The following is a 144,179-nucleotide window of genomic DNA, read 5'->3' on the forward strand; positions in this document are numbered from 1 at the left end:
ATGCAATAATCCTTGTGGCATAATTGTTCTAGCAATGGACAATACTGCAGCTTGGACTTATCTGCATGGACGAATAATCCTTATCCCGTCAATGTTAAACTTCACTTTCCTTGGGCACCAACCGCCATCGTTTCCTGTCAATACTGTTGACAACAAGCTTGGCAACAATATTAGATACATTATCAATAATTCATTAAACAACCTTTAAAAAGGATCTTTTATCTTCTACTCATCTGCATGAGTAAGCATAACATACTAACTAACTAGTACATCTATTCAAGTAAAATCTTGTTCTACTTTTCACAATGCTTATTCACACTGGTGCATATCTCTCTCTAAGAGATCTAACCATTAATTTACAAGTCCATGTTTCTTTTTAAAACATAAAACACAATGGTCAAGATTTATCATAGCTTTGCTAACATACAAGAACACATCTCCATAACACGATGATTGTTCTTGAGCCATTAGCTTATCCTAATATCCCTTCTTTAGTATATGCAGTGGACATAGTCTTTTAATGATACAAGCATGGACTCATTAAGTACTTCTTAACCAAGAAAATAGATAAATTAATCAATCTTTTACCATATACATTACCACATGCATTAACCTATTCTCTTTACAAAGAGAACATATAAAATCAATCATTCTTCTAATGCATGCACTAAAAATTCTCTCTATAAGAATGCAGTTACTTATCTTTAGATCTGGGCGTGAGTATTAAGAACTATTGATCTCTTCATATTCACCTTCAGCTCCACCTTGAAAAACCAAAGGATGAGCCACCAGATTGCTGTTGCACATTTCTTTTCCAGCACAGCCTTTATATCGTCGATCACATCGAATGCCCTCAGACCCAAATTCTGTGGAGCCTTCTTCTCCGGCAGGTTACCATTATAGCCATCCAGAAGAATGGATGCATCGCAGCCACGGACAAAACAGTCACTGTAATGCATATGAAGTAGCGCAGCAGTGATACTCTTATTTTTGAAATACCATTTCTACACAACTTCCTTTACAAAAACCTCTTCATCAGCACATCTCCAGATCTTGTCGAATTTGTAGAAGTGGACCATTGTTCCGGCAGTTGGAACTGAAGAGGTTGTGCCCCATACCGATAATATAGCACTCTGTGACAGTAACCCAAAGAGAAACAACCAGAGCGTGAGCGCGTCAAGTAGAGCCATTGCAGCCTTAACAACAACTGTCTGTTTTCCTTCTGCAAAACTCGAATTCGGTATATCAGTCGAGTAGGAGTAGGAAGCAATGCTTGTTGGAAGAATTGGGCTGTGAGCGAGTTTTTAACATTCTCTTTGCAGAGAAAACCGCCTGGATTTGCGATCCTTAAGGATGAGCTCCAAATCTTGCGCCGAGGGTAACGACTGGCATCACATGTGGCCACGAGAATCCACCCCATGACTTCCGTGGAACGCACAGTACCCCCTTCAATGAAACGTTAAGGTCCCGACTTTAATGATAACCGCCTCCCAACCAACACAAGGCTTCCCATTTAATAATAATCCGCAGCATCCAAACAGAACCAAGAATCAGTTTCCGAAACCAACTAGTAACTATTCATAACTGTTATTTTACAGGATGTTACATACTCCCCCCCTTAACAGGAACACCGTCCTCGGTGTTTACCTTTCATTGAGAACTTGAGATTTTACTCATTGTATACCATACAAACCACACAAAATGTGATCCTTCCTCTTTAAAATCAAAGTTGTCATTCCAGGAAATGACAACAAACAAAATAGTAATGATATAGTCATAAGAAATGTCATTAGATATAAGCATCAATAAACATAAGCATTCGTATTTGCAAAAATATGAAACTTCTAATCGCCACCACTTGGCCCTTATTCATTCATGATAACAATTCTCTGTGTCAACTTACCATTACTTACCATCTATTCTTGAAAATCATGAATACTTTCATGTAAGCTTTTTAATAGTGGTTGGACAACTCTTCAACCCTCCATGGTAAGTAATTCCTGTAATATATGACTACAAATTCAATCGCATTAGTCACTGTATTTTGAGTCAATGGAATACTTTTGACTTTCAATCAATTGTGCAATGCTAAATGATTTCTAAATCATAGTACTTTTACAAGTACTTAAAGAGCACTAACACTAATCATCAAATGATAAATCACTTCTCACGTGCACACTGAACGAATTCTCACTAAAGACATCCGCAAAGTGCTTCTAGATGTACCAAAAGAGCACCTAGCTCTCTAATCATCAAAACAGTCTATCACTGTATCAAGCAAAAAAAAACTGTCTTAGCTCCCACTAAGATCTTCACAAAATTAATACTACAATAAAGGAATTAAAATTTCCAATTACTCCTTATTGAGCACTAAGCTCATTTCTTGTTAAATGTGCATAACATATTTTACACAACTATATGTAAAATTCATTTCTAACATGACATATAGCTTATTAGTTAATTCCTTTAGCCATGAGACCACAATGTACTAAAGAATTCTCAACCCATGGGAACTGGTTTCCACAACCAAACCGAGTCATTTTCACATCCAGACAGTTTCTTTGATAGAGACCTTACCAGGTCTAACATGGAATTCCACTGGCCAACCAGCTCAAGAATTCCAGGGAGAGTAAATCTGGGCAGACAAGTACCATCAACCCCTCCGGGCAGGTAGCTGCCATCAACCCAAGGCATTCAAGCCTTTCACAATCCGGGCAGACAAGTACCATCAACCCCTCCGGGCAGGTAACTGTCATCAACCCAAGGCATTCAAGCCTTTCACAATCCGGGCAGACAAGTACCATCAACCCCTCCGGGCAGGTAACTGTCATCAACCCAAGGCATTCAAGCCTTTCACAATCCGGGCAGACAAGTACCATCAACCCCTCCGGGCAGGTAACTGTCATCAACCCAAGGCATTCAAGCCTTTCACAATCCGGGCAGACAAGTACCATCAACCCCTCCGGGCAGGTAACTGTCATCAACCCAAGGCATTCAAGCCTTTCACAATCCGGGCAGACAAGTACCATCAACCCCTCCGGGCAGGTAACTGTCATCAACCCAACTATCCGCAACTGTCTGGCATGTTAAATTTCTCTTTTATTATTCTTTCTCAAAGTAATTTACACAATGAACCATATGAACATTATCATGAGCACAACAAACATGCATGTATACCATGCATTTACACTTAACCCCCAACATGGGTCCACAACATCAAGATTGATGGGAAACATATCCATCATACACATTGTATGCATGCAAATTTCCCAAATAACATAATTCATGCATATCATATAACATCATTCTTTCTCATTTATAATTGCATTTCATATTGCAGCAATTTATGTGATGAGTTTTCTTGTTGCCGTTAAGCTACCACTACTTAATCCCATCAGCAACGTTAGTTATAAATATGCATCAGTTAACACGTATTCCATTTCCAAGAATGTTCATGCATACAATATTGTCATGTATAAAAGCATATGCAAATACTCATTAATGTATAAATGTCAACAACAGTTGAGTTAATACTCTCAACATTCCCAATTTTGCCATAGTCTGTTGTTCCAATTCAAATCATCATTAATGGAGTATTATCTTACATTTACTATGGCTAGCTTGGGTCATGCATTGTTAAAAACATAATCTCTCCAATATACAAAGATCATAACTCTATATCATAATGACTAATCTTTGTGCATACCATTGCTTATCATATAAGCCTTTCGCTAGAATACTCCATCATCTCATACGACAGACTACATACCTCTTTCTTAAGGAAGTCATTTTAACCTCATTCTTCTATCTTCCTTTTCAGGGAATTATTAAAGATATCCATCTTTAGTCATAAAAACAAGGTTTACTTATCCTTTATGCATCAAAATCAAGCAATCAACACAGCTCATCCAACAAGACAATCTCTCCAAGAGATTATTATTTTCAAGGAAGCTAACATGACCACTTTCTCTAAGTACACACAGACTCATAATTCCAAAGTCACAATAGCTACCAATATGCAACATGTGTTCTCCTAACACAATTACTTTACTTCAATGAACATAGTTCTTTTCATGAGACAAGTAAGGATTTTGGTTCTTGTATGAACACTATTCTAATGTGTCTTTAAGGAAAGAACCTCTATTCTTATTTTCAAGAAAATTCTCATAAAATCCTTCATCTTCATACATGAAGTATGCACACTCTTCTAGAATGAAACTATATTTAAGTATATATATAATACACTCTTTCTTCAAGAAAGTTAGAAATGCATATCTATGTGCCTAGAGGCACATCCTTAGTTATCTTTTATCATGCATGTAATGCATAATCATTTCACTAGAACTTAGAAACTAACTAGAATCATAATATATATATATATATTTTCCAAGAAGCTTTTATCAAATAAAGATACATATTTTAATTCAAGCAATCTTGGCCACCTTCCATGCTATGTCCTCAGGACATTTATATACCTCATCCTCTTTTCTCAAGAAGATACTTTGGCTATATTTAGCAAGGATTTTATAGACAAGAGACAAGCATTCACACACAAGACTCACGTGGAGTCTTCCTAATAGGAACTACCTATTTGCTTTATTAAGAAAGTATATAAGATAATCAATCTTTAACTGCATGCCTTAACACATTTCCTTTGCCAAGAAAATCTATAAAAGAACCATTCTTTTACTGCATGCATTCAAATACTTTCTCATATAAAACATTCATACATGTTCTTCAAGAAAGTGAGCAAGATACTTATCTTATCCTTGGATCAACATGCATAACTAACAAATTAAACCACCCTTACCGGAAGCAATTGCTCTACTTATGCAATTAGAAGCATAATCTCCTAAGTGTCACACATGCACCAGAGTTACCACTTGATGCTAGATGCAACAACTATCATAACTCTACTATGTGACCTTTTCAGAATAATGACTTCAAGGAGACATTAAGAAAATCATTAACATCATTACACTATAGTTATCATTTCCAACTCCTTAAGCATGGTCAAGGGAATACTCACATGCACATCGAGCGCTATCTAGTCATCCCAAGACTTAGAGTCTTCTGCAAGATTCTGACACTCAAAGCTTGCTCTATCTGGTCATCACCAGACTTAGCGATTTCTTTTTCCCATCTCCGTCTGTCCCTACAGCACGGTCTTCTTCCTTCTCCTTGCTTCCTTTTCCTTTGGAAGCATCTATGGTTGGGGAAGGTAATTAGAGTTTTACTGACAACTGTATTAACACAGGTAGTCTATTTATGAATAATTATCACATGTAATTATACCATGAATGGGTCCTAGAAATGTTACCCACTGAACATGCCTCTATAATTAACTTCACCCTGGAATGCAACATGCATAAGAAATCCATCTTTCCCATAGTAGAGATAAATTCAACCATCATTAAATCGAGGCTCCAATGGTTTTTATCTCCAAACAAGTAATGATTAACATAAACACATACCATGCTAATGGATTTCACTTAATTAGAGGGTAATCATCATTAAATCTATTAAGACATAAGCATATACTATTCATCATGCATTCTCATGGTGAATAAAATTAAGAACTCTTCTTATGAACAACTGGAACTATAGCACAGAGAGAGTAGAAATCTTCATACACACATTCCATGCATGTGACATCAATCAACCTTCACTTGTTTACGAATTGTAACAATCTCAGTCCAATTGAATTAATGCATATAAGTTCTATGGGTTAGTCATAGAACACTAACCAATCTCAACTACCAATCGTCTTCATGCATCCATGACAAGACTGAATCAAAAGTTAGTTATGACAATCAAGTCTCGCTGCTTGACTCATTGCATGTTTTCAATATCTAAAGGGGTTCTTTTAATGTCCTTTTTTAAAACACTTTTTCATCCTATTCAAGGATGTTCCCCTAATTTATATTCATGCATTGGCTCATTAAGTTTTGTTCCTTGTAACTTCAATTTTGTTCATTAAATGCATCATTGTTATTGCCATATTTGCAAATCAAAACTTGGTAGTTGATTGCCACTTCCCTCAATAAGTGTTCAATATTGTTCATGAATGTAATGAGTACTCAATATTGTTCTTAGGTGTGACAAAAGTTTCATTGTCGTTTATCCTCATCAGGAATCTAACGTTATGAACGTAGTTATGCGACAACTTATTATTTACTACTTAAGCAGTTATAAACATGAATCACACCTATCATGCCAAAAGTAGTGTACTACATAAATGAATATGTGAATGATTAAACTCGTACCTGAGTTAATGCCTACTGATGGCGTACCTCAATATCCTTTCCGCTTACCAATTCCCAAAGGCGCCAGTACTGCAACCTTTAGCTCTGATACCACTTGTCACATGCCCCGGTAACCTCGCAGGTAAAAGTAGGAAATTAGAATTTTTATACAAATTACCCACTAGTAATTTATCAAATTCATAACTCCACAATCATCATTAACCATTAGACATAGAGTTCATTAATGCATCAAGTAAATTGCAACAACAGACGGTCAGTTACATAACCATTAACCACCACCGTGGTAGTGTAATAATATGTACATATATCATGAATCCTTGCATCTATTTCATGATTTCCACAACCATATTAATTAATCTATTTCATGATTTCCACAACCATATTAATTAATCTCATGCTTGAACATTATAATCATGCCATCAAATAAAGAGCCATCTACATCAAGGATTCAACGTCATCCAACTGACACAAAAAGGCAATCACATCAATCACACCATGGAACACTGATATACCCTGGAAACCCCGTAGGGTGAAAACCAGCAAACGTTTAATCTTATTATTAAACGCTCGTGGGGGTTTTCACCCCTCACTCAATGGCTTATAAGGGATTCCATCCCTTAACCATTGTTATTAAAATCATTACAATGAATTATCATTAAGCTATCACATAGCTAGCTATAAGCTAATACAGTTTTAATGTAATCTTTTATTTACATACCGCCACATGCAATAATCCTTGTGGCATAATTGTTCTAGCAATGGACAATACTGTAGCTTGGACTTATCTGCATGGACGAATAATCCTTATCCCGTCAATGTTAAACTTCACTTTCCTTGGGCACCAACCGCCATCGTTTCCTGTCAATACTGTTGACAACAAGCTTGGCAACAATATTAGATACATTATCAATAATTCATTAAACAACCTTTAAAAAGGATCTTTTATCTTCTACTCATCTGCATGAGTAAGCATAACATACTAACTAACTAGTACATCTATTCAAGTAATATCTTGTTCTACTTTTCACAATGCTTATTCACACTGGTGCATATCTCTCTCTAAGAGATCTAACCATTAATTTACAAGTCCATGTTTCTTTTTAAAACATAAAACACAATGGTCAAGATTTATCATAGCTTTGCTAACATACAAGAACACATCTCCATAACACGATGATTGTTCTTGAGCCATTAGCTTATCCTAATATCCCTTCTTTAGTATATGCAGTGGACATAGTCTTTTAATGATACAAGCATGGACTCATTAAGTACTTCTTTAACCAAGAAAACAGATAAATTAATCAATCTTTTACCATATACATTACCACATGCATTAACCTATTCTCTTTACAAAGAGAACATATAAAATCAATCATTCTTCTAATGCATGCACTAAAAATTCTCTCTATAAGAATGCAGTTACTTATCTTTAGATCTGGGCGTGAGTATTAAGAACTATTGATCTCTTCATATTCACCTTCAGCTCCACCTTGAAAAACCAAAGGATGAGCCACCAGATTGTTGTTGCACATTTCTTTTCCAGCACAGCCTTTATATCGTCGATCACATCGAATGCCCTCAGACCCAAATTCTGTGGAGCCTTCTTCTCCGGCAGGTTACCATTATAGCCATCCAGAAGAATGGATGCATCGCAGCCACGGACAAAACAGTCACTGTAATGCATACGAAGCAGCGCAGCAGTGATACTCTTATTTTTGAAATACCATTTCTGCACAACTTCCTTTACAAAAACCTCTACATCAGCACATCTCCTGATCTTGTCGAATTTGTAGAAGTGGACCATTGTTCCGGCAGTTGGAACTGAAGAGGTTGTGCCCCATACCAATAATATAGCACTCTGTGACAGTAACCCAAAGAGAAACAACCAGAGCGTGAGCGCGTCAAGTAGAGCCATTGCAGCCTTAACAACAACTGTCTGTTTTCCTTCTGCAAAACTCGAATTCGGTATATCAGTCGAGTAGGAGCAGGAAGCAATGCTTGTTGGAAGAATTGGGCTGTGAGCGAGTTTTTAAGATTTTCTTTGCAGAGAAAACCGCCTGGATTTGCGATCCGTAAGGATGAGCTCCAAATCTTGCGCCGAGGGTAACGACTGGCATCACATGTGGCCACGAGAATCCACACCATGACTTCCGTGGAACGCACAGTACCCCCTTCAATGAAACGTTAAGGTCCCGACTTTAATGATAACCGCCTCCCAACCAACACAAGGCTTCCCATTTAATAATAATCCGCAGCATCCAAACAGAACCAAGAATCAGTTTCCGAAACCAACTAGTAACTATTCATAACTGTTATTTTACAGGATGTTACAGACTAGTCCGCAAGGAATGGTATTCCCTTCAGTTGTAGAATTTTGCATCCAACCATTATGTCTCCCCACGAAGTGGTTCCTTGATCTGCCTTTCTTTCTTCTTCTTGATCGATGGTTGAGTTAGAAAAATCTCCAACGACTTCTATGAATCATTTGAACTACTCATCATCCTCGAATACCTACTAGTGCTTGACATTATCAAGTATAGAGTGTCTGTATCTGACCTCCACCTCATAGCTGAGGAGTGGATTTTGAGGGGTCTTGAAACTGCTTGCCACTATATCCAAGGAATCAACCATTTTGTTTCCTTCTCTGCATAGAAATTGGATATTAAAGGCCAATAACAATTTATCAATCAAATCCCATACTTCATTTTGTTAAGTCCTTAATCTGGGGTGTTTGTCTTGGCACTAATTCCAGATCTATTTTACAATCAGCTCGAAGTCTCCATACACCGTTAAGCACTCAATATTAATATTCTTTTTTGTTTGTAGCCAAGAATCCATGCTTCATACTCAGCTACATTGTTGGTTGCCTCAATCTCCATCTTGAATGAGAGGGGTATCAAGCTATCCTCAGGAGATACCAACAATACTGCTTCTCGATTTCCCTCTTTGGAATTTTCTCCGTCAAAGTATAATTTCCATGCTTTTTTTCCATTTATGTGATGGTGTTCTAACTACCTTGTTATGTGTATTGTTGGCTGATGTATTGTCTCCAAGAATGACACTTCCACCTTTGATTTTATTTAGAGAGAGAAATCCACCCTTATTTCTTGTCATATGATAAGAGCATCCACCATCTATCCAACGTGATTATCTATATCTTGAGAAAAAAAACTAAATTGCACTTCTCTTCCTACCTTTTCTCCCTTCTCCAGATCTTCTTACTCTGATTTTTATTGATGACATTTTCTTCTCTTTTATTCTCCCTAATCTAAGTATATTCTTTCTAATGGATTTGAATTAAGGACTTTATCTTACTTTTGAAATATTGTTCCTTGTGCCCAAAGTTGTCACATATGTAACACTCAACATGATTTAATAAAGGGGAAAAGGAATTGTGATTTCTCATAGCATTTTCATTATACCTTCTCGAGGTATTTCTCACATACTCATTATTTAACATCTTGGATGATTTCTTTCCTATATTCATAGTATTCTAATTTCTTTCATAATGTATACAATATATTGCCTTATGGCCAAAGATATTGTAAGAAAAAAAATATCACAGAAGAAACTTTGATACTTGGGAGAAAATGACCTTTGAGGAAAAAATTTTTGAGTCTTTGTTCACTGTCTTTTTGAGGGGGACGTGGCTTCTACTAATTTTCACTTCATTTTTTTAGTTGTTCGAATTGTTATTAGTAACCTCCCTTTGATGTTGTTGTTTCCTTGCTCCATCTCTACTAGTGGGCCTAATATGACATTGTTGTAGCTAATCATTACCTTCTCTCCTATTTTTGTTGATGCCTCGAAAATCACTACAACAACAATGGGGGATAACCACCCGGTCCGGACCTTAAAGTAGCTCCTTTTCCGTTTGGTGTGGTGGATCCAACTGGTTTAACTAGGTACATTTACCTTCTCCCTATCGCTATTGGTTTATGATGTATCTTTAACTACCAATAGACAGGGATATCAGATCACTTCTTCTTGTTGATCAAGCAAGAGAATGACCCTCAAGCTGATTTGGGTTTGGCCAAGCCACCATTAAAATTTTTCCTCCTCGAGAAGAGGACTTAAAAGAATATAGAAATTATTCTAAATGCAAACTTATTCTATAATGCAAGCAAAAGAAACTAATATAAATCCTATCTTAATTAGGAAGATATGGATCTAACCCAACTAAGAGCAAGATAATTAAAATATTGGGATTGAAACATGTCTTGCTTATAATGAATATCAAGTTAATGAAGTAGTTCAATTAACTGATATTATGGATATCAAAACAAATCCTATTGAGACATTTTAATTGAAAAAATAAACCAATAACATTCCAGGAAGTATTTCACAAAAATGATATTGATTATCAAATCAATAAATCCAATAATTAAACAATAATATGCAAAAATAGTTCATAACACATTACTATTTAATAAATCAGTTTTATAAGATAGATTTCTGAGCAAGTAGTTACTCAGAAATCAGAATTTAATCCATAAGAACAGAGATACATAATAACAACATTGAGACAAATTACCCATATTGACAAAAGTGCACAAACATGAATAAAATGAGACATTCCTGTTATCATAAAAATGAAACTGATATTTGAAACAATAGTATTAGAAATACCAATTTATTGCATCCATTTCTCTGACCTCGGTCTCCAACAGTCCTTTACATTGCTTGAACTTCTGCTTTCAAAACTAGAGCCACAATAGTGCAAACTATGCCTCTCATACATAATTCAAGATACAAAGGAAAAATCCTCAATAATCTCCAGATCTGAGATTTTCTCTCCTCCCTCCTACAACTCTGAATTCCTATTACAGTAGTGCTTTTAGAAGTCTAAATTTGCAGAGGAGAGCAACCCCTTATTACATTCTGCAATCTGCTATTTATACTATTTGCAAAGGAATTCTAGAGAGGAAAGTTTGTTGAAGGTAAATCTGTCAAGTCCAATTTTATTTGCTAAAAAATTCTAATATTTAATTGCTGGAGCATTCTTATTTTTTTTTTGCTAAGTAAGTCTAATCTATTATTCATAGTAAAAGAGTACAATTACAGCAAGCTAAGCATGGTGAACCAACTAGCCTGAGAGTAAGGCCGTTTGAGCCAGACATTGTCCAAAACTGAGAAATTGGATGAAATTTCCCATGCAGGGGATCCAGAATAACACAAACAACATACACAACAGCAACAACATACAAACACAACTGAAACTGGAAATTGATCTCGACACAGTAACAGAGACAAAATTTGACACATTGAGCCAAAAAACCTTTATAACTGGGCCGCAAAAACCGGTTGAGCAGCTACAACGCTGGATTACTCGTCAGGTGACTCCTCCACGATCCTGCACCAACCCCCTACATTCAGGTCCTGAGCTTGGGCCGCTGCATTATCATTCATTTCTGGAGGAGCAGGAGCCATAGGATTAACATTGACAGCGCTGGCCGGCGGAACCATCCCGAGCTGCATATCAACAGTTGGCTTTGGAGTATTGGGGTCACCCACATCCTGTTCATCCTCTGTGAGTGGCATTGGGGCACTGGTATCGCCCTCATCTTGGGCTTCCTCTAGAAAGAGGACAGAGACATGAGCCGTGATCCGAGGGCGATTGAGGGAGCAATTGAACGTAAAAATAGCAGAGCCAAAGGAGGGCGAATTCGAAGAACCTGGAGAGCTTGGGTCGAGGAATTGACTGGGCCTCAGAATGCCCTCATTTCCACAACGAGGTCTAGGATCCTGACTAATGGCGTCAGACTTTGAGGATGGGCGAGAAGGGTTGCCCCGTCCTGAGCCTCTGCGACTGAGCATTCTCTGGCGGGGCCTCGACATTGTAGAGGGAATATCACGAACAGCGGAGGGAATGCCACGAACAACAGAGGGAATGCCACAAATAGCAGAGAGAATACCACTAACAACAGAGGGAGTGCCATGAACAGCATAGGGAATACCACTGACAGCAGAGGGAATGCCACGAACAGTAGAGGGAATACCATGCTCAGATAGCGCACTGGTTTGTGTTTGTGAGCCCACCACCTAAGGTGTGGGCTGCTTAAAAGAACCAGAGCTTAACCCCCATGAAACCCAAGCGCCTGCAGAACCCGTAACCATCCAAAATAGAAAGAAGCACAACAACATATAGCCATGGCTGAGGCTGGCTAATAAACAATTCCCACCTCCTCGATACTCTCCCGCCATAACAATGGCATTCATGGGAGCCGAAGACTGATATCCAACTTCGCATGCGAATCGGGACAGCATATTAATGCCTGTTTCAGACATTCCTTTGCCATTTATGACATCCACCTACATGCACTTATCCTCCCACATGGCCTCTTGTCCGATGATCCTGGCTGGAAGGTGGCATCGCTGCTTCGCCCACCCCAGTCCCATCACACTAATTGCAGTTCGAATCACCCGCATCCACGGGTGCAGCCTCTGTTTGAACCAAATGATTGCATTCCTGTATTTGATCATGATTTGGTATTATGTCCAGAGTTCCTGTGAGTAAGGTGTGATTACTTTCTACCCCCACATTGGCTAGGAGGTCGGCGACCTTGTTGCCCTCCCTCTTAACGTGACTGAAGATTATTGCTCTGTTGTTGAGAAGCTCGTATTCTATGGCTTCCAATCTGGCCTCCAGTCTCCAACTCATAGCTATTTTCCTAGCATGGGATCCATTGAGGAGTTGCTTAGCCATATTGATAAGGAGCATAGAGTCGCCCTCGACCTCTAGGGGATGGTATTTGTGTTTCCATGCTATGAGGAGACCTTGCCATAAACCTTCCAGTTCCGCCGAGTTATTGGTGTCCCAACCAATATTTCCAAAGTAAATCAGAAGTGGCATTCCTGTATGATTTCTGAAAATTCCACCATAGCCTGCTCTTCCAGGGTTGCCCTTTGAGGCTCCGTCAAAGTTGAGCTTGAAAGTGTGCTCTGGAGGAGCTGTCCAGGAGTCTCTTTTTGTATTGATGTTTCTTATAGGGGCATTGTTGAGAGTTTCCTGAGGGAGTTGCATGTTCCAGTTCGCCCATATGGCTTTCTCACTGTCGATAGTGGGAAGGTCCTCCCGAGTCCAAGCACGTAGCAGCAGGGTTTCTTTGAGATTTATATAGAATTTTCTCCAAATGACCTCTAAGGGAGAGCTTTGATCTTTGAATATGCGCTTGTTCCTTTCTTTCCAGATTCCCCAGATGAGTAGTCCTGGAATTATCTTCCATATATGGTTAAGGATTTCACTCTTATAGGGTTTCTTTTGCCATTGACGCAGGGTATTTGTGATGTCCTCTGCCACTCTGCATCGTCTTTGACATCTGAAGCTCACCTTCTCCCATAAGTGATTAGCCAAAGTGCAAGAGTCCAGCAGGTGCTGAAGGGTTTCCTCCTGGGCTTTGCAGTTGACACATATTGAGGGGCCATGGTAGTTTCTTCGCCTTAACCTATCCCAGGTGAGGATTTTCTGATGTCCGACTAGCCAAAGGAAGAAAGACACTTTAGGCCAGATACCTGAATCCCAAATTTTCCCCCATATGAGATCGGGGGGAGAGGGGTCAGAACTTATTAATTTGTAAGCTTCTGAAGTAGTGAAGGTTCCTTTAGGCCTGTAACCCCATCTTAGGATATCCTTGCCTTCCGAGTGTCTTATGCGTCATTTTTGGAGCTCCCTTTCCATAACCTCCATGAATGGGCGATCCGCATTCCTGATTAGCTCATCACCTTGCTTCCATTGCCTATATCCCTGCGCAGTCTCCTGTGTCCAGTGCTGCCAAATCGTTTTCTGTTGCTGATCCTCCCCAACATAGTTTGGAAGTGGGTGGAGAATGCTACTGAGTTTTGGTAATTGGTTCCAGGCATCTGTCTAGAATCAGGTTGTTTCACCATTTCTTACTTCCCAAAAACTATGTTGTTGAATCAACAAGAAATGTTGCTTGGCCGCATTCCAAATGAGGGAACCCTTTGCATTGGGTATAAGTCTTATAAGCTCCTCCTGAGGTCTATGATTGGCATATTTGGCTGTCCATATGGCTGCCCATGGCTTGTCAGGGGATGAGAGCCACTGCCACCAGATTTTGGCGCACATTATCGCATTGCTTTGAAAGGGATCCCTCAGTCCTATGCCTCCCTTTTCTTTCGGCAAACAAACAGTAGTCCATTTAACCAGGGCCCATTTGCGGTTGGTTGCTGAGTTCCCCCATAAGAAGTTATGCTGAAGCTCCCTTATTCTTTTGATAACCCATTTGGGCGCTGCAAGGATAGAAAACAAGTAAAGCAGCATTGCCTGAAGCACAGCCTTTATGAGCACCATGCGACTTGCAATGTTTAGAGTTCGGTGCGTCCAAAGGTTGAGATGAGATTCCAGCTTCTCAATTAGGATGCGCCAGGAAGAGTGCTTGACGGTCGAGTCAATGAGGGGGGCTCTGAGATATTTAGAAGGGAGTGAATCAATGGGGAAGCCCAAAATGCGAGCTACTGCACGCTGCACCACAGGGGAGGTGTGAAAGAAAAAGATATGAGATTTGGCTTTGTTGACGCTGGTTCCCAAAGCCTCAGAGAAGTCGTTGAGCAGAGATTTGAAGAGGGAGGCTTCCTATACCGAGGGGTAACCAAACAACATGTTATCATCAACAAAATGCTGATGAGTTATGGCTGGGGAATTGTGGATGGAGAGACCTTTGAGCTGCTGAGAGATGAGGGCATGTTTGATGTGTCTTCCCAAACCTTCAGCCATTAACACAAAAAGGAAGGGGGAAAGAGGGTCGCCCTGCCGAATTCCTCTGGAAGGACTGAAGGTTCGACAGGGGATGCCGTTCACAAGAATGGAGAAGAAGGATGAGGAGATAAGACTCATAATCCAGCACACCCACATTGGTGAGAACCCAAAAGCATTTAACATTTTTTGCATGTATGTCCAACTTAGTTTATCAAATGCTTTTGAGAGATAGAGATTCAGTATCATACCTGCCTTTTTGTAGTGCTTGAGGGAGTGAATTACTTCATGCGTGAGGATTATGCCATTGAGGATCTGCCGCCCTTCCACATAGCCGGATTGTTCAGGCGAGATAAGCAGAGGTAGAAGAGGCTTTAACCTATTGGCGATGACTGTAGAGATCACTTTGTAGATGACGTTGCATAAAGCTATAGGGCAGAATTTGTCTGGTGCATTGGACTTCTCTTCCTTTGGTATGAGCACGATAAAGGTCAAGTTGAGGGAAGGTAAAAGCTAGTGAAGAGCTCTGGATTCCTCCACTACTTGCCACACCTCGTCTTTTATCAGCTCCCAGAATTTGTGGTAAAAGGTAGTCGAGAAACCGTCCGGGCCCGGGGCTTTGCCCTCCTTGAGCTTGTGCATGGCTACATCCACTTCCCGAGGGAGAATAGGGTGGAGGAGGAGCTCATTGTGTTCCTTAGTGATAATTTTTGGAACTTTTTGGATGATTTTTCTATGGCCGGATTTCTGTCTGTCAGGGGCTCACTATGCACTTGTTTGAAGTGTCTGAGAAATTCCTCCTCGATTTCTTCATGCTTTTCCACCCTTGCCCCTCCCTACTTCTGTATGAAGGAGATATTGTTGTGCATTCTTCTTTGGACAGTGGTTCAATGGAAAAATTTGGTGTTCCTTTCCCCTTCTTTTAACCATCTTATCCTGGATTTTTGCCTCCATAGAATTTCCTCCTGCTTTCTCCTCTCCTCCAGTTGAGTATTTATGCGCTGCTCCTGTTCTAAGGTCCAATCAGTGTGTCCCTTGGTGATGATTTGTTGCTGGAGATCGGCCATTTCCTTGTTTAGATTTTGTTGCGCATTGAAAATATTTCCAAATGTCTCTTGATTCCATCTCTTAATTTGGGATTTTAGATACTTGAGTTTCTGTTGGAACTGAAACATTTTGGATCCTTCAGGCGGACAGAAGGTGCTCCAAACTGTTTTGACGAAGTCCTTGAATGCAGGATGAGTAAGCCAGACCTCTTCGAAGCGAAAGGGTCGCTTGGTTGTGTTGCCTGGCCTTTGCCATTGGAGGGAGATGGGCCAATGGTTAGAGCTTGAGTAAGGGAGAATGGTTGCCGCTATATCCCCTCCCAAATGCACCGAATTATCTGTAATGAGAAATATGTCTAGCTTTGAGGTGATTTGATACTTCCCGGCTCTGCGATTGCTCCATGTATGTGTGCCATTATAAAATTGCAGGTCGATGAGAGAATTTTTTTGGATGAAGTCTTTGAAGTGGACATTTTCCTGATCCATCCTGATTCTCCCACCTTTTTTTTCCTCCAGCTTGGTGATCATGTTGAAGTCCCCTCCAATGATCCACAGTGGATGCTTTCTATTTAGGCTTAGAGCTTCTATTGTGTTGAGTAAAGCTATTTTATTTCCTGCTTCCTGAGGGAAGTAGACATTAGTGAGGTTGCCATGAATATTGGTTCCTGTAATGTGAAAGGTGGCCTGGATAATATGGTGGGAGGCATGAAAATCTTGGAGAGTGAGCATTTGCGGGTTCCACACTATTGCTAACCCACCCGATGCTCCTTCTGCATCCACTGCTACTGATCGACATCCTGGCCATGCTTTGGAAAGGATGCTTCCTAGCGTGCTGCTATTGCATTTTGTTTCTTGAAGAAAACACATTTGCGGTTTCTCCATCTTTATCATGTTTTTTAGAGTTCTGAGTTTCCCTGGGCTGTTGAGCCCTCTTAAATTCCATGAAGTGAGCTTCATGATTCACTATTGATAGAGGGCTTGTAGTACTTCGTCAGTTTTGCATACCTGCCTGAGTCTACCAGGATTTTCCCTACTTCAATTGTTCGCTGGAGATCCGTTCTTCGCCCTCTCTTTTTGAAGTCTCTTGGGGGGAGGCTGCCATCCCAGTAACTGCTTGGTTGGATGCCTAGCTGTTTCTGCTGATAAGCCTTCGAGAGGACTATTTCCAGCTTGTTGAGTTGCATCTCTGGGATCTGATCATAGTCCTTCTTTTTACATGCTAGCTCAAGCTCATGAATGTCCAGGCCTTCCATGTCGAAATTTTCTGGATCTTCATCCATCTGCTGCGTTTGACTGTTTTCGCCTGTGGCTGCTTCTGAGATTAGGGGATGGTTAGGAGAACCATCTACATCCATTTCATTTACTTTTCCTGCACTGTCTTTTTGATTTTCCTTGGGGGTGGCATTTTTATCCTTTGAGTGGAGAAAAGCAGGGGTGGAGCTGGAGGGGTTGGTTAAATCGAAGGCCGAGATGGGTACTGAGCTAATATTTGAGTTCAGGGGTTGATCTTTTGAGGCTTGAGCCAAAATTTCAAAACTGTTACTCGTGAAGGGAAAATATGCAGAGTCTTGCTGGGTTTTTTTTCTAGAGGCAGGTTTTTTGTGCGCTCGTTTGCGACTGTGAAATTTGGTAAAGCCTTCTTGGGTCGGCGTTTCAGAGGGGTTGGAAACAGGGGTTTTGGCATTTAGCGGACAGTCCCTAAAGAGGTGCCCATGAGCATGACACTTGCGGCAATGAAAAGGAACATGTTCATAGTCCAGAGGTTGGATCCATTCATAATCGTCATGAGAGAGACTTACCGAGTCAGGTAGAGCTCTGTCTAGGAGCATGAAGACAGAAATGCAGGCGTATGAAGTATATCTTCGCAACTTCGTCTCTTCCACCGCTTTTATGTATTCCCCCAGTCCATTTCCAATATCCCTGAGCAGTCCTTCGTCCCAGTATTCCTCTGGAAGTGAGTACATTCTGATCCATACTGGAGCCCAGGTGAGGTCTTCCTTGTCCGGGTTGAATCTTGCTACCCATTCTCTCAGATACAATCCTGCTGAGTTGAAGAAATATGGGCCCTGATCTAAGATTTTGTACTTGTCTTCTAAGCATAAGAAGATTACAGTGAAAAACCCCTTCGGTCCTAGCTGCAGAGTGATGTGGCCCTTGGGTTTCCACTTGGCCGCGATCCAACCATACAGGGCTTTTTCTGTTGGCCAGAGTCTTATAAATTTTCCTATGAGTGCATGGTCCGTCATGTACTGTATTCGCTCATTGATCTTCTGACTTGGCAGTTCTATCTTTGGTCTTTCAGCTGCTATTGGCTTGCAGGTTTTCGAAGTGACCTTGTTCTGTTCCTCTGGCTTATCTTTCCCCTCTGGTACTGCATCGTTCTTATCGGATTGAATGGCTGAGTCCTTGGATTTATTATGCTGTGATGACGCAGTGTTGTTCTTATCTACTTGGATCAATCCAAAGGTTAAGGATCTCGTGTGCTCTGGTGGCGCTAAGTTTGACATAGGGGAGGGCTTTGAGACCCTCCCCTGAGGGGGGTCCATGTGCACCGTTAGAAAGCCTGTGGCTCACTGTCAGACCCTGGAGGTCAGACCCTTGAAGGCTGCAGAGCCGTGCCTGACTGCTTTGTTTCAGACGACTACCGAAACCCTAGTTGCAGAGCCGTCTAGGAAAGATATTCAATGCCCTGCTGGAGAATTCTTATTGATTGAGATCCTTTTCTCCATATTTCTTCCACTGTTTTCCTGCAAAAAGAAATCAAAATAAATTAAGATGCAATCAATAAAATCAAAATAGCATTTCTGGCAATTAAATCAAATCCAATCAAATTCTATTTAAATAAATAATTGAAAATAAAATATAAGCCCTCTATTGATGCTTGGGATGATTTAATTAGCCAAGGATATTATTGACAAATGGATCTGCAATTAGAAGAGGCTTGGACAAATGAAAATGAAGAAAATAACTCAGAAAATTGATTTTGTTTTAAAATTTCGGAACTTGATCTTCTACATGATTTTTGACCCAATTAATGACCAAATCTATTGGTAAAACCTCCTCAGAAATATTCGCCTTGATTTTATCTTTCCAGTGAGCTGTCCTGGGCCTCATTTGGCCAAGTAAAACTCATTTTATGAGCTTTCAAAGTAGATGAGTTAATTTTGGCACAATTGTGGAATTTCTGTTGCTGGGGTAAAAAAAATAATATTTTAATTAAAAATTAATCCTAAATTAGAATTCTAATAATCTAATAATTAATTCTAATTTAATTGTTAATTATGAACTAAAATAATTAATTAATAAATTATTATTAATTAATCTTAACCTAACTAATTAATATAATTAACTATTTATAAACTAATTAATATTAATCTAAATAATATTTAAATTTTAATTTATTTAAATTAATTATATTATATATTAATTAACTAATTTAAAATTAAATATTAAATATTATAACTTATTTCAATATTTAAACTACAACTAACTTACCACTCCACTCATTCATAATGATGCGGGAGCACTCAGCGGCAAACGTGGACCAGAGGATGAGAACAAAGCGAAGTCTGCCTTAAAGCAGAAAAGATAGATTTAAAGCGAATAAAGCAGACTTAAAGCTAATTTAAAGCATGCATGTATCTTTCGTTGGAGGAAAAGCAAGAGAGGATAGGATCACTCCTTTCCAAGACTTCTTATATAAATATAATGCGGTAGGCATGTAATGGATATCGTATTTGTGAGGAAATTGTGAGTGGGAAGATGTAGTCGATTGTGAGCTTGGCTTTAAGGCTGAAATGCCTTAGCCTTAATATGTAATTGTTCTGTGTTTATATGAAAGCATGCTTCAGTGTTATGTACGCCTATGTGTCTTATAAATAAGTCAAATCCTGTGTTGCTAATTTGTTGATCGACTGTCGATTGCTTCGTGGGCGTGGGTCGATGGCGATCTAATTTAACTGTTTGAACGAATGTAGATTGTTGTGATGGTTTTGTAGTTGAATAAGCGTTGGTCAATGTATTGTTAAACCCAACGCAATGACTTAAAGCGCTGAATGGTGTCGATAGTATTTGTAGTTTTGAAAGTGAGCAGTGAGAACATAGCGTTCGTAGTTTCATGAAAGTGAGCGGTGAAAGCGATGGCCTGTCTACACAATCATAGCTGCGCAGAACACGACTGCAGTTCCGAATGGTCTCCTTACAAGCTCATTGACATGCCAATGTTCTGTGCTAAATGAAATTGTGGTGTTAATTTCTGGAGCAACTAACGCGGATCGGAGTGGCGTAGCAGAAGCGTATCAGTATGGGGAAGGTGTCGCTGTAGCTTATTAAAACTTCACACATATATTATTTTTATATTGTTTATCTCCAATGCGTGGATGTTCAATTTTAAAAGAGATCCACGGTTAAATATTTAATGAAGACCTATGGTTTAACAGTTAAAAGGTTTGAAGAACGCTTCCGTCTGGACTTGTCCCACGGTCCAGGATCGAATTTTATCTGGGAATTGGGATTTTGGGCAACCCCCAAATTCTCATCCCATCAGTTTGGTATCAGAGCAAGAAAAGATTCTGCGGAGAGAAGGATTTCATAGAGGAAGAAGAAGAAACAAGAGGTACAGTTGGTTAAGCTGAAGAGGTATGGTCTTTATATTTTTTGTGCAGATAGCAGCAGAGGAAGGTGAGAATATTGTAGAGGAAGGTGAGAATATTGCAATAGCCTAGAGTGGTTATCAAAAGTCCAGATCCGGAGGAAAGGATTGGTGAGGTAAGATGCAGCAAGGAGGACTTGCTATTGCAGAGGTAGATTGCAGCTCACAAGTTAAAGATATTACGGAGACCAGGAGAAGCATATGACCAGGAGGTCATAAATTTTTGTGCCTCGGGAGTCTGATGTGGGAGCACTCAGCGGAAAACGTGGACCAGAGGATGAGAACAAAGCGAAGTCTGCCTTAAAGCAGAAAAGATAGATTTAAAGCGAATAAAGCAGACTTAAAGCTAATTTAAAGCATGCATGTATCTTTTGTTGGAGGAAAAGCAGGAGAGGATAGGATCAATCCTTTCCAAGACTTCTTATATAAATATAATGCGGTAGGCATGTAATGGATATGGTATTTGTGAGGAAATTGTGAGTGGGAAGATGTAGTCGATTGTGAGCTTGGCTTTAAGGCTGAAATGCCTTAGCCTTCATATGTAATGTAATTGTTTTGTGTTTATATGAAAGCATGCTTCAGTGTTATGTATGCCTATGTGTCTTATAAATAAGTCAAATCCTGTGTTGTTAATTTGTTGATTGACTGTCGATTGCTTCGTGGGTCGATGGTGATCTAATTTAACTGTTTGAATGAATGTAGATTGTTGTGATGGTTTTGTAGTTGAATAAGCATTGGTTAATGTATTGTTAAACCCAACGCAATGACTTAAAGCGCCGCAGTGAATGGTGTCATGTGCATCGGTAGCATTTGTAGTTTTGAAAGTGAGTAGTGAGAACGAGCGTTCGTAGTTTCATGAAAGTGAGCGGTGAAAGCGATGGCCTGTCTACACAATCACAGCTGCGCAGAGCACGACTGCAGCTCCGAATGGTCTCCTTACAAGTACATTGACATGCCCCATGTTTCTGTGCTAAATGAATTTGTGGTGTTTAATTTCTGGAGCAACTAAAGCGGATCGGAGTGGCGTAGCAGAAGCGTATAGGGAATGTGGTGCTGTAGCTTATTAAAACTTCACACATATATTATTTTTATATTGTTTATCTCCAATGCATGGATGTTCAATTTTAAAAGAGATCCACGGTTAAATATTTAATGAAGACCTATGGTTTAACAGTTAAAAGGTTTGAAGAACGCTTCCGTCTGGACTTGTCCCACGGTCCAGGATCGAATTTTATCTGGGAATTGGGATTTTGCGCAACCCCCAAATTCTCGTCCCATCACATAACTAACCTACCAGTTCAACGAATGCATAAGTTTTGAATAAAAACTTTGAAACAAAACTTGTAACACTTCGTTTAATGGCTTATGACTTGTGCTTATTGGCAATCGGGATATGGACGTATTGGCAATCGAGGAAATTGAAGTGTCGGGGTTTTTTAAACTTGTCGTAATGCAAAAGCTCCGATGCGATTGAAAAGTCTCGATGCGATCTTCCGATTGCGAAATAAATTTTATTTTTTATATATTAAATTTTAATTTTGATTAAATTAATTATATTTTAAATAATACTTAATTTAATTAATTTATGATTTAATATTAAAGATTAATTTTTATCTAGTTTTATTTTATTTACTACAGTGATTTTTAATAAAAATGAAAATTAAATTACAGCTATTTTGAAACTAAATGAAAAAATAAATTATAGCCACTTTGAAATTATGATTTTCGAGATTAGTAATTTATTGGAGTAAATTACTAAAATTCGGTTGCTTCATGATTTGGCTGTATAAATAAAAAACAAAAAAATGTTAGTAAGAACTAACTAGGGGTTAATATTTAAAATAAATGCAGTATCGAACTAATTTATTTACAAAATGCACTACTGTACATTTTATGCATTTTTAACCCAGGCTAGATAAATGATGAGACTTCAAAGGAGTACCATTTTCAAACCAGTTGACCAAATGAGGCGAAAAAAGCGTCAATGGGAAGCCTATAAAAAATCGATTTTAACAAAGCAATCGAAACAAGAATCCAAATAAAATGAAAAATTAACAAAAGCGTGGGATAATCAACTAAATAAAAATCTTAAAAGGTGTTTAGCGAAATTTTTTATAGAAAGAGTCCCCATTATTTGAGGTGAACAAGTCAAAAATGGGAGGGTTGTGTTTTTACCACAACAATGGCCACACACGGAAGAATAACCAGTTATCTCTGTTTGATATGAATGAGATTTTCTTAAAATTAAAGTAAAAATAATTAAAGAAGAAAAAATAATGTTTGAAATGCTTGACTAGGTTCATTAGTTTGAATAAAAACAAGAATCATCTAACTATAATTTTTCTCAAAATTTCTCATAAATTAAAATATTTCAAAACTCTATTTCAATCATTAATTAGTTGTATAGATAAAGTATGGGTCACTTTACAGCTTAGCTTTTAAAATATACTCATTTGTCACAGGTAGAGCCACTGCTGCCAGCAAACATCTATAGTCTCGACAGGGTTACCTTTTAATCATAAATGATTGAGAATCTCATCTGTTTAAGAATTATTGATCTAGAGATAAATCCATTTATATATGTTTATTTTCTTTGAATTTTTATTTTTTATTATTCTTAAAAGCCATTGTCCTGGTTTGGTAGCCAGATAGTTGACATTGCCATTCATTGGTTATTATTGGACCGAACAAACTGGCTCATGATGAGACTCCTTGTATTATAATTGTTGGCAATCATAAGCCATTACCCTGGTTTGTTTAGCAGTGTTGGTAATGTCAGCCTATTTTTCCCCTATGATCATGGTAAGCAGGTTCATGTTGAGATCTCTTATCTTTCAAGTTTAAATATATTTTTGGATTACACTTTAGAAATATAAGACTCTTTGGGACGGGGAGAATCATTGACTCCTTAAGAATTAAGAATGACAATTTCAGAGTTAAAGATGCTTTGCTGTAAAGTGTCTTTACTTTGTTATAAATAACTTTTCTTGATTCATAATAAAAGTTTGAAAGATCTTAATAAAATATTGAAATCTCAAAATGATTACAATTTGATGAAAAAGAATTTCTTCAGATTTGATAATACTTTGTCAACTTCTATAAATTGGTAATCTCTTCCTTAAGTATGTCTACCTTTATAATAAGAAAATCAAAACTTTACCAAGGGAATTAAGAAAAAGCTAATAGGTGACTATTAACTATTTTTCTCGATGTATGCTGACCATTGTTAGGTAACAAGTAGGCCTTCCATATAAATCATGGCAAAGTCACCAAAATCAAAATTGAAAAACTAAGGAAAAGAATTCTTAAGCGAAAGTGAAAAAGAAATCAACAAACTAAAATAAAGATGATGAAGTTTGAAAAATGAAGGAAAATCCACGTTTTGAAAGATAAACTCCAACAAGAATGTTTATACCAATGTCTTCAACAATATGAAGAAAAAGAAAATAATCGTGTAATCGTTCCTTCTTATGTCGAGATTTAGAAAAATCATACATTGCAGGGTTGTAAGTGTTTTAGGCTTTTTGGATAGCAGTGACGATAAAATTCAGCCACAACGAAAAATTTCTGTCTGATATCAATATTTTTGTTTCAAAGCATCGTCTTGATCATTTTCTAATAAAAGGAATGCTTAAAGAAACAAACTAAAGGTTCAGAAAATTCCTGGTGCATCTGTTTCGATGAAGATTATCGCTGCTTATTGAAATAAAGCTAGGAGAAAAGTATAGGACTTCGAAAATATAATCCGACAGAGGATTCAAAGTTTTTTATGAAGAACTGCAAAACAGATTCATATATCAGAAAAACAAAACTGAAACTAAAGTAACGAAATGGAAATTAATGAAAGTGGGTACATGAATCTTACCATTGGATAATTGCTTTTGATCTTACTTAAAATGTATTAGTTTCTCTAAACTAGCCGACTTCTTATTTTAATTAACATTAAAAACATGAAGAAGTAAAACTAACTAAAATCCTATAACCCAAAATCATTATTTATTTTATTTACACTAAAGCAAGTAGTAAAATGTAAAAATGGAATGCTTAGTGCTCAATGGAATTGAAATTAAAATAAATGCATCAGAAATGAAAATGAGAATTTGCAGTAATGAATGTTTCATACAAACCCCATGATTTTATAAATTGTTCAAAATCAAGACCAAATCCAAGATAATAAAATTTAAATATAAAGATAGAGAGGTCTTGAATTCCATTTTTAATTATGGAATTATATATTTAAAACTGAAATATATGAGAAGTCAAAATGATTTGAATATGCTGCAAATTGGTGATTAACTGGTTTCTTACCATAGTGGTTATCCAAGCTCGCTTTTAAAATAATATATTTCCATATCGGATGATTCGTATAACATGTTTCTACACCATGCTTCAAGTTTAATTTGCAAGACTTCACCTTTTTTGCTATGCCATATATTGATTAAATGTTAACGGCTTAGAGGCATGCATTGGAAGCTATCGCATCGGAGATTGAACTGGAAAATTTCCGATATGAAAACATGCGATGAGAAGATGTGCTATGAGATGGAGCAATCACATGATTAAAGAAATATTATATTGGGAATCGGGAATATTGACATTGTGCTTCCCACATCGCACATCGCACATCGCGGATTCGGAGATGTGATGTGAGAATAAATAAAAATTCGATTATGATATTGGTGATTGGCGAACTTTTGGTACCCGATATAACACAATATGATTCTTGTGATGCCAATATACGATTAAGAGTAGACTCGATAACTTTATGATGAAAATTTAATAACATATCGGATCCGAGACATTGGCCCCTTTTAAGGTTATGCTCCTACCATTATTGCGATTGAATGGATGCGATATTTTATAAACTTGATTTGAATTTCATATCGGGTCCGGAATTATGTGGTCATTGCAATATTGGTAAAGTTGTTTATCGGAGATCGGTGATTCATGATAATGGAATTATATTCAACTGCAAACCTCCAATATGTGAAATGCAATGTGACATATGAGCGAGGTAATACATCAGAGATCTTTTATAAACAATTTGTTATCAAAAATACTAAAAGGTACTTCCGATGAAATATTTCACTACAAATGGTTGTGAAGTGGATGATGTAATATCGAAATGAAATTATTGATGAAGATGAGCGGGATGGTAGTATTGCAAATATTTTCATTGAAGTATCGGCAATATGAAAATCAAGTTGAATATTATGATATTGCTTGAAATTTCAATTGGGTTTTCTGATGGTTGAAAGAAAAGTAAAAAATGTTCAAATTTGAATGAATCACAAATAAAATTTCCCTGAACTTGTTGTAAATTTGAAATGAGTTTGCTACTTACTTCAAAATTTGAAAACAAATGAAAACCTGCAAATAAAATAGAAAAAAAAAAAACAAAAAATAAACAAAGGAAAAGAGAAACTAATAATAGATGAGAACGAACTTGTAAATGCGTACTTGGAAGGAAATTGTTTGCAGATTTTACCCCACGAATCTTCAAATCCTTCTTTGGATTTATCAAAATTCTAACTTCATTCAACATTATCTCATTATTTATTCTAAATCGGAATGAGCAATCAGCCTAAATAAAATCTATTTATTCATGTTCAAGAAATATAAAATTTACCAGAAATAAATATGAAAATAGTCTTCCCTTTTGAATTGAAACAACAATTTATTACCTCTGCTTATTCCGAAAAACTTGAGAAGAATTTGTACTGTTATAGTGATTGTTCAATAATTCCTTTAGCAAATGAATATGATGCGTATTGCAGCATCAAATAATCAACTAAAGATCAGAATGGGATAAAGCCACTAGTTGTAGAAAAATATCAAAACAGATTTGAATGTGTGCACTCAACAAAATGGACATCCTTAAGGTAAGCTTTAGAAAATTCCGAGGAAGATAATATGAACTTCATATGATTACCATGAAAGGTTAGACTGACTAATAATGATTGAATTAGAATTAAGCTTATTATAAACAGTCATACATTTCACAGGATAATGGGATCATGAAGCTTTTATATCCTCAAAACCTTTATCATATAAATTTCAAAAGAACATCTTACAAGGAAATCTCAAAATGAAGAAAAGTGGCTTTGAGGTGATTGATGCCAAATGCAACTTCAATTGAATTTAATCAAGACATTATTCAAAATAGGCAGAGTAGAGGTATTGCTGCAAGAACTTTAAAAAGGAAAGCAATAATTAAAATTTTCTGGTGGAAAGAAAATATTTTTACTAAGCATGTATGAGAAGGGCTGATTGCTTTATTTTATTTTTTTAATATGAAAAACTGTTGAAAACAAATTAACTACATAAAACAAATTAACTAAATTAATTCTACTCCTATTTTAACCATATACATGAAGTGACTAGGTATAATCATATTTCCAGTGTAACCATTTTCTCATTTTTATTCTTGCATATATGTACAGTTCAAATGTTAGTAATACAAATCTAATTAAACTAAGAAAATTAAATCTGTCAGTAGAATTTACAGTTATTGTTAGCAACTTAATAAAAAAAAAATTATCTTGAAATTTATTTTCCAATTGAATACCAATTGGATCATAGAAATCTGGATGGATTTCGATCAATGATTGGCAAATGTTCAAAAGAGGAGATGTCAAGCCAAATTGAGGATATGAGTTTTTAAATTCAAAGGCTTGGAAAAAATTGTTAGTGTTATATACAAATGTTAATCCATTAACAATTTTCCTTGAAGGAAAACTTTCCAAATATTTTTCAAATAAGCTAATGAAAAATGAATGGAAATCTTTCAAATAAAATGGAAAATTATTAATTAAATTGGATTGTTGGCCAGATTGTAAAAATACATTCTTTCATTGATATTGCCTTTGAGAAGATAGAAGCTTTTTATAAAACATTAGCATTGATTGGAATTGAAATTGAAATAGCTTTTCAGGCTCTTGATTATAATATAAAACTTCAATTTTCCAATAGGGCAATGCATTAATTGAATATTTGTAGTAAAGTGCTCCATATGCCATCGTAATGTATCAAAAATTTGAAAAATAAAATCTGAAAATAAATATGATTTTATACAAAATAAGTGAGGAAACAAAAATAAAATGAAATCACTATTTGTACAACTAATGTTACAGCATAATTGAGATCATTTTGAAATTATTTCTTTTTCACAAGGATTGGCCAGAATTATGGAATTTGAATAATTTCAAATTCCAACTTGTGAACTAGAAAACGAATTATGATTATGAGTAGGAATGAGAGTTTGATCATGATATGAATCATAAATTGGAAAGTTTTCTCGAATAATGAAATCATGAAGATAATTTGCTACTCTAAAATGAGGATTGGTTGGGATAATTTCTAAATTGAAGCATTCCTCATTCTCAGATGTTATTTGAATTTTATCATGAGGATTGTCTTGAGAAGAATAGAAATAAACATCCTCGATGTCAGACTAACTATCATAAATGACTTTACAAGATTCTTTCGAATTCCCTTCAATCTCATCCAATACATCCAAATAAGGAGGAACAAGAATTTCATGTTCATTAATGGAAAAAGAATGATCAATTATTGTTTCTTTATCTTGATAAAAATTAATTGGTATGTCATTTAAATCATCTTCTTTAATTTCTGAAATATTATTAATACTAAGAGGGAGAAAATTACCATCATTAAAAATATCAGGATAAAGGGAAAAATGTGAACTTGAAACAATGTATTTAAAATTGTCTCTGTTTGAGAACTCTTGTGCATTATGATGATTGTAAATTTCAGATTCTAAATCATTTCTTTGTATGCTCATGCTTTCTTGAAGAACGCTGCTTTGCTGCTGTGATTTCGGCATTTGATCATCATGATGAAATTCAAAAATTTGTACAACAATTTGAATTTTATTTACTTTGATTGCTACTTGCACTTGCTGATTTGCAATCTGATTTTCTAAATTTACCTCAAAGTAACTTTCAGATTTCAAGGCAGCTCTTTCTCCAAAATTGCTGTTGTTGTCTTCTTGCAATTGATTAGAAATATTTTCCAAGCTTTGTGAAACCACTTCATCACAATTTATTTGCACATCCAAATTGGAATTCTTATTTATGTTGGAAGTGGATGAGACAAAGCTTGAACTAATTTTATATGAATTGGGAATGGAAGGAAGAGAACAAATATATTCAAACCAATTTAGTGATCCTTCTTTCGTAGGTTTATCTTCGACTTTAAATCTCACACAATTCAAATGAAATCAAATATTAAAATCAATAAGAGACTCATTTTCAAACCTTCGTAGATATTCAATTTCCTCACATACCTATTTATAATCATAGCCATCAAATTTACAAATGAAAATTGTAACAAATTGATCCTAGCTACGAATTGAGGCAACTGAAAGAGTTTTACACCAGTTTCTAGCTTTTGCCACAAATGTGAGAGTAAAAACTCTACATCAGATACCTTCATCAATTCCTTGAAAATCATAATTTGAAACATTTTGAATAAATTGAAGGACATGGTTAAAAGCAGAAGAATTTCTCTTACCATTAAACTTTACCTGAGATAAGAGTCTTACCACTTCGGGTGGAGTATTGGAAGATGCACGTCCCTGGATATAAATTCAAATTGGAAGTTTAAGAGGAGCTATCACAATAAATAAAATATTAAAATTGAAAAGACTCCAATAGACAAAAAATCTCGGCCCTCCTTCTAGCGCCAAAATTTTTGATGCCTCGAAAATCACTACAACAACAATGGAGGATAACCACCCGGTCCGGACCTTAAAGCAACTCCTTTTCCATTTGGTGTGGTAGCTCTGAATGGTTTAACTAGGTCCAATTACCTTCTCCCTATCGCTATTGGTTTATGATGTATCTTTAACTACCAATAGACAGGGCTATCAAATTACTTCTTTTTGTTGATCAAGCAAAAGAATGACCCTTAAGTTGATTTGGGTTCAGCCAAGCCACAACTAAAATTTTTCCTCCTCGAGAAGAAGAATTAAAAGAATATAGAAATTACTCTAAATGAAAACTTATTATATAATGAAAGCAAAAGAAACTAATCTAAATCCTATCTTAATTAGGCAGATATAGATCTAACCCAACTAGGAGCAAGATAATTAAAATATTGGGATTTAAACATGTCTTGCTTATAATGAATATCAAGTTAATGAAGTAGTTCAATTAACTGATATTATGGCTATCAAAACAAATCCTATTGAGACCTTTTAACTGAAATAATACACCAATAACATTCCAGGAAGTAGTTCACAAAAATGATATTGATTATCAAATAAATAAATCCAATAATTAAACAATAATATACAAAAATAGTTCATAACACATTACTATTTAATAAATCAGTTTTATAAGATAGATTTCTGAGCAAGTAGTTACTCAGAAATCAGAATTTAATCCATAAGAACAGAGATACATAATAACAACATTGAGACAAATTACCCATATTGACAAAAGTGCACAAACATGAATAAAATGAGACATTCCTGTTATCATAAAAATGAAACTGATATTTGAAACAATAGTATTAGAAATACCAATTTATTGCATCCATTTCTCTGACCTCGATCTCCAACAGTCCTTTACATTGCTTGAACTTCTGCTTTCAAAACTATAGCCACAATAGTGCAAACTATGCCTCTCATACATAATTCAAGATACAAAGGAAAAATCCTCAATGATCTCCAGATCTGAGATTTTCTCTCCTTCCTCCTACAACTCTAAATTCCTATTACAGTAGGGCTTTTAGAAGTCTAAAATTGCAGAGGAGAGCAGCCCCTTATTACATTCTGCAATCTATTATTTATACTATTTGCAAAGGAATTCTAGAGAGGAAAGTTTGTTGAAGGTAAATCTGTCAAATCCAATTTTATTTGCTCAAAAATTCTAATCTTTAATTGTTGGAGCATTCTTATTGATTGAGATCCTTTTCTCCATATTTCTTCCACTGTTTTCCTGCAAAAAGAAATCAAAATAAATTAAGATGCAATCAATAAAATCAAAATAGCATTTCTGGCAATTAAATCAAATCCAATCAAATTCTATTTAAATAAATAATTGAAAATAAAATATAAGCCCTCTATTGATGCCTAGGATGATTTAATTAACCAAGGATATTATTGACGAATAGATCTACAATTAGAAGAGGCTTGGACAAAAGAAAATGCAGAAAATAACTCAGAAAATTGATTTTGTTTTAGAATTTCAGAACTTGATCTTCTACATGATTTTTGACCCAATTAATGACCAAATCTATTGGTGAAACCTCCTCAGAAATATTCTCCTTGATTTTATCTTTCCAGTGAGCTGTCCTGTGCCTCATTTGGCCAAGTAAAACTCATTTTATGAGCTTCCAAAGTAGATGAGTTAATTTTGACACAATTGTGGAATTTCTGTTGCTGGGCTAAAAAAAATCAGTATTTTAATTAAAAATTAATCCTAAATTAAAATTCTAATTATCTAATAATTAATTCTAATTTAATTGTTAATTATGAACTAAACTTATTAATTAATAAATTATTATTAATTAATCTTAATCTAACTAATTAATATAATTATCTATTTATAAACTAATTAATATTAATCTAAATAATATTTAAATTTTGATTTATTTAAATCAATTATATTATATATTAATTAACTAATATAAAATTAAATATTAAATATTATAACTTTTTTCAATATTTAAACTACAACTAACTTACCATTCCACTCATTCATAACTAACCTACTAGTTCAATGAATGCATAAGTTTTGAATAAAAACTTTGAAACAAAACTTGTAACACTTCGTTTAATGGCTTATGACTTATGTTTATCGGCGATCAGGATATGGAGGTATCGGCAATTGGGGAAATCGAAGTGTCGGGGTTTTTAAAACTTGTCGTAATGCAAAAGCTCTGATGCAATTGAAAAGTCCCAATGCGATCTTCCGATTGCGAAATAAATTTTATTTTTGATATATTAAATTTTAATTTAATTAATTTAATTATATTTTAAATAATAATTAATTTAATTAATTTAAGATTTAATATTAAAGATTAATTTTTATCTGGTTTTATTTTATTTACAACAATCATTTTTAATAAAAATGAAAATTAAATTACAACTATTTTGAAACTAAATGAAAAAATAAATTACAACCACTTTGAAATTATGATTCTCGAGATTAGTAATTTATTGGAGTAAATTACTAAAATTCGGTTGCTTCATGATTTGGCTGTATAAATAAAAAACAAAAAAATGTTAGTAAGAACTAACTAGGGGTTAATATTTAAAATAAATGCAGTATCGAACTAATTTATTTACAAAATGCACTACTATACATTTTATGTATTTTTAATCTAGGCTAGATAAATGATGAGACTTCAAAGGAGTACCATTTTCAAACCAGTTGACCAAATGAAGTGAAACAAGCATCAATGGAAAGCTTATAAAAAATTGATTTTAACAAAGCAATCGAAACAAGAATCCAAAAAAAATGAAAAATTAACAAAAGCGTGGGATAATCAACTAAATAAAAGTCTTAAAAGGTGTTTAGCGAAATTTTTTATAGAAAGGGTCCCCATTATTTGAGGTGAACAAGTCAAAAACGGGGGGGTTGTGTTTTTACCACAACAATGGCCACACACGGGAGAAGAACTAGTTATCTCTGTTTGATATGAATGAGATTTTCCTAAAATTAAAGTAAAAATAACTAAAGAAGAGAAAATTATGTTTGAAATGCTTGACTAGGTTCATTAGTTTGAATAAAAACAAGAATCATCTAACTATAATTTTTCTCAAAATTTCTCATAAATTAAAATATTTTAAAACTCTATATCAATCATTAAATAGTTGTATAGATAAAGCAGGGGTCACTTTACAGCTTAGCTTTTAAAATATACTCATTTGTCACGGGTAGATCCACTGCTGCCATCAAACATCTATAGTCTCGACAGGGTTACCTTTTAAACATAAATGATTAAGAATCCCATCTGTTTAAGAATTATTGATCTAGAGATAAATCCATTTATATATGTTTATTTTCTTTGAATTTTTTATTTTTTATTATTCTTAAAAGCCATTGTTCTGGTTTGGTAGCCAGATAGTTGACAATGCTATTCACTGGTTATTATTGGACTGAAAAAACTGGCTCATGATGAGACCCCTTGTCTTATAATTGTTGACAATCATAAGCCATTACCCTGGTTTGTTTAGCAGTGTTGGTAATGTCAGCATATTTTTCCCCTATGATCATGGTAAGTAGGCTCATGATGAGACGTCTTATCTTTTAAGTTTAAATATATTTTTGAATTACATTTTAGAAATATAAGACTCTTTGGGACGGGGAGAATCATTGACTCCTTAAGAGTTAAGAATGACAATTTCAGATTTAAAGGTGCTTTGCTATAAAGTGTCTTTACTTGGTTATAAATAACTTTTCTTGACTGATAATAAAAATTTGGAAGATCTTAATAAAATATTGAAATCTCAAAATGATTACAATTTGATGAAAAGGAATGTCTTCAGATTTTATAATACTTTTTAAACTTCTATAAATTGGTAATCTCTTCCTTAAATATGTCTACCTTTATAATAAGAAAATCAAACTTTACCAAGGGAATTAAGAAAAAGTTAATAGGTGACTATTAACTATTTTTCTCCATGTATGCTGCCATTGTTAGGTAACAAGTAGGCCTTCCATATAAATCATGGCAAAGTCACCAAAATCAAAATTGAAAACTTAAGGAAAAGAATTCTTAAGCGAAAGTGAAAAAGAAATCAATAAACAAAAATAAAGATGAAAAAGTTTGAAAAATGAAGGAAAATGCAAGTTTTGAAAGATAAACTCCAATAAGAATGTTTATAACAATGTCTTCAACAATATGAAGAAAAAGAAAATAATCGTGTAATCATTCCTTATTATGTCGAGATTTAGAAAAATCATACATTGTAGGGTTGTAAATGTTTTAGGCTTTTTGGATAGCAGTGACGATAAAATTCAACCACAATGAAAAATTTCTGTCTGATATCAATCTTTTTGTTTCAAAGCATTGTCTTGATCATTTTCTAATAAAAGGAATGCTTAAAGAAATAAACTAAAGGTTCAGAAACTTCCTGGTGTAGCTGTTTCGATGAAGATTATTGTTGCTTATTGAAATAAAGCCAGGAGAAAAGTATAGGACTTCGAAAATATAATCCGACAGAGGATTGAAAGTTTTTTATGAAGAACTGCAAAGTAGATTTATATATCAGAAAAACGAAACTGAAACTAAAGTAACAAAATGGAAATTAATGAAAGTGGGTACATGAATCTTACCATTAGATAATTGCTTTTGATCTTACCTAAAATATATTAGTTTCTCTAAACTAGCCGACTTCTTATTTTAATTTAAAATTAAAAACATGAAGAAATCAAACTAACCAAAATCCTATAACCCAAAATTATTATTTATTTTATTTACACTAAAGCAAGCAATAAAATGTAAAAATGGAATGCTTAGTGCTCAAGGGAATTGAAATTAAAATAAATGCATCAGAAATGAGAATGAGAATTTGCAGTAACGAATGTTTCTCAAAATATTATAAGTTTCATACAAACTCCATGATTTTATAAATTGTTCAAAATCAATACCAAATCCAAGATAATAAAATTTAAATATGAAGATAGAGAGGTCTTGAATTCCATTCTTAATTATGGAATTATATATTTAAAACTGAAATATATTAGAAGTCAAATTGATTTGAATATGCTGCATATTGGTGATTAGCTGCTTTCTTACCATCGTGGTTATCCAAGCTTTCTTTTAAAATAATATATTGTCGTATCAGATGATTCGCATAACATGTTTCTTCACCATGCTTCAAGTTTAATTTGCAAGACTTCACCTTGTTTGCTATGCCATATATTGATTAAATGTTAATGGCTTAGAGGCATGCCTTGGAAGCTATCGCATCGGATATTGAACTGGAAAATTTCCGATATGAAAACATGCGATGAGAAGATGTGCTATGAGATGGAGCGATCACATCATTAAAGAAATATTGTATTGGGAATCGGGGAATATTGATATTGTGTTTCCCACATCGCGGATTCGGAGATGTGATGTGAGCATAAATAAAAATGCGATTACGATATCGACGATTGCTAATCGGCGATTGGCGAAATTTTGGTACCCGATATAACACAATATGATTCTTGTGATGCCAATATACGATGAAGAGCGGACTCAATAACCTTTTGATGAAAATTTATTAACATATCGGATCCAAAACATTGGCCCCTTTTAAAGTTATGCTCCTACCATTATTGCGATTAAATGGATGCGATATTTTATAAACTTGATTTGAATTTCATATCGGGTCCGGAATTATGTGGTCATTGCAATATCGGTAAAGTTGTTTATCAGAGATCGATGATTTATGATAATGGAATTATATTCAACTACAAACTTTTGATATGCAATATGCAATGTGACATATGAGTGAGGTAACACATCAGAGATCTTTTATAAACAATTTGTTATCAAAAATGCTAAAAGGTACTTCTGATGAAATATTTCACTACAAATGGTTGTGAAGTGGATGATGTAATATCGGAATGAAATTATTGACGAAGATGAGCGGGATGGTAGTATTGCGAATATTTTCATTGAAGTATCAACAATATGAAAATAAAGTTGAATCTTATGATATTGCTTGAAATTTCAATTGGGTTTTCTGATGGTTGAAAGAAAAGTGAAAAATACTCAAATTTGAATGAATCACAAATAAAATTTCCCTGAACTTGTTGCAAATTTGAAATTAGTTTGCTACTTACTTCAAATTTTGAAAACAAATGAAAACCTGCAAATAAAACAGAACAAAAATAAAAAATAAACTAAGGAAAAGAGAAACTAATAATAGATGAGAACGAACTTGTAAATGCGTACTTGGAAGGAAATTATTTGCAGATTTTACACCACGAATCTTCAAATCCTTCCTTGGATTTATCAAAATTATGACTTCATTCAACATTATCTCATTATTTATTTTAAATCGGAGTGAGCAATCAACCTAAATAAAATCTATTTATTCATGTTCAGGAAATATAAAATTTACCAGAAATAAATATGAAAATAGTCTTCCCTTTTGAATTGAAACAACAATTTATTACCTTTGCTTATTCTGAATAACTTGAGAAGAATCTGTACTGTTATAGTGACTATTCAATAATGCATTTAGTAAATGAAAATGATGCGTATTTTAGCATTAAATAATCAACTAAAGATCAGAATGGGATAAAGCCACTAATTGTAGAAAAATATCAAAACAGATTTGAATGCGTGCACTCAACAAAATGGACATCCTTAAGGTAAGCTTTAGCAAATTCCGAGGAAGATAATATGAACTTCATATGATTACCACGAAAGGTTAGACTGACTAATAATGATTGAATTAGAATTAAGCTTATCATAGACAGTCATACATTTCACAGGATAATGGGATCATGAAGCTTTTATATCCTCAAAACCTTTATCATATAAATTTCGAAAGAAAATCTTACAAGGAAATCTCAAAATGAAGAAAAGTGGCTTTGAGGCGATTGATGCCAAATGCAACCTCAATTGAATTTAATCAAGACATTATTCAAAATAGGCAGAAGAGAGGTATTGCTGTAAGAACTTTAAAAAGGAAAGCAAGAATTAAAACTTTCTGGTGGGAAGAAAATATTTTTACTGAACATGTATGAGAAGGGCTGATTGCTTTATTTTATTTTTTTAATCTGCAAAACTGTTGAAAACAAATTAACTACATAAAACAAACTAACTAAATTAATTCTACTCCTATTCTAACCATATACATGAAGATGACCAGGTATAATCATATTTCCAGTGTAACCATTCTCTCATTTTTATCCCTGCATATATGTACAATTCAATTGTTAGTAATACAAATCTAATTAAACTAAGAAAATTAAATCTGTCAGTAGAATTTACAGTTATTGTTAGCAACTTAATTAAAATTTCTTTATCTTGAAATTTCCTTTCCAATTGAATACCAATTGGATCATAGAAATCTGGATGGATTTCCATCAATGATTGGAAAATGTTCAAAAGAGGAGATGTCAAGCCAAATTAGGGATATGAGTTTTTAAATTCAAAGGCCTAGAAAAAATTGTTAGTGTTATATACAAATGTTAAGCCATTAACAATTTTCCTTGAAGGAAAACTTTCCAAATATTTTTCAAATAAGCTAATGAAAAATGAATGGAAATCTTTCAAATAAAATGGAAAATTATTAATTAAATTGGATTGCTGGCCAGATTGTAAAAACACATTCTTTGGTTGATATTGCCTTTGAGAAGATAGAATCTTTTGATAAAATATTAGCATTGATTGGAATTGAAATTGAAATAGCTTTTCATGCTCTTGATTATAATATAGAACTTCAATTTTCCAACAGGGCAATGCATTAATTGAATGTTTGATAATAAAGTGCTCCATATGCCATCGTAATGTATCGAAAATTTGCAAAATAAAATCTGAAAATAAATCTTATTTTATACAAAATAAGTGAGGAAACAAAAATAAAATGAAATCACTATTTGTACAACTAATGTTACAGCACAATTGGGATCGTTTTGAAATGATTTCTTTTTCACAAGGATTTTTTAGAATTATGGAATTTGAGTAATTTCGAATTCCAGTTTGTGAACTAGAAAACGAATTATGATTATGAGTAGGAATGAGAGTTTGATCATGATATGAATCATAAATTGGAAAGGATTTCTAAATTGAAGCGTTCCTCATTCTTAGATGTTATTTGAATTTTATCGTGATGATTGTCTTGAGAAGAATAGAAATAAACATCCTCGATGTCAGAGTAATTATCGTAAATGACTTTACAAGATTCTTTAGAATTCCCTTCAATCTCATCCAATATATCCAAACAAGGAGGAACAAGAATTTCATGTTCATTAATGGTAAAAGAATGATCAATTATTGTTTCTCTATCTTGATAAAAATTAATTGGTATGTCATTTAAATCATCCCCTTTAATTTTTGAAATATTATTAATACTAAGAGGGAGAAAATTACCATCATTAAAAATATCAGGATAAAGGGAAAAATTTGAACTTGAAACAATGTATTTAAAACTGTCTCTGTTTGAGAACTCTTGTGCATTATGCTGATTGTAAATTTCAGATTCTAAATCATTTTTTTGTATGCTCATGCTTTCTTGAAGAAGGCTGTTTTGCTGCTGTGATTTCGGCATTTGCTCATCATGATGAAATTCAGAAATTTGTACAGCAATTTTCATTTTATTTACTTGGATTACTGCTTGCACTTGCTGATTTGCAATCTGATTTTCTAAATTTACCTCAAAGTAGCTTTCAGATTTCAAGGCAGCTCTTTTTTCAAAATTGCTGTTGTTGACTTCTTGCAATTGATTAGAAATATTTTCGAAGCTTTGTGAAACCACTTCATCACAATTTATTTGCACATCCAAATTAGAATTCTTATTTATGTTGGAAGTGGATGAGATAAAGCTTGAACTAATTTCATATGGATTGGGAATGGGAGGAAGAGAACAAATATATTCAAACCAATCTAGTGATTCTTCTTCCGTAGGTTTATCTTCGACTTTAAATCTTACACAATTCAAATAAAATCGAATATTAAAATAAATAAGAGATTCATTTTCAAACCTTCGTAGATATTATCATAGCCGTCAAATTTACAAATGAAAATTGTAACAAATTGATCCCAGCTGCGAATTGAGGCAACTGGAAGAGTTTTACACCAATTTCTGGCTTTTGCCACAAATGTGAGAGTAAAAGGTCTACATAAGATGCCTTCAGCAATTCCTTGAAAATCATAATTTGAAATGTTTTGAATAAATTGAAGGACATGGTTAAAAGTAGAAGAATTTCTCTTACCATTAAACTTTACCTAAGATAAGAGTCTTACCACTTCGGGTGGAGTATTGGAAGATGCACGTCCCTGGACACAACTCCAAATTGGAAGTTTAAGAGGAGCCATCACAATAAATAAAATATTAAAATTGAAAAAACTCCAATAGACAAAAAATCTCGGCCTTCCTTCTAGCGCCAAAATTGTTGATACCTCGAAAATCACTACAACAACAATGGGGGATAACCACCCGGTCCGGACCTTAAAGTAGCTTCTTTTCCGTTTGGTGTGGTGGCTCTGACTGGTTTAACTAGGTCCAGATACCTTCTCCCTATCACTATTGGTTTATGATGTATCTTTAACTACCAATAGATAGGGCCGTCAGATCACTTCTTCTTGTTGATCAAGCAAGAGAATGACCTTTAAGTTGATTTGGGTTCAACCAAGCCACAACTAAAATTTTCCTTCCTCGAGAAGAGGACTTAAAAAGATATAGAAATTACTTTAAATGCAAACTTATTCTATAATGCAAGCAAAAGAAGCTAATCTGAATCCTATCTTAACTAGGCAGATATAGATCTAACCCAATTAAGAGCAAGATAATTAAAATATTTGGATTTAAACATGTCTTGCTTATAATGAATATCAAGTTAATGAAGTAGTTCAATTAACTGATATTATGGATATCAAAACAAATCCTATTGAGACCTTTTAACTGAAATAATACGCCAATAACATTCCAGGAAGTAGTTCACAAAAATGATATTGATTATCAAATCAACAAATCCAATAATATACAGAAATAGTTCATAACACATTACTATTTAATAAATCAGTTTTATAAGATAGATTTTTGAGAAAGTAGTTACTCAGAAATCAGAATTTAATCCATAAAAACATAGATACATAATAACAACATTGAGACAAATTACCCATATTGACAAAATTGCACAAACATGAATAAAATGAGACATTCATGTTATCATAAAAATGAAACTGATATTTGAAACAATAGTATTAGAAATACCAATTTATTGCATCCATTTCTCTGACTTCGGTCTCCAACAGTCCTTTACATTGCTTGAACTTCTGCTTTCAAAACTAGAGCTACAATACTACAAACTATGCCTCTCATACATAATTCGAGATACAAAGGAAAAATCCTCAATAATCTCCATATCTGAGATTTCTTCTCCTCCCTCCTACAACTCTAAATTCCTATTACAGTAGTGCTTTTAAAAGTCTAAAATTGCAGAGGAGAGCAACCCCTTATTACATTCTGCAATCTGCTATTTATACTATTTGCAAAGGAATTCTAGAGAGGAAAGTTTTTTGAAGGTAAATCTGTCAAATCTAATTTTATTTGCTCAAAAATTATAATCTTTAATTGCTGGAAAATTCTTATTGATTGAGATCCTTTTCTCCATATTTGTTCCACTGTTTTCTTACAAAAAGAAATCAAAATAAATTAAGATGCAATCAATAAAATCAAAATAGCATTTCTGGCAATTAAATCAAATCCAATCAAATCCTATTTAAATAAATAATTGAAAATAAAATATAAACCCTCTATTGATGCCTAGGATGATTTAATTAGCCAAGGAAATTATTGACGAATGGAAATGCAATTAAAAGAGGCTTTGACAAATGAAAATGCAGAAAATAACTCAGAAAATTGATTTTGTTTTAGAATTTCGGAACTTGATCTTCTGCATGATTTTTGACCCAATTAATGACTAAATATATTGGTGAAACTTCCTCAAAAATATTCTCCTTGATTTTATCTTTCCAGTGAGCTGTCCTGGGCCTCATTTGGCCAAGTAAAACTCATTTTATCAGTTTCCAAAGTAGATGAGTTAATTTTGGCACAATTTTGAAATTTTTGTTTCTGGGCTAAAAAGAATCAGTGTTTTAATTAAAAATTAATCCTAAATTATAATTCTAATTATCTAATAATCAATGCTAATTTAATTGTTAATTATGAACTAAACTAATTAATTAATAAATTATTATTAATTAATCTTAATCTAACTAATTAATATAATCAACTATTTATAAATGGGCCTCATTTGGCCAAGTAAAACTCATTTTATTAGTTTCCAAAGTAGATGAGTTAATTTTGGCACAATTGTGGAATTTTTGTTTCTGGGCTAAAAAGAATCAGTATTTTAATTAAAAATTAATCTTAAATTATAATTCTAATTATCTAATAATTAATGCTAATTTAATTGTTAATTATGAACTAAACTAATTAATTAATAAATTATTATTAATTAATCTTAATCTAACTAATTAATATAATTAACTATTTATAAACTAATTAATATTAATCTAAATAATATTTAAATTTTAATTTATTTAAATTAATTATATTATATATTAATTAACTAATTTAAAATTAAATATTAAATATTATAACTTCTTTTAATATTTAAACTACAACTAACTTACCATTCCACTCATTCATAACTAACCTACGAGTTCAATGAATGCATAAGTTTTGAATAAAATCTTTGAAACAAAACTTGTAACACTTCGTTTAATGGCTTATGACTTATGCTTATCGGCGATTGGGATATGGAGGTATCGGCAATCGGGGAAATTGAAGTGTCAGGGTTTTTTAAACTTTTCGTAATGCAAAAGCTCTGATGCGATTGAAAAGTCCTGATGCGATTTTTTGATTGTGAAATAAATTTTATTTTTTATATATTAAATTTTAATTTAATTAAATTAATTATATTTTAAATAATAATTAATTTAATTAATTTAAGATTTAATATTAAATATTAGTTTTTATTTTGGTTTTATTTTATTTACTACAGCTATTTTTAATAAAAACGAAAATTAAACTACAGCTATTTTGAAACTAAATGAAAAAATAAATTACAACCACTTTGAAATTATGATTTTTTGAGATTAGTAATTTATTGGAGTAAATTACTAAAATTCAGTTGCTTCATGATTTGGTTGTATAATTAAAAAACGAAAAAATGTTAGTAAGAACTAACTAGGGGTTAATATTTAAAATAAATGCAGTATCGAACTAATTTATTTGCAAAATGCACTATTGTACATTTTATGTATTTTTTACCCAGGCTAGATAAATGATGAGACTTCAAAGGAGTACCATTTTAAAACCAGTTGACCAAATGAGGCGAAACAAACGTCAATGGGAAGCTTATAAAAAATCGATTTTAACAAAGTAATCAAAACAAGAATCCAAAGAAAATGAAAAATTAACAAAAGCATAGGATAATCAACTAAATAAAAATCTTAAAAGGTGTTTAGCGAAAATTTTTATATAAAGGGTCCCCATTATTTGAGGTGAACAAGTCAAAAATGGGGGGGTTGTGTTTTTACCACAACAAAAGTTTATCTTAATTTTGAAATATTGTTCCTTGCGCCCAAAGTTGTCACATATGTAACACTCAAAATGATTTAATAAGGGGGAAAAGGAATTGTGATTTCTCATAGCATTCGTATTATACCTTCTAGAGGTATTTTTCACATACTCATTATTTAACATCTTAGATGATTTCTTTCCTATATTCATAGTATTCTAATTTCTTTCATAATGTATACAATATATTACCTTATGGCCAAAGTTATTGTAAGAAAAAAAATATCGTAGAAGAAACTTTGATACTTGGGAGAAAATGACCTTTGAGGAAAAGTATTTTGAGTCTTTATATGGATGTTATTTTTGAGGGGGACGTGGCTTCTACTAATTTTCACTTCATTTTGGTAGTTGTTCGAATTGTTATTAGTAACCTTCTTTTGATGTTGTTGTTTCCTTGCTCCATCTCTACCAGTGGGCCTAATATGACATTGTTGTAGCTAATCATTACCTTCTCTCCTATTTTTTGTTTGGCTAATTTGGTCATTTCTATGTTGATTTGTGGTTGTTTTTCTCACTTAGTTTGATTGATTGTTGATTCCTTCAACCATGCTGACATAACTCTTTGACTTTTTTCCTTTGATTTTATTGCACTTGATTCTTCCTTCACGGATTCATGATAAACGATGCATATTTTAATGCACAAGTATATTTGGCTACCGTGTAGATTATCTAGCATTTCAAAACTCCTTCCAAACTTCAACTGAACATTTTCCTTCTTGAGATCATTTCACAAGGAAACAATCTCAGTTTCTAGCTTCTCACAAATATCTTCTTTTACTTTCTAGGCCTTTGATTACTTCTTCCACTCTTTTAGATTCTTCTAGATAGATCTTTAGGATAACAATTGTTTTCCTTGATTCATCAAAGTCATGTTCCTTGTTTTCACAGTCCTCCAAAAATTCCTTTTGTCTTTGGTTTGTGGTTGTAAGCTTCTTAAACTCTTCTAAAGTAGAGATAATTTTTCTTCTAAAATATATCTTATCATAAGTATCTCCTTTTGAAATGAATCTGATCATTATATTGTTTTTCATCCATATATATGCTTTAAGAGTGGAAAAAGCAGAGGGATGAGCTCATGGGACCAATTTTACCAGAGGGAACCAATTTGGCAAATTGGGGTCTGAAACCTTCTAGGATCATTTTAAGGCATCAAATGACATTTTTTTAGGTGTAAAATTTTTATGCTTTAGTGTGACACATTTTTTTCCTATTTTACACACAGATACCTTTGTAACAGTTTAAGAACCACCTCAATTAGAGTATGTATGCAAAATTTATGCCACTTGGAAGTTGAATTTCCTACTTTGGTCACCACAATGTGAGAGATTGCCATATCATCCCCCATTACTAATGTAAAAGGGGTTGGAAACGTGATCAATATGAGAATACTCTAGAATATTCCATATTGTATCTATGGTTAAGAGCTGAGAGAGTCAAGCCTAACCACTAGTAGGCTACTAGGCTATGTTATAACCGTGTCACTAAGAGGAAAAGGAGCTCCATTATTTTTGAATTAATTTGTTCCATAGATGAGCATAGTAGTTGTTGTCTCTCTTAAAGACAGTCTCGGATTGCTTACAAGATCAGTGCCTGGGCACATTTAGATTTTGTGTGTCTCATATGATTCTCAGGAAGATGGAAACATTACACACACACACACACACACACACACACACACATATTAAATGGAATGGATTGGTCCATTCATCTAAAGGAGTACGCTATGATTTTTTGGTACTTCTTCACATATACATTTCATAGAAATATATGCATAAAATAGTGGAGGCCAAGTAGTTCAAGGACCTACAGTTTAATAAGCTTTGAGAAAGAAATGAGAGAGGATAAGGAGGAGTAACTCATCACATAGAGCTTAAAGCATCAAGAGTTCTACACTTAACACATAGAGCTTGAAGCATAAAAAATTTCTACGCTAATTTGAGTTACAAGTAGATATAATGGAAAAAAGAGAGATTGGGTGCTATGATTCATGGAGCGCAATTTTGAAGATATAATCTCAATAATCCATATAAGAGCATGCGTTAACAAGTCAATACAAATGAATCTGCGAGGAAGTTTAAAAAATTTCTAGCATCTATGATTATATGAATTCAGAGAAGAAACATGAACATAATGGATTTTAACAGAGGGAGAAAATATTGTAGTACTTGAAGGGGGAATCACCACCATTTCCTTTATATTATGAAAGATGCTTATCATACAGTCATATAGTCTGAAAACAACATGTATCTTTTTCTTTAGGACTTCTGAACCTTTGTAAAGTGTTGTTTCCCCCTATTTATCTAGAGATGCAAGTGCTGCTCATTTATTACAACAAAATATCTTCAATCGAGTCTTAGCTGTCTTAGCCAGGGATGGCTTTGTGGCCCAAAAAAATTACAAAAGATTAATTGCCTCATTAAATGGTTGACACATTACATGATTACAAAAACAATTCAATCGGTTGGATGAACACACCAACAAAATATCTCCATGCCCATCCCTGTGATCACCTTTGATTCAGGTTATTGTTTGCCCACGATCTAGTTACCTGTGTCACTCAGCCAGTTCCCATCGATTATGCCTTTACTACTCAAATCATTCGTTCTTCAAAACTAGGAGTGGTCATTTATCAGTTTCATGCCACACTATAGAAATAGACATTGCCTAGGTAGTACTTCGTCTTCCCTCTGCGTGGAGAACCCTACTGGATTAAGTCCTCCTGACCCTCCATGTCTTCATTTACTCTGTGTATGTTGACCCTGGTTTCGTGTCACAAGGGCCCTTTCTGGGTCAACCCATGCCACTTTTGAAAGTTGAACCTCCTTTCTTAAATGCCTTAGCTGCCGACCCTCCACCTGTTTAAATATTTTCGTTACTTCATCCAAAAGCTATCACATCGAGGTTTTCCATTAGAGGTCCTTACGAGATGGGAGTGCCTACCATTAAAAATTGCAATCTTTGATATGCGGGATTTGGCCTACCCATGATATTGTGATCACAAGCTAGAAGAGACATCGACGGAGAAAGGACTTTGAAGAGTGCGATCCCCAGTTGCAATATCGCAATCGGGGGGGGGGGAATTGATATCAGCAGAGGAGGGTTCTCGCATATCGCAATTAGAAGCTAGAAGGGACATCTGTAGAGGAATGACTTCGAAGTGTGCGATCCCCAATTGTGATATTGCAATGGAGGGGGGGGGGGGGAATTATCACAATCAACGAGAAGGAGTGTTAACAGGTGGATATGGCCATCAGTAGGGGAACATTGCGAGATACGTTATTGGCAGAGTAGGGATTCCATCATAATCGGTGAGGAGGAGTGGTGTCAGGTTGATATATATCACAAAAAGGGAAAGGGCCGATAGCGATTATGGTTTGTGGTCCTGACACTTAAAAAGGGTTTTGGCATGATCTCTGAATGTTTTAAAACATTTCAAAGGGGAATGGAAAACATGGTGAGAGTTGGATATACAAGGGATTACGACTAGAGTTTAAAAATGGGTCACTACAGCCAGAGTTTAAAATATAAAGGCAAAATGGGGTTTGTGAAAGAGATGGTTTTTAGAGAATATGGAAATTTGTCCAAAACAATTTAAGCTATACCTATTCTTCCCCCTTTAATCTCCAATTTGCACGGCACAACAACCTCCTCTTTGCTCTTTTGCCCTCTTTGTGTACTTAGGACTCTCTTTTCAGAAGGTGACAACATTGGCTCCAACTGGGGATGAGGCATTGGATTGCAATGCATCGAGAACCTGCAGACTATGAACTTCTCCTTTGGGCATGGAGTCTTTTCTAAAAAAATGATAATTTTATGAAAGTGGAGTTTTCAGCAGAAACTGAAAATTTCATATAATAATTACAATACACACCAGTATTTACAATGAGTGCAAGACATGTACCTTTAATTATGGAAATAGAGTTTTAGGAACTGACCATTTACTGGTAGTTCCAAGGATTCACCATCCATATTTTTTAGCAAGTACGTGTTATTTTCTCTCTCTTCTGCAGTCTTGAAAGGGTCGAACCATAGTGGATCAAATTTTCCATGTTTGCCTTTTTCTTCCTATCATATGTCACATCGAAGAACTAAATCTCCTAGCTGAAGAGGTCGACCCTTGGCCTTCTTGTCAAACATGGATTTCATCTTCTGTTGGTAATTTGACAATTTGGCCCCCACCTTTTCTCTATTTTCATGAATTTTTACCAACTGGATTATCCTTCATGTTAAGGAACTTATCTCTTCCTCAGCTTCTTGTAGTAACTTCACCACCGATATTGCAAATTAGATTGGGAATACCAAAACCTTACCATACACCAGCTCGAAAGACGATTTTCCAGTGGATCGTTTAGGAGTTACTCAGTTAGCCTAGAGGGAAAACTTTAGTTAGGAGTCCTAGTACCTCTGATGCTTAGTGATGGTCTTCTTCAACACTCTCACCATAATTTTGTTTGAGGACTCAAGCAAGCCATTACCTTGAGGATAGTAGGTAGTGGAATGCCCAATGATAATATTGAATTCCTAGCAGATTTTGGTGAATCTGGAAGATTTGAATACTTGAGAATTTTCACTGATAATTTTGATAAGACAACCAAAGAGAGATAATATGTTGTCCTCCATAAACTTGATTATCACTGAGTCTGTAGCGTTTCTAGCTGGGATGGCCTTTACCGACTTGGTGAAATAATTTGTGGCCATTAATATCCACTTTTGTTGGCCACTGGAAGGTGGGTTTATTTCTCCTATGAATTCTTGTCCCCATTGACTGAAAGGTTCTTCCACATGCACTGGAATCAAGGGGAGAGGAGAAAGTTTTTCCCTCTCAACAAACATTTGACACTTCTGGCACTACCTAACCTAGGAATGAACATTTCCAAATAGTGTAGGCCAGTAGAATCATGCCTTGAGGATTTTGTGTGATGTGGTCTTCCACCTATAATGACCTCCACAAACTCCTCCATGAAATTCCTCAATCACTTTATGGGTTTTTCCCTCTACCAAACATAACAAAAAAACTCCCATCAGGTCCTTCTAGTAGATTTGACCATTAGATTGATATACTTTTGAGCTTGCAATATCATAATTTGGTATTTGGGTTTATCCAGCCCTAGTGGGAACCTCAGGAATAAGAGATAATGGATGTTATTCTTATACCAGGGTGATCCCTCATATTTAGCATATATCTTTTGCTTTGATGTTTTAATTCCATCCTGTTGAACCTTTGGTCTGCCTTCCTCTATTATCACATTTATCCCTAAATCTTGGCAATTATATTATGATAAAAACTTGGCCAACCCCTGGCCTTTTATGAGCTTAGTAGTCTTTATGTCTAGCTCATATTCTTGTATCTTTTCTATCCACCTACCCCTTTTTTCTTCGTTGTCTCCTTGCACTAGGATGTCCTTGACCACTGTCGTTGGGACAAATGTTGTGATTTCCAATTGTAGCACATACATACGAAATGCCTTCAAAGCCTTGACTAGTGCATAGACTTGTTTCTCCAAGATCTTATATTTCAACTCAGCATCCATCAGGACTTGGCTATAAAATGCGATTGTTTGTTCATAACCATCTTTATTCTTTTGTAGAAGAACTGCAACAATATTATGTGAAGAAGAAAAATAAAATATATAGAAAGGCGTTGAGTAGTTTGGCTTACTAGTATTGGGGCTTCAGCCAAAGCTTCTTTAATTCTAGTGAAATATTCTCGAGGTGCATAGATCCACTTGACTTCATTTTCCTTTTTAAGCATGTTTGTAATACCCTTGATTATTTCTACATAGTTGGTTATGAAGCTCCTCAAGAAATTTTCTCTCCCCAAAAAGGCTTGGACCTATTTCTTATTTCTGGGTATAGGAATATGAATGATGGATTTGACTCATTCAAGATTGATCTTCACTCCTTCTTGTGCTACTATGTGTCCTAGTAGCTTCCCCTCACTTAGGGAAAACTGATATTTCTTGGGATCCAAAGAAATACCATACCTCCTACATTTCTCAAAGGTGATCTTTAAGTGGAGGATGTACTCTTCATCAGTCTTAAACAAGATTGTGATATCGTCCAAATAAACCACCATGAACTTGTCTTCCTCCCCTATAAAATCTATATACATAGCTCTTTGAAACGCGACCCCTGCATTAATGACACTGAAAGTCATCCAAGAATACATGAATGTTCCCCACGGGGTGGTGAAATCAATCTTCTTCTGATCATCAAGGTGAACTGTCACTTGGTTGTAACCAAGAACCCATCTATCATGGATATTTTGACTGAGCCAACCACCTTCTAAAATATATAGTCCATCTCAGGCAGCAGGTAGTTGTATTTCAATGATGCCTTGTTTAGATTTTGAAAATCTACATATAGCCTCATTTCTCCATTCTTTTTCAAGACTGGGACTAAGTTGGTCACACACTCCGAGTACCTTAAAGGCACTATGATTTTGGCTTGTAGAAGTTTCCTCACTTCTTTTTCAATGGAGGGGAGTAAGAGTGGATTAATTTGTCAGAGCTTCTACTTGCATGGTTTTATTACACTCTTTAAAGGAATCTTATGTTGTATGATGTTATTATAAAATGTTTTTAGATCCTCATAAGACCATGCAAAAACATCCTTGTAGATTTTGAATAGATTTAATTACCTTTGTTTATATTGCAAGGTGATTCATTTTGATAGTCTGACCATTTGGGGTTCCTCCTTTAAGCCGATATTGCAATATTCTACTTGTTCGTCCATCTTGGGCCATTGGTTTGGAGGGTATGTCATCCTATTGAATAGTCTTTCCAGTGGGACTAGTCTGCGAGGAATGGTATTCCCTTTCAGTTGTAAAATTTTGCGTCCAACCATTTTGTCTTCCCACGAAGTGGTTCCTTGATCTGCCTCTTTTTCTTCTTCTTGATTGATGGTTGAGTTAGCAAACTCTCCAATGAATTCTATGAATCATTTGAACTGCTCATCGTCCTCAAATACCTGCTAGTGCTTGACATTATCAAGTATAGAGTATCTATATCTGACCTCCACCTCATAGCTGAGGAGTGGATTTTGAGGGGTCTTGAAACTACTTGCCGCTATATCTAGGGAATCAACCATTTTGTTTCCTTCTTTGGGCAGAAATTGGATATTAAAGGCCAATAATAATTTATCAATCAAATCCCATACTTCATTCCGGTAAGTCCTTAATCTAGGGTGTTTGTCTTGGCACTGATTCCGGATTTGTTTTACAATCAGCTCGAAGTCTCCATACATTGTTAATCATTCAATATTAATATTATTTTTTGCTTGTAGCCAAGAATCCATGCTTCATACTCAGCTACGTTGTTGGTTGCCTCAAACTCCATCTTATGAGAGGGGTATCAGGCTATCCTCAGGAGATACCAACAATACTCCTTCTCGATTTCACTCTTTGGAATTTTATTCGTCAAAGTAGAATTTCCATGCTTTTTTTTCATTTGTGTGATGGTGTTCTAACCACCTTGTTAGGTGTATTTTTGTTTCTTCTAAAATTGACTCATCTTCTTTTAGGAATAGATAGGAGAGGTCACTTTCTTTTCCATTCACTAGGGAGTTTTTTTAGCCTTTAGTTGGGGTCACATATTTTACAAATTAGGCTCTCTGTACAACCTCCTTTTTCCACCTCCAAAAGTGGGAATAGTGGCATATGTTAGATCTAACTTGATAGAGCCCCCCACCTTGGAACCCCAAGACCTATATAGGAGCATGCCAAACCGAGGGGGAATATTGACCACCACTATGTCCTTTACTACACTCTTTATAGGGATTTGAGCCAGGTTTACCACCAAATCCTTTATCATTCCCAAGAATTTGACCCTATTAGAGTCAAAGGAGTATAGGTCCTTGTAGGGCCTAGTGACCTGCAAGCCAAGTTTTTCCATCACTGCTAAGGGCATGAGGTTGTGCGAGCCTCCGGAGTACAACATGCAATTATGCAATAAGACATCATGGATTATGAGGGTCACATAGAATGGTGCAGCAGAAGGATCAAGTTCTTCCACATGAGTCCCAAAAACAACCATTGGCCTTTCTTCTTGAAAGTTTAAACAATCATGGGTGTGTGAAGAGGTGGATGGAAGCATGAACTGAGAGACTTGAGATTTATAAGTGGGTTGCTTTAGAAGTTCAATCATGGGGGCATGAATATTTACCCTTTCAATCTCCCTTTGAATATTGAATGTAGGTTGGCCCTTATCTATACCTCCCGGCTGTACTTCTCCTTCCTTACTAGTGGCAGTTTTCAGCAGAACATGTGCTTTCCTCTTTGTGTGTTCCTCAAAACTATTGCTTTCCTTATTTGAGGAGACTTTACCTTGGACAAGCTAGGATTCAACTTACCTTGCCCTTTATCTAGCACTAGGGAAATATCTTGAGGAGCATTTCCATCTTGTTGTTTTGGTTCCCTCGACCTATTTCTTGAAGATATTAGTTCATACTTTTGGTGTAGCTGTGCTTACATGAAATTTTCAAACTGTTTACAATAATAATCTATGTTCTCATTATTTATTGTTGCTTCTCTATCATGATTGATCTCTTGGTGAGCCATATTTTCATGTTCCTCTTCAGAGAAAGTGGAATACAAGTTTACTTTCATCTCATGTGTATCCAACGATTATTCATTGGGATCATCTTCTAAATATAGAGGATGAGGGATCTGATCGAGTTGTTCATTTCCTTCCCTTGGAAGTATATACAATGTCGGCCTTTTGTACTATGGGTTATAACCCTAGTTGTTGCCTTGAGAATTCTGTTCAGGGAGAATCTTGTTCTCAAGTTCAATGTTTCCAACCTTATGCAATAAACTCCTGATGAGTTTATCTAATTCATCCCACTTCAGATCTGGTGATTCTTTAGCTTAACCGGAGGAGGATGCTTCTTCTTTCCCCATTTTATTCTCAGTAGGTTCCTGCTTTCCTCTTGACTTCCTTGCTGAGGTGAAATTTTCTTCCTTTCTCTTAGGGTAAAACTAAAGTTGGATCCAAAAGCTCCCAAAAAACCTGCGCGAGCAGCAAATGGAGGAGGCTTTATCTCACCAAGCAGGTTATTATACTACTTATAAGACCTTTTTATAAATTCTGAAGTATCCTCTCTTGGCTTCTTCCTTATAGCATTAAACTTTGTGAGGAGGTACTCATGATTTCTCTTTTCTCCCCATTTTTGTGTGAAAGATTTTTCAAGTTCCTCCCAGGTAGTGATGGAGGCATTAGGTAGGGATTTAGACCATTTTCTAGCTTCTCCATCAAGGGATTGTACAAAGAGTCACTGGACAACATCCAATTGTTCTACATTTAGATTCTCCACAAAATCACAAAAGGTTTAAATGTGTTGTTGTGCAGTGTTTTCATCCTCCCCATTGAACCTAGGAAAATGCTTTAGGTAGTCCTGGGGAATAACACTTAGGGGTTGAGGTAAATCAAGAGGGGAATATCTATTCAGTCAAAAAATCTAGAACAACCATCTGGATTAATGGAAGGGGTTTAATATTTTCTAGAGGAACTTAGGCCAAAACCACAATGGTTGAAGTGGCTAGACTGAAAGTAGGGTCTATAAGGGTCTTAGGAGTAAATCCTAATTAGTGAGTAACAACAAGTTGGGAGCTGGATGAGGAAGCTTCAAAGACTAACGAGATAGTAGCATAGGTAGTAAGAGTTTTCTCCTTCCAGACTTTCCTAAAAATTAATTTCTCTGGGTCAGATACAAATGGGGTTTCTTGCTGAGAGGTATCTGAGAAAGTGTGAGGTTTTTTAAAACCCAGGATGATAAATGATAATGGGATTTATGGAGTCACCAAGGTGATCTGGATGCAATCAGAACACCTTTTCTGACCTACACAAAGAGTTCTCAACTTGTCGTATCCCAAGGGGGGAACTCTTCAATACGTTCCCCGGCAATGGCACCAGAAGATGTTGTCTCTCCCAGAGACAGTCTTAGATTGCTTACAAGACCAGTGCCTGGGCACATCTAGATTTTGTGTGTCTTGTACGATTCTTAGGAAAATGGAGACATCGCATATCTATATCTATATATATATATATATATATATATATATCTTTATATATATATATATATATATATATATATATATATATATATATATATATATATATATATATATATATATATATATATCTTTATATATATATATATATATATATATATATATATATATATATATATATATATATATATATATATATATATATATATATATTAAATGGAATGGGTTGGTTCATTCTTCTAATGGAATTAGTTTGAATCTCAACCCATCTATGTTTCTACTCTCCCAACTTTCATAAATCATGAGACACCTCTAATTTTAGAGGAGGAACCTATTGTTATTTTTATTCATTGCCCTCCTCCTTTTCTAGTGCCAATTTGGGTGCCTCTCTGTGATAATGTTCAAGTTGTGAAATCTACAAATCAAATTCCTAATCCATCTTCTCAATCTCCTTCCACTTCCCATGATTTAGATCATATGGACGAAACCTTGGAATGGTTCACGGAGGCTATGGTGAATACTAATATTTCCATTCATCAAGATGATATTTACATCATAGCTTTATTCTTGAATCTGATTTGGATTCCTGTCATCCTCTATCATCTATGTGTCATGATCCCTTTCCCCTAGATTTACTTGATCAATCTCTTCCAAATATAAGTATCAATCAGGAGCAAGGTAGTCACATTTCATAGGTAGAGGAGAAGGAGAGTAAGGATTATTTTGAGCTTTCTTATCTTTTTCAAAACCATCCATGTCAAGATAATATTCTTTCATCCTCAGTTTATTTTTAATCTAGCAATCTTGGTGATGAATCAAATGAAATTGATTTGGATAATCAATCTGAAGTCTTGGAAAACCAACATCCTGGTGATTTTGACTTTGTTATTGTATTTGATGATGTATTCCCAAGTGCACCATTTGATCTTTTAGTTTCTCAAGAATATTTTGTTTTGGAAGATTTAGACCTCAAATCTCATTCACTCTAAGAATATGCTTTTATGAAAACTTCCTCTTCACCTGACTATTGCTTGTGATCTACTGTTTTTAATGCATTTTCATCATCTAATGAGTTGGATTTTGAATTGACATGGGGTAGTGATATAATTCATGATCAAGAATAATGTAATGAAATCATTGAGCATCCTTTCCATCCCTTGTAATTTTCAATTTTGCATGAAGAAAAATCTTTTATTCAGGTTACTCATGAAATTCATTCAATATATTCATCCCTAGATGTGAAATCAGAAGAACCTTATGACTTTGGTAATCTATTTGATTAAGATGTAAGTTTTGACAAAGTAAGTTATGTAGATGTCTTCCATTTGGATAATAGTGATCTAGTCAAAATTACTAGTGATAGTTGTCCACACACCATGCATGATCTGATTCAATTTTCAAATGCAATTATATAATTCTTGAAAGTTCCAGGACTCACTAGGAAGTTGAGGCAATTCAAATTCCATTGATGGCTATGTCAAGATCTCGCTACTCTGATAAGCTCCCCGAACTAAATCAAATTTGGGTATTCTCACATAATTCTTTCCTTTGCATAACTTCACTGGATGTGAATTCCTTCTTAAAAGTTGTGTGGTATTTTAGATATAACTTTTTAGGCTGACAAGATTTTGTCTTTGGTCAGATTGAGCATTTAGTTTCAATTGATCATTCTTCATGTAAATATATTATATCAAACTCAAGTTTGGAATGTATACCATTCATGGATGAGAAAAGTTGGGAAGATGATCATTCAAATATTATGATTGGATGAAGGATTCATGTCTATTAGATGTTTTTGAAAATAACCAGCTCCTAATATTTCTTATGAATATTCTAATGCTAATAATTTTATTTATGGCACTGAATGTCCTCTTGAATGTGAGTGAATCCTTGTGTTATTTTCTGAATTTATTTCCTCCTTTTCATCCACTACATCTCGACTAGTTTAATGTGTTTTCCATATTGCACTAGTACAAAATGGCTAATTAGTTACTAAAAAAATGACTAAAATTTGCATATAAACGACTATTTTTCAGTCAGTGACCAATAGTAGCTAATTTAAAGTATCTTATAATGTGACCAAATTTTAGTCGTTTTTAGCTTAGTAATTAATTGGTTGTCTCAATTATGTTTTCTAGTAGTATATTTGGTCATTAATTTAGTCATTGATTTGATCATTAATTTAGTCATTGATTTAGTCATTAATGTAGTCATTGATTTGGTATTTAATGTAGTCATTGATTGCCACAATTATTGATCAACTATACAACAAAATATATTACTAAATAATCACCTAAGAAAACCAATTAAAGACCAAATAAATATGACCAAAATGTTTGTCGTGTTATAAGATACTGTAAATTAGCTACTAATAGTCATATATATGAAAATTTTAGTCATCATTTGAAACAAATTAATGACAAAAAAAATATGACTAAATTTTGGTCGTGTTATAAGAAACTATAAATTAGCTACTAATAGTCGTATATATGCAAAAATTAATCATTATTTGCAATCACAAATTTATAATATGCAGTAATGTTATGAAAACAGCTCACAAAAAGATAGAAAAGATATATCAACGCCTTAGAATTAGCATCTTCGAGGGGGAAACCTCCTTTACATTACACAAATGAACAATTGTTGGATGATACAAATGACAAGACCTCCTTTCTATATATAGGAGTGTAAGGGGTCATAATAAAATTAGAGCTAACATCACAATAATAATGTAAGGGCACAATAATAAAAATAGCGAGATTCTATGGGGCACAATAATAACAATATGGGGACTATATGGGCACAACAATATAATAAGGGGGTTGTACTAATAACAATAAGGGGTTACACTAGTAGTATAGGGACCTAACATGCCCCTCTCCTTCCAAAAGTGTTGTCCTCAATGCTTGAGTGGTTCTTGATGCTTTTGTATAAAATTCTTGTCCTCCCATGGGGAATCTTCAGCGGGTAAGTTCTTCCACTTGATGAGATACTCTGAAATTGATCGATTTCGTAGCTGTCGGGTTCTTTTTTCTGTGACTACTCTAGGTTCCAATATGATTTTTCCTTCCTCGTCAAGTTTTGGCAATATTGTTTGAATTGGGATCTTCTGCAACTTTTGAATGAGTGGCCACAACTCTTCGTCTTTCTTCCATTCACCCCTTTCTTCATTTATCCAATCTAGTTGGATAATAGAAATAGCACAAAACAATGCTTTCACATCCTCATCCTTTCTTGAAAGTGCATCTGCAACAACATTTTTCTTCCCTTTTTTGTAGATAATTTCAAATTCATAACCCAACATAATTGTTACCCATTTTTTCTATGCTTCTAAAGATAATGTTTGTTCTAAAAAGTATTTAAGAATATCACGATCCATTTTTACCTTGAAGTGTCTTCCCATTAGGTAAGGTCATATTTCTTAAGTTCATGTAGTATTGCCAACATTTCCTTCTCATAAATAGCTTTCTTGAGATGTAGTCGTAAAAATACCCAATCGCCTACATCAAAACTTCTTTCACTGCGATGTTACTCTGTCTGTTGTTTCATTTGATTCTACACCAAAGTGGCATTATCCTTTAAAAGTTGGATAACTTATTGTTGATGCTAGATGTGATTTTTCACTGCTTGAATCTTTTTCTTCTTGATATGTCCTTCTATCTTGAGAGTTTGAGTGGTAATTTCTTCCAATGCATTACAAGATATGGTCAGATTCATTTCTTGATGCTCGATGTGATATTTCACTTCTTGAACATTTTTCTTCTTGATATGGCCTTTTATCTTGTTAGTTTGAGGAGTGGTAATTCCGCCAATGCATTACAAGATATGGTCGGATTCATTTCTTCTTTCTCGATGTGATCTTTCACTTCTTGAACCTTTTTCTTCTTGATATGTCCTTCTATATTGAGAGTTTGAGGAGTGGTAATTCTTGACAATGCTTTACAATATATGGTCGAATTCATTTATTCTTTCTCTGGGGTTGGTTCCTGGTGTATATCCTCTTCTTTTGACATTTCTTGATCCTTTTTTTCCTCCTCTTCACAATCAATGTAAAATAATTTATTCTCAACAACTTATGACCTTTAATGTATTTATTATCACAATTGTAACAAAGCCCTTTTGCTCTTTTTTCTTCCAATTTTTGTGGTGTCAAACTTGTAGGTTCTGGAAGGCTAGGAGAAACAATACTTCCATCTTTATAGTTGTGAGGGTTAGACTTCCTTTTTACCATAATTTTGCTTTCCACTTTTCTTTCCAACCTGAATGCATTCTCCAAAGAATCAATTCCCAAAGACAAACCTCGTGTTGAATGTTATCCTTTAAAGTCTCTATGGAGACATCGATCCTTTGCTTCTCTGGAATATAATTTTCCCTTATATTCAATTTTTGAAAGTCCTCAATGTTCTCTACCATTGAACACTTTTGTTTGAGATTTATCAATTGGCTAAAGAAGGTGTTTCTTTTTGTATCCTCATAATGTGCTATCATTTCCTCTATGAAAATTGACCACGTAACAAGTGGTTTACGAGAAAAAAGCCCTTTATACCATAGAAATTGATTCGGTTCTAAATATGAAGATACGTACCATTTGTAATCATTTCACTTCATGTAGTTCAAAATATTGCTCCATCTGTAGTATCCAATTTACCGGATCCTTTCCATCAAACTTCCTCATATCACCTTTTCTTGATTTTAGGAGCTTGATCTTGAAATGACTGTAACTTTGTACTTTTAGATCTCCAAGTTCTAAAATTGTCTTTTACAGTAGCCCTCTGAGTCCTCTTTCTAACCCCACAAGTCTGATCAGAATTTGATTCTCCAAGAAAGAGTTATGCCCAATCTCCTAAGATGACCTGATTATATAATGTTTCAGTAGAGGGAACTTGTATGACATCCCACGTATCACTGTTTCAACCTTTGGATTTTAAAAATATACAAACAAAAATACCTTCTGTCCTCTTTCTACAACTTCTTACGAAATTTCCATTTGTTGCTCAGAGAGAAAGTTATGACAATTTTCCCAAGGTCTTCTGTTTAGAATGTAATTTGGGAGTCTACAAAAACCCTAACATTCTCATACTATATCTCTGAACATATAGCGATACAAGATCTGAGATTCGGACTCAAAGTTTTGAATTATTTCTTCTCGAATGGGTTTATTTTTTAGCTTCTGAAACTCGCAAAAAAAAAGTTATAGCGAAAATGACACAATGACCTGTTTGGAGCAGCGAAACCCTAGAATCCAAGGTTCCGATACCGAATGTTATGATTAAACCAGCTCACAAAAAGATAGAAAAGATAGATCAACACCTTATAATTCAGCCTCTTCGAGGGGGCAACTTCCTTTACATTACACAAATGAATAATTCTTGGATGATACAAATGACAAGACCTCCTTTCTGTATATAGGAGTCTAAGGGGTCATAATATAATCAGAGCTGACATAACAATAATAATGTAAGGGCACAATAATAACAATAGTGGGATTCTATGGGGCACAAAAATAACAATATGGGGACTACATGGGCACAATAATATAATAAGAGGGTTGTACTAATAACAATAAGGGATTACACTAGTAGTATAGGGACCTAACAAGTAATCATTTATTTTTTTTCTGGTAGTTTCATATTCATTATATAAATGACTAATTTAGTAGTTTATATTCATTTCATTTACTTTCATTAATAATTTTTATAAACTAATTTAGTCGTATATCCATTTTATTTGTGTTCATCATTAATAAAATAAACTACTAATTTAGTAGTTTTAGATTGATTTTATGTGTTCATTATTAATCAACATAAATTAATTAGTATGATTTTACAACTAAATTTAAAAAAAATGACACACATTGTACATATTCATCAAATATGAAAATGCAAAGTTACATATGTTAATTACAAGATTAAGTAATATCAAATGCAACTATAAATAATTCCAACCACAAATTATATTATATAAAATGTCAAGTATTACAATATGAGTTTCCAACTTAATATTGGTTGGAGTACAATTTACATATGAAATATTGTTTCATCACTTCAAAATATAACCATTGTGTTTCCAAGACATTGCAAATGAATTCACCAACTCTGAAGACTTGACCATCAGTCTCTATGTGTGTGCCTTATTCAGGATATTGACTATATGGGTACCACTAGATTAGTTCTCTTCTCTCTCTTTAATTTCCATTTTTTCGCTCTCGTGTTATTTTTCTCCTCTTTATTCAATCCCTGCTTCTTACCATCAATATTGAGTTCATTTTCTGAACAAAAAAAAGACACAATGCAGAGTATAAGACATGAAATTCAATGAACACTGGAATATAAACTAAAGTAGACTATAAAAGATTTGTACGATATGTACCTCAACATCAACAAAATTGTTAATGTTATTTTTCCCCATAAAAAAAAGAAACTTGAGCAAGTTTTCTTCAGCCAGGCAATATTGGCCACTTTGTGTCGAGATGGCCTGTATAAACAAAGAAAATAAAATGTCACAAATAAAAACAACAGAACTAGCAATTTCTACTAAGAATGTCTCATTCTCCACTTTTGTAGTTGTATTCCTTCCTCTAGTTATCTCTACGAAGAAGTAATACTTCAACAATAAAATTGGTCAGTATAAATCTAATGGGTGGAGCAAAGTATTGCTAACACTAGATTACAACAAGAAACTAAAAAAGAATAAGACAAGACTTTGTAAATTGTGATACTAACCGGGAATATAGCTTCAATATAGTAATCTTCAATTGTCAATGTAATATTCTAGGGGAAAATGAATTCAATTCCCATAAACCAAAAAATTATGTATGCCCCTTGTTTTCCCTGTAATTAATTGAGCAAGATTAGCACATGCAATTTCCATTTAGAATCTTTGAAATGATTCTATAAATATTCAAAACAAACTTAATGTTACTCATTCGTTTTTCTCTAATGCATACAAAATTGAATATGCTAACTATTTAGTCAATTTAGTGTCCTAAATTTCTTGCATGAATTATCAACCAAGGTTTGTAGACTGATGAAGTGTGATGCACTATATGTGCTTAGTTAAATTTTCTCTTACTTCGTTGTTTTGTATTTTTATGTTTGTTTTTGGGGTTTATGTTATTTGATGTCTAAGATTATACAATCTATGAGAGATTTAAATGGATCTAATGAATTTTAAAGGAAAGGAAAGGTTCTTAAATTAGTCTATTCTCCTAAAAATGGATCAAGAACTGCTTAACTAGTTAGAACCTAATAAGAAAAAACAAAGCATCTATCTTATCTTATCATTAGTCCTAATCCATGGATTTAATTCTTAAAACTAGAAGTGATATCACAGAAGGTAACTCAATAATTGCATTCATTTAAAAATTCAACCATTCAATTTTGGAATATGATGGAATCAATCTCCTTGAAATGATTTTTTGGAATGTCAAATGATGCAACTAAGCAAGGACATGAAAGAAGAAAAGAAAAGGTAAAAGCATGTAAAACTAACAATGTACTGAGTAAATTCAATCACAACATGAATTAGATATTTAACCATTTAAGTTAGGATCATCATCATTTTGAAATGGTTTTGAGAACATCTATTAATACAACTAATTGACAATTCTATGCTATGAAAATGAGTAAAAAAATAGTAAGAAAACTAAGCAGTTGTGTATTCTTATTACTTCAATCTTCATTAACTCATTTTTCATAAAATATCTCAGAAGAAAAAGGTTGCACAATTGTGATTTTATCCTCTCACTATTGGTTACAAACTGAAATGAAACATCATTCTAAATTAGAGAAAAAAACTTGTGGAAAACAAAGTAATAGAAATTAGACTTAAAACAACAAGTGAAAAACCTCCTTCAGTGGAGGGGCCCTCTGCAACTGATGTGGCTGAATGCTAGCTAGTTAAAGATGCACTTTAAACCACCATTGAAAAAACAAAGTTTGTATTATGAACAAAATGAGGTCTGAATATAGAGTATTAGCAAAAAGCCTGTAATTCCTTCTAGCTTCTAACTACTTCTCAGTTTCATGTTATTGATATTTATAGGAAAATAACATAACTGTTTTAAGAGAAAAACTTGCTGCAGGTGGCTAATTCGAATTAAATCTAACATGATTTTTTTTATAATAAAAGTGGCTTAATTTGAATTGTAATAAGACTGTTTAACTTCTGATCAGCTATAGGTGGCTTAATTCGAATTGTAATAGGATTGTTCAACTTTCGATTAGCTATAGGTGACTTAATTCGAATTAAATATTCAATAGAACTATTAGACTCTTGATTAGCTACGAAAGAGCATATCAAGAGTCCTACTACTTCTAGATAACGTATTTGACTCCATCTTTGACCATGACTTTAGGCACGCTTTTCTGTTGATCTGGACCGAGTGAATAGGATAGAATCCATGTGGAGATGATTCTGGAAATGCCCATGTGGCTTAGTTCTTCATTTGACACCTGTAACCTGTCAATCCGTGAGAGTAGCTACGGAATCCACAGTTAGCTACAGAATAGGCTGCGTTCTGTAGCTAATTTGCCAAAATCTATTAAAATAGCAAGAACATGAAAATATAACATGGTGATCATTTTAATGCTTTCATAAGACAAAACCTAGCATTTATCATTGATTGGATTTGTAGTCTTATGAGAAAATGAGAGAAAAAAAAGGTGAGAACAAATGTCAATGGGAAGGTAATTCTAAGGTTCAACATACCCCCACTGCAAAATCATTGCATGTCCTCATGCAATTTGCCAAAAGTGTGAGTTCTTGTTCTCTAATGCATTTGCTCAGACACATTTGCTAGTACATCCAATTTTCTTCTTTTAATCTTTTTTGAAGTGACTATCATTCTAGGTTTCCTCATAAGAAGCCTGTACTTGAGGTTAATGACTGTTCTGTTTAGAATCTTATTCTTTCTTTTCAACTTCTTGTTTTTCTTATACCACAGTCCTAGATGTAGAATGGTATTATCATGAATTGCCTTGTCCAATTTATTTTGTTCCTTAAAGGTTTCATTCTCCTATTTGTTATGTCTGTTCAATATCTCTAATTCATAAATTTCCTGTTTGAGAGAGTCAATTAAAGGTTCTTGTGGATTGACAGAAGGTTCTGGGTTCATTGAGGCACTTCTCTTCTCAATTGATTCTATATAATCATATATTTGTTGCTGCACTGGGTCTTGCCTAGAGATCTTCTGCTTGGGCTACCTTCAAAATAATGATCAGGAGAATTTTGAGGACTGTATGTAGAAGGATTGTTAATAGAAGATGTTTCTGGGGTTTCCTTGTCTAAGTTTATAAACTCTGTCCCTTTTGACAATGTTTTCTTTACCAAACCTCAGAGTCTAGAGCTTCTTCTAGGTTGTGGATAACTTATATTCTCCTCCTCTGTGACCTTTTTCTCCTTTCTTATTTTTCCTCTTGCCCTGATTTTCTTCCTGATTTCTATCAGTTCTTCAGAGATTACTTTTTTATCATCTTTCTATAATGAATACACGAGTCTATCTTTAATAGTTATACCAGTCTTTTTTCTTTTGCTTCTTCTAACATTATCTTCTTTAGGTGACTCTGGTGCTTCTTGGAAATGGTTTCTAATGAGGAAATTCTCCCAGGTATCTCCTATGCCTTTAAAATGAAACTCAATCAATACCTTTATCAACCCATGATGATACATGGTTGTATCTATGAATTCTATTTTCTTTTTCACATTTGAGGCCATCCTTCTTAAACCATTTAGCAGGAAGAAAGGAAGATTGATTTCTTTGTTTTCTAGGAAATTCATCAGTAAACGGATATAGTAGACATACATGCAATTGAATCTCCCTTTACATGTGATAAATTTATGTAATATGAAAAGCATGTTCCTCCACTTACTTTTAATAGCTGAAATGGGAGCTCCTTTTCTAGAAAAAGAGACATCCATACTTGGGTTTCTGAGTATTACTTTCCATGATTCATTGTAGAATTCCTTGTTTTTTAACCATATTTCACCATGCCTTGGAAGTTCTGTAGCCTTGGTTATGAATGACTTAGTTACTACAAACTTAATATCTCCAATTTCTACCTCTATGCCATCAAATGATCTAGCAAAGGATTTTTTAATATCCTTATGAAAACCATCAAATTTCTCGATGAATTTGAGCCATCCAGCCTTTTGCAACATTTCCTTGAGCTGTGGGTATTCTTCCATACACTTTTCTCCTACCAGTTCTAATCTGACAATGAGCCCCATGCCTTCTACTATGTAGAGTTTCTCAACCTTCAGAATTACCCTTCCTTGTTTATGAAATGAACTGGCTGTGAATATGGTGAAAGGAACTACACGTTTGTATGAAATGAGTAGATGGTAGGGGTTTTGTAGAAGCATGGACAATTGTGTCACGTTGTAGTCATGACCATTAAAAACAATGAGGGAGTTAATTATGGATCGTTATGTGACAAAATATGGAGGATGTAGCGGATATGCAGTATGATGGAGATTACAATCAAATCAAATGATGATTCATCAGGAAACATATGAATTCCCATATTAGACATGCTTTATGTTCTAACCTTGCTATTTAAAATAAATTTTTTCACTTTACCTCTTAGAACTTAAACTTTTCGTTTGTTGTTTTCTTTAATGTTGATCCTCATATACTCTTTCTAGCATATCAGTCTTCAAAAAGAAGATTCTTCAATTCCCTGCAATCATCATTTGTTTGGAAAAAAGCTGCGGAATGAGATATGGCTGCAGAATCAAATTAGGCGCGGAATGGAATTAGCTACAGAAAATGATAAAGATGAAGTATGGCTATGGAACATGAATTTGAATGGAAATGGAATTTAACAGTGAAAGGGAATGAAAGTGAAGTGAGATGAAATGAAATGAAATGAATTTGTAGATTAGGAATTGCAAATGAATGTAGTTTTATGTCACTACTTATTATAGAATGAAAATAGGAAATATAGGATGTCAGAAATATCTAATGTTCACCCTGTATTTCCTGTATAAGTATGCCAATGAACAATTGGTTTTCATACTTATACATTATATATATATATATAACAAAATCCTCTTTTGAAATTGGCTTATGATATATCTTTAACCGATGACTATTCACAAGAAGAGGTACCTTTCTTTCATCTATTGTCCTTATTCTTACTGCTCCATTATTAAAGACTTCTTCAATCTCATATGGCCCAAGCCAATGAGTCTAAAACTTCCCTTTAAAATCTTTGAATTTTGAATCAAACAAAAGTGCCCAATCCCCTGCTTGAAACTTCTTCTCCTTGATATACTTATCATGCCATTTATCCCTTTGCTATTGGGCTAAACTAGTTCTTTGAATTGCATCTTGCTTGATTTCATCAAGCTCATTGAGTTGCTCTAATCTATGTTTCTGTGCTTCTGCTAAATCCAGTTCTAATTGGATTGCCATCTTGAAGGTTCTGATTTGAAACTCTATAGGGAACAAGACTTGCTTTCCATAAACAAGCTCATAGGGAGTATGTCTTGTTATGTTCCTCCATGTAGTTCTGTAGGCCCATAAGGCTTCAGGAAGCCTTTCCGCCCAATCTCTTCTGTGTAGATGTATAGTCTTAGTGAGAATTCCTTCAATCACCTTATTTGTAGATTCAACTTGACCATTTTCTTGTGGATGGTAAGGAGTAGACTTTCTATGTTTTATCTTATATTCTTCCACAAGTCTCTCCACCATTTTAGATATAAAATGAGATCCTTGATCTGTCACAGTTTCTCTTGGAACAACAAAACGAGTGAAGATTTCCATGAAAAGAAAATTAACTATAGATTTTTCATTAGAAAAAGGTAATGCTTTAGCCTCTACCCATTTGGTGACATAATCGATACATACCAAAATATACCTCTTTAGTTTAGATGGAGGATTAATTGGTCCAACAAAATCCAAGGTCCATTTTTCAAAAGGTTCAATGAGTACCTGAGTTTGTAGTGGCATTTCATCTAAAGGAGCAGGTTTCCATACCGTTTGGCAGTTGTCACACCTTTTGACATATTCTTTGGCATCTCTGAAGATGGAGGGCCAATAATATCCAAAATTAAGGATTTTATAGGCTTTCCTCTTGTCAGCAAAGTGTCCACCAAAAAGTTCATCATGACACGCCTTAAGAATTTCAGGCATTTCATCTTCTCGAACACATCTATAGATCATGAGATCTGGACCTGTTTTATACAATTCATTAGTAATCCATGAGTAACCTGCACTTGTTTGAATGATTTTTCTTGTCTCCTTAGGAAACAAATGTGAAGGTAATTTTCTTGTGATTAAGTAATTAGCAATATATGCAAACCAAGGGGTTTGAGTAGTTACTGCAAAAAGATATTCATTAGGAAATTTATCTTCAACTGGAGTGTCATCTTTGATATTTTGAATTCTATACAATAAATCAACAACTGTGTTTTGTTTTTGAGGTCTATCTAGAACAATGATGTTGAATTTTTGTAGGAGTAATAACCATCTTGTAACTCTACCATTAATAATAGGTTTATTCATTAAGTACCTAATTGCAGAGTGATCTGTATGAACAAAGGTTTCATAGCCTGTTATGTAATGTCTAAAATTTTTGATAACATGAACAACGGCTAAGAAATCCTTTTCAGTTACAGTGTAATTTAACTCAGTGGGAGTCAAATTATTTCTTGTGTAATAGATGGCATAAGGGATCAAATATTTTTTTCCTAATACAACTCCCATAGCTGTATCTGAAGCATTTGTTGAAATATGAAAAAGTAGTTTCCAATTTGGACCTCTTAAGATGGGTGCCTTAGAAATTTTTGATTTTAAAGTCTCAAATGCCAACTGGTAGTCAGAATTCCAATTGAATACACAATCTTTGGTGAGTAATTTGAAGAGTGGGGATGCTAGTTTAGTGAAATTTTCTATAAACCTTCTATAGTATCCTGTGAATCCTAGAAAACTTCTAACATCTTTTTGACAAATTGGAATTGATAATTAAGAGATTACTTCAACTTTAGATTTATCAACTTTACTTCCATCTCCTGAAATGTGATGTCATAAAAAAATCCCTTCTATAAACATCATAAAACATTTCTCATGGCTTAGTGAAAGGTTTTCTTCCTTACATCTTTTAAGAACTTTTACCAAATTTTCTAAATCTTCTTCAAATGTATTCCCATAAACTGTAAAGTCATCCATATACACCTCTACACAATCATGTATTAGATTAGAAAAAATTCCTAGTACTACTCTTTGGAATGTTGCAGGTTCATTACACAATCTGAAAGGGAGTACTTGGTAGGCATAATTTCCCCATGGGAAGGTGAATGTGGTTTTATCTTGATCTTCAGGTGCTACTTGAATTTGATTATAACCACTAAAACCATGCAAAAATGAGAAATACTTCTTACCTGCTAATGTATCTAATAATTGATCTATAAAGGGAAAAGGAAAATGATCTTTCAGGGTAGCTTTATTCAATTCTCGATAATCTATACATGCCCTCCATTTACCATTCTTTTTAGGCACAATCACTAGAGGAGAAACCCACTGGCTGTCTGAAATTGGGTAAATGAAGTTTACATTTAACAATTTTTGCAACTCTTCTTTCACAATTTACCTAAGATTTGGATTCATCCTTCTTTGAGGTTGTCTGATAGGTTTACAATTTCCTCAATGTAGATGTATATAAGTCTTAGGACTAATTCCTTTCATGTCAGTGTATTCCCATGCATATGCAGAAGAATGTTGTTGTAAATTTTTGATTAGCTTTTCCTCTTGTAACTTTTCCAAGTTATTGTTTATGTTCAATGTCTTCCCTGGAAATATTTCAACTATAGAGCTACCAAATTCTTCCATAGAATAAAGAGACATCTTCCTAGATGACAAATATTCAATGTTGGATTTTTCTTGAAATTGATCATGTTCATATTCTGGAGATGATTCAAAATTTTCCATTGTATTTAAGATTTGACTATCTTCACTAATGGTTGAAATAGTAAAGAGAGGTTGAATATAGTTTTCATCATCAATCCATTCTTTGTCATCTATCTCTGTGATTTTTCTTTCTGGAGGATATAGAGTGAATTTCTTAGTTGAATTACCATCAGAGATATACATATCACTATATCTACACTAATGAAAGCATCAACTATAGCCAACCAAGGTCTTCCTAATATAAGTGGATGCCCTCCTAGATTTCTCTTTGGGGTTAGGATCATAAAATCAACAGGGTACTCCCAAGAGTCTAAGGACACTAAAATATCTTCTAACACACCATCTGGTTTGATTACAAATCTATATGCCAATTGCAGTAATGTAGGTGTATAAAGAAGATTGGGATCTTTGAGTTGTTCCATGGTTTGTTTTCTCGTGATGTTTATTTTTGCTCCTAAATCAATCAGTGTATTCAAAATTTCAACTCCATTCATATGTGTTTTTACAACTGGACTTCCTAAATCTACATATTTTTGTATGGCAATTTTTCTCATCATTATGTCTGCTATTTTTCCTGCTAGCTAAATTATTTTTACTTCTTTTGTTTTTCTTCCTAGTTTCTTCATGCTCAACTCCTTTATTGTTTTAGATAGAATTGTGATTTCCTTAATGGCTTGTAACAAAGGGATTTTGATGCAAACATTTTTCAATTCATCTAGAAAATCATAATTAGGAAACATAATATGCTTTTCTACCCCTCTATCAACTTGTAACCTTTCTGGAAAAGGAGGTGTAGAAGTGGATACCGGTGGTTGCTCTATGAAACGGGTTGATTTTATTAGTTCTTTTTGTTTTTCATTTTCAGTATTCTGGTTTTGAGGAGAAGTTCCTTCAAAACTTTTATTTTGCTGTAGAGAATCTTCCTCAGAATTGTCTTGTTTTTGAATAACTACAAAAGGCTTTTTCTTTTCTAATATCCTACCAGATCTCAAGTGGACATCATTGAGATCTAACAGAGTGATCATATAAGTTGGAAATTGTTGTCCCTCCACCATATAGGTATTTTTAGGATTTTTATTGTTGGGGTTTGGTAATGGTTAGGCAGGTAACTGGTTTGGTCTTTGTGGAAATGGTAGTGAAATTTGATGGTTTTGGTTTTGAAGTTGGGGTTGTTGACTTTATTGAGGAATTTGTTGGGGAGGATAGTTTGGATATGATGGAGGATATTGATAGTATGGAGAGAATCTTCCATAAGGATTTTGCATTCCTTGAGCCCAAGATTGAGTTTGAGATTGAGATTGAGGCCAAGGTTGCTGCCAAGAATTCCAATTTGGAGGGGGTTGCATATACATTTGGTTGTTAAAACCCTGGTTTTGTTGCCCCTGCCAAGGTCTTCTAGAGACAAAGCAAAGAGATTTTGTTGGATTTGAAATTGTTTCCTCTTGAAAAATAGCCTTAAGACTAGGAATTGAATGACAACTTTTGATCTCATGGTTTTCTGAACAAATCACACAAATCTCTATAATTTTTGCATCTAAAGGGAATTCTCTTAAAGTGTGCTTCTTTTTGCATTTGGGACAGAAAATAGATAAAGCATCAGTCTCGACTTTCTGCTTGTTTTGTAACTTAAGGGTGTCTATCTGTTCACTAAGGATCCCTAGAATATCTGTTTTAAGTTCATCAAGCATGTTTCCAATTTCTGCCCTACTCACTGATCCAGTTGTAGATTTATTCACTCTAACAAGAGAAGGATCTCTTGGACCTTTCCCAATTTTGGACTTTCTTCTTGAGAGATGAACACATAATTCTCCAATGTCACTTAATGGGAGTTGAGAGATATCTCCCTTCCCCATCATGTTAAGGATTTCTATCCACTCATCTCTAATGGCTTTTAATGAAAGAGCTTTTAAATTATCTTGGTCTAAGTTATCCATTTTTTCTCTTTTTAAGTTATAGTTGAATCTTTCAATTAAATCCTCCAAATTTAGATCCTTTCTTTGCATCATTTTGAGCACTTCATCTTTGTGATTGATAGGCATGCAATAATCCAAATCCCTATCCAAAAACACTTTCTTCATGTCATTCCATGTTCTAATAGACTGAGTGACCAATCCCATGAACCATTTTAAAGCATCTCCTTTCAATGTTGAAGGAAACAATTTGAGTTTTTGAGAGTCTTGTAAATAATCATAAGTTGCACAAGACTTCAAATTCAAATAAGAAGGTTTCAGGGTCTTTAATTTTTAATCCATGAAAATTTGGGAGGACATAAGGTGAGATATTTTTCATTGTGGCACCTGTTTCTTCATCAACTATAGGGAATCGAAAAGAATTATCAACTTCCCTATTTCCTCTACCTCTTCCATTATTTCCTCTGACTTCTCCATTATTTCCTCTACCTCTTCCTCTACCTCCTCCTCCTCCAAATAATGAAAATTCTCCATCCTCTCCTCCTTCTGCCATTATAGTTTCTTCAGAGTTAAATAAGATTCAACCTGCAAGGTAATTGATCTTCCTCTATCAATGGTATGTGGAAGCAAGGTTCTACTTCTTCTTCTCCACTAGGTATTCTTAATTCTCCAACTAAAATATGTTCTCCTGTAGAGGTGAAAATGGCTACTCCTTCTGTGGGAGGTCCAATATTTTCTTCCTCTAGGACTGCCTCAGTAGATGAAGTAGGAGATCCTCTTGATTGAAATTCTAACCTTAGAACTTTAGGAGGTCTATGGCTATGAATATGAGTTTGATATGGAGGTGTATCTCTTCTTAGTCTTGGTGGAGTAGGTGGTGTTGTAGGAGTTGAACTCTTGTCTCTAGCTATGAATCTACTCCTAGAGTCTCTTTCTCTATGCATATCAATTTTTTTTTGGATTCAAGAGATGAAGTTACCTAATTACACTTCCCCGGCTGCGGCGCAAAAACATTTAGTCAATTTAGTGTCCTAAATTGCTTGCATGAATTATCAACCAAGGTTTGTAGACTGATGAAGTGTGATGCACTATATGTGCTTAGTTAACTTTTCTCTTACTTCGTTGCTTTGTATTTTTATGTTTGTTTTGGGGGTTTTGGTTATTTGATTTCTAAGAATATACAATCTATGAGAGATTTAAATGGATCTAATGAATTTTAAAGGAAATGAAAGGTTCCTAAGTTAGTCTAATCTCCTAAAAATGGACCACGAACTGTTTAATTAGTTAGAACCTAATAAGAAAAAACAAAGCATCTATCTTATCCTATCATTAGTCCTAATCCATGGATTTAATTCTTAAAACTAGAAGTGATATCATAGAAGGTAACTCAGTAATTGCATTCATTTAAAAATTCAACCATTCAATTTTGGAAAATGATGGAATCAATCTCCTCGAAATGATTTTTTGGAATGTCAAGTGATGCAACTAAGTAAGGACCTGAAAGAAGAAAAGAAAAGGTAAAAGCATGTAAAACTAACAATGTACTGAGTGAATTCAATCACAACATGAATTAGATATTTAACCATTTAAGTCGGGATCATCATCATTTTGAAATGGTTTTGAGAACATCTATTAATACCACTAATTAACAGTTATATGCTAAGAAAATGAGTAACAAAACAGTAAGAAAACTAAGCAACTGTGTATTCTTATTACTTCAATATTCATTCAGTGATTTTTCATAAAATATCTCAGAAGAACAAGGATTCACAGTTGTGATTTTATCCTTACACTATTGGTTACAAACTGAAATGAAACATCATTCTAAATTAGAGAAAACAAACTTGTGGAAAACATAGTAATAGAAATTAAACTGAAAACAAGTGAAAAACCTCCTTCAGTGTATGGGCCCTCTGCAATTGATGTGGCTGAATGCTAGCTAGTTAAAGATGTACTTTAAACCACCATTGACAAAACGAAGTTTGTATTATGAACAAATCGAAGTCTGAATACAGAGTATTACAAAAGGCCTGTAATTCCTTCTAGCTTCTAACTACTTCTCGGTTTCATGCAACCGATGTTTATAGGAAAATAACATAACTATTTTAAGAGAAAAACTTGCTACATGTGGCTAATTCGGCTTAAATCTAACATGACTATTTATAAGGAAACTTGCTACAAGTGGCTTAATTTTAATTGTAATAGGATTTTTCAACTTCTGTTCAGCTACAGGTGACTTAATTCGAATTAAATCTTCAAAAGAACTGTTAGACTCTTGATTAGCTATGAAAGAGTAGATCAAGGGTCCTACTGCTTCTAGATAATGTATTTGACTCCATATTTGACCATTACTTTAGGCACGTTTTTCTGTCGATCTGGATCGATTAAATAGGATAGAATCCATGTGGAGATGATTCTGGAAATGCCCATGCATCCCAGTTCTTCATTTGATACCTGTAACCTATCAAACCATGAGAGTAGCTACAGAATCCACAATTAGCTACAGAATAGGTTGCATTCTATAGCTAATTTGAAAAAATATATTAAAATAGAAAGAAAATGAAAATATAACATGGTGATAATTTTAATGCTTTCCTAAGACAAAACCTAGCATTTATCATTGATTGGATCTGTAGTCTTATGAGAAAATGAGAGAAAAAAAAAGGTGAGAACAAATGTCAATGGGAAGGTAATTTTGAGGTTCAACACTAACTTCTTTTGAGATAGAGAGTTTTGTAATTCATGGTTTCCAAAATCATTGCTTGTTGTCATGACTGCTTTTTTTCTAATGATCAGGCAATAGACCTATATTTGATTAGAAAACATATTTTTCAGAATATATTCCATTTTTCTAAATCAAATCTAAATTTCCTTTCCATTTATGGTGTTGAAACAAACTGGAATCCTTTTCATTTAATAAATCACTATTGTAATATAATACTAAATGGATAGCTCCATAATGAAGTTAAGTAGTGGTGGAAAACTAATAAATCACAAATACATGCAAGAAATAACACCACTATATGTCCTAGGCATGTCAAGTATTTATCATTTTGGTTGGAAATATTACTTCATGAAAAAAACATATTTGAAAAATATCTTTTCTAAAACTAACCAATGTCGGTGTATCCAACAACATTGACATTTCTATTTGCATGCCCTCAAAATATGTGGAAGTATCAAACAAGTGTAGTGCACTTCCCTGTAAGGTTAAAGTTTGGCAATGTAACATGTTGTCCCTTAGTCTAATTAGTTTTAACTTGCCTTTTATAACTTAGAAAGAATGGGAATTCAATGTAGAACAATGACATAAAGATTTTATTGATTCACACTTACCTAGATCCTAAACAAGCATTGAAGCACTATACAAATCCAAACATGTCTCACATTCAACCAGGAAACAAAATTTCTAGATTTTGACTATAAACCTTGAGTCTTTCTCAAATTTGTAAACAATTAGCATCATAAATATTCTTGCTTAGCTCTCAAACCTTCACCTGTGTGGATCCTGAGAAAATATGTGCATACACATATCACATTATAACATGTTGTGGAGTACATTTACAAGAAACCAATCACTCAAAATTTTATATTCTGGAAAGATTGAGGCATGTGTTAAATGCCCATTATTTGCATATCTACACAATGGTGTTAATAATAATTTGAAGGTTCTTTCCTTGATAGTATGATATAATTATTCCTTTGTGCAAGACTTTTTTCACTACCGTTACTAAAATTTTGATGTTTATGAACAATATATAGATACAATGGATGCTTCAAATAATAAAAGAGGCAATTATTTTTCTATTAAGAGTGTTTAGTATTTGCATATGGTGTAAATTCAGTATTTCTACTGGTGGTACTTAGGGTAAACCTAAATTGTTATTTCACACGCATCAAAAGAAGTAAAATGTGATAATAGGAAGGACGCATGCAAAATTTTCTAATCGTACATGTTGAATCTCCAAGTGTTTTTGTTGTGCTCAATTTCTTATTGGAGTACCTATCAACTAACAAAGTTTGTACAAATGTTTGAAATGATACTAAATAAGTTGGACCTGAGGGACTGAAGAACAAACCACAAGACAATACTTGACTGAGATCTATAGGTGGCTAGAATAGAATCAACTTGAACACCCATCAATGTTTGACTCTTACAAAGGCAACATCCCATTTATTATTGGTTAGCATTTTCAATATTGAAAATTGTGCTGCACCTTTTTATAAACTTGGCAATAGAATTAGTTCAATGAAATTAATGCATGATCCTGCTTTCAAGTAAACCAGTGTCATCCACAATGCCTGTGTAGAACATGAGTACATGCTCAAATCGACCTAACTTCGTTGATATTGGTAATCATCTTCACTAACTAGTGGGTAGATAAAGGATCTTGGTCATTATATCAACATTCACCCCAAGGGGATATTATTTGATTTTCTCTCAACACTCTTCCCAGTAGGTTATTATGTAATATAGGCTCAACACACTCCCCATAAGGCTATTATAGTCTCAACTTTGCTAACTAAAGCAAGGCTTTGCACTCTTCCAACATGGATATTGTGTTTTCTCTCTCCATTAATGCACCATTCTATAACAACAATGGAATCCCATGGCATGTATTGAACTATTCTGGAAACATTAATGCACCCAAAACCCTTACATGAATAATGTAAAATAATGATTAGTTGTGAGCACAATTCTTATATCCCCACCTCAAAAAGTAAAAGATATTCATATCTAAAAAGGATTTTCCATAAATAATATTTTAGGTAGTTAGGGTCTCTTTCTATGGTGAACCATCCACTAATTGACATCACTAACTCGATGGATAAAATCCATAAAATGAAATTTCAGTTAAAAAAGTCAATTTTCCAAAGTAAAACCCACCCAAGGTTCTCACTTATATGGTGACCTGGGGTATACATAAGTCTGGATAGCAATGTTTGAGCATGTGTTTCCTTTTCTGAATATTGATATGCATAACAACGATATCACTTGGGTTTCTCCTGACACCAGATTACTATTAGTTTGGGTACTAAGAATATATTACTCAAATGTAATTTATTATACATGTATCTCATTATTAGCATCCACATAAATAAACTTCCTAATATAAAAATTTGAGTTATTCTTATTCATCTAACTAGTATTAGTGTAGGTCCTAAATGTTTGAATGAAATGATACTAAATAAGGTGGGCCTGAGGGACTGAAGAATGAAAGTGCAAGACAATACTTGCCTAAGATCTATAGGTGGCTGAAATAGAATCACCATGAACTCCCATCAATGTTTGATTCTTACAAAGGCATCATCCCATGTATTATTGGTTACACTACAATAAAAAAGGTCGTTGGTGAGGGTCGAAAAATGTCATCATAAGCTCATTGGTGACGGTCAAAAGAGCCTTTGTCATAAAAAAATGAACTTTACCAAAGGTGGCATCACCAAAAGTATAGGTGTTATGGTGACATTAAAGGTCTGTCACCAATAGATATTTATAATGACATATAGTGACCGTCACCATTTCATATGAGCAACGGTGACAAACCTTACCCTCTGTCACCAAAAAATTGAACATCACCAATGGTGGCGTCGCCAAAAGTATAGATTTTATGGTGACATTCAAGGTCTGTCACTAATAATGATTATAATGATGGATAGTGACTATCACCATTTCATATAAATAACAATGATTTATTGTTATGGACATTTCATAACCGTCACTATTAATGCATATATATGTGGTGATGTTCATTGACCATCACCATTTCATATGAACATCAGTGATTTATGGTGATGGATTTTTCATGGTCGTCACTATTGATGCATATATATGGTGGTGTTCATTGACTGTCACCATTTCATATTTTGGTGAGGGTAGAAAATGTCACTATACGCTCATTGGTGATAGTCAAAAGAACCTTCGTCACCAAAAACTAATCATCATCATTCCATCTGAATAACAGGGCACGATGGAAACGAACCACGAACCTCCTACTTGTAAAGCAGATGCTCTTCCATTGAGCTAACACCCTTTAAAGAATTAGACTTGCAAGAATAGATCTAGGGGATTAACAAAAAAATCCATAGAGGATAGGATTAGAGTGGGAAAAATAAATATGATAAGAAAAAAAATAACCAACAATGAAATCTACTAATTTTAACATTTTTAAAGTACATTAAACAGAGATGGCATCCATAGTACATTAAAGTGACATTGGTCAATGTTGGGATTCGTTAATTGCCGACTATTTGTAGTGCCACCAATCTAATGAACTATGACAAGAGATGTTTCCATTAATGAAGAAGCATGTTTAAATCTCACTGCTTCTTGATAACCACTACCTCTAACTAACAACCATGCATACTTCTAGCCACTGCAAAACATGGACACAAAAGTGAGCATAAAGACAAAAATCATAATACCACCAATCTAATGAATTGTGATGGGAGATGTTACCATTAATGGAGTCACATGTTTAAAGCTCACATTGTTTCTTGCAAACCATTGGCTCCAACTAACAACCATGCATAATTCTAGTGCATCACTGCAAAACATGGACCCAAATACCATAATGGAAAAAAAACAAGAAATCAAAACTTACTTATGATTTACCAACCATTGAAAGGATAAAAACGTGAAAGAAAATGTCTTGATACTTCTCATCAGGGACAAACAAAATCATATCACCTTAAATGATGAATTTAGAAACCTTTTGAGTTTAGAAAGTGGTGTTAATACGCTTAAATTTAGTTGGCTGGAAAAAATAAGTCAAGGAGGCATTTTAAAATCAACCAGAATTATTTATTCATGGCATAAAACAAGTTCAATGTTAGAGCATTGAAGATAATTGGACTAGAAAATGAAATAATATTCAACTAGAAGATATTATTAGAAGAATTAAAAGGAAAAGAAAAAGAATATGGGCACATTTTACTTCAGTTGATAGTTAGATCCACATGAGGAACTTAAAATGAGCTTCTCCTAACCCTTCAAATCAAGGAACCCACGACCTATTCACATAAATTATGGTCACAAATAATGAAATCTTTGATTGCCAATACTCATTGGTTGGTCCTATCATTAAAGTGTAATATCAAGAGAATATACCTCTCGTAATTGCTCAGTTTGTCAATTGTAATACCATCACAATCATTAGGCTATCATCATTAGGCAACTTCTTTGCATAAAAAACATCATAGCAAGAAATGTTGGATTTATCACCAATGTAGACTAAACTTCATGTATTGAAATTTGAAACAAAGAAAAAAAAATTTAGTGTATTCATCTTTGAAATGTTGATAGATACATGCTCTGACCTAAGTAGTAGAAAATATGGATAATGTTACCTGAAATGGAAAATAAAATATGAGAAAATATATTTCAAAGCAAATGTATGAGTGTATTTTACCAAAACTAAGCATTGTATTAGTCTATTCTTACCTAAACCATCTCACAACGCTCTTCATCAACTCCGACAAGTAATGAATAATCCATTACATCAATTGACTACAAACACACACTGCACACAATCATGATGACTGACTAGCTTAATAAAAATTTGAAACAAATATTACAATTATGTTTGATTAAGAAAAAACAAAAAATATATTTACCACAAGAAAGGAAGTATCGTTCCAGACTTCTCTCTCCAAAAGGCGCTTAGCTCCCAAGAAATATTGGAGCATTTGGCATGGTCTCTAAGAGATTCTGGTCCAGAAGAACTTTGTTATTGCTTGATGAATCTGTATTGTAAGGGGAGCAACTAGAACCTTTGAGGTCATAAACCCACGTTACATTTCTTACAAACAACAATTTTTCCATTCACATTCTCAATTCCCTCTAAATGGTCACACAAGTAGGAATTTCCCACATTATTAATCATGGAAATTTTCCCAGATCCATTATTTAAAACATGTTTTTCACAAGCTTGGATATCTTTGAACTAAAGATTATCAAAACAAATAGCTTTGTCTAAACAATTTCCATCAACCATGGAGACTGTGTCCTTTGTCATCAGAATGCCAAAACCAATCATCAGAATGCCAAAACCACCACTAGCATTGTTACTATCCTTGTTTGTAACTTGGCAGTCTCCAAATTTTTCATTTATGCAAGAATCATATTCCTTATATGGAGTCTTAAAATCCTCTAATGGACTATATTCCAATTTGGCAAGAGAATTTTTCACTCTAAGAGATGAATCTAAATGGAAAAGATGGTGATCCTATTCATAGGGTTCATAAAGAAGAAGACACCTTATATTGTTTAGCTTTGAAATATTAGCAATAAGTCTTCCAAGTTCCAACGTACCCAACACTAACGATGGCCTCTTGTAACAAACCCTGTTTGAATTTGATAGATTGCATGAAAATAATGAACCCTATGAAGAAATGATTTCCAACTAAGCAATTTCTATAAAAAAATATGGAAATATTAAACAACCTAAAGTACACTAAACAACCTTTATATACATCTATAATATCACCTCAAATTCAACTCTCTATTTATACAACATTCCTTCAAGCTCTGTAATTTTCCTCCTTGATTCAAGAACCTTAATACCAGAATAAAAGGATCAAGATGTGGCCAATTTATGTCTGAGCAAATTAAAATCCTCTCTAAACAACATTCCCACTTTATTTGCAACCTATTCATTTGCGTCAAAATGCACATTAGTTTGGATTTGGGGGCTCATACACCATAGGTACGATAGGCATATATTAATTAACAAACATCTACCCATATGTACAATTTGTATCATAAAGTAACTTTTCAACTTCCTTTATGAGCCAATATTGTTGATGCAGATCATGGAACCCTAATTTTGAATGTGGCAAATGCAGAGGTAGAACATTGATGGAGGAATATCGGAAACATGCAATCATACTGCCAAACCTGTCACATTGAATTTGGGAACAATGTAGGTCCAATAGATTAGTATGGAATAGTCATTAATTATCATACACAATTATGGGTACTCTGGAAAAATCAAGAGCTACATAAATTATGTAAGATATCACAAGGTCAAAATAAAAAAATAACATGAAAATTGCTTGCAAAATATAAAGCAATCGAATTCAATGGCATACCCATAAAAGCAAATGCAGTCTCAATGTAATGAATGACCACATCTTGCAACTCTACTTGCTGCAATATGATTAGAGAAACTAAGCTCTAGGAATTTTCAAAAGGATAAACCCCATGCAGCATTAGACATGACTACTCGTCAGGTTGCTTCTGGAATTCCATCTTTCTGTGAACATTTTAAGCACCTATGCCACATCCATATTTTTCCTTTGCATTCTCCAGGTAATGTCAACATTAAATGTAATTGTCTTACTGATATCGTGAGGCTACCTTGACGGTGTGTATAACAAAGAACATGTGCTTCTAAGGGTTCATTATAGAAACAACAAGAATTTTGCATGTTTTTTATATGTTATTACATCAAAATTTTCCAATTATTACTCTATAAATGCAAGGTCTGCAAGATAGAAAGAGAAAGCTATGGAAGAAGAAAAATACATGAAGAAAAAACACTACTTGGTCAAACAAATCATCCTAGAGATACCTTCCCAGTGACTTGTCAAAACTACCATAATACTTGATGTGAAAGCATTGTGAATGCTCACAAATTGTCCCCTTCAACACACAACAAATTGATAACAAAACCAATATCCTTTCATGATGATGAGGAGAAGGTGGAAAGTCTTCTTTAGAGAAAACCCATTCTTGGTTTTTGTGCCCTAAAAGTTGCTCATCTGTAAAAACCTTTCTTTTTCTTTTTCTGCTATTCCTTGCTTCTCCCATGCCACCTTCTCAAATAGCTCCTTTATTGTTATTTGATAATTAAGATTAACCTTGGATGAAATAGAAACAATGAAACCATTTTCCAGATATGAATCTTTTCATTCCTTATCTTGAAGTTCCAAATATGATATTATTGCCCCATATGAACCTGGACCCATAAGAGATATAATTTCATTTGGATATGCCTTTATTGAAGCTGACATTCAATAAATCGCTTGAAGGAGTAGTTGTCAAGGAAGGTATCTGTCCAGATGGATATATGTCCCACTATACCCCTGTAACGTTAGCATATGTATCTCCTATGAAGAATTTCTTAAAAACAATTTAAGTTTAAACAAGATTGGTTCCATCAACAGTAGATTTACTAGTAACATGTGATATAGGTGGCCCCATTCCTCCACTAGTAAGAGGTCATTTGGACTCTTCCTTATTATTATCAATCAGAGGGTCATATGCTAAGATAGAGATAGTTGACATTGTCTTATACATTTTTAGGTTTTGCATTTATCCTGATTGGTTTTGTTCTAGAATAGGAACAACAGAACTGGGTATCATAGAAATAGATCTATCTAAACTTAATTGTTTGTCTGGCAATGCAACAGTTATTGGTGATTTCAAGGGAAGTTCAGACAAGGTAGCACCTTCATTTGCAAGGAAATAGGTCTCAAGGTATAAATGGTAAGCTGCAAACCCTACATATTGAACAACATGTTTAGCCTTCTTCAACTGATCATGACTTGCACCCATTAGCAGGGCTTGTAAACACAAGAGTAGAGTGAGTCCCATAAATTCAAGAAAAGAGCAATAACTTAAGATCAGGATGTCACCTAATTTGGAAATAGTCAACCATATGAGATACTTTCAAGAATGCAATTTTGAGAACCTCTTTACTTTGTTGGAAATATTTCAGAGAAAATATTAGATTGATTTTGAGGCTCCAGTCTCCATCTGTGAATTAGATTATCATAGAATACATAATAGAAGTACCATTTCTACTAGACGGATAAGAATTTCAAGGCATATTAAGCATAAATATAATACCTATTTTAATGACAATAAATTATTAAAAATACACAATGAATCCTAGATAGTTTTCCACCCTTGGAATCACCATCCTAGATTGGAAAACGAGTTTCCAATTTGTATTTGAAATGCAGATTTATTGATTCACGTCAGAATCTGTAGGACAACATTGATCAGCACGAGAAACATTTCGTACATAAAATAAAAAATAAAGTTGTAAAATACCTTGTTGATTTGGGAGAAAATAGATAGAGTGGGTTAACATGGCCTTCCCACACTAACTGGCATTTGAGGAGGGATGGGCCCCCTATTTATCAAACTTTTCCCCCCTGGCTCTCTATAAAAATACTTGAAACCTCAATTCATCTCATTTTCCAGTTTCATACTTTGGAGAGAAGATTTGGACAAAATAAATGAGAACATCTTAGGGTGGACAAGTTTGGTAGAACAACACTGAAAACAACTTTGGCAAGCAGGTTTTAAGGGAGGAATATAGTTTTTTCCAGCACGAAAACACTCAAAACTCTTACTTGTTCTTTTGTTTCTTACTCTCATATATTCTTTTGATGGAATCGCATTCATCAACTGGGGGAGGGTATGATCATAGAAATCATGGTGGAAGAAGTGACAAAGGGAGAGGAGATGGTGAAAAAAATAACATAAATTTCCTATTGATTCCCCTCTATGGAATTGTGTCATAGAAAGATAGAGAAAAATGAGAGAAATAAGTTGAAAAGTTGAAACTACTTATGAAATTGCATAGGTGCAAGGAAATTTTTGGATTCATACTTTAGGGGTAAATCCCTTTTTCTTTGGATTCCTAACAATGGGGTTGAGTTTTGTAATCTATCACTCCAAAGATTGAGGCACAATTTCAAAAGGAGCATGATGATGCACAATTAGCCAGGGAAGAAAGGAGGGGTAGCAAGCATGTTCTTGTAAGTTAAAAAAATGGGCAGCAAGTTTCATCAAAAAATGAGGAAGCCTAGAAGATATCGAACACCAAACTCTTGGAAAGAATGTTTGATTGATTACAGGAGGGAAGAAACAGATAGTGGAGTTTCCCCTGCCATACATGTATGTGGTATTCCATTTATAGAGTAGTCTGTCTCTATATTGGAAATTCATGTTTAGAGTGGTGAATGAAGCACCCATTGGTTACATGAGACAAATTTTGGAAAAGCATGCACCACCATTATACAGAAGGAGAAGTTGTTGTGGACTAATACAACAAACCAACCATCAATAAATTTGATAGTATGTCTCCTTCAAGCCCATACTTCTTCAAAGAAATAAAGCTTCAAATGAAGATAAGAGCATTGTATGCATGGTTGCGACTTACAAAAGTAATTGAGATTTCAAATCATGGCTACAATATTTGAATATGGATATTGATGCTATACAACAAAAATGTGTTCTTAAACAAATCCCATACAACCAAGATGTAGGCATCTACAACTCACAAAATGAAAAACATGTGATTTTTCCAAAATGCTAGAAAATTTTAAAAATAGGTAGATAAAATTAAAGATGTGGATGTGTTGTAAACGTATACAGAGGTTATGCCATAAAGACCTTTTAAATCAATATTTTTTAGGTCTTTTTATTTTTTTAACAATGATTCTAGGGGATATTTTCCTTGAACTTGTATAGGGCATATTTTTTGTTGTACCTTTCAATACAGAGACATATACAATACAAGAAATCATATGTTGACCATATTGTATATGTACAATATAGAAAATGTGCAAAAAAATAAATATCCCAAACCCAAACTAGGTTGTATGGTGACTATGCTTCAAATGTCATGCATGTTATCATAGATAATGCAAGAAGGTCAAGAAAAACAATTGATGCAATCATTCAGCAGGTATGAGAATATGTTTGGGACACCATGTGCAGTTCATATTTTGAATCTTTCTTTCAAAATTGTTATTGTTGAATTTGTACAAATGAAAAAATATTTTTATGAAGCAAAAGAAATATATATTTTTATTACGAAGGACCAACATGCATAAACAATGTGTAGACAATTTCCCAAGCTCCAACTTCTTAAGATTGGAGAAAATAGATATTCATCACACCATGTCTTGATTCACCTATCTGGCACTTGGGGTTGCTTTGTCTTTTATGGCAGTTTGTCCTAAGTGGAGAACATGGAGATCACCCAACACTGAAAAAAAGCAGTGCACAACAGAACTATCATTCTTGATTAGGCTTGTTAGGGTTAGATTGAGTAGTTTCTTTCCATATTGAAGCCATAGTTGATCTATTACAAACTTTGTGATATAGATAATGCAGATTAAGACAAAGATTGGTTCATATGTACATTTATTTTGGATACGAGAGAATGAGCTACAAGAATAGCAGGGATCGAATTGTCAAAACAACTGCGACAGAGTTCAATCCTATGACCCAATCAATATAATATTGTGTAGCTACAGTGTAACATTGTATGATGAACACTACGATTGCATAATGATTTACAAATGGAGTGTAAATATTCTTGGATGTCAAACCTCCATGACAAGCTATGTATCTATTTAGTTCTTGGACAAATTGGTTGGACATGCAATAATATCAAACCTGAGAATCAATGTTGGTGTAATTATTTGGATATAGGCCACTAAGTGAATAGATCCATGTGATATTCTTGCCATTGTTTTTTAAAATTCACTGTCATAGAGTATATTCTTCTTCGTTGCTGGAAATGAAGTTGCCTTCCATATATCAAATGGAACAAAATTAACCATTCTATAACAAATTGCTAACAAAGAACATCATACCACTGAGCCTAACAACATATTTATTATCATAAATTCCAGTTTGATTTTAAAAGCCAACACATGAGCAACTTGGTCATATTTTAGCCTTTTCTATCTTTTCCAGTCATAATGATGAGCTCAAAACTTCCAGACTATGTCCATTTGTGGTCCCTTTACTGCTGCCAATAATATCAGTATGTGTGCAAGTGCTAAGTCATTTTTCCTTTGGGACTGTGGACATGTTTCAAAACACTAAGACAGATTTTGCGAGCACATCATCCTCATAATTTTGCACATATTGATTCATGTGTCCAAGATCATGTTACTATAGTCCATAAAACCATGAGTGGAAAGAAAATATGCATCAAGGCAAACTATCTACATCAGAATGAAAGGTGCATGCATCACCATGATCAAACCAGAAAAAAAAGCATGAGATCACTAAGAATCAAACCATCAAAGAAAATATAGAAATGATGTAGTAGAGGGTTTTTTACCATCATTAACAAATTGTTGTATATCTACATGAATAGTATCATCTCAAAGTTGGGGATCACTACATTTTGGAAGGAGAAGCATCTCTAGGCTATACACCTCAAGATGAAGTACCAACAATGATGACCTCATCTAGGAAGGGAAGGCTGTAAGAAACATCCAAAGGAGATGATGGATTAGATAATGAAGTAATCCATTTAGTCTCAACTCCCCATAGACTATTCAATGACTACAAAGAATTAACTTGGAGGAGTTTGTATAGGTGGACCAACACAAGATGGAGATGTGGAAAGGTTTAGTACAACTAGCTGCGAGTCATCAACAAACAACCCAACAAGAGAAGAAGAGGCATGTTCCATGGATACATTCTAAGAGTCACCACCATAAATGAGCTATAGAAGAGATCTTAACAGTCATCATGAAAAGGATCACCAAAGATATGATCATTGTGCTTAGTGACTTGGTGAGAGGTAAGGTCATAGAGATGGTACCCCTATATCATTTCATAGTAGCCAACCAAAGTCCTATGAGGAGTCTAATGGACAGGAGATATATCATGTCTTTCATGATACAAGTGAGTCCATGCACTTGATCCAAAGAGCCTAAAATGTGAGATAGAGGACTTCCAGCCATGCAACCAATAAGTTGCTGACCTTGCATCAAGGAAGAATTATCATGCTACAAAGTAATGCCATTGTTTTGTTTCTAATCGATAGCTTATTTCGTCCCAGAAGGTCAACTAAAATACAAATGTACCCTTCTACTCCTATCCACTATCTGTGCTTTTCTTTCTCCTTGCTTAACCTTAGTGATTCATTAAGAGCATACAACACAATATTCTCCTCATCATTATCCAGATAGCTTTCAATGAAACTATTGTGACTATTGTATTTCTATCTTTCCACTCTTCTATAGACCTTTGGAGTATGATAATCAGTTTGAGCTCTTTACCGATTAGCACCTGATTAGTCATGGGACAAGTAGTTTTCCCCTCTATAAACAATCTTTCAATATAACTTCTATCAAATGTTTGAGAAGAAGAAATCTAAATAGGATCTTCCATTACCTCTCAAGAAATTGGACTATAAAAGGATTGTAAGGGAGGCAAAGAATGACTTCCCAAAGAGATCTTTTTCTCGTAATATATCTTATCCCTCTCTTTGGAAGAAGATGCCACATCTACACAATGAAGTAATCCAATGATTTGTTAGATTTGCAAAGCCTCTACTTCATTTTTTTCACTCAATATGTTACCTTCCATATCCATTTTAAACCCTTCGTATTCTTATTTCAAAGCCAATGTATTAGTGGAAACTCCCACTACTTTGGTAATCTACAAAAGTAATTTATTTACGTAAACACTATCAATATGCCTTTCTTTGATCCCAGTTTCAATTTTATCAACAATTTTCTCTTTTGCCATTGTTGCCTTAAACTCAATATTCTGTATATCCTTATAGAGCTTATCAGTTTTTTATCTAAGAGCGAGTGACACATCTAATGTTGAAAGAGGAAGAAAACTCAGAGTATGTCCAATTTCCCTCGTAATATCTTGCAATTGTGAACAGTTTCCACGGGTCTAAAATCCATTTGTGTAGATCAACTAAACAAGGGTAGAGACCATTGATGCAACATACAAAATCAATGGTATTATAAAAGACCACTTAGATGACAACACCTTTCACTATTGGAATAGTTATGGTTGGAGCCTCCATAACCAAAAATTGAAGAGAACATGGGACATTCTTCATAGTATCAATGAAAGAATCCTTTCTCAAATTACCATTAGATGGGATATGACGTGGTATGCATCTAATATACATGCTGACCCTTGTGCTATGGGGTAAAATGCACGATGTATGGAGAATGAAAACTACCCTCAAAGGCCTTCCCGGGACCTTCAATAGACTATAAGATTATCTGCAGAAGCTACCAAGTTATACACATGTTCATCTATCAAATATAAGTTAACAAAGTATGGAAAGAGGATTACCTCAAGTCTCCTTCTAGATTTGTTTGGAGATCGCTATGCAACCAAGAAGAACTCCCTCAAAGCCGGCTCCAAATCAATTCCTACACAAAGGAAAGGCAAACACAATCACAACATACAATCTTGAAAACTAATATAAGAATGCACAATGAACATCTATTAGCATACAACTAAACCACTCATCTAAACAAGTATCAAAATGAACAACTCAATGAACAATGTTACCGACACTATGGAGTAGGGAACACAATTGCAGTTCTGTATTAATAATGGAAGAGTGATTACAACCATCCGTTGTATCAGTCTTCTCTTGCCCCTTATTCTTCTTCTTCTCTCTCTCTCTATCTCTTTCCGCTTACTTCTTCAAGTGTATGAAAGTTCATAAAAGCTTGGTGGGCTATCCTTTCAAATTCTCTGACCTCTTTCACAATAACCCTCACTTTGCTTATATAGCAATCGAGTTAGGGTTTCCAAGCTCCTCCTAGAGTTCACTAGGGCAAAAGCAATGAACTTGCTCTGCTTTTCAGCTCTTTCCCATTTTCCTTCTTTTCTTAGATTAGAAATCCTCCAAATATCTTGATTTTGGATGTTTCCTTGCTTTTCATGAGCAAATTTAGGGATAAATATCTAGATATGTGTGAGTCAATTCATTGGCTTAACCCATTGAACTTCTTTTAGTTTCACTAACGCTACCCCTTCACTAGTAACATGAGTTAGTGGGGTTACTAATGCTCCCTTAGGCTGGGTAACAAGCTTTATAAAGTAGGTTTTCAATGTGCAACCAGCGTTAGTGTGGAATCAAAGCCTGCAATTGTGGTCTTTGCTTCAATCGTCCTATCTTTCACCTCTGAGTTGATGAGGAGGTCATTTTGTTGTATAACGGATGCCCCCCTAAAGTATGAGATCAGAGGCAGAGACGATGGCCGAAATACTTTAATGAAACTATAATTTTTCCTATCAACATTTGTAGAGAGAGAGAAGCTTCAGGCGGCAAGGAAAACCTGATACAACACATATATATAAAACTACTAAAATCTTGTCCTGAGTCGGGCATTCCCATGCTCAATAGCTATGTCAGAGTAATTTTCTCCAAAGAGATATAACAAGGCTAGCCACCGATAAGCACAATGTGGATCCAGTGTCATAATAGAATCATCCTGAAATGGTTGTCTCCAAAAAACAATATCTGCAGCTTGGGAGAGGAAACAAGGCTGAATGATGCAAGCCTCTACCCAAGGTCTTGATTTTCGCTTCACCAAATAGCATAGATCGATACATGTGAAAAATATATGTTGATGTCAAACATGCACAAAATCATATGATTACCAGTCAATAATGGATACTATTAACAGATGCGAGGAAGGCCACCGATAATGGTGATGGCCTCCAAGATGCACAATACAAACTAGCGAGTGTGAAATATTTCTTTGTCATCAAACACCCATAGAATCGCTTAACCAGGAGCCAATAATGAGAACCCCTGATCAAACACAAGGTAACCTGCTACTAATGTCTGCAAGTACCAAGGCATTGAATGTGTTTTTGGGTTATCTTCCTAGATAGAGTGTTGAAGTTGATAGGAAGAAACCTGTCGAAAGGTAGGCAATGATGTTTCCTACGTGAATCGACATGAAACGAGACAAAAATGATTTTGTTTTTTGAGGAATATTTTGAGCATTTGGGTCTAAACAATGGAGGGCATGATGAAAGGATATGTTTGATCGGTTGATGGAGGAAACAAATGGGTAACCCTTGAACAATAGAAGGCACGACAATGGTTTTAACCAGACAACACTAGACTCATGAACACTACAGAGTGTTAGGATACAGAGACACAATTACATCAGGGTATATTAGCTAAAACTCATAGAATGGTATGGTTCATATTGAGAGGCCATGAAAAGGAAGGTTTATCTAAGAAAGTGCCATGTTCAAGGGAACGACTGCTGCCAAACCACACTTTCTAATATGGAATATAGTTGTATTGTCCACTTTCCTTGTCTGATTAATTTAATGAGTCTAGACGGGTAAACTCATCGATCTTTTCATGTTTAAAGAGTCTAAAAAGGATCCCAAAAAGAAGGACCCTTTGCCCTATCTGATTAGTTTAATGAATCCAGACAGGAAAACTCGTCGATTTTTTCGTGTTTTAAGAGTTTGAATTGTATCGTAAAAAGAACAACTCGATATCTTGTATGTGTAATTTAAAGAGTCCAGACTAGACAACTCAGTGGCCTTTTCATATTTAGAGAGTCTAAAAAGATCATAAAGGGAGACTCCATGGTGGTCCCTTTGTCATAGTTGTTAACCGGGTGCGACAAAAGGTTAATAGTATACCCGGATTGGTTACTTTTCCGTAAGTTAATCTATTGAACCTGGATAAAGAGAAACTTATTTTCAATAGATGTCGACCTCATTTTGTTATGAGTATGAGGCGATGGACTAAACTTGTTTTTTGTCATGAATTTTTAATGAGCCACATGACGACAAACTCAATACGTTCATCAAAATTTTTAATGAGTTAAATGAAGAAAACTCAGGGTATCTTTTTCAGTTTAGTGAGCAAGAAAAAGAGGGAAAAGAACAACTCATCCCTTCTTCATAGTTTTACAAGCTTGAAGGAGGGGAAAAACTTGGGGATTTTTCAATTTAAGAGTGTGTTGTAGTCACCAACAACCCCCCTTCTTTGTTTGATATTAGCAATAACATCAAGCAAAGGGGGGCCCTTAACCAAAAATCCAAAAGAATATTTTGTTAAGAAATCTTTTGTATTTAACTCCCTAAGAGCTATATCGCGTCGCAAAGGTAGAGAGAAGCATTTTTCCAAAAGCACATAAATACGCTGCGCAGGAGCGACGCGAAACCCATCGCATCGCATGCATCAAAAGTGCTCAAAAAGGGAAAACCTAAGGAACCGCGACGGCCGACATGTGACGTCGCACGTTGCAGCATCACATAAGCAGCACAAGGTGATAAAATGAAAAATCTGCGATCTTGCGATGTGCGATCCTACAAAAATTGCGATCTGCGATCTGCGATTTGCGACAAGCGAGACTATTAATTGCTGCGATGGCACTTATTTACATCGCAATCTTCGACGCTGCGATGCCAATCGCAGAAACCATTCATCGCAAACATTCCTCGGCATGATCTGTAAGCCCAAAATTGGGCGCGCACCTTACGAGAAATTAATGATTGTACACCTGTGTATCCAAAGATGATTGTGTTGCGTTTTTCAAATAGTCAAGCCATATTGGATGTCATGATTATGCATTCATTAGAACTTAATGCTTTCATGTCAATCTTTTCTTCGTGTCTCTTTTCATTTGCGTGAACTATAAGGCAGCAACTAATATAAATCTATATGCAGGAAACATCTAAGGAAAAGCGCCAGAACTAGAAGAACAGAGAGGAGATGACTTCGCAAATGGATACGGCATGCAGCAGGACCGCGGATTCTAGAGTATCACTCAACAAATACTGATGGAAATAGACTATCCAGGACTCAGAGTCAAAGGCACACAAAAGCAAAGCGTTTATGAAAGATCCTGAAGTCCAAATTGGGTAAAGCAAAAAGAAAAACGCTTAAGGGGAAAGACGTCTCCGAAAAGCCTGGAACAAAGAACGGAAACAAGTTTCAATTCAGAAAATTGTTTAGGCAACAAAGTCCCCAACTCATTGAGTCATTCGCACGGCCGGAAACTGAAATAGCAACAGCACAATCAGTTTGAAAGAAATCTGAGTTGTACTAAGTATACACACCGTGAAGACACTCCTCCAGAAGAAGACCTTCAAAAATATCTTCTAGTTTGTCAGAAAGAGGTGCCAGCTCTTGTTATTTCTAATTTTCAAGCTTGAACAAAAGGAAAGGACAATCAACCGACTCTTTCAGGACGAATAGCGCATCGCTTACAGCACTAAGGAACAGATACAGAAATGGTTAGAATTTAGATTCAGTTTTTAGAAATAAATTTGTTTTTAGTAAAAGGGCAGTCATTTGATGCCATTCCCTAAATTTGTGTAATTAAGATTAGTCGGTTAGTAGTATTTAACCCTTCTCATGGCATTTGGAGAAGGGTCCGGAAATTTGTCAAAAAACTTGTCCTCATAACATGCACTTTTGCACCCTCGGAGGGGGTTTTTGATGAATGGACGAATTGAGATTTATTTATGTTTGCATTTTAATGTCTGCTACTGATGTTGCACTTCTGTACTCTTAGTAGATGTTAGAATTAAGTAGATATAAATCATTATTGCTTGAAGTTTGTGAGTGAAAATCAGTCATAAATGGTACTTTTATCTCTTGATTAATTTCTGCTCATATTCTTAGAGTGATATACAGCTGATTTATTTATATGTTAATGTATGAATGTCTGGATTACCATTTGGCACTTTTGTACGGTGGAATCATTTGTTTGTGCTTGACATATGAATAACTGATTATGCGATATGTTGTTCACAACTGTTTTGCCTAACTTCTTATGCAGAATGGTTCATCTTAATTGATTTATATTCTTATGATAGCTGAATGATCTTTATTACCAGCTGTTGTATGAAATCTTTTTAGATCGCATAATGAAAGAATTTTACCCCGGGTTAGTATAGATTAGATGTGTTGTTTTTGCTAGATTACAGTAGCATAGAATTAGTTTAGAGTTTAGAATTAAATTAGCTTAGAAATAATTCCAGATTTAGCATCATCATATTCTACACACACACACCATTTAGATTGGGAAGTTGGTCCCATTATCCCCAGTCGGACCCGCCACACCAAACGGGCACGGAGCCGCCAACTAGGTTCCCAACCGGGTGGGTATCCCCCTTGTTGTTGACCCGATTTCGGGGCCCTCAACATATTTGGCGCTAGAAGGAGGGCCTGAACTATGAATGGCACCTAAAGCAATATCTAAATACCATTCTGAGAGTAATACACCCTCAACAACTCCCTCGACTTCTCCAACACGGTTAAACCCGGAATTTGAAGTCGCTCGAGTATCCACCGCTGCTACATACTCGAATACATCAGACCAATCTATCATTGAACCCCCTGAAATTCAAACTTTGATTCGTAAACTCCAGGGATTCTCTATTTTTAACCATAGGTCTGATAAATCCAAAAGCAGCGTGACTTCGCAGTACAACCCTGCTCACCCTCTGACCAGATTGAAGAGTGAAAAATTTGGTATTCAACCAAGTGAAATCCCTCTCCCTACTAGGAAAAGAGCAAGGAAAGCACCACCAGAGTCTGACAGTAAGACTCTTTCATCCACTTCGTCCATTTCAACTCCCTCACTGCGAAGTCAACCGCCCACATCTTCGTTCCAACTCACTCACCCATCTTCCACGATCCTTCCTCTTCAAACATCAAAGATCTTAATATCTTCATCTTCTCAGCATCAGGGATCATCTTCTGCACTTTCAATAACTAGCAACTCAACGATGGCCCAGTCTCCATGGAACAATCCTGGGGCGGTGTTAATGCCTCCACCCCTGAGCCCAATACCAGCCCATCTTGAGAAATGGCTACCTAAATTCAATCCAGAAGCAGGCATGCTGGCCGAAGAACATATCAATAATTTCATGCTTTCTGTTAATCTCAACGGAGTTACTAACGAAGACGTCGTTTTTCGGCTTTTCCCCTATACAATACAAGGAACAGCCGGGTCATGGTACTTTTCGTTACCCTCCGGATCCATCACAAGTTGGGACATTTTTCAAAGTCAATTCCTTACCAAGTTCAGTGATGATAGATCCACGGCAACATTGATCAATGACCTATCTAATCTTAAGGCTGAGGCTAGAGAACCCATTAAAGATTTTAACTTATGGTTCAATAAGATCCTCAACAAAATCCCCGCTGCTTCACAACCCAGCGAGGAAGTAAGATGTGAATGGTACATCACTGCTTTGCCTTCAAACTTGGCTATCTTCGTAGATAGGGCAAACAAGACCACCTTAGTTGACAACTTGACAGAGGCGTTAGCAGTGGAAAAACGCGTGGTAGCCCTAGAAAAAAGATCCGCTTTAGAAGAACGCAAATCTAAGAAAATCTCTTTCAAAGAAGACACCAAGAAGAAGCAAACGAAAGATCCTTTCGATTTGGAAGGATTACAAAAAGTGTTGAAGGCCATGTCGAATGAGATGATTGACATTAAGAAACAAGTAGCAGAGACTTCTTCGAAAAAGCCCTATAGAACTTTTAAAAGAAATTCTCCCATGGAAGTAAAACCACCCAGTGCTGTCTCAAACGTTGAATCTGAAGATGAAGAAGAAGAAGAGAATGCCACTGAAGGGTAGACTGATGATGAAGAAGTTGTGGAACTACAAGGAATGTGGGACTTCATCCTCCCACAAGAAGAAGATCAAGAAGCATTCCCTGTTAGCACAAGAAGCAAAAATCAACTTGATCCTCCCCAAACTACCCCTAAACAGAAGGGCGCAAGCCCTGTCACAAAAGATAAGGTCGCAACAAAGAAGACAACTGCTAAAGTGACCCAGCTTAGCCCAGTCCAATCAGATCAAGCACCTCCATCAAGAACACTGATAGTGTCGGATGAAATGGAGTATAACATCATTGATGACATGAAGAAGACTAGGGCTAATATTACTCTTTATGAATTGAGCAAATTGAAACATCAACAGAAAATAATGATGAAAGAATTACATGTTGTGCCTACTACATCTTTACCTACAGCTGTAGCTTCCCACAATATGGGAAGACCTCCAACCAACGTGATCAATAAGATTGATCCAAATGACATCGCCTTGATTGGAGGAAGATCAAGATCTCATACTCCTCCTTTTCTTCTCACCTATGAAATCCTCAATAAAAATGTGAACAATTGCTTGGTCGATTATGGTGCTTCAACGAATATTTTACCCAGGTCAATATGTGCCAAATTGAATGTTCAACCTCAAAAATCCACAGTACATATAGTTCAACTTGATCGATCCCAAGTCGAAGTGATTGGTGAACTTAATCAAGTGACCATAAGATTGTTGTCTAACCCAAAAGTGTGTCAGGTTGTCAACATTCTAGTAGCTGATATCCCTGAATTCTATGGTTTGATTCTTAGCAGGGATTGGTTGGAGAAACTCCACAGATATTTCTCAACCGACTGGTTGCACATGTGGTTACCATACAATGGTAAACCAAATCAGATAAAGGTTGAACGAGAGTTGCACCAAAAATACATAGTGACAGAATTGGAAGGAGAAAATGAAGCCATAACTTACAATAGTAGCATTGTAGGCAATTACTCGGTGGATTCTTTCCTCGGCAATTTCAATGCTCATATTTCACCTTACTTAGAGAATTCAGTTTTATCCCAAGTTGAAAATTTCTCCCAAACTGATGACTCAAAATGTTTTAGTTTTTTAGATAATTCTGTAAATACATCTTTGTTTTGGAAATTATATTTTGACGGCTCTAAATCCAATGAGGGAGCAGGAGCGGGATGCGTTCTGATTAGCCCAGACGGGAACAAGACTATGCTCACATGCAGACTTGAGTTCGATTGCACGAACAATACAACGGAGTATGAAGCCTTGGTCCAAGGCCTATACAAAGCAATCAGATTGAACGTTAAGTATCTTCAAGTCTTTGGAGATTCTGAGATCGTCATAAAACAGGTACGTAACACCATACATTGCCTGTCAAGTCATTTAAAGCACTATCAATCTTTAGTTCAAGATCTCACTGCACATTTCATAGCATTCAACATCTCGTCAATTCCAAGAATTCAAAATGCGAGCGCAGACCTGTTAGCTAATGTAGCCTCTAGACTTATTCCCTCTGAAGATTTTAGTCCTGATAGGCTTTCGATAGAATTAATCTTTAGACCATCCATCCCTGACAACATCACCAATTGGAGAGTATTCAACGACGATCCTGACATCGTAAATTTCCTTACTTCTGAAGGATCCTACTCAAATCAAATAATTGACGAAGACCATCATGATCACCAAATACAACAAAATGGCATTGACAATGCTATACCGAAATCAGTGGTCAAGTTAGAAGATTTATATGATCTGAAAAGTCGGTTTAAAAGGTCCGCCAATGCTAAACTCTACAGTTCTACTTTGAACTATGAATTAGTAAACCTAGGTACCGATCAGAAGCCACAAAACGTTAACCTAGGCCATGGCCTAGTCCCTGAAGAGAAATCAGCATATATCCGTCTTCTGAGACAATACAAAAATGTTTTTGCCTGGAATTACGATGAGCTAAAAACATACAACACTTCTATCATTCAACACGTTATCCATATGATTGAAAATGAAAAACCTGTCCAGCAGAAGCTCAGGAAAATACACCCTAACTTAGAAAATCAAATAAAAACTGAGCTAAATAAGTTGTTGAGAGCCAGAATAATTTTCCCCGTCAGACATTCCAAATGGGTATACAATATGGTGCCCGTTAGGAAGAAAAACGGAGACATTAGAATCTGTATCAATTTCCAAAATCTCAACAAAGCCTGTCAGAAAGATAACTTTCCCCTCCCACCTATGGAGCAAATATTACAGGCAGTAGCAGGCTCAGAATTAATGTCTTTCCTGGATGGATTTTCAGGATACAATCAAGTACTGGTGCATCCCGATGATCAGTTAAAGACTACGTTCCGAACCAAATGGGGCACTTATGCATATCAGAAGATGCCATTTGGTCTGATCAATGCCGGAGCTACCTTTTAGAGAGCCTTGGACATCGCGTTTAAAGGGTTAGTCAATAAATCAGTAGTGATTTACCTGGATGATATAACAGTGTACTCCAAAAAACGAAGTGACCATCTCAAAGATTTGAAGCAAATATTTCAAAGATGTTTAAGGTATGGGATTTCGCTTAACCCAAAGAAATCTTTCTTTGCATTAAGCGAAGGGAAATTGCTCGGATTCATAGTGTCGAAATCTGGTATTCACATAGAACCCGACAGAATCAAGGAAATTTCCGAAATATCCATACCCCATAACAAGAAAGCCATGCAATCTTTCCTTGGACAGATCAATTTTGTGAAAAGGTTTGTCCCTGATTTTTCACGCATTATTTCTCCCTTACAAAATATGATAAAAAAGAATTCAAATTTCAAATGGGGTCTAGATGAGCACGAAGCATTCAACTTGATCAAACAAGCTATCATTAATGCTCCATCTTTGGCCACCCCAAATTTTTCAGAATCTTTTATCTTATACACTTTTGCCTCAGAGAAATCTTATGCCGCGATTTTGACCCAAGCAAATCAAGAAAAAGCGGAAGCTCCAATCGCATTCTTTAGCTCGAACTTACAAGGTGCTGAACTTAATTATTCAGACGTAGAGAAACAGGCGTATGCCGTTTTCAAAGCGATCAAATATTTCAGACCTTTCTTGCTTAAAGCCCACACTAAAGTCGTAGTACCGTTTCCAGCGGTAAGAAACCTTTTGGTACAGAAAGATGTGGGCGAAAAGAGAGCTAATTGGATTACCGCTTTACAAGAATATGATCTTGAGATCAAACCAGCAAACATCGTAAGAGGTCAAGGCTTCTGCAAAATGTTAGCTGGAGCATCGCAGATTTCTGAGAACTCATCTGAAGAGGTACAAACGTATGAGGTAAGCCTAAACGACGCAGAATCATCATATGCTGACATCATTTATTTTCTTAAGAACGGGTATGCTCCATCACGTCTGGATCACACTAAGAAAAGAGCTCTGAGATTAAAAGCTAAACAATACCAGCTCATAAATGATGTCCTGTTTAAAAGGAATTACGATTCTGTGCTTCTTAGGTGTCTTGAGAAAACTGAAGCCGAAAAGGTTTTGCAGGAACTCCACGATGGACCAGCAGGTGGACACTATGCTGGAGAGACTACTGCGCATAAGATCTTACGTGCAGGATATTATTGGCCCACGCTGTTCAAAGACTCTTACAATTACGTAAGGAAATGCCAAATCTGCCAGACTGCTGCAGGGAAACAAAGGAAATCGTCCATGCCGCTACAACCGGTCAACATCGAGCAACCATTCAGCCAATGGGGCTTGGACATAATAGGTGAGATCGTTCCTCACTCTTCTAAGCAGCATAGGTATATCCTCACGGCAACTGATTATTTTACTAAATGGGTAGAAGCAGTTCCTCTCAAAACAGTCAATTCTGAAAACATTATTGAGTTCATAGATCAATTTATCATTACTAGGTTTGGATTGCCAACGGCCTTAATGTTTGATAATGCTTCATATTTTTCTGGAAATGTTATGACTGAGTTTGCGCTTAAAAGAGGGTTCAAACTGAAATATTCTGCCAACTACTATCCGCAAGGTAATGGATTGGCTGAATCAACAAACAAGAACCTAATCAGGATTATCAAAAGAACAGTCGACCAAAACCAAAAGAATTGGCACAAAGCGCTGGTAAATGCTTTATGGGCTGATAGAATCACAAAGAAAGCTTCAATCGGCACTTCTCCCTTTAATTTAGTTTATGGGAAAGAAGTGGTTCTTCCGACTCACCTAGTCATTCCCTCTTTGTCTTTAGTGCAATATATCGATGAAGTATCTACTTCCTCTTTACAATTAAGACAAATGGAGATAATCAAATTAGAAGAACAAAGGGAACAAGCTAGGAAAACCCATGCTCATCACCAAGCGTTAATAAAATCCTCTTTTGACTCAGCCATCATAACCAGAAAGAACTTTCAGATGGGTGATTTGGTTTTGAAATGGGATAAGGCTCATGAAGAAAAGGGAAAACATACGAAATTTCAGAAGCTGTGGCTTGGCCCTTTTCAGATTGTAGAAGTCGTAGGCCCGTCTACATTTGTGTTGCAGGATTTGGTAGGGAGAAGAGATTCTTTACCTGTCAATGGACAGATTCTTAAATTATATTTTCCATAGAAGAGAATTCTTCTAATTTTTGTAGGTTAGTCTTAGTTTTTATTTTGTTTTGTTTTTCTCCTTTATGAATAAAACCGGTTGTAAATGATCATTTAGAAGGATTCATGAAAGAGCACGCCAATTCTCTATCAGATTTTGATTTCGCTTGTACAAATAGCAAAATTTTTGAAAAATCTGAATTTTATTATTGACAAATAGAGTTAACTTCACCCTGATTACGATATTAGTTTCAACCTCAAAAAACTTTGACAAAAGCAACCTTTGGTAAAGAATTGTTTTGTATCAGCACAATGAAAGGTATCATCAATAATAAAATAAATATTCTCTGCGAAACTGCTGTTTTCAAAAACTCTATTATTGTCGTCCAGAGCTTTCTTAAGGAAAAACAATGACTTCCTCCCTGCTAAAAGGAGATCGCAGCATTCAGAGAAACAATCCAAAGCAAACACTATATCTCAAAGAATAAGAGGTCTCATCACGAGCCGGCTTATCATGATCACAGATATTATAACTTGCTGACTTTGCCAATACTGTCTATCAAAACAGGGCAACGACTTAAGATTGTTGCAATCAAAAGACAAGAGGTCTCATCACGAGCCGACTTGTTCAGCAAAAGTGTAAATCAAGTGAATGACTATGTCATAATTTGGCCACCAAACCAAGACATCGTTCTTTAGAGAATAAAAAAGGATTTTTTTTCTCTGGAATGTTGTGAGTAACCTCAAGCAGGAAAAAGGATCATTGCTGGATAACATGGTAACCCTGTCGAGGCTATGGACGCTTGCGGGCAGCAGAGGCTCTACCTACGACAAATGAGTATACTTTTAAGCCAGTACGCAAAGAAGACCTTATTTTATCTTTAATAAAAACTGAGTAATGTCTGGTGTGAACGCAAGAAAAGCCTGAGGAAGCAAACAATTGGAATATAAAAGGGGGTTGAGACAAAGTATCGTTGACAAGGTGAGGGGTAATCTACTCTATCTATCCATAACAAAATTTAGACATGTGAAAATTTTGCTGTTTCGGAAGTGAATGGTCAATAGAAAAGCAGAGATAACTGGTTCTTCACAGTGAATTGCCATTGTTGTGGTCACCAACAACCCCCCTTCTTTGTTTGATATTAGCAATAACATCAAGCAAAGGGGGACCCTTAACCAAAAATCCAAAAAAATATTTTGTTAAGAAATCTTTTGTATTTAACTCCCTAAGAGCTATATCGCGTCGCAAAGGTAGAGAGAAGCGTTTTCCCAAAAGCACATAAATACGCTGTGCAGGAGCGACGCGAAACCCATCGCATCGCATGCATCAAAAGCGCTCAAAAAGGGAAAACCTAAGGAACCGTGACAGCCGACATGCGACGTCGCACATCGCAGCATCACATAAGCAACACAAGGTGATAAAATGAAAAATCTGCGATCTGCGATCTGCGATCTTGCGATGTGCGATCCTACAAAAATTGCGATCTGCGATCTGCGATTTGCGACAAGCGAGACTATTAATTGCTGCGATGGCACTTATTTACATTGCAATCTTCGACGCTGCGATGCCAATTGCAGAAACCATTCATCGCAAACATTCCTCGGCATGATCTGTAAGCCCAAAATTGGGCGCGCACCTTACGGGAAATTAATGATTGTACGCCTGTGTATCCAAAGATGATTGTGTTGCGTTTTTCGAAGAGTCAAGCCATAATGGATGTCATGATTATGCATTCATTAGAACTTAATGCTTTCATGTCAATCTTTTCTTCGTGTCTCTTTTCATTTGCGTGAACTATAAGGCAGCAACTAATATAAATCTATATGCAGGAAACATCTAAGGAAAAGTGCCAGAACTAGAAGAACAGAGAGGAGATGACTTCGCAAATGGATACCGCATGCAGCAGGACCGCGGATTCCAGAGTATCACTCAACAAATACTGATGGAAATAGACTATCCAGGACTCAGAGTCAAAGGCGCACAAAAGCAAAGAGTTTATGAAAGATCCTGAAGTCCAAATTGGGTAAAGCAAAAAGAAAAACGCTTAAGGGGAAAGACGTCTCCGAAAAGCCTGGAACAAAGAACGGAAACAAGTTTCAATTCAGAAAATTGTTCAGCTAACAAATTCCCCAACTCATTGAGTCATTTGCACGGTCAGAAACCGAAATAGCAACAGCACAATCAGTTTGAAAGAAATCTGAGTTGTACTAAGTATACACGCCGTGAAGAGACTCCTCCAGAAGAAGACCTTCAAAAATATCTTCTAGTTTGTCAGAAAGAGGTGCCAGCTCTTGTTATTTCTAATTTTCAAGCTCGAACAAAAGGAAAGGACAATCAGCTGACTCTTTCAGGATGAACAGCGCATCGCTTACAGCACTAAGGAGCAGATACAGAAATGGTTAGAAATTAGATTCAGTTTTTAGAAATAAATTTGTTTTTAGTAAAAGGGCGGTCATTTGACGTCGTTCCCTAAATTTGTGTAATTAAGATTAGTCGGTTAGTAGTATTTAACCCTTCTCATGGAATTTGGAGAAGGGTCCGGAAATTTGTCAAAAAACTTGTCCTCAGAACATGCACTTTTGCACCCTCGGAGGGGGTTTTAGATGAATGGACAGATTGAGATTTATTTATGTTTGCATTTTAATGTCTGCTACTGATGTTGCACTTCTGTACTCTTAGTAGATGTTAGAATTAAGTAGAGATAAATCATTATTGCTTGAAGTTTGTGAGTGAAAATCAGTCATAAATGGTACTTTTATCTCTTGATTAATTTCTGCTCATATTCTTAGAGTGATATACAGCTGATTTATTTATATGTTAATGTATGAATGTCTGGATTACCATTTGGCACTTTTGTACGGTGGAATCATTTGTTTGTGCTTGACATATGAATAACTGATTATGCGATATGCTGTTCACAACTGTTTTGCCTAACTTCTTATGCAGAATGGTTCATCTTAATTGATTTATATTCTTATGATAGCTGAATGATCTTTATTACCAGCTGTTGTATGAAATCTTTTTAGATCGCATAATGAAAGAATTTTACCCCGGGTTAGTATAGATTAGATGTGTTGTTTTTGCTAGATTACAGTAGCATAGAATTAGTTTAGAGTTTAGAATTAAATTAGCTTAGAAATAATTCCAGATTTAGCATCATCATATTCTACACACACACACACCATTTAGATTGGGAAGCTGGTCCCATTATCCCCAGTCGGACCCGCCACACCAAACGGGCACGGAGCCGCCAACCAGGTTCCCGACCGGGTGGGTATCCCCCTTGTTGTTGACCCGATTTCGGGGCCCTCAACAGAGTGAGAAATGGTCCCAAAAAAGAAAGTGCTCTTGCTGCTGCCGTATATTTTTAATGAGCTCGGTAACAAAAACTCTGAATTTTTCAGTTTAACGAGCGAGAAAAGTACCTAAAATAATGCTCGGGTCATCTTCAGCAAGTTTAACAAGCAGAAAGACTAAGCTCGAGATTTTTCAGTTTAAAGAGCAAGAAAAAGGTGCTTAAAAAGAATGCTCCCTTGGTATTTTTCAGTTTAATGAGCTGGAAAAAGATCAAAAAAGAGTTGCTTAGAGCATCGTTGTATAGATTTAATGAGCAAAACAATGAAAACTCAAAGATGTTTCTTATTCTTTTAAAGATTAATAAAATATCACGAAAAGTGCTCTATCTATCATCACATAGATTTAACGAGCTCAACGATAAAAACTTGGAGATGTTTATATTTTTTAAAGAGAAATAAAATATCTCAAAAAGTGCTCTATTCATCTTTGTAGTAGTTTAACAAGCCCAAAGAAGGAGACTTGAGTTTTTTTAGATTAATGAGCAAGAAAAATACCATAAAAAGAATGCTTAGTCTTCTTCACGGTAGTTTAACAAGCCTACAGAATAAGACTCAAGGATTTTTCGGATTAATAAGAAAGAAAAATACCATAAAAAGAATGCTCGATCTTCCTTGATATCATGCTTGACAATAGAAGGGTCTATGCCATGCATTTCCTCATAAGACCAAGGAAAAACATCGCGGAAGTCCTGAAATGGGTAGGTGAAGCTCACAATTTCCTCAGGATTGCGATTGGCTCCAATTTGTATGTTTTCCATGATGCTTGTCATGACAGAAATATTGAGGAGAAATGTTTCTGAAATATTGCCCCTGTTTCCTTTCGAGTCCATAGGTTGGATAGTCGTATATGGTGAGGAAATGATTTCATGTGCATCAGGTGGCAGGATTTGAAGAGGAATCATGTCCGAATCAGATATCAAAACATGATGGTGCAAATCCTCCCAAGGTCGCTCTTCTAAACTCATGACCTCCCTAATAGCTTTGTCCATATGTAGGACTTGATTGAGTGGATCGAAAGATGGAGCGGTTATGGGAGGGGTAGTGGTATTGTTGGCCAAAACCAAAGTGATCGGAGATTCAGATGCAATTTGAATGGCTTCGCAGGCCAATTCAGCTGGTGACAATGGCATTTGTTCTCCATAAGTGTCAATGATTGAAGGAGCCAGTAGGATCCATGGATCAGTCTGTTCATGAGGAATAGATGAAATCATATTGACCATCTGTGAAACCTTCTATGGCTGGAGAGGAAAACAACCCATGAGGGAAGAAGCCTTTAGTAGACTGGTACCTAAACTAACATAAGAGTTAGTTCCACCTCCTACTAGGGGTACAGAACCACTTAGTAATGGTGAATAATCAGGGGTGCCGAAAGACAACTAATCTACTGTAACTACCTTTCCATCCAATGGGAATTGGATGATGTGAAAGACAGTAGATATGACGGCCGTCATGGCGTATGTCCAACTACGACCCAGCAAGAGATTATAGCCGAGTTTTCTATCTACGACTTCTATGTCCACTGTTACAATTTTTCCATAAAAAGTGATGGGGAAACTAGCTAGGTATCCTTTTGGGATAAAGGAGTGGCCGTCGAAAGCTTTCAGGGAGTTCGATGGTAGGGTTAGGGTTGGAGAACCCAGGGTGAGCCAACATGAAGCTGACATGATGTAGGTAGAAGCACCTTTGTCGATGACAATTTTGTGTATACCTTTACCTTTCGAAGTGATATGCACCTAGAATGCAAGCTGGTGAGAAAGGGGAGGTTTACACTTGTCCATGTCGAAAATAGCAAGCATGGAATCCTTTGGGTTGATACCACCAATAGCCAAAAGCAAAGCTTTCCATTGTGTTGGGCATGTTTATAATACTTTGATCGCCGACATAGCCAATGGCGCTTACACCAAATCCTCTACGATGTTGTAGTGTTGGGCGGCACGAGCAGATGTATTGTGTGTTGTGCGTCGAAGTGCCCCTTTTGGGGGTCAAATTACAAGGTCCACAACTGGCCTTTCGATCTGTAGATCGTTGGGCGGTGGTGGGTTTGGACTAGAGGATGGTTCTGCTGCATGAGCGACAGGAGCTCCATAAGATTTGGCTCTTGTGGCGAGATCTACCGTTTCAAATGTGTAAATGGTAGAAGATCCTTCACCAGCTGAAGGATGTTGCGAACCATCGTTGCCCCCTGGCATGGGTTGTTGTTGGTTGGCAATAAGATTTTGTTGCTGCTGAGTGGGAAAAGGATTCCTAAGGACAACGGGGGTCTTACCAGTATCCCTTTTGGCAAGGTAATCTATGCATTCCTGAAGCTGCAGACAATGCCAGGTTGCATGGTCTTCAGCACAGAGTTTGCAAGGAAATCTGGCAGGTGTATCCTTTTCATTAGCAGTAGGCGCAGTAGCCTTCTGTTTTGGGTTGGGCTGCTTTGTTGACTACTCCTCAGAAGGAGTGGTCTTTTTCTTATTCTTCTTTTTCTTACCACTGGGATTTTGTGTAGACTACACAGAGTTTATCACAGTGGCAGGAAGAGCAGTCATATTGGTAGAGGGGTCCACTGCCATCTTGGCAATGGAACCACTGAGTTGTTTTGCAGCAGCCCTAGAGGTTGCACTGACAATCCTGTCGGTGTGCACTCTGGGGTGTTGAGTGGTGGAAGCATTGGGGTTACCAGGAGCACTGGGGATTATGTTGTCAAGAGTGCTAAACTGTGAATATCAAATCTAAGTGCTGGGCACGGCGTTTGGATTGGTCTTTTGTGACTGCACCACCTAAAGTGACATCTCTAGTGATTTGTGGGAGTAAGGAACTGTAGAACTAGTCTGTTAAGAGAAAGTCTGGGATGGGAGCTTTGACTAACCTCCACCTACGTCTCCATTCATGAATATGATCAGAGATGTGGGTGGTGGTATCCCGACGAAATGAAGTGAGGAGCTCTGTCCCAGTCTCATAGCGGATGGGTAGCTGGAAGTGCTTTAGGAATTCCATCGCTAAAGTGCCAAAGGTGTTTACTGACGCACGTGGTAATTCAATATACCATTTCTGTATGTTGCCAGTGAGGGTGAGGGGAAAAATACATAATCGAACACTATCATCCACCATAGAGTTAGAAACACTCCAAAGATGGTAGGTGGTGATATGGGTGTCAGGATCCTCCCCTTTCTTTCCATCAAACTTAGGGATGTCCATTGGTATCTTATGTGGGATTGTCAACCATTGTAAGTTGTGATAGATGGGGTCGTTTTTCAACTTGTATAAGTTGGGTATATCCAACGTTGCCAAGAAAGGCAGAGAGTTAGGTGCCCCCAACTTGGACCATGGTGACAACGGACGACTTGAGGAGCTTTGCACTCCTCCCATCGTTTGGTTCCCCATAGTGTACATGGGTTGTGTGGTGTAGCAGATGCTTTGTGGTATGGTGTTGTAGAGTGGATTTCCATGGGGATTTTGATACTAGGGTATGAAATTGCCCCCAGTATAAGCGGTGCCCCCTTGACTCATTTGAGTATGTGAGTAGGGTGCCCCCATGGATTGGTTGGGAACCCCTTGTGGATTCCCGCTCGACACAGAACTGACCATTTGTCCTTGATTGATAGAGGGAACACTCATGTCAATTAGAGACTGACCATGCATGCCTGAGAATGGAGGGGGAACTGTTACGTTCCCTACTGGCATGTGCATATTGGGAACCCCCCCAGGTATATGAGTCTGGGGGTTTGAACTGTACATTGGCAGCTGACCATATTGTTGGTAAATGGGAATCACGCCCATAGTGCCGCATTGAGTGTTATAAGGAGCACTATATGTGGCACTTGTTGAAGGTATGCAGTGTGGCACCATAGGGGTGGAACCTGGCATCTGTTGGGTTCCACTCATAGAGGGTGTCGTGTGAGTGGTTGTACTTGGGAAAAATGGGATAGCGGGATTCGCCATTACTGGTGTTGTGGAGACTGTCGACTGGGGGAGTGGTGAAGGACCAAAAGTGTCCCTAAAGTTCCACAACCCGTTAGTCGTCGACTGGATAGATGGAAATGTTCCAACTATCGAAGTAGGAAGTACTGGTGCCACTGGAATCAAGAGTGGGTCCAACTGACTTATGAGCGAAGGGTTAAAATGAGGAAGAAATCCTTCTGTGAAGAAATCCTCTGGCAAACTTGAATTTTCAGTTGTCCAAACAGATCCCATGTGAGATCTGGGAGACTGATTCCCCGAAGATGGGGAATCTGGTTCACTGGAGCTCAGCGGATCCTCCACAATGAGTGGAGGAAGTCCTAACAATCGTCTGGAGTGACGATGAGGGTCGGATGTAGCCATGGTGACCGTTAATTTTATCAAATAAATTTATCATGATATTCTTTAAAGTCTCAAAAATGATAGCACTCAAGTACCTAAAAATATAAAAAGTACACTAAATATATCAATTAACAAACAGAGGGAAAGTACCTAGTTTGATAAGCACCAATAACTGGAGATGAAACCCAGTATCTCAATGAATAGCAGAGAAGGATGGCCAAATGTACGGTTATGGTTACACTAGAGCTTCACCCAAACCTCAGATTGAGGGGCCAAGTACTCTCGTGAAGACGAGCACCCTCCCAAAAACTAAAGATAGAGTAGATCCGTCCACGTTAGGTACCAGGACAGCTCATCCGAGTCACCTTGTCTAAGTACCTAGAAGTTTGGCCACTAGAGATACCTCAAATCACAGACATTACCATGAGGGACATATTCGTAGATAGCATGTTGTGTGGGTAGGAAACCTGAGTCCCTGACTCAGTTTTGAAATCCCTGAAGGGACCCCCAGTACACAGAATGCCCAAAGGATTTGTAATAGAGGGTGGGATACCTTCAATTACAGCCCGATGTTGTCTCGTATTTCACTCCGTTTTTAGTGGAGTGGTCTTGGTAATATGAGTGTAGAAGGAATTTTTCGCTCGTTAACGACACTAGTTTTGGTTTTCAACCTTGGGCGGTTCACTCACATGCTTATCCCAATATCCTAGCCTAGCTAATGTTGGTTTGCTCAAAAGAGTAACTGATTGATTTTAATGTAAATTTTATGTGTACTTGATTATTTGTCTTCGATAGGGCTGTTGATGTATGAAATATGGTGCGACTCTTGACTCAATAAATCATGCAAAACAATGCTCCGAATTTTTTTTTCAATTTTTATGCAAACAAGCTTTATTCTACATATTCATATTTTCACATAACCAAAATATTCTTTCCAATATTTCCTAACAACTACTAAAAACCAAAATGAAGCAACTCACAACTATTTAAACAGAAAGATGAATACAAAATATCAGTGTTGCTTTCAGAAAAAAAAAAAAAAAAAATGCTTTTTAAGAGAGAAAAACCAAATTTTTTTCCTAAAAATAAATTTCTAGGACACCAATTTTGCTGACATAATATAGTTACGGATCTTATTTCAGCCCATGAGAAAATTTTCCATCCCTTTTGGTCCATAGATACTACTACAGATGAAGACAGAGGGAGACTAACGCTCTGTAACAATGGTTACAGAGAGTTAGTAGGGTCACTAATGCTCCCTGTACACATGCATAGTGCTTTATAAAGCTCTGCATAGCCTGGTAACCTGTGTTAGTGTGGGAAATATTTCATAACAAGGGTTTCCAAGATCAGTTTCGAGGATGAATGTATACTAGTAGGATGCAGCAAGATATTTGGTGGATCAGAAAAGGATTGCTGAAGAATAGGGAGCTCTTAGAAGGAAGAGAGAACATAGAAGAGTCTGGGTTAACCGGGAACTAGATGTATAGTCCCTAACGGAGTTGCCAATTCTGCTATGGGGTAAAATGCATGGTGTTTGGAGAATGAAAACTACCCTCAAAGGCCTTCCCATGACCTTCAACAGACTGTAAGATTATTTGCAGAAGCTACCAAGTTATACACATGTTCATCTATCAAATATAAGTTAACAAAGTATGGAAAGAGGATTACCTCAAGTCTCCTAGATTTGTTTGGAGATCACTATGCAGCCAAGAAGAACTCCCTCAAAGCCAGCTCCAAATCAATTCCTGCACAAAGGAAAGGCAAACACAATCACAGCATACAATCTTGAAAACTAATATAAGAATGCATAATGAACATCTATTATCATACAACTAAACCACTCATCTAAACAATTATCAAAATCAACAACTCAATGAACAATGTTACCGACACTATGGACTAGGGAACACAACTGTAGTTCTGTATTAATAATGGAAGAGTGATTACAACCATCTGTTGTATTAGTCTTCCCTTTCCCCTTCTTCTTCTCTCTCTCTCTCTCTTTCAGCTCACTTCTTCAAGTGTATGAAAGTTCACAACAACTTAATGGGCTATCCTTTCAAATGCTCTGACCTCTTTCACAATAACACTCACTTTGCTTATATAAAAATTGAGTTAGGGTTGCCAAGATCCTCCTAGAGTTCACTAGGGAAAAAGCAACGAACTTGCTCCACTTTTCAGCTCTTTCCCATTTGCCTTATTTTCTTAGATTAGAAATCCTCCAAATATCTTGATTTTGGATGTTTCCTTGCTTTTCATGAGCAAATTTAGGGATAAATATCTAGATATTTGTGAGTCAATTCATTGGCTTGACCCATTGAACTTCTCTTAGTTTCACTAATGATGCCCCTTCACTAGTAACATGAGTTAGTGGGGTCACTAACGCTCCCTTAGGCCTGGTAACAAGCTTTATAAAGAAGGTTTTCAGTGTGCAACTAGCATTAGTGTGGAATTAAGGCCTGCAATTGTCGTCTTTGCTTCAGTCATCTTGTCTTTCACCTCTGAGTTGATGAGGAGGTCATTTTGTTGTATAACACCTTGTGGACTGCCCAAGATTAGCTTTCATGCAAGTACCAAATGCACTAGGGGAAGAAGACACAATTGAAGTAGGTTTTGCCACCATATGAATGTCAGAGCTATCAGTAGAGGGAGAATCGATTAGGGGTGAGAAATTCATTGGCGCCATTGAAGAAGGACTATTAGGAATGAAGTCTAAGGAAAATTGGCTAGTGACGTGAGGCTAGGCCACCAAGAAGGGTCAGGTGTCAGCCTTTACAAGTGGCTATGGTAGAACCCTAGCCATCACTATCTCTCTTGAATGTGAGCTCCATTTCCTCTAATGCAATGTGAGAACTTAGGGTAGATCAAATTAATATGATTAAAATGTGTGGTTTTCTCTCCTTTGTTCAACAACCCTAGTGTATTCAAATTCAATGTAATATGTTTTATCTCGTATGTGATCTTATTTTTGTTTCTTAATCTTCAAATGACGTGTGAAATAGACAAATCAAGAAGCATTTACACTTAAATGCAATTATATGGTTGTATAAGTAGTTCTTATCACACCATGCTTGTATGCTTCTCCTTATGTTATAAAGTCATACTTTTGTATCTTTTCATTTCATGATTCAAGAATTCAATTTTATATGAGTTGCACCATTTTGTTATGCAACACAATACACAGGCTTCAGTTTGATTGAGGCATATACTTCCAATTATGAAAGCATAATTTTCATCCTACTGAAGGATTTAATTTCCATTTCATTCATGTTTTTTCTCATTGAAAATAATTTCTGCAATAGACATTGGTTGGTTAATAGGGCTTTATTAATCTAAAAAATTCGTTGGGTATTTATGTCACCAAACATTATTTGAGGGGATTTTGATTGATTTATATGAATAATGTGAATTGAGGCGAAATTAAAATAAGATTTGTGTAGTTAAAAAGTGTATTAATGTAGTAATGTTATGGTAATAATTAATTTCATTGAAATGTTTGGTTTAGTAAAGACAAATAATTTTCCATGATGTAGGAAGTCAATTTGGGAAGGGTGATAGTTTGGCTATCACATGCTTTATAATATTGATATTTTTTTGTCCATAAATATTAGGGGTTGAAAAATAACATAGGCTTTATAGCTAAGTTTGTTCCAACTTAGCTATTTTTTGAACCAAAAATTGTTGTTGACCTCATGGATATGACAAAAATTTGGTGGCTTGTAGGGTAGTCTTGTCATGAAATAAATGGAGGTACTATGTAGGTAGGAAGAATCATTTTGGTGGAACTTTGCCATAAAATGGACATCTATCTTTCAACATTTTTAAGAGAAAATACACCTGGTGGATTATGATTGTAAGGACATCACTTTAGAATCTAGGCTAGTCTTTACACACTAACCAATGGGTGATTACTCAAACCCACAAAAGTATTATAGGTTACTCTAGAGAAGTAGGTGTTATCATTCTTTGATTGGCTAGGTATCGGCAATGAAGATAGAGTAGGATAAGGATTTAGCCACTAGTATTTCCTATAATTTTGATCCCTTTTTCTAGCATCACCCTTCTTAGGGTAGTTGTACATTTATATTAATTGAGAAGAAAAACATCAAATTAAGGTATTGTTTGATGGATCCTTTTAGTTAAGAATTATTATTGGAAGGAGATACCAAACATATTTTGTGAAGAGTATCTATTACTGTGGCTAAGATGAGGGTTATGAGTGCCTTAAATTTGTATAATACTCCTCAAGTGTAGTATTTCCTGATGGTTATTCCAATTATTATCATTTTCAATTGCAATACAAAACCAAGGGAATATTGGAGGTCTACCTAGATATGATAGTCTTACCATAATAAAGTTACATATCTAAAGCCTACATAAAGAAAGTTATCTACTTGGAATCATCATAACCCAATATCTAGACAAGGGGAGATATCATAGATAACAAGCCATACTTAGTAGGTGCAAGTTTGATATGTGCCACCTATAATTGGGTTAACTTTGCAATCCTTAAAAATGGGAAATCTAAATTATTAATTGTATTTAATGAGAAAATACCATGCAATGGAAATCTTTCATTAATATTCAGTAAGTTATAATTTCAAACTAAAATGGCATAAATGGAAGTAAACCTGAGAGGGTATCTTGGTTCATGATCTAATATATTTTCATTGGCTTAATATTGAATGCTTGTAGTAAGCTTGATTTCAATATAAAACTTCATCATTGATAAGGGATTCATCTCCCAAAGGCATAACTCCCTTCCATTTCATCATTTAATGCAAAAGTTAAAAGGAATTATATACACTAGCATACACAGTACCAATGACATGGAAAATATCAAGGAGGATAAATTGTTTATTAGGATGAATCATCTTATGTTGAAGCTCAAATGGATGTAAATCTTTAGTGAATCCTAGTAGCTCATAGAATTCAATAAAACTATAATTTCAAATGGAAAATCCATACAATGGTAGTATTATTTAAATATTATCTCTTTCGATGTTATGGTTTCATCATCTTAAGAAGCCTCTAAATCTCCTAGGCCATAGACCCCCTAAACCTACCTTTATCCCTAACCTATTAACCCCTAATGCCTTAACCATTAAGCCGTAGTCTAGTATTATTAACCCTTAAGCCACTAAAATTTGAACTGTTAACCCCTTACACCCTATACCACTAAACCTCAAAACCCCTTAGCCCCTACCTAATTAAAATCGACATCTTATGTCTACTTCTTCTCTTATTAACTTACTCTAATTTTTTTGTGTACATAGAATACATCTATAATGAAAAAGAAGAATATGTTGTTTTATTAATATTTTAAAGTTGAGTTGTTAAATTTATATATACTTAATATTTTGATTTTTTTTTAAGCTTTGAATCTATTTGTATATTTAATAACATAAAAACTTAAAATAGATCAATTTAATCATAATTATTAATGATTTTCTAAATACAAATTGTATAATTAGTTAATAGTCAATAAATATTGTTCAATGATTATATATAATAATAATTTTAAAATAAATTAAGGGAGTTCTTTAATTTGTTATTGTCAATATTATTGGGTATTTGGTTAGTTCTCTTTTAATAAGTATATCATTATGACCCATGAGGTGTAGACTAATTGGTTTGCATGGGGTTTAGTCCCCCTAGGTCACAGTTTCAAATCTCATGGGGAGGGGTTGAGGATGGAAGCCACTTTGGGGGAATTAACTATCCCAAGAGGCATCCAAGCTCAACTAAGCCTCGCAAAACCATGGTGAATAGCATCCTATTGTGGGTAGATCAGTATTCTTCTATCCAATAAAAGGGCTAGCCCTAGCTTTGTCTTATCCTAATCACAAAAATATAGTATATCATTATGATCTCGTTGAATTAAGGATGGTACTATTTTATGTCATTAATGAAGAGTCATTGGCAAGTAACAACATGGAACAAATAATCTTAGGACTTATAGCCAAAGCATCAAGAGTTAGAATAGAATGTTCAAGTGATCACAGTAAAATAATACACATCCAAGATATCATATACACATGGATCATACATATCAAGCTAAATGTGGTAGCTAAAGCAACCTCTTCCTCCACCTAGTGTCCTAGGTGGACAAGGAAAGTTATCATCAAACCAATGATACGTCCATGAATTACATATAGATCCATATATCTCAGTTGGAAAATGATCGATGTGGCAAGGATCACAGGGATTGGGATGAAAATCAAAATTTAAAAATATCTTCTAAAAAATCATATAGAAAGTGGGGTAAAATGTCCTATGACATCCAACTTGCAATCTATGATGGGAAATCCCCAAAATTCAATGACAATGATGATGACTTGGATGACGATGCTAAAGATTATGATTGTGACAATGATGACATTTAAAAATTGAGAAGATTGGTCAAGGTCATTAGCATCATCATCATAATCATTGTTATCATCATCATTTTCATTGTAACCACCATAATATTTATCATCATCATCATCCTATCCTTGGAATTTGGGATTGATTCCTTAAGATTTAGACCAAACTAATTTCAAGGGCTCTAATCTAGGTTTTAATGGTTTATTAGCAGTCATACGTACTCCATTAGGATGTGTATATGCATTGTAAGGGTGGTGCAAGTTAGTGATGAAAGGGAGGTTGTTTCACTAATGTGGACAACCACCTCTAGGGTTTTGACCAATTTTATTAATTATATAAAACCTTAACCAAAATCTACATTATTTTTAATCAAAGACTCACCTTAGCTTATGTGTATGGGTAAACTATAAGATTATCTTAAAAAATAAACCTCAATAGTGTTTAACTATTTGTAATGCAATTAGAAAAATAAAATATTTTTGTATTATGACAAAAAATAGCCATTATATTGAACTTTCGATGGATGTTGACCAGAGAGATGTTTTCTAACTACAAAAATATTGACTTTGTCAATTGTCAATATTCCAATATATGGATAATTGGCCTAGTCAAATGTCAAATATTTGATGAACATTCAATTGTCATCGCATATTTGACCAAAAAAATTATTGTCAAATATCTGAATAACTTATCGTAGGATATCCGAAGATAATTTTGTTGTGGTTGAGTGATCCGGATTTAAACAGGAACGCAACAAATTACAGAAATAACCATATACACAAAGATGCAGTGGAAATAATACTTCATTTCATTAATGGAAAATACTGAAATATGCTTACAACCAGAAATAGAAATAAACCAGCTAGGGCGATGGTAGCTTATCTCTGAGAAGAGATGTGATGGCTACATGCCTCTAAACTGTCTTACAATGAGGCTCAAAGGCCTATTTATTGTTGAGAAATAGTGGAAAAACCCTTAACATTCCAAAACCTAACCCTAGAAGATGAAACGCCAAACTATGGGCCCTGTTTGGGGTAAGTTGGTACATCAACTTCCCGGGGTCGTAACTTTGGCATACGATCTCCGTTTGACGCATACAATAGCTCGTTAGAAAGATCTATCCGAGCACTATCTATGTTGCCCCTGGATTCCCCAAAAAAAGGTCGTTTAGGGCCTCAAAATGGCTCCGGAAGTTCAGGACCTGAAAAACAACTAAAAATAGTAAGTTGTGCTACAATTAAGGAAACTGAAAATGCTGAGAAGAACAATGGTGGGGGTCTAGGTGGACTTGGCAGGTGGCCACCAATATCCACCTGGATCATTCCTCCCCCCTTAGGAAGCAATGGTCCCCATTGCATTGAGCTCCTCCATGAGATGAGGAAACTTTTGCTGAACTTGTTCCCTGGTGAGCCACTTGCCCTGCTGAAGGAGTTGACCTACTTTGACAACTCGATACAGTTGGATATTCTGTTGGTGAGTGTTCTCGATCTGTGTGTCCATGATCTGATCAGCTGCAGCTTGTTCCATGCAATCTGGATTTAATTCTGTGGGTTTGAGCTGTTCTGCAATGTCGGATGTGTCTAGCAATGGTGGAAAGTATGGCCGAAGGCGGTCCACATTGAACACTGGGTGCAGGCCAAGGAATGGGGGAATGCTGAGCTCAAATGCATTGTCTCCCATAGCCTTAGTAATGGTGTAAGGACCATATCAGAGTGGTCTCAATTTCCGATAGGCTCCAGTAAGGCGTTCCTTTTGCAAATGCAACCATACTTTGTTGCCCACCTGAAACTTGTGTGGCACTCAATGTTGATCATGTCGCTGCTTGTACTTGGCATTTGATTTCTCAAGAATGTCATGGACCTGCTGGCGAATGTGTTGGATGCGCTCAATGAAGCTGGTGGCCTTATCTGTTTCGAACTGGACATGAGCTGAATTTATGTGAGTAGCTGCAAGTGGCATGGCCACATCAATGGGGCATAGTGGCTGGAATCCCAAACCCACCTGAAAAGGGCTATGGCCAGTGGAGCTGTGAAGAGCTCGGTTGTAGCTGTGCTGAACATAGGGGAGGCTCTCGTCCCATGTGCGTGGATGCTTTGAGTTATACATGTGCAAAATGTGCACAATCATCCTATTGACAACCTCTGTCTGGCCATCAGTTTGAGGATGGAAGGCTGTGGACTTCGTGAGTTTGGTGTCCAGCATTGACCAGAGATTGGACCAAAATGTGCTGAGAAACCGACTGTCCCGATCTGAGATGATAGACTGTGGGATCCCAAAGTGCACCCACACTCGTTCAAAGAAGAGTTTAGCAGTGGCTTCTGCTGTGATATTCTTCTTGCAGGCCACCATAATGGCCATCTTCGAGAACCTATCGACGACCACAAAAACACAGTCATTTCCATGCTTAGTGGAAGGAAGGCCTGACATGTAATCCATGGAGATGGATTCCCAAGGTCGACTAGGGGTAGGCAACGGGGTATAGAGGCCGTGCTTCTTAATGGTCGGTTTGGCAATGGCACAGGCAGTACATGATCTGATGTACTTCCCAACATCCTGTCGAAGATTCGGCCAATAGAAATAATTTTGCAGAACTGCCACTGTTTTCTCGACCCCGAAATGCCCAGCAGCCCGACTGTAGTGGGCTTCCCAAATCATCTTGGCACGCTCGCTTGAAGGAACACAAAGGTGACCGAGGTGGCATAATAGGGCATCCTGGAGGTGAAAATCTGGAACATGCCGACCCTCCAAGAGTGTCTGGTATGTGTGGCCGAATTCTGGGTCGCTTTTCTAGAGAAGTGGCCAATCAGAAGTCTCGTGCCCACAAGAGTTGAGCACGGTGGTTAACACCATGATCGGTGGTCGACTGAGGCAATTTGCAACATTATTGGTGCTGCCCTTCTTATACTTGATATTCAAGTGGAACTGTTGCAGGTATGTAGACCACTTCTGATGGCGATCATTCTGCAATTTCCCTTGGGTCTGTATGAACTGCAGGGGTCGGTGGTCTGTGTGGATGACCGTTTCCTTCCCCAAAATGTAATGCTTCCATTGTCGGCAGGCCTGTACAATGGAATACATCTCTTTATCATAAGTGGGGTACTTCCAGACTGTGTCTGAAAGTGTTTCACTGTGATATGCCACTGGATGTCCATGTTGAGTAAGGACTGCCCCAATAGCATAGTCAGAGGCATCTATCTCGAACTCAAATGGTTGTTGTAAATCTGGTAATGCGAGCACTGGTGCCGTGCAGAGGTGATCCTTCAACTCCATGAATGCCTTCTGTCAAGATTCAAACCAAAAGACTTTTTCTTTCACCCCTCCCTTGGTGACTTGACTCAAGGGCCAAGAAATATGAGAAAACCCCAACACAAACCTGCGGTAGAAGTTGGCAAGGCCTAGAAAGCTGCGGAGCTCTGTTAGAGTGGTTGGAGAGGGCCAATCCCGAATGACTTGGATCTTGGCTGGATCGACATGCAACCCCTGTTCATCAATGATGTATCCCAGATACTGAACCTGGGTCATGCCAAAAGTGCATTTCTCCAAATTGGCACATAGCTTGTGTTGCCGCAGTGTTTGGAGAACCTGTCGAATGTGGTGGAGGTGCTCTTCCCATCTCTGGCTGAAGATCAGAATGTCATCCAAGTATACTACTACAAAGGAGTTGGTGAATGGCCGCAAGATGTCATCCATTAGCCTCATGAAGGTTGCAGGAGCATTCGTCAATCCGAAAGGCATAACCAACCATTCAAAGAGGCCCTCCTTGGATTTGAAGGCAGTCTTCCACACATCAGAGGGTTCGATTGGTACCTGGTGATATCCTGACTTCAGATCGATCTTGCTGAAATATTTCGCCCCCTTTAGTTGGTCTAGGAGGTCATCAATCCGCGGGATTGGGTACCTATTACGGACAGTGATCTTGTTCAGCGCCCGATAGTCAATACAGAGTCTCCACGTCCCATCCTTCTTCTGTACCAACACGATCGGGCTCCCACAGGGCGATGAACTCAGACGGATGTGACCTTTCTGCAGGAGCTCCTGAATCTGCCTCTTGATTTCATCGTTCTCCAGAACGGAGCGCCGATAAATTGGTCCATTGGGTAGCGGCGCACCTGGGGTCAGATCGATGGAGTGCTTGACTTGACAGTGCAGAGGAACCCCTGCCGGGGAGGTGAAGATGTCCTCGTACTCCTCCACAACCTTGTCCATCTGTAGTTGTCGTGCAGAGGGACCCCGTCTGGAGGCCGCGACCACTGTCTTCTTCTTTCCTTGAGGGCGTATTATCAGGAAAACAAATTTCCTGGTTTTGGAAATGATCTTACTGCATTGTTTTGCAGTAATCAAAGAGATGGCAGTAGGTGGTGCTACCTCTAGTATCCTTTACAACTTATTTCCCAATGTAATAATAACAGCACGGGGCCTTGATTCATACACAGCATGTCGCTTCCACAAGTATGGTTGTCCTAGTAATACATCACAAACTTCAAGGGGAGCAATGTCACACAATACCTCATCCATGAAGGGCTTGATGTTGTACGGAAGGCGACACTACTGGCTCACGCGAAGATCTCGTCCTTGGTGAAGCCACCCAATGGTGTATGGTTGTGGATGTGCTGTGGTCAGTAAGCCCAACCGCTTCACGACCTCTGCCGAAATGAGGTTCTTTTGACTCCTGCTATCAACAATGAACTGTATCGGGGAGCCCTTTACCCACATCTGGGAGTGGAAGAGATGCTCCTCCTCCTCTGGATCTTCGGGTTCATTTTTCTAGATCTTTGCGGTAGCAACAGTGGCGCTGGGATCCACATCAATGATCTGCTTCCCTTTTTCATTCCCCTTCTCGGGTTCTGACTCAGAGTCGGAACATGCATCTGATTCTGAAACCTTTAGCTCAGCCACCAGTGACTGCTTGGCCCGACACTCACTTGTGTTGTGAGTGGAGCTCTTATGGAACTTGCACCATTTTCCAGTGTCCTTTCTCGGCTTCGCGGCGCTGTTCTTTGCTTGCAGCTTCGGCTGGTTGTCTTGGGCTATCCTGCCTTGGCTTTGTCCTTTGTTCTGTGGTTTAGGGGCACCTTTCCCCTGCTTTGGATTCGCAGATCCAAAGTCTCGCTTCTTTTGTTTAAACTTCTGCTCGACCTTGATGGCATATCGGTATGCGGCGCCGAGCGAGGAGATGTTTAGGAATTGTATTTCTTCCTGGATGTACTTGTGTAGGCAGCCACGGTATTTGAGTATCAAATGTTGCTCCGAATCCTTGATACCCAACTTTGTGCGAAGGGTATGGAAAATATTGGTGAACTCCGGCACGTCTTGGTCCCTTCCCTGCCGTAGCGTGGTCCACTTTATGTATTCATCCTCATAGCTTCCAACAGGGTAGTACTGCTCCTTGATGGCATCCCGGAATGAATCCCAGGTGGGTGCGGCTGAAAATAGTGAGCCAGTACTTTCATCCTTCTGCTCGTAGTAGGTTTCCCACCAATCCTTGACGTGGGGGGCTGCTTTGAGAAGAGCAAAAACAATCTTTTCCCGACTCGAAAATTCATGAACAGAAAAATAACCCTCTAGCAGATTTAACCATTTATCTATGACATCTGCTTCTATCTGACCCTCGAATATGGGGATTTCAAAATTAACTTGTACCTTAAAGGGTGTGGCGTTTCCAGAGTAGCTGCTAGAAGCCAATGCATTGCTTCTGGGTAGCCGCTGAAGGATCTAGGCAAAGCTGTCCATCATCGCGTTCCGTTGTCGCTCGAGGGCTTCTTCGAGCAAGATTTTGATGGGATCTCCTGCCCCCTCATCTTTCTTCTCATCCGCCATGGGAGGTCGTCGGGATTTGTGAGGCTGGTCTTGCAAAGGTTCAACCAGTTCAAGCCCTAACTCCTTATATCCCGACCTTGTTGGGGACATGCAAAGAAAAACAGAGAAAAAGCAGACCGCTCTGATACCACTGATCCGGATTTAAACAGGAACGCAACAAATTACAGAAATAACCATATACACAAAGATGCAGCGGAAATAATACTTCATTTCATTAATGGAAAATACTGAAATATGCTTACAACCAGAAATAGAAATAAACCAGCTAGGGCGATGGTAGCTTATCTCTGAGAAGAGATGTGATGGCTACATGCCTCTGAACTGTCTTACAATGAGGCTCGAAGGCTTATTTATTGTTGAGAAACAGTGGAAAAACCCTTAACATTCCAAAACCTAACCCTAGAAGATGAAACGCCACACTATGGGCCCCGTTTGGGGTAAGTTGGTACATCAACTTCCCGGGGTCGTAACTTTGGCATACGATCTCCGTTTGACGCATACAATAGCTCGTTAGAAAGATCTATCCGAGCACTATCATTGTTGGAATGGGCAACATATGGACCATGGACCCATGTTGCCCCCGGATTCCCCAAAAAACGTCGTTTAGGGCCTCAAAACGGCTCCGGAAGTTCAGGACCCGAAAAACTGCTAAAAATAGTAAGTTGTGCTACAATTAAGGAAACTAAAAATGCTGAGAAGAACAATGGTGGGGGTCCAGGTGGACTTGGTAGGTGGCCACCAATATCCACCTGGATCATTGAGATTATAGGGCATGAGAGCTTGCACTCGATTGGAGGCCTAGATTCCCAAATAATTCTTATCCTCTATCAGCCCACAAGTGTAAGGTTTGTCTATAACCTCAATCCCCTTGTTCCATCAATCATTTTTTTGAAGAAATAAATTTTTGCAGGGTTGAAAAACAAATATATTAAGGGAAATTGTATTTTGGATTTGTAAATGGTTAGACCGATTAATGCATTATCCAAAAACAACTTGTTGAAAACTGATTGACACTTCCTCTAAAACTGATCATGTTTTATTGGATACGAGAACTACAATTAAATGGCTCTAGAAGGCACCATGGGTAATCACCATGCTACTTCCCCATCAATAGAGGTGTTATAGACATTTTTGTGCCTTCCAGCACTAAGCATGAAATGTCAATAATCTAAGGGATCCAAAGTCCCTAAACATGTTGTTCCTACCCCTAGAGGAACAAGGCCAACTAACCACAGCAATTCACAGAAGTTCTCCACCTGAAACTGCTCAAAATCAAGCCAATTCTGGATCATGTCGACTGCTCCACTGAGCAACTGCGCTGAATGTCAACTGCAACAAAGGCTACCTGCGCTGAGCAAGTTTGGACAAGTGGCAGGTTCATTCCTCAATGTGTCAATGCCCAGGAAGCTTCCAAAATGACACTTGTATCAGGGAATTCGACTGGTGATGAGTAAGAGGTTCCAAATCTCCAAGTGGAAGCAAGAACCTCCAAGTGGACTCAAGAACTGAGAGAGGGAGAGGACACTAGTCAGATTCATACCAGCCTCAAGCTGACTCATCCTCTCTCCAAAATAACTATATATAGATCTCTCCTCCATGAGATCTAGGAGGCTTGAATTTTGTTATTGCAAAGAATTGTTGTTGGTTTGAGACTGGATCATTGGGTGCTTAATGCTTTGAAGGGAGCTGAAGAAGGAATTCCATTCTGCTGGGAAGGAGATGCTGGATTGGAGCCCTCTGGGTTGTATCTCTTCCTGAACCCTGTTACTTATCAATAATGCTATCTTGGTTTGCTCCTATATACTGGTGTATTTGTATGATTGCATTAGTGTATTTGATTTACTTCTAATCCTGAATCATTTATGAATATGAATATATGCCTTTGTGTTGTGTTCTTCTCTTGTCGCAAGTAGCTGTTCTCTTGTCACAGGTAGATGTTCTCTTGTGATCTCGTGGGAATCAAGTAGCTGTTCTCTTGAGCAAGCGAGGAGGCAAGTAGCTTTGAACACCCAAAGAGAAGAGGATCTAGATCGAGGGACAAATGGAAGACAACGGTAAGTCTATCGATCTCCCCTCTTTCACATTTCATAAAGGAAAGAACCAGAATAGTTGTATCTGTTTGTTGCTAAGGCACTGTCACACCTTAGGTGGATAGGATCGTCCTGCATAGGCATTTTTCCCCACAACAAATTGGCGACTCCACTGGGGAGATCTGTTTTAGTCATTTTATTTGTGTTTACATCATTGTTTGCTTCATAGACTCAACAGCAACAATCGAACTGCTTCTGCAAAGTAGACTGTTGCTGCCTTGATCCTTCACTGGATTTTGTCTATGATCTGAACAATGGACTCACAAATGACTTGATGATCCTTTGTGATAGTCTTTAGTACCCTCTCAAAGCATCCCTCTGTTTATACCTTGCTTGTGTTTCTGATTTGGCCTGAAACAGTTGATTTTTGAGCATTTTATGACCCGGAACCCAAGAGAAACGAGAGTTTCTCCTTCAGCGCAACTGCTGTGAAGGCAGTCTGCATTTCAACGCAGGTCCCGTGAAGGCTACCTGCGCTGAATGTCAACTCCACAGTGTTGGACTTGCGCTGAACCAGTTTAGCTTTGTGCAGCTGGGGTTCTCTGCTGTCTGTTGCCCTGTTTTGATCTCTGTTTTTGCAGCCTTTAACCAGCATAGGTACCAGTCTGATAACCCCTTTTCTTTGCTTGAATTCCGCCTCCTTTTGTACAAAAAGACTGTAAGTGTTTTTATGTGTTTGTGGCGTCATTTACAGTTTTCCTTTGCATGAGCGAAATAATCATCCTGTAGCCCTTGATTCAGATCTGATTGATTGTGATCTTAGGAGAGAGTTCATTGGCTGTTTGCAGTTGATTATCATTTGTTTTTGCTTATTGGTTTGAGTTTGTCTCTTTTAAGTGTCGAAACAAGTATTCATTTCGAAAATCACAAAGTGATTGTAATCTCTTCTACCCTTGCTGATCTTTGAAAAAGTAAACTTGTTTGTATCTATCATTTAAAAGCAAATTCAAAGTTGTACAAAAAGCTTTCTTTGTAGGCATTTATACTAAGAAAGCAGAAAACAAACACCTGCATTGTGCATTTGCATTTTGATAAGTTTGCATGATTGATTTAGGAAAGAGTGCATTAGAGTGTGCTGATTGCTCTTTGAGAAAAGATAGTGTTGCTCTTTTCCCTTAGTAGCTAGGATTTTCAAAGTTGAAAAGATTATAAAGCTTGCTTATCATCTTAGACTGCATTTAGGAATTGTACCATACATCTCGTGGTGATCCTGAAAGGAAAACTTCTAAAAAGATCAACTTAAAATAAACTGAATGAACCTAACAACGCTTTGCAACATAACGCACAACATAGAGGTCTAGGCTAGAGACGTGTTCCGACGTCGTTAAGCCTAGTGACTGTCGATCTCGTGGAAGGTGGGTGATTCCTCCTGAGGGACGATAGCGCTAGTACGGATTTGTGCTCCCACGTACCGTCGCGTATATATTGGGAGACCCCTATAGGCATATATCCTTTATCCTTAGGAAGCCGTGTTGGCCGCCCTACTGATCGCAATGCAGTGAACACAACATTCACGAAGATCGACCGCCCGTACCTTAAAAAGTATTCTGCAGTTTTGCGAAAAGTTTGGCACACCCTCTGCCTAGATCTCCAGAGCAGTTTCTTTTGGCCTTTTTCAGACTCTATAACAGAAAAAGTCCATCCGAGCATTTATCACTTCGGGCTCATTAAAACATCGAAGGAGACTAGAGTCATCTTTAGCTTTTTCTCGACTCTTTAAAAGTGAAAAAGCAAATTGTGTCTAAAGCGTCTAATAAAATTCATTCAATTCGGAAACACATTTTCCCCTTTTGTATTTTAGTTGATCGAGTAATCCGCAATCGTGGAAGAAAGTCAATTGAAACCCCGTCGTTCGCGGAGGCTTGCGAGTCAACCGTCTTTGTCTCCGGAATCGAAAATAGTACGGACGAAGCGAACTCGCTTAACCGGTTCGAAATCTCCTATCAAAGTCAGAACAAGTGTTCCGACAACATCTGAGATTCTGGTTACTCAAAACATTTCTGGAAACCCTGTCTCTATTGAAGAAGTTCAACAGCCACAGAGGGACAATAATACTGATCCTAGTCTGAGAACAAGTACTTGCGTTACTAAACCAGTTCCTTCTGTAACCGGTCCAGAGAGTCTTGTTCCTCAAACAACTGTCGCTGTCGAAACAACCCCTTCTTCGGCACCAGAAATTTTTTACGGACCTGACGGTCTTCCTCTTCCACCTGGTTTGATTGCGATAGAAGAAATTGTAGAGGATCCGCAAGCAACTACTCCAACCCATTTTGGAGTAGGGGTCACTCTTTTTCCTTCTACATCAGAAGTTAGTCCATCACCAGTGGAAGTTCCTGTAGAATCGCTAGGCAATCTATTGGATAGACTTAAAATGTCTGAGCAACCGTCGACATCTAGGACTGTGTCGAATGACACAGCGACAGCAGAACTCCCTGCTGTCACTCCGACGATGTATGTCGGTGTACCATCTGTCCCAACTAGCTCGCAAACGCTAGAAGGAGTCCACCCAGGGACTATTTCGACAGTGTGGTCTGTTCCAGTTTGTTCCTCCGGGATAATACCCGGTAATTCTTATGTTGAGACTAGACAGATTGATCCCTATGGAGGTCAATTTGGGCCATCCAGTCCCCAAGGGCAATCAATGCCCTTGAGTTCCGGATTGCTACCATATGGGGGGCAGTATGCCCTTTCATTACCCCCTCCGGGAGGATATCCATACGGCAGTTCTCAACAGTATTCAGGTTATACTGGAGTTACGACAAGTGGTTGGGTACCTATGCTACCCCAACAGCCAAGAATTGTATATTCTATGCAACAATGTGTACCAGTGTCGACCATCCCTACAACGCCAGCTATTGTAACAGTGTCACAAGTTCAAACGATGCCTGTTGTGTGTCAACCTCAGATTTCTCAGGTTGTAATGCAACAACCCCTTGACCCTGTGACACAACCACAATCGCCAACTGGTGGGGCGACACAGGTCCAAACGGGTACAATTACCCCACATCTTGGTCCATCGGTTAGTATAGCACCGCAGAACATGGCTTCACAACCGTGGCTGGTGCAATACCAACAACCACAATTCCAGCAGGTGTACCAAGGATCTGAGCAGCAGATCTTTGCAAATAGTGGACAACCATATATTCAAAACGGTTTAAACCAACCACTTTACAGTGGTCAAGTCCACCAACCGTATCAGTCATACCAACATCAATTACATTATGCTGGTATGCAAAGGCCTACTGCTCAGGCGATTCCGTCGTATCCTGGGTACGCCTCGCCTAACCTGAATCAACAGTTACCATTCGTGGCAACTTTAGAATTACCGGATTTACACCGATTAATGAACGATCCAATTGCTTACGCCCCTTGGTGGCCAGCGATTCCTCACAAACTTCCATCGGAAATTCCTAAATTCAACGGAAATACAGGCGAAGACCCGTCGAATCACGTGATGACTTTTCATCTGTGGTGTTCGTCGAACACCCTGAACGATGATTCAATAAGGCTTCACCTTTTTCAGAGGACATTGACAGGTCCAGCAGCTAAATGGTATATTGAATTACCTAGAGCCTCTTTCGATAATTTCAGTTCCCTAGCCATGACTTTTTTAACTCATTTTTAATTACCGATAAGGTATGAAACTGGAACAGAAATCTTAACCAATTTCAAGCAGACGACGGCCACACATATATCCGATCATATACATGAGTGGCGTTGTCGTCGCAGGATGGTGAAGACTTACGTTCCCGATCAGCTATTAGCTGAATGGTTTATCAAGTCGTTACTTCCTGCCATAACAGAAGATGTGGCCAAAGGGGGAGTCGTAATAGAGGAGCAAGTTATTGCTCGTGCACAGTATCTAGACTTAGTATATACTCAATCCGGCACGCTCTACGACAAAATACCTGACGCCCCTAGACCGAAATTTTCAATTCCTCCTCCTCCTAAATCAAATAGTGACTCTCATGCCGGCGATGGTGTGATTGGCACTGCAAACGCAAAGTCGACAAAGGCTTCGTCTAAGAAAGCCCGTAAGACTTCTGATCAGAATGCAAAAGAAGAAATTCTTGCTTCGGAAGTAAATGCCGTATCAGCAGATAAAGGCAAAGAACCCAATCAACCAGGAAGCAAGAAGAAGCAAAACAAAGGGAAGAAGAAGAAACAGGGTGAGTCATCCCCTCAAAAAACTTCTTCAAACCCTCCTGGGAAAGGGAAACAAAATTATCCATGTCAAATATGCAATGATGAGGATCATTGGACGAGAGATTGTCCATACAAAGCTGAGCTTAAGAAGTTCTTCAAAAGTTCACACACCTCAGCTGTGTTAACTGATCCGTTTCCCAATCAAGGTCAAAATCTGGTTGATAGTGGAAATGCTTCCCCGTCGCAAGTGCTAATGTTATCGATCTCCAAGCAACAAAATGATGCTTTGATTTCGACAAGGAACAAAGATTACGGGAATCCTCCGCTGTCGAACGACAAAGGTAAAGATCAACCAAGTAGTTCGACAACAACTTTGACAGAAGTTGTACCACCCATCATTCCTGAATTAACAATAAAATCACTGAAGGGAGTAGTACACAAGTCGACATTTAATCCTCGCGCCAGGGCGGCGCAACATTATAACATAGTGGAAGATTTGGCCCAATCGCCATCCACTATGTCGACTCTTGAGGTACTACAAAATTGCCCATCCCAAAGGCAGGCATTGTTATCGGCTATTGGTGGGGTTGATCCTAAGGATTCCAATCTTGTATCCTTCGATCACAAAGGATACGATCCACAGTTACCAGCTCAACTAGCTTTCCTTATTCAAGTGAAAGCCCTCAACAAAACTGTTCACTAAACAATTATTGATGAGGGGGCATCTACATGTATCATGTCGATGAGTTGCTAGAAAACTCTCGGATCTCCAACCTTGTTGCGATCTTCGATGACACTAAAAGCATTCGACGGAAGGACGTACACCCCATACGGTATACTAAATAAATTGAAGGTTGAACTAGGAGGAAAAACAGTGGAAATTGATGTTGAAGTCATCGATGGGAATCTTGACTATAACATCCTACTGGGAAGACCATGGATATATGCCATGGCAGCTGTAGTGTCGACTTATTTTAGGAAGATCGCATTCCCTTTTCAAGGAGGGATTATGGTCGTCGACCAACAGAACTTCTTCCCTAATGGTTCACAAGTTACGGGAAGCATTCCCATGATCCATGAGAGCAACCATTCGCTTCAAGATATTGGAGTAGGCCTACTGAAAGACCCCACAATGATGGGAAATTTCATGCTTCCACCTCCTATATACATAGGAAATATAGCGTTAGTAGCAACCTGCAACATGATATCTTCCACGAAAGTCGCAGAAGACAAAGTCGACATGGATCATGCAATGGTTTTGCCCCCAAGCCCAATAGAAATATTGTAGCAATCAATGTTTCGGGCATGGGAGGTGAACCCAAATCAATGCTCGTCAAGCATTTGGGTAGATAGGTCTAGAGAATATGGTACCCCATTAGATCCTTGGTCGAAAGTGCATGGGACTGACGAAGGAATCTTACAATCAATGTTGATTGAGGGGGCACCATGGAATGATCACCACCATTGTTCCCTTCTTCCGGAATATGAAGAAGATACTCAACAGGACCTTTATCACCCTTTAGTTTTTGAATTCCTATCAAATACTGTAAATACGGTGGATTCCGAGCGGAACTTATCCAATATTGAAGAGACTATAGCCATAAATATCTCGACTAAACCAAATGTTGTAGAGAATATTTATGTCGGCAAAGGTTGTTCTCCTTCAGAACTGGAAATATATAACGCTCTTTTTCGCGAGTTCAGAGATGTCTTTGCTTGGTCATACGATGAAATGCCAGGCATTGACTCGAGTATTGTTGAACATGAAATTAAAATGTATCCTGATGTCAAACCAGTAAGACAACGGCTTCGGCAGGTGCACCCCAAGAAAGCCGCTGCCATTAAGGCAGAAGTTGAAAAACTTCTCCATGCTGGTTTCATCTACCCGGTTCCTCTAACCGATTGGGTATCGAATATTGTCCCTGTTATGAAGAAACAAGGGACGATTAGAGTGTGTGTCGACTATAGGGATGTAAACCAAGCTTGTCCGAAGGACAACTACCCTACACCTTTCATCGACCAGATAATTGATGAATGCGCCGGATGTGAAATCTTTTCATTTATGGATGGATTTTCTGGGTATAATCAGATAAATATCCGCCCACAGGACCAGTCAAAGACTGCATTTATTTGTCCGTGGGGCACATTCGCTTATCGAAAATTACCCTTTGGTTTAAAGAATGCAGGGGCGATGTTTCAGAGGGCAATGAATTATGCCTTCCATGACATCAAGAACATTGTTCAACCATATCTCGACGACCTTCCGGCTCATTCGCGAAAGCGGACTGATCATCCGCAGCATTTAAGAGCGATATTTCTACGTTGCCGACACTACAAGATAAGACTCAATCCGCACAAGTGTGTGTTTTGCGTCGGTTCTGGTCATTTACTTGGCTTTGTAGTCTCCAAGGATGGGATTCGTCTCGACCCTTGCAAGGTTCAGGCAATCATTAATTTGCCTCCACCTTCAAATTTGCTTCAGATTCAGAAACTCCAAGGGAAAGCAAACTTTCTGAGGAGGTTCATTCCAAATTACGCAGAACTTACTAAAGGTTATACTCATCTTTTGAAGAAGGATGTACCTTTTGTCTGGGATCAGGTGGTGCAAGCTTCCTTTGATGCTCTGAAAGATTCTCTAGTAAAAGCATCATTAATGTATGCCCCAGACTATCAACGAGATTTTAACCTGTATCTGGCTGCAGCGGATACGACCATTGCGATGGTTTTAGTTCAAGAAGTCGATGGAATTGAACATCCTATATATTATTTAAGTAAAAACTTGAATGATACAGAAAGTAGATATTCTTATGTTGAAAAACTAGCGCTTGCAGCTGTTCAAGCGATTCAAAGGTTTCGACATTATATCCTCTTTCGGAAAACTACCATTTTATCATATTGCAACCCCATGACTTATATACTGTCGCGACAGTTGCTGGGGGGCAAATATTCAAAATGGATAGCGATCCTTCAAGAGTTTGATCTGGAATTTGTAAAATCCAAATCAAAGAAAGCTCTAGTTTTCGCAGAATTATTGTGCGATCTCCCATCGTCGCCCAACGATGAAACCTTCGAAGAGTCAATCATGGACGAGAATCTGTTTCTGATATCTACAAGCGATGAGTGGTATGGAGATATCATAATTTATCTCCAAACCCAAAAGTTCAGGCCTAACACCTCTCACTCTGAACAGAAACGTATACGATACCAAGCTAAAGACTACATGATCGTCGGTGATACGCTTTACTGTCGAGGTATAGATACAGTTCTGAGGAGGTGCCTTACCCATGAGGAGGCCGAAAAAGCCCTGAATGAGTGTCATTCAGGCGCGTGTGGAGGGCATCAATCTGGATATGCAACAGCACAAAAAATCTTACGAGTAGGATACTTCTGGCCAACCATGTTCAAAGATTGCATAATCGCAGTCAGAAGTTGCCATGCTTGTCAAATTTTTGATAGCAAAACCAGAAGAACACCTGCACCTTTACAGCCAATAGTTGTTATTGGGCCTTTCACCAAATGGGGCATTGATTTCATGCAATGTAACCCCACCTCGACCGGGGGGCATGGGTATATTATAGTCGTCGTTGACTATTTTACCAAATGGGCCGAGGCGATGCCTATATTGGATAACACTAGTGAAACAGCTGCCCTTTTCTTTTTTAATCATGTAGTCCCCAGGTTCGGCGTACCACAGGCTATAGTTACAGATCATGGATCGCATTTTCGCAATCACATGATGGTTGAATTAGTTGCCAAGCTAGGGCTATCTCACGACAGCTCTACCCCGTATTATCCGCAAGCCAACGGACAAGTTGAAGCGATCAACAAAGTCCTTAAGCGTATGTTGCAAAGGATGATCGGGGTTCATAAAAGAAGGTGGCACCTAATCCTGTACTCAGCCTTGTGGGCTTACCGAACATCGGTAAAGAATGCGACTGGGTTCACACCTTTCTAACTGGTGTATGGCCTGGAGGCAGTCTTACCAGTCCAGTGCGAAATTTCGTCTCTTAAACTCGCAGTCGACCTCCTCCCCGGAACTTCAGAAGAAGAGGCCCGTTTCTTGGAATTAATCCAATTGGATGAAACCCGTCGTGATGCCACTTTGGCTAACGAAGCCCATAAGAAACGAGTCAAGGCGCAGTTCGACAAAAATGTCAAACCCCGTGTCTTCTCAGAAGGTGATTTGGTCTTGCTTTACGACCAAGAATCCGACAAATTGGGAGCAGGTAAATTTAATTCTTTATGGATGGGCCCCTATATTGTTAAACAAGTGTTAGCAAAAGGAGCCTACGAGTTAATGGATTATGACGGAATTCCACTGGCGCAACCCCACAACGGGTTGTATCTCAAGCGTTACTATGCCTAAATAGTAACCTGTGTGCTTTTGTTGTACTTTGTTTTCGCTAAAGTGTTTGTTTTGGTCGAGTAATCCACCTTTTTACATTTATTGCAGATGTCGAACCTTTCTGAGACATGTCTGGGATATGCTGACAGAGCGAGTCGTAGTTCGCAGAACCTGTCCTCCCCAGCCTGGGCCATTTTTGATCCAAGCGGCGAGTTAGTGAGTTTCAGAGGTGTGTGTATTGGGCAATCAACGAATAATATCGCTGAGTATAGCACGTTGATAGAACTCCTCTCTGATGCCATCACCCGTGGTATATGCCGACTGATCATCAGGCTAGACTCACAACTCGTGATACTACAACTCAATGGTATATACTCTGTCCGCAATCCAGCTATTTATCGTATGTTTCTAAGGGTTAAGATTTTGGAAAGACAGTTTGATGTAATTCAATACCATCATATTTCCAGGAACTTAAACACATTAACCGACTCATTAGCAAACTATGTGTTAGATAGACATTTGCGACATTTATAAAAAGAAATGCATCATCAATATTGTGCAAGTGGATCATATAACTCAACCAGAATAAACCTCGAAAATCAATATATATATATAAACGCTGTTTATCGTTTATACATAATGTTCTGTAACCAAGACAAAAATTGGTCGCATGACCCAAAAACTCAAAAGTGCTAGGGGGCACCCTAGCCTAGTGATGCTCATGATAGCACGTCACGGCCTGTGCAATCATGCGCAAGAGACGGGTCCATCGTCTAGGCACACCAGTAGTATGCTGCTGCAACTGTAAAGGTAACTCGTCGATCCGTACATCCGAAATACCGAGAGTAAGGCTCTCCACCTGCTCCTGCACAGCTATAAGGGTCTCGGCCATGTCAAGGTCGCGAAGAATAACCCTCCCAGTAAGCTCCCCTGCTGGGGCAGTGACTGGCGGTCTCGGACGAACTGCTGGACGAACAGGACCAACATCTGCATGCACACAAGAGTTTGATTAAAAGTGTTGACAGAATAAAGCACAGTAACATTATGAATAAAAGCAGTAAACAGTGATATGGTCAGAGATTTTACCAATAGCGCCCCACTGTTCGCCATCCGGTAACACCAAATCCAGATCACCTCAGAAATCCATACCCACATATGGATACTTGGAAAAGACCATCTCTTGGCGCTCGAACCACCTGAAGAAGGTATCAGTGAAAGTAATCTGAGGTTGACCAGCATGCCTAGACATGTGATCAACCCATCTCTGCATGCGTGGCTCGGTCGGAGAAGGCAAGTCGAGCGCAATATACTGAGGCTGCATCAGTGGTATTTTCTCCAAGGCGAAGGCAGTCAAAATAGAACCAAATCCAAAGTTCTTCAGCTTCCCGTCCTTTACCTTGGTCAATTGACTTTTCATCTGAACAAGTACTGCATCACACCAGTTGAATACTTTCGGTTGAAGACACTCCAAGGTGTGCTGCACATAAGATCTGTTGGCAACATGAAGGGATGCACTACCGGCCATCCTACCAATAGTATACAGAATGGACCTGAGAGACCTGTCAGTAATCTCACGGATAACAACCTTGCCATCTCTGCTCGGCTGGGAACCTTCCCTGCAGTACTGGCGAACATAGTCTCTCACGGAGTCATTCCCCCGGGCCGAACCTGACAAAGAAATGGGGGCACCCCGCCTTGACAACCCAGTCAAGAAGTAAATGTCCACTATGGTCAAGGGGATAGATTTTCCCCTAATCTGGAATACTTGGTTGATGGGATCCCAAGCATCAAGCATATACTGCAGTAAAGAAATCTGTGCTCTCATGCTAGAGATACGGAAGAACTTCAGCAGGCCACAGTTCCGCAGCGCATTCACCGTGACAGGGTCATGGAGGGCAATCATATCTTCTTCTTCATGTTCTCGTTCTCGCCACGTAAGGGACATTTTGCTCAAAGGTCCCTGCAAAACAAACAAGAGAATGAGTAAGATCCTGGATTTGATGAGAAACTGGCGAAATTTCATCAAAAACTGTGCCACAAAATCAGTTTTCTGGTCCCAACGCAGGCAGACAGTGTTCCACCTGCATTGAAGGTCAAGCTGCCTCAAGGCAGCTTGACATTCAACGCAGGTTTCGAGTGGACAACCTGCGTTGATGACAGGGTGCCCTGGCAAAACCCCAGGTGCTCAGAAAGACTGGGAAACAGGCACAGGATGGAAAAATGAAACCATGAAAAGAAAGAGCTAGGGTTTAGCTCCTACCTGGTCCAGACGGTGCCAAGAATTGTCCACAGAATCTCTCGAAATCAGCTGGTGAAAATCAAGGGGGAAGAGGCACCTCCAAAGCTCCAACAAACCAAGTTCAAATGAAATGGTAAAATGAGAGGTAAAAGCACTTTTTAATTGCTTTTTACGTAGTTCAAAGCGAAATATTAGGGTTTTTATCTCATGTTATGTATTTCTAACTAATTTTGATGCAGCAATTGAGAATGAAGTACTATCCTTGAAAAGAGAAAAGCTAGTTATGGTAAAAAATCAAAATTTGACTATATAAACGAGCAGTTTTAGCATAAAGTTCATGCTCGTTAAAAAATAAACGCAAGATCCGAGCAGTTTTAGCACATAGTTCATGCTCATTAAAAAATAAACATAAGTCCGAGCAGTGTTTTGGCGCATTCAAGCTCGTTAAAAAGTGAACCCATCCCGGTAAATAACCATTGTGTATGTAACCTTATCTACCATAAAAGCCTTGGTCGTGTTTGCACCGTCACCTCCACTTTTCATTTGGCCGATCGTTCACCTCCATATGATTGTTTACCCATTTTGAGGAACAGCTGCGAAGAGTGATTTCACCTAGCCATCCTTGTGACACTGCCGTGATTGGAAAATTCCAACCTGTACCTGGAATCAGTTGCTAACCCTGTTCATCACTCGTTCCTCAAAAGACGAGTCTTCTTTAAGCTCTTTTCAACTAACTCGTAAAATATGAAAAGATTGCCGAGTTTTGGCCTTCCAGCTCGTTAAACCGACCGGAAGAGCTATCCCTCTAGATATTAATCTTTTTGGACATGAGGGATTATTGCACAAAAAGATCGAGCGCTTGTTTTGTTCGGCTCGTTAAAACTATCGAAAACTCATCCCTTCTGTATTGTTTTATACTTTTTCGGACTTAAGGGATTAGATGACGAAAAAGGAATTTTGGAGTTAACTTTATGTACCTTTTCAGACTCTCTAAAAATGAAAAGGAACCGAGTTGTCTTTGTCGTTAGACTCGTTAAAATCACTAAATAGCGACAAACTTGTCTTTAGACGAGAACGAGTTTCACTATCGCTAGGCTCGTTAAAACATAGCGATGGGCTTGCCCGAAGGGCAAGTTATAGAACAAGCATATGTTATCCTCCTCAAGCTTGAAAAAAATAAAGAGGTACTGGTCAGCAATGACTGGGGAAAAATTGGGAAAAAATCAAGAAAACTTTGATGGTAGCAGGTCGCTCTTGAACATGACACTTTTCCTCCGTACCACAATCGGGTTGGGTTGTTTCATTCACCGGTCACATCACCATGGTCTCGCCATACCATCCATATTTGGGGTAATGCTACCGATCCATCGCATCAGTGTCGCCATATGTTCAAGAGAAGTCGTTCAGAAAGAGTCAACCGGGTCCCATCCACTGCCATACATTATCCTTCATCCATTCATGACCGCCACCCTGAATCATATGTCACAGATCGTTTTCACCTCCATTAAAATCATTAGCTCCGTTCCGTGTCATTGATGTGGGATTCATTAAGGCCCTCCTTTGATGGACTAGTTCTTGTCGACATCAGCTCATTACCCAAGAAGTTGATCTAGGAGCAACCCCTTCAGTACTTTGAAGCTTGCATGCCTCAATGGCAAGTTTCTCACTTTCGGCGACAGGTATACATCAATGACCTTCGACCAGAAGATTTTGCGTGGTGTTCGACGCCAAGTCCTTTATTCACACCACGTGAATTGTACTGCAGTACCTTGAGGGTCATTATCATTATTGATGATTCCTCTCGCGCTTGTTAATGGTTTACATCATTGACCGGTAATCAAGCGATGTCTTTCCATGTTCGACTTCAGCGCAATTCTCACATGGATCGACTTGTACTTAGAGTGAAGATCGAACGAGTTTGAAGACCCTGGATCTAGTTTCATCCATCCGGGCTGCAATATATATTCAGGAAAAATAAAGACATTTGACATGTACATCATTGCAGCAGATGATCATCCTACTCAAAGGATGATAATTTCACCAAAATTATCAGTCTACCATCAGACGATTGTCTGTTCTATGTACAAAAATGAATTTATAAAGCTGAGCATGGGAATGCCCGCCTCAGCTAGATCATGAAAGCAGTATGAATCATAATGTATTGTATTGTATCTTATTACAGGTCTCCTCCCAGCAAATGGATGAACTTCGGACCCTCCTGGATAAAGCATTTCACCCGATAAACGGCCTCATACTTTAGGGGGCAATTGTTATAGACATTTTTGTGCCTTGCAGCACTAAGCATGAAATGTCAATAATCTAAGGGATCCAAAGTCCCTAAACATGTTGTTCCTACCCCTAGAGGAACAAGGCCAACTAACCACAACAATTCACAGAAGTTCTCCACCTGAAACTGCTCAAAATCAAGCCAATTCTAGATCATGTCGACTGCTCCACTGAGCAACTGCGCTGAATGTCAACTGCAACAAAGGCTACCTGCGCTGAGCGAGTTTGGACAAGTGGCAGGTTCATTCCTCAATGTGTCAATGCCCAGGAAGCTTCCAAAATGACACTTGTATCAGGGAATTCGACTAGTGATGAGTAAGAGGTTCCAAATATCCAAGTGGAAGCAAGAACCTCCAAGTGGACTCAAGAACTGAGAGAGGGAGAGGACACTAGTCAGATTCATACCAGCCTCAAGCTGACTCATCCTCTCTCCAAAATAACTATATATAGATCTCTCCTCCATGAGATCTAGGAGGCTGGAATTTTGTTATTGCAAAGAATTGCTGTTGGTTTGAGACTGGATCATTGGGTGCTTAATGCTTTGAAGGGAGCTGAAGAAGGAATTCCATTCTGCTGGGAAGGAGATGCTGGATTGGAGCCCTCTGGGTTGTATCTCTTCCTGAACCCTGTTACTTATCAATAAAGCTATCTTGGTTTGCCCCTATATACTGGTGTATTTGTATGATTGCATTAGTGTATTTGATTTACTTCTAATCCTGAATCATTTATGAATATGAATATATGCCTTTGTGTTGTGTTCTTCTCTTGTTGCAAGTAGCTGTTCTCTTGTCACAGGTAGCTGTTCTCTTGTGATCTCGTGGGAATCAAGTAGCTGTTCTCTTGAGCAAGCGAGGAGGCAAGTAGCTGTGAACACCCAAAGAGAAGAGGATCTAGATCGAGGGACAAACGGAAGACAACGGTAAGTCTATCGATCTCCCCTCTTTCACATTTCATAAAGGAAAGAACCAGAATAGCTGTATCTGTTTGTTGCTAAGGCACTGTCACACCTTAGGTGGATAGGATCGTCCTACATAGGCATTTTTCCCCACAACAAGAGGCACAACTCTTATATTTGTTAGACAGATGATTCGTTTGTTACGAAAGAAGGGAACTGAGTGGAGGCCCAGATGGGGAATTTATCTTTGGACTTTAGAGATAAATATAATGAAAGTTACAAATCAATCATTATCCTCTTCTGAGAGCACTAACTATAAATCTATTCGTGGATATGAAGAAACTTATAATTTTGATAAACACAATTCTAAACACTAAGTTGTTTCCACTGCATTTTTCCTTTATGATTGAATTTGACCACCATGAATTGAATTATCGATTGAATGATAAAGGCATAAATGGAAATTTGGCATTCTCATATTCATTTCTTTATATTCAACGCCATTGATGCTTGTATATTCAATTGTTGAAATATAATACATGAATCGCAACAGCCATTTTCACATAACATGTCCTTATATTCAATGACATTCATGTATTCATATTCAATTCAATTCAAGGTGGTCAGATTCCATTGAAAACCAATAAAGTGTATTAAATCAGATTCCATAGGAGAACAATAAAATGTATTAAATAAATAGTGGACAGAAAAGGTTAACACAAGGAACTAAGCCTGATGAGAAACCTAAACCCTTTGAAGTTCATATGAAATTAAGAGATGAAAAACACTAGGTTGATAGGACATTGTTAGTTCTGGTGTGGTAGGTTATGCTTTTGGCTTCTATCTAATGGATTTTGGTGGGAGCAAGTGTTAATGAGATGGGAGATGTGGGCAAGATTGTATACAACCACCCCGCTATGAATTATTTCGTTGAACTCCATTCCTACGAAATAGTTTTTTAGCTAGATGGGAGAGATCCATATTCTACATCCTTCTTTGTTAATCAAGTTATTAGAACAAACTCTTAGGTAACTACACTTGTTTAAGGTAACTACTCTGCTATCATAGGCTATTTACAAGCCTAGTTTCCTATGTTAAAATGTAGATATGCTAGTGAGAGGTTGTGGAAGAATAGATACCCCTCAAACCCATTGAAGTCAATATAAATATAAAGAATCAAAGCTATATTGTTAAAATCTGGAAAGATCAAGTAAGCAGGAAGGTTGCATAAAAAAATGAAAGCAGGAGATGGTAGCAGTTTAAAATTCTACTTGTAGGTATGTTCATGAGGAAAATTTGACTCTATAGAACGAACATCGTAGAATGAACTTAGGGAAAAGTAGTAAAAATGCATGAACATAGAAAAATATAAACCTATAAACCCAACTAACCTGTGATTCTAGCTCTAAAATTGCAAGCTTCAATTGTAAATTAGTTGTTTCCTGCCTCTTTAAAAGGATCCAAGTTCTCTCCAATGCTCTTATATCCATGACAGGAGCTCTAATTATATAGAAAATTTCACAAGCCTTAAAAATATTTAACCACATAACCAATTTCTCTTAAATATTTCAAAATATACCATAACCCTCCTATCAACGGCAAAAATTTTGCATCAAAGAGCCATCTTCATGGACCAAACATCTAGTTTTCATGGAGAGTTTAGAAACCAGGTAAACCTAGAGTGGACCTCTTCATAGTAAGAATAACTGGTTTGCATAGAAACAAGGTTCTTAGCAAGTTTTTGCAGGGTAAGAATAGCCAGTTTTCGTGGGTAAAAATCTTTGGTTTTCATTCCTGGGCTTTCATACCCAGTTTCATACCCAACTTTCCACTTTCATAGCCAATTTTCATACCCAACGTTCGACTTTCATGACCTGTTTCCCATTTTCACGAAATGAGCATTACATTATGTATGAAAAATTAAAAACAATTACATCATGTATCAATTATTAAAAACAATGTCCATTATTAAAAACAAATAAACTATTATAATTCCATTTTATTGAAATGAGTTTTATTTGATCATTAGTTTATCTATCCACTATTAAAATTATTTATCATTAATAAAGGTCTATATATCATTAAAAAATTAAATAAAATTCATATATAAACAATAACAAAAGTTCATAATACCATTAAAAATTAACTAAGGTTCATATCAAACAATTAATAAAACTTCATACACCATTAAAAATAATTAAATCATTAATAAAGGTTTATATATTATTAAAAAAAATAAGGTTTATATCTAAACAATTAACAAAAGTTCATAATACCATTAAAAATTAAAGAAGGTTCATATCAAACAATTAATAAAACTTTATACACCATTAAAAAAATAATTAAGGTTCATATCTAAATTAACAAAGGTTCATACACCATTAAAAAATTAAATTTCATACTTCAATTAATAAAGGTTCATACCTATTTACTAAATAGGTATATAAATATATATTTTAGGTTTATCTATTTAGTATTTATCAAATGTAAATATGATGATTTTAATACTAGATTTAAATGAACCCACACTTTTAACATAAGCAATGTTATGTTTATCTATTTATTAAATGTAAATATGAAGATTTAACCTTAGATTTAAAACCACCCACACTTTTAACATAAATCAATGAAATTTAAACATTAAACTTTTTGGCCAAAGAAATATAAATATAAATATTAATTTGATTATCTAAATATTACCTTTACAAAAATTATAATGAAGCCATTAGTGCAAAGTAGATAGATGATACATGCAATTATGTTAATTGTAGATGAATCCATCTGCAATGTTAAACTTTACAGACAAAGGGTATTTGGAATTTTAACACTGTAAATGAATTCAAAGACCCATTTGTCTCTAAATTTTAACATTGCAAATGGATTCAAAGATCCCTATAGTGAAATGTAACACTTTGGTATCAAAATTGCAATTTTTCATTTCTGAAGCGACACACAATTTAAAAGTACTAACATAAATGACTAATTCATATACTTGTTGTAGTTGTTATTTGGTCATATTTTTATTCTTGGACTATAATAGTCATTTATGCTAAGTATTATTAATTTTTCCACTTATTATCTAGTCATATATTTTAATCCTAGACTAAATTAGTCATTTAAGTTAGTCGCTTTTAGTTTAGTCACTTATTATCTAGTTGTATATTTTATCCCTAGACTAAATTAGTCATTTAAGTTAGTCATTTTTAGTTCAGTCAGTTAAAATTGCTCAAATTTAGTTGTAATTCACTTGAAATAATTGTGGTGACTAACGGTTTTAGTCACCTAGTCATTAATTTCATCACTTTCTACTAGTGTTGGCATTCCTTTTTAATGATTACGATGTCAGTGCGGGTTGTATTTAGTCACAAGTAGATGGTTTCCACATTCGACATATGAGGAAGGTTATTCTCTAATTCAAATAATTTGTAGAGATGTTCAAATTGAGATATCTTTGATGTTTCTAGACCCATAATCTTATGCCTTAATCAGTCCACATGATCATGGTTCTTGTTCTAACAACTATCATTCAATTTGTCATTTTCCCACCAACGTATCTCATGAAAATTGTTTTACATCGATTAACCCTTATGATTTGGCATTTAAATATTTAGATACTTGGCAAGAAGTTGAGGCATTTCAACTTTTGTTGATGGTTATGTTAAGATATTGCTATCTTGAAAATCTTCTTAAACATGATAAGATTTATTTTCTCTCACAAGGTTCTTGTCTTGATTCCATCCCATTAATTAACAAATTTATTTTCAAGGATTTCATGTTTTTCAAGAGGATGTTTAAATTCATGATCAAATCTATAATCAGTTAGAAACATCTTACTCAACAAGCTAGTTTGCTAAAAGCAAGTTTTGATCTCTCCTGACGTTTTCTAAGGAAGAAAATACAGATGTAGGTGCATTCACAAGAAACCTTCCAAGTTTGTTTCACTATTACTCTTGTCGAAAAGGTAAGGATGGAGGTTGGGTAAAGTTAGGTGATATGACACACATTTTTTCCTTTAAGGAGGACTTCAATGTTTTGTGCAAGATTTTCAATCTTATATATTTTCTATTGGACATTATTATATATTGGGTGTAATTGATTTTATCTTTGTTTTTGTAGGTCGGGACCAATTACAATGGATTCATTGGAAATATCATTACACTTAGCATGTACCTTCTAACTGGTTAGGTTAGGAGTAGGTCTACTTTCATTTGTTTTCCCTTGCATCACATCCACCCTCTGTCTTGCTCTCGATCATGTCTTTGCACTTGTTTGTTTTCTTATTATATATTCTGCACATTTTTTTAATGTCTCACCTCCATTTGCTTTATTCTTTTGGTTTTTTTTCATTGTTTTGTCATGTGTTTTCTTTTGTCATTTTTTTTAATAAGAGTTTTCATGAATATTCTCTTGTTTGGCTCAAAAGAAAATGTGGAAAAAATTAAGAAGGGAAATTGTGATGATGAACAACACTTGGCTAATTTGTTACCTCTTCTCTATATGGGTTGACATATATTTAAAGTTAATGATGTATGAATGGAAAGCATGATCCAATCAAATGTAAATCCTTTAGTTGAACTATAAATCTTGTATCTATTGTAGGCCTCATTCCTCAACTCAACATTGTAAGTAAATAGTGTTTTTCTTATTGATCTAATCAAGTAGGGAAAGGTAAGAGGAAAATGAATTAAAGAGTAAACTAATAGCAAAGGTCTATATTACCTTCTCTGAAGGAAAATTTTCTCCTACTATCAATAAGTCAGGACCCCTCTACCACCTCATTAAATAAATAAGTGCCTAAGCACAGTTCTATAAATAAAATAAACAATGGGTGAAATAAGAGAAAGGATTCCTACACATAGAGGTGAAACAAGTAAGTTTGTCGGGGTACTGTTCAAGCTCGCTAGTAGTGAAGCAATGTGTTTCTTCCTATGTTGACTCTATCAGGGTATAGTCTAGGCCTGTTAGTAGCGAAGCAATACGAGAGATGAAAAATCATACTCTGATTATCTTAAACTCATAGTTATATATTACCCTTTCCTAGATCGAAACAATTGTGATTTGGAAAGCCTTGATATGTGTTCAACCAAGTAAGGGAATGGATGGGACTTGTTACAGGAAAATTTGGGCACATCAACCCCGAATTCCAGATCCATATTATTAGGGTCCATCAACCCATAACTCAGTTGTTTTAATTCCCTAATGAAGTTAACCTACATCATGCTTGCTTCCGAAGAGTTTCATGACACCATTCATCCAAAAAATGCCCTTAAGGAGATCAACGCAAATGGCTCTTTGTCAGGCTGCAATGCATTGTAGGAACTACACTGTCTGGGTGCTATGCATCACACCTAGCCTTTGTTTCACCTGCGATGAGCGAGATTCATCGAATTTTTTAAATGAATCCATTGGATTCTGCATCCAAAGGATCCTTCTGGAAGTTTCCAGATGGATTGGAGCTCGCTTTTGGATGAGGAAGAGGATGAATGAACCTTAATCCATTATCCCTTCCTCCATGGAACCACTTCCCAATTATGGTAAAGCATTCATGAGGGTGATTAATGGCTTAACCTCCTTTGTTCAGCTATAAATGGACCAAGCATTCAAAGGCTTGTGGAGGTTGGAACTTCTTGAGTTAAGGAAATGTTGTTTAAGTGAGAATTGAAAGAGAGTAATGTTATCATGTCAAATTGTTGCATCATGAGGAGAGAAGGGTTTGCAGCTAGAACGATGACATTGAATCGGACATGAATGTACATGGGTTGTAATCTTTCCTTCTATTAATAAAGAGTTCTATGTTTTTTCCTATTCATGTGTTATATGATGTATATTGTACTTTCGATTCTATAATATGTTTAGTTAACATATCGATATGTATGCTTTGATGGTTTTCTGTCTTGGCTTGTGTGCAAGTACCTTCCAAGTGAGTTAAGTACGGAAGGGAGCAACGAAAGTGGTAAAAGGAAAGAGGGATCGAGCGAGAGATATAGGTTGGTTCTTCTATTCCTCTTTCTTTTATCTGTTAGCTATAGGAAAAGCAATGTAATTACTTTAGTTGTTGTTCTATACTTGCTACTAGGTCTAGGGGATAGTCATTTGAAGGAACACTAAATTTGCCCATAACAGGGCTATATCTATAACTGGGTTAATTAGGGAAGCCAAGATAATCCATAAGATGAATCAATACTTCCTTAAATACTAAGACCTAACACTTACATAATTAGACAAAGGTAGAGAAGTTGGAGTTCTACTAGTGTGTCGCCAAGTGTTGTCACTGTGACAAACACCCTCCAAAATTTTGCATACACTTGAGTTTTGGAGCTTACTAATGATATTACAATCTGTTACCCTATGGTTAGTCCATGGTTCATTAATGTTTTGTAAAGGGTTTAATTCTTCTTCCTAGTTTTAAACCATCAAGTAAATTGCACACGCATGCTCAATTTTCGATGAGTTCATGAGCGCGCTTTCCTTTATTCAAGATTAAACAAGCATAGCCCCATCCATTAAGACAATTCATGTGTGATGTTCAACTCATTTTCGACATTCAGTGCACACCTTTCGTTGAAAACCCCCCTCACTTAGGTTGTGATTGTATTTTTATCTCAATGAGTTTTCTGAACTGTTTATTTTACGCATCGTTACTTTCACAAGTGTGTATTTTAAGTTTACATATGCCTATTTTATTTTATTTCACTTTAAAAAGTTTCATTTTCATGTTATCTTTTCTCTAACATATGTCATCTTTAATGTTGTTCACATTTTGCAAGTATCATCTTCATGTTTTCCTCCTATTGCGGGTGTCGCTTTTGTTGTTTTCACTCCTGCATGTGTCACACCTTTTCATATCACCAAAGTTTGTTCTAGCCCACTCTTCTACATGAGGTGGTCCTAAATATCATTATAATATGTGCTAGACACATTAATACAACTTAGCACAACTTTTGGTCACATTCATCACTTCTGTCATAACTTGTGTTCTAAGTGTCGTAATGTGTTGTTTGAACTGTCGCACTTAGAAATAAGTGTCGCTTTTTTGTCGTTTCAACATGTGATTGTTATCCATGAATCCTTTCTATCCTTTTGGCTTGTATTTATGGATTTATGTGTGTGATCCATGTTTGATTTGTGTCTGGATTCATTTATATCTTTTACTTTGTTAGTCTCATGCTTAGCCATTTTTTATCCCTTCTTAGTCCTCCTGCTCAGTTCAAGTTGTACAGGAATTGTCCCTCTTACTAGGTGATGGGTTCAATTTATTCATGAGCCTTATTGATGTATATTTTCCTCTCATACTTGTGTACTAATTATTTTCTAAGGTATCCTCCCTCTCATAGTGAATTAGTACTTCCTAGGATAAGTAATCTAGGATTTTGTTGCCTCCCTTAGTGAAAAGTGCATTCCAGATGAACAAGCAACCACTATTGGAGAGAAATTATCCCTCCCAAGCTTGAACACACTTCAGAAAAACTAAGTTCACTTTGGAACAATGAAGCTCACTTCAGAACAATGAAGCGAACTTCAGAAAAGAAAGGATCATTTGTCTCTTAAAAAGAGCATGGCACAATCCTTCCCTTAGGGTGCATGGCACAATCCTAAAGGCTAAATCCTTCACCCTTCCCCCTTCCCCAACGTTTTATGTGCCCAAGCCTTGCTTTTCCTCTTCCTTTAGAACCCATAGCGCAGTAGGGAAGGCTGAAGGAAGCCTTCATTCAACCTTTAACCAGTCAAAATGTGCTTTCCTTAAGCCTTCCTCTTCCTTAGAGCACATGGAAAAGTCTTAAAGCCTAGATATTTTCCCTTCCCTCTTCCCCAATGCGCTCTTCACTCAAGCTATTTTAGTAATTCCTCCTTAGCACATGACGCAATAAGGAAGGCTTAAGGAGGTCTCCACTCTACTTTGCATTGATCAAGCACCATTTGGAGAAGTTGTGGTCTTTGTGAAAATCTTGAAGTTGGGGATATGTAGGGGTGTTGTATATGAAGGTCCAATGGAGGCCTTGAATCCTAATGGAAAAATGTTATGAACACTTTCATGCAAAAATCTTTACAATTCTAGCAAGTCTCATTCAAGTATCTATGTTGATTTCCACTAAAGTAAACTTGGTTTCTAGGATAAAGAAAGCAATAGATTGGTTTATATTGAGAGTGTGGCATGTAGAATTTTTAAATTCTATCTTTTGTCTTTGCAGACCCAAGGAAACCATGGGCCAGTTCACGATAGGAATTTTTTCTATAGGAAATTTAATGTTTATTGTACTTGCTTGCAATAACTCTTTGGATATGGTGGTCGAGTTGCAATTCAGACACAAGGTTCAATGGACTAATCCTTTTGGCTCAACATGTGTTGATTTGTATCAAAATATGACTTTTTAGGTGAGGTTATAATATTATATATCTACAATTTTACAATGATTACATTTATTTTCTTAATTTCATGAAAATGTGGCCATGAATTGTGGGTCTATTCTTAATTTCTTATAACATATTGATCATGATAATTTGTATTAGGTTTGGAACACATTCTTGACACCAAAAAAATATATGATTTGTGTTTTTTCAACTATTGTGAATTTAAGAATGGACTAATCTTATCTGTACATTATCAAGTCATGAAAAATGATCACATAGCCATGATAACCCTCTTTTAGTCATGATTTTAATAGAGGTAGTGCCTTAAACTTTCACCTCATCTAATTTACTTTCTTTCTTATGCCATATAGGTAGTTTAATGCATTCATTGATTGTGAAGTTTGGAGTTTAATGTATTTTTTTCTTTTGTTGTATAAATCCTTTATAGTCTACTTTAGTTTATATTATAATTTTCATCATCTTTCATGTCTTACACTATGCATTGTATCTTCTTTTGTTCTCAGAAAAGGAACTCAATATTGATGGTAAGAAGAAGGAATTGAATAAAGAAGAGAACAATAACACTAGAGCGACAAATTCAAAAAAAAAAGAGAGAGAAGAGAATCGGTCTAGTGATACCCTTAGAGCTAATATCCTGTATGAGACACACACATAGAAACTAATGGTCAAGTCTTCAAAGTTGGTGAATTCACTTGCAATGCCTTGGAAACACAATGATAATGTTTTGAAGTAATGAAACAACATTTCATGTTCAAGTTGTATTCCAACCAATATTAAGTTGGAAACTTGTATTTTAATACTTAACATTTCATATAATATAATTTATGTGGTTGAAATTATTTATAGTTGCACTTGATATTTTTTAGTATTGTACTTAACATATGTAATTTTATGTTTTCATATTAGATGAATGTGCACATTGAATGGCTTTTTTCTTTTTAATTTAGTCACAAAATCATACTAATTAATTTATGTTCATTAATAATGAACACACAAAATCAATGTAAAACTATTAAATTAGTAGTTTATATTGATTAATGATGAACACAAATAATATGAATATATGACTAAATTAGTCGTTTATAATGATTATTAGTGAAAGTAAATGAAATTAATATAAAATACTAAATTATTTGTTTGTCTAATGAATATGAGACTACCAAAAACAATAAATGACCACTGCAAATGATAAATTTATGATTACAAATGATGACCAAATTTTGCATATATATAATTATTAGCTAATTTACAATATCTTATAACAAGACCAAAATTTAGTCATGTTTCTTTGTTCATTAATTGGTTTCAAACAATGACTAGAATTTACATATATGTGAATATTAGTAGCTAATTTACAATATCTTATAACACGACCAACATTTTGGTCATTAATTGGTTTTCTCGAGCAATGATATAGTAATATATTTTATTGAATATTTGGTCATTAATTGTGGCAATTAATGACTAAATCAATGACTAAATTAATGACCAAATTTACGACTAAATATACTACTAGATGATAAAATTGAGACAACTAATTAATGATTAAGCTAAAAACAACTAAAAGTTGGTTTCGTTATAAGATATTTTGAATTAGCTACTACTCGTCATCGACTGAACAATGGTTGTTTATATGCAAATTTTAGTCATTTTTTTTGTAATTAATTAACCATTTTGTACTAGTGTTGATTGGTGAAACTACACTTTCAAGTATTATTCTCTTTTCTTTAGGGCACATGGTACAGTCTTGAAGTGTGAAGCCTTCCCACCTTGTCCCTTCAACTTCCCCCATTACGTTGGATCAAGGCGAGATCCTCTTCATAGTGCATGGTGTAGTAAAAATGAACAATCGAGCCTTCCTAAGCCATTGATGAGTTTGATTATGCCATCCTAATCAAGCCTCCTTTTTTTGACCCTCTCACAGGCCTATCATGAGCTAATCATTCCATGAGTTGGGTAGTAATAGAATAGATATTTTTGAGACAATTTTTCTTTGTCATGAATGATTTTCATTTGAAGGAGTACCTTCCTAGAATGACAAGGTAATGTGCAAAGTTGATAGCAAGGGGAAGCATAAAGAAACATCTGTGGAGAACAAGAATAAAAGAGAGCTATCATGGAGACATGAAGCAAATCATGGACCAAGAAAGAAAGATGACATTACATGATGACTCAAAGGATTCTAATGTTGATCCAAGACCCTTTGGAGGGTGAACATACAGAACAAACAATATCTTCATCAAGATGAAGAATAGATTAGATCTACCAACAAAAGTGTAATATGGAGCAGCAAAGAAGATATATTGGCATTTCCATCTCGTCATGAAGACCCTGCCATTATTGCCAAGTTGTAACATGTACAAGTTCCATCATGATAGTTAATACGTGTCCATGTCTCATGCCACATCATCATGTGTGTTGGGACTAGATTTTGGCCATTTTTGACAGTATTCCTAAGGCTTTTCTTCCCCTTAAAAACATTTTTTTACCCCTTTAATTACTATATTTTCATCATCCAGTGCCTCATTTTGACCAACATTTTGTGACTTAGACTCTAAGATATGAAAATTGCTCAAAATATATCATTTCTTCTTATTTTTAGGTAATTTGATGTTAAATGATACCTAATTAATTTATTGATGACTTTGAAAGATACTAATTGAGTCCCAAGCAGATAAATTGACTTTGGGTGGTTCCATGATTTCCTGCAGAAGATCAGGGATTTCCTTGAGCAATGCCATTTCTTGCAGCAACGGTGATTTCTTGTAACAAGCGGTTTTTCTTGCAGACATCGTGAAGGTTAGACATGTTCTGGTCATCCACAGAAGAAATGGGAACATGAGTTTTGTTTGAAAACCCATCCAGATGGACATTATCCTACTGGTTGATCTAGATTAGTCTTTGTAATCGACCAGACCTTGTTCTTCTCATTTTCGGCCAATTTGGGGGAAATATACCAAACAATCAAGTGTATTCAGTTCAATCCATGCTTCCAATCATGGATTGAACCCAGGATGTCAACGAACTATATTTTCATCTTATTTTAGTAAAAGGTTGGTCTGCCCACTGGTATAGAAACAATAGCTTCAATTTGTACAGGGTAACCTACATCTCAGATTTCTATAATCCTTTTCCAAATTAATACAAGCTTCACGTTCTGTTAATTTTGTATTGTAAGTTTCTTCAGTAGTTGAGGGGTTGTGAGTGAAGGAGGGCCCCCTTTACTCACAACTCCCGTAGTTGTAAGTGTGTGTGTTTAATCAAGTTTCTTTTCATGTGTTAACAATAGATGTATACACAATTCCATTCATCTATGTTGATTAAGTGCATGCTTTCCAATGATTAATGAATGAGTTATTGCTAATTTGATTAAAGGATAAATTAAGTTATGCAATTTGTGCTCTGATTTACATTGTTGGGTTTGAATGATTGAAATTGAGTTTGATTTAATTGATGATGTTTGATTGTATATCTTTTCTTGATCTGCATAAGCAATTTTAGGTGCTATAAAGAGATGAGATATCTACTCATATCCTTTGCTCCTAAGCGCTGAGAGAGAAGAGATATTTGGAATTGTGTGGTTTTTATGCACTAAAGCATCCTTCTAGATATATTTTTCATTGCACCTCGTAAGGTTACGATTACCCCTAGTTGATAATTAATGTGTGTGAAATTATAAGTGTATAATTGGCCCCAACATTTTGGCATTGTTGTCTGGGAGGTAATAAGGGATGATACTGAAAGTGATTTAGTATGATTTATTTTTGTTTATGTTTTTCAGGACAGGGGGAGTCGAAGTGGTAAGACGTGGGGTAAGTCCTATGCACCTGCGAAGATCAGAATTCACCAAAGCCACATCCTGATTGTGTGGTAAGTAGAAGTTTTGAATTTTTTGTATAATACATGAATGGGAATAAGGGCCAATATACTAAGACTAGATTTCCAAGTGTTTCTAGTGGTGATGTGAGCACCACCTCATCCACTAATAAGATGGCATGGAAATTGGATAAAGGGAAGTCCACAAGGAACAAGGCAGAGAAGAAAGGGGAATCTGAACCAAAGACTGACAGTTCTAAACAAGGGTTGATAACTGATCCTAAGTAGATCAATACCCCCACAATAAAGAAGGATCCTTCTGTCAGAGAATATTTTGTTACTGCTCATCAAGAATCTACTCTTACTAGGGGGACAACATCATTTCTTAGTGGTCATCCTGAAGATGAATTCCTCTTCAATCCTATTCAAGAACCAGAGTTCCAGACAGTTAACTCGGAAGGATATACAACTCACGAGGGTCCCACTCTCTTCTGCTTTGATATGGCTCATCTAGAGGGTATTGTTATTACTATAGATGGGGATCATGAGAAGGAAGAGGAACCAGTTACATTCGAATTTCCTATCAAAGATTATGTTATAGCCAATCCGATGAAAAACATTCCTCCCTCTACCTTGCCTAATGTTCATGGTACCTATAGTCAATATCCTAATGCATTATTATTTTCATTTGGTGTATTATGAAGGAGCTATGATTATTCTTCAAATGCTCAAAAGTTGAAGTTGTTATCTGCCACATTAAAATATGCGGCCCTCAAGTGGTTTATGGGATTGAGTGCAAACTCCATTTCAATAGGGGATGCCATGGACAAGGTATTCTTGAGAAAGTATCATGATTACTATAAAACCATGTACATTAGAGAAGAAATATTTGGCATGACCCAAAAGGAGGAGGAAAGCCTATAAGAATTCCTAGAAAGATTCCAGTACAATTTGCAAATATCGAAGATGAACCAACTGAACAAAGAAACCTTGAGAACAATTTTACTAAGGGCCATAAGGCCAGAATATCTGGAGGTTTTGAACCTGATGGGAGCAGGTGATGTATCAAAATTTAGTTATGATGATGTGTACGAGTTGTGTCGACAATGTTTGAGGGGAAATTCTAAGGTTGGGAGAGGATTAAGAGATACTTCTTCCATTTTCATCAAACTAGTTGCATGGGCTAGAGTAACCAGAGCTGAAATGGGTATCTTAATTGAAAATTCTAAAATAGGCCTTCTTAGTACTTTGACCTCATAGTTGCATGATTTGTAGACTAATAAGAAGTAGGATAAAGTGGAAAAATCCATAGATGTGTTATGCTCCAATTGTAGGAAGAAACATCCCTTGAGGGAGTGTTCTGTAGCTAGCATAGAGGTATGTCAAATCTATGAAGTTAATCATTCTACTGATAAATGTCCTTTTCTCCCAGAGG

The sequence above is a fragment of the Pinus tabuliformis genome, chromosome 4_2 (assembly GCF_031772625.1).
Source record: "Pinus tabuliformis cultivar Carrire ecotype Pingquan chromosome 4_2, CPIR1, whole genome shotgun sequence".
Classification (NCBI taxonomy): domain Eukaryota; kingdom Viridiplantae; phylum Streptophyta; class Pinopsida; order Pinales; family Pinaceae; genus Pinus; species Pinus tabuliformis.